Source organism: Coregonus clupeaformis, chromosome 2 (assembly GCF_020615455.1).
Source record: "Coregonus clupeaformis isolate EN_2021a chromosome 2, ASM2061545v1, whole genome shotgun sequence".
NCBI lineage: Eukaryota > Metazoa > Chordata > Actinopteri > Salmoniformes > Salmonidae > Coregonus > Coregonus clupeaformis.
Genome location: NC_059193.1, coordinates 34,610,586 through 34,754,764, shown reverse-complemented (window position 1 = coordinate 34,754,764; position 144,179 = coordinate 34,610,586). Strand labels below are relative to the sequence as shown.

General features: G+C 43.6%; 2 protein-coding genes across 8 annotated transcripts; both read right to left on the bottom strand.

The window, feature by feature from the left end:
• Nucleotides 1-25,979: 25,979 nt before the first annotated feature.
• On the bottom strand, nucleotides 25,980-52,821 carry LOC121535448 (transmembrane anterior posterior transformation protein 1 homolog). Of its 2 annotated transcripts, none has more exons than XM_041842533.2 (14): nucleotides 52,446-52,821; nucleotides 49,626-49,756; nucleotides 43,351-43,469; nucleotides 39,539-39,701; nucleotides 38,802-38,937; nucleotides 38,475-38,572; nucleotides 38,309-38,378; nucleotides 37,577-37,657; nucleotides 36,315-36,424; nucleotides 35,243-35,302; nucleotides 35,049-35,117; nucleotides 33,069-33,145; nucleotides 31,824-31,990; nucleotides 25,980-27,950 (listed from the first exon to the last, which is right to left on the bottom strand). In XM_041842533.2, exons 1-14 carry the CDS (start codon nucleotides 52,636-52,638, stop codon nucleotides 27,613-27,615), a joined length of 1,812 nt encoding a protein of 603 aa, XP_041698467.1. In that variant the 5' UTR covers nucleotides 52,639-52,821; the 3' UTR covers nucleotides 25,980-27,612. The 2 variants fall into 2 exon arrangements, with proteins under 2 accessions (XP_041698467.1, XP_041698477.1); XM_041842543.2 differs by having other exon boundaries at nucleotides 27,864-27,950; nucleotides 31,799-31,990.
• Nucleotides 52,822-57,758: 4,937 nt separating this feature from the next.
• LOC121535458 (LIM domain-binding protein 2) lies at nucleotides 57,759-142,910 on the bottom strand. Of its 6 annotated transcripts, none has more exons than XM_041842555.2 (9): nucleotides 142,653-142,910; nucleotides 121,477-121,579; nucleotides 86,128-86,300; nucleotides 73,535-73,657; nucleotides 69,871-69,954; nucleotides 67,317-67,440; nucleotides 64,721-64,774; nucleotides 63,853-64,001; nucleotides 57,759-59,134 (listed from the first exon to the last, which is right to left on the bottom strand). In XM_041842555.2, the coding sequence occupies exons 1-9, from the start codon at nucleotides 142,782-142,784 to the stop codon at nucleotides 58,904-58,906; spliced, it is 1,173 nt and encodes a 390-aa protein (XP_041698489.1). In that variant the 5' UTR covers nucleotides 142,785-142,910; the 3' UTR covers nucleotides 57,759-58,903. The 6 variants fall into 6 exon arrangements, with proteins under 6 accessions (XP_041698489.1, XP_041698498.1, XP_041698507.1 ...); XM_041842564.2 differs by having other exon boundaries at nucleotides 63,859-64,001; XM_041842573.2 differs by having other exon boundaries at nucleotides 63,853-63,989.
• Nucleotides 142,911-144,179: the final 1,269 nt, after the last annotated feature.

Sequence of the window (144,179 nt, the reverse complement as noted above, 5' to 3'; positions counted from 1 at the left end):
GACACCCTTCGGCTCCCCCTCCAAAGGAAGTAGGGATACATGGGACTCGAAGAGAAGAAAGTGGACATGCCCAGAGTTGCGGAATGAACACCCTGAGATTTGACGGGGCCCCTCAGGAAGAAAAGGGGGGATCTGGCGTCGAAGGGGGTGGAGTACGTTTCTGGCAGATGAGAGTGAGAGTATGGGTGGATGTTGAGTCGGAAGAGCAGGAGAGACACGAAACGCTAGACTCCGGTCCGGGGAGGACACTGCCATGGCATGGGTCCCGGATTGAACGGACTGGTGATAGTGAGGTAGTAGTTGCCTCCTCTGTGTTAAAGAAAACTCATGAGCCAGTACAAGTGCCTAGAGCCTCACCCAGGGCAACCCAGAGAGAGATGGTTGCAGATAAAACCTCTATGATTACAGAACCTAGGGACAAACGGAAATGAGCAGGGGTGGCACACCCGCAGGGGGCCGAGACCAGAGTGAGCCAGGGTCAGTGGGGGGAAATAGCAAAGTGAGCCATGGGTCAGCTCCTAAGCAACATCCCGCCACTGTGCCCCTTGAAATAAAGGGAAGCATAGTGTCTCCTGCCATCCCCAAATAAGGATCACTCTGGCGGTAGGTTACATGTGCGGGGCACACACTCAGGCCATTACCAACGCGGCCAATGGTTATCTGAATATTGCAGGATTAGTTATTAGTTAGTTATTGGGCGGGACCTCGATTAGAGGTAGAAGGATAAGCCCTGGTAGCAGTAAAGGGACCAGTAAAGGTTACAAAAAATGTCATCACTACTGTGGGAAATCTGACCCAAAGCACCCCCTCAGGAGAGGTTAGGAACTATGTGGGACATGCAGTGGGACCAGAGAAGACAAAATCACTGGATTTCCTCAGAGAAATCCAGGAAACAGTGGTAAGGGTCCTAGAGACCTGCCATAAGGCAGGTATAACCTCAGTGTCAATACCTTATATCTCGGCCAGGATATTCAGGGGCCCCATAGAGGAATCTGCAAAAGCCACAATAGAGGGACTGAAATGGTACTTGGATAGGTACCATAATGAGCCCTCAGGGTTGAGACACATAATGATAGTGGCCTACTCCCAAGTTGACTATCAGCTGAGAATTAGAATGAATTAATATGGCCCAGGAATGGGGATGGACGGAACATACATAGGAAATGAAATGACCACACGGGTGGGGAGTGGGAGCCCCCAGACTTACGGTCAGGGCAGAGGGCAAGTTCAAGGAGACGCTCCAGGACACCTCCAGGCACCCACCACACCCAGTGTGTCACATAGGCCCACCCACTTGGGAGCCAGGCCCACCCACTGTGGATCAGGCACAGCCGGTCAGAATGAGTTTTTCCCACTAAAGGGCTTTATTACAGACAGAAATACTCCTCAGTTTCATCAGCTGTCCGGGTGGCTGGTCTCAGACGATCTTGCAGGTGAAGAAGCCGGATGTGGAGGTCCTGGGCTGGCGTGGTTACGCGTGGTCTGTGGTTGTGAGTCCGTACTGCCAAATTCACCAAAGCGACATTGGAGGCGGCTTATGGTAGAGGAATGCACATTAAATTCTCTGGCAACAGCTCTGGTGGACATTCCTGCTGTCAACATGCCAATTGCACGCTCCCTCAAAATTTGAGACATCTGTGGCATTGTGTTGTGTGACAGAATTGCATATTTTAGAGTGGCCATTTATTGTCCCCAGCACAAGGTGCATCTGTGTAATGATCATGCTGTTTAATCATCTTCTTGATATGCCACACCTGCCAGGTGGATGGATTATCTTGGCAAAGGAGAAATGCTCACTAACTGGGTTGTAAACAAATTTGTGCACAACATTTGAGAGAAATATGCTTTTTGTGCGTATAGAACATTTCTGGGATCTTTTATTTCAGCTCATGAAACATGTTGCGTTTATATTTTTGTTAAGTAGATGTTCCTAGGACAGAACAGCCCATTGTAACCATTGTTGTGGATAAAATGGATGAGGGAACACTTATGGGGATTATGTGAATTTTGCCAACCACCCCTCCTCAGAGCGCTTAATGTTAGCTCAGGGCCTCACTCTCCCTCTCTTTAATGGAAGTGGCGCATGAGGCCATGTTGCAGTTATTATCCTCAAGTTTTTTATGTGTTTATCTTTAGCTTTCAATAGTCCTTCCAGTATTGCTGTTACTTCAGCTGTTTGAAGTTACCCACAACTGTTGGCCCCTAGTAAATGTTTATCTCTAGACAGGTAGTCTATATAGGATAATGGACCTGCGACATGAAATAATACACCAGAAAGCTCATGTGAAGGAAGGAAAGTACTGGCAGGGAAATGAGGAAGTGGACGCTATTGCTCAGATGAGGAGTATAATAGTGGTAGGGGCAGGGTGGAGCTGGGAAAATACTTCTGATGGGATAATGGTTCCTAAAGAAGCCGCTGTTGAGCTGATCTCTGGTGTCCCTATGGGTTTAAGACAACAAGGGATCAAACAAACTTGGGAAAAGCTGAAAGTAATGGGATATACAGTGAAACATAAAACAGTGGCTAATACAGTGAAATACAATCTACAGGCAGGGAAGCAAGCACTGCCCACCTTACAATTAGGGTGCAAACATTTAGGAATAACTAGGGAATAAAAAATGGGCAATGGTTCCCATTTTTGAAACAAATTGATAGAGAAATGGTGTGAGGAAAATGGGATAGTGAGAGTTCTCTCCCCCGTAAACAATCGAATTGCCTGGTAGAGAGGTCTATTGCGATTATAAAGAATTGGATAGTGAAAAATCTGAATGATAAACACTGGAGTGACAAAAAAAGTACAATTAGGACAGTTTATAAATGATAGGAACCGAGATAATAGAAATACGCAAGAACTAAATGGGCGGAAATTTGAGACTCCGGAAATAGGCAGGAATGGTACCGGTGGTGACACCACACTGTCCTCTCTCCATAGGGAAAGAAGTGTGGATTAAGTCACAGGAAAGGGACACAGGTGGCAGACCTATTCAATGAAAATACGACCAAAAGGGTAAGGTAATACAAGTCCTAGACGCTAGCACGGTCTTGTCTGAAAAAGTAGGAATACAATGCGTAGATAAATTAAAACCCATTGTGATTAGGTAATAACCTAGTATCGGAAAAGTGGGCTAAATCAGCACTCCAAGGCAGACCCTATGACCGAACCTAGAACCCAAGTAGCATTACCTCTGTGGGCTGAGGTAGTGAATGTGAAGGGCCTAGTGCTCGTAAGAAGGGGACACAGCCACATATGGTTCGGAAGAGCCTTAGCGCTACTAGAGCTAGCGAAGGATGGCATGACTAGCAAGGTGCCTGAAGGTCTGAAGTGGCTGTAGATGGCAAGTGTGCCACCTGCCCCGGGACACCGTTGCCAGTAGTCTGGAAGGGTCCTGTGACGGAAAGGCCAAGCGGATACCGGGCGGGTACGATGCCCTGATAAGATTAGATGGATAGTAGTTAAACTACTCCCTAGGCTGAAAATAGTAGTGGAGTCGGAAAATAAGGGTGATAAAGTAACGATGCCCACTGACTGTGCCTGTAAGTGGGATGGTGCCCAGCTGTTTAAGTGTAAAAAATGCCTAGAAATATGAGAGAAAAGGGTGACCATTAGAGCTAGGAGGGGGACTAACGCAATTCAGGGTCACTTGATGATCTCAGGGAATAGGAAGCCCCTCCCAGAGGGAGCAGCCGGACAATTTTTTGAAATAACTATTAACGTGTGGTGCCACGCAAATTTGTTTTGTAACTCTTTATGCAGGTAGCACCAGGATTTGCCAAGCAAGAAAGACCAAAACTGAAACCACCTAAAGTAAGCGGTAAGAAGGGTAAACAAAGGGCCCAAAAGAAGTAGGCTCCGTTCATCTTTCCCTTGATCCTGATTAGTTTCACAGTCCCTGCCGCTGAAAAACATCACCACAGCATGCTTCACTGTAGGGATGATGCCAGGAAAACAAAATGGCTAGATCAGAGTTACAGTTATAGTACAGAATTTCTAAACCCAGAGGCTTACAGGAATGCTTCCGAAACAGACAAAACTACCCGGGTTTTGGGAAGTCAATGAGAGAAGTGAAAGATTTTTCCTTAGCTGTTAATTTTTTCGAAATCTAAAGTGTTAAACAAATGAAAGATTCTTCAAAGTAGCCACCCTTTGCCTTGATGACAGCTTTGCACACTCTTGGCATTCTCTCAACCAGCTTCATGAGGTAGTCACCTGGAATGCATTTCAATTAACAGGTGTGCCTTCTTAAAAGTTAATTTGTGGATTTTCTTTCCTTCTTAATGCGTTTGAGCCAATCAGTTGTGTTGTGACAAGGTGGTATACAGAAGATAGCCCTATTTGGTAAAAGACCAGGTCCATATTATGGCAGGAACAGCTCAAATAAGCAAAGAGAAACGGCAGTTCATCATTACTTTAAGACGTGAAGGTCAGTCAATCCGGAAAATTTCAAGAACTTTGAACGTTTCTTCATGTGCAGTCGCAAAAACCATCAAGCGCTATGATGAAACTGGCTCTCATGAGGACCTGCTGGGGCGCAGCCATGAGTGGACCTGGGAGGGCACACCCACCCACTGGGGAGCCAGGCCCAGCCAATCAGAATTAGTTTTTCTCCAGAAAAGGGCTTTATTACAGACAAAAATACTCCTCAGTTTCATCAGCTGTCCAGGTTGCTGGTCTCAGACGATCCCGCAGGTGAAGAAGCCGGATGTGGAGGTCCTGGGCTGTCGTTGTTACAGGTGGTCTGCGGTTGTGAGGCCGTTTGGACGTACTGCCAAATTCTCTAAAACGATGTTGGAGGCAGCTTATGGTGGAGAAATGAAAATGCAATTATCTGGCAACAGCTCTGGTGGACATTCCTGCAGTCAGCATGCCAATTGCACGCTCCCTCAAAGCTTGAGACATCTGTGGCATTTTGTTGTGTGACAAAACTGCACATTTTAGAGTGGCCTTTTATTGTCCCCAGCACAAGGTGCACCTGTGTAATGACCATGCTGTTTAATCAGCTTCTTCATATGCCACACCTGTCAGGTGGATGGATTATCTTGGCAAAGGAGAAATGCTCACTAACAGGGATGTAAACAAATGTTTGCAAACAATTTGAGAGAAATAAGCTTTTTGTGCATCTGGAAAATTTCAGGGATCTTTTATTTCAGCTCCTGAAACATGGGACCAACACTTTACATGTTGCGTTTATATTTTTGTTCAGTATATGTAAATTAACGTAACATATTCCTTAACTTTTAGCTCATACACGCACACACAGTATTTTTTGGTCCAAAAAGTTGGACCCGGACCTGAGGATAATTAGATCCAAACCCAAATGGACGCAACGACAACCAGACCTAGACCTGACCCATAGCCTAACGGGTCAGGATCTAGACCAGACCGGAGTGACAGAATTATGTTTATCAGCCAAGTTGCTCTTCTGGTTAACGAATAGGTCTTTATTTGTTGGCTAGGCCTTCTATAAGTCAATAAATTCACCTTATTAGCGTAAAATAAATAGGTTATAGGCTAAGCAGGGCCGTGGTCAGGTCCATTCGAGTCTATCAGCTGTAGTTACATAGATCTGAGACCAGATCATAATCAAACAGGACCCGGACCTGAGGGACAAGTTTGGGTGTGTCCCGGGTTGGGTGTCACCTGGAATGCTTTTCCAACAGTCTTGAAGGAGTTCCCACATATCAATCAATCAATCAATTTTATTTTATATAGCCCTTCATACATTAGCTAATATCTCGAAGTGCTGTACAGACACCCAGCCTAAAACCCCAAACAGCTAGTAATGCAGGTGTAGAAGCACGGTGGCTAGGAAAAACTCCCTAGAAAGGCCAAAACCTAGGAAGAAACCTAGAGAGGAACCAGGCTATGAGGGGTGGCCAGTCCTCTTCTGGCTGTGCCGGGTGGAGATTATAACAGAACCATGCCAAGATGTTCAAAAATGTTCATAAGTGACAAGCATGGTCAAATAATAATCAGGAATAAATCTCAGTTGGCTTTTCATAGCCGATCATTAAGAGTTGAAAACAGCAGGTCTGGGACAGGTAGGGGTTCCATAACCGCAGGCAGAACAGTTAAAACTGGAATAGCAGCAAGGCCAGGCGGACTGGGGACAGCAAGGAGTCACCACGGCCGGTAGTCCCGACGTATGGTCCTAGGGCTCAGGTCTCTCAGTTGGCTTTTCATAGCCGATCATTAAGAGTTGAAAACAGCAGGTCTGGGACAGGTAGGGGTTTCGTAACCGCAGGCAGAACAGTTGAAACTGGAATAGCAGCAAGGCCAGGCGGACTGGGGACAGCAAGGTGTCAGCATGCCCGGTAGTCCTGACGTATGGTCCTAGGGCTCAGGTTCTCAGAGAGAAAGAGAGAACGAGAGAATTAGAGAGAGCATACTTAAATTCACACAGGACACTGGATAAGACAGGAGAAGTACTCCAGGTATAACCAACTAACCCCAGCCCCCCGACACATAAACTACTGCAGCATAAATACTGGAGTGTCACGATTCAGACAGACGACCAGAGGACCACAATTGCGTCACACCAGAAAGTTTATTAAACTTAAGGGAAAAGGGAAGTAGGGAGTGAATGAAGGCTCCAGGGGTAACAGGGATCCCGTCCAATGCGCTGGGTCTGTGCCCCCCAGTGGCAGCGATGCGTCCCTATGAAGCCGGTGGTGGGTGGTCCAGAAGTCCTGGGGGGAGACACAGACACAACAGGGCGGAATGAAACCAGGCAGCAGTACAGTTCAAGGGAATCCAAAATACGTAGTAGCAAGGCAGAAGGCTGGTCAGAGTTACCGGGATTGAAGAGTAGTCAGGAGTCGTAATGGCAGAAGCAGGTCTGGATCTCCTAAGGCAGAAGAGTATCCAATAAACAGGCAGGTCCGGGGTCACAAAACCAGGGTGAGCCAGAAGCGCGAGCAAACAGGTTCCGGGTGTGAGCTTTGCAGACGATCTGACACCGGAGAGCTGAAAGACAGGGCCTTAAATACTGGGAGAGGTTAGTGGGTAATGCAGCGCAGCTGGCAGAGTAATTAGAGCCGAGCAGAGCAGGGACAGGTGGAGCTAGTAGGCTGAGTAGAGAGAGGGAGGTGAGCAGAGTGGAAGATAGTGGAAACCAATTAAGGTGGTAACCCGGTGGAGTGAGAGGGCTCATGACAGAACCCCCCAAGGGACGGCCCCAGAAGTCCCAAGAGCAACACCACGCCGGGCGGGAGGAGGGGAGCCGGAGGAGGGCTAGAACTCCTCCGAACGGTCCGAGTGAACGTCCTCATCCTCGGAGGAAGCCGGAGGGCCGTGGTCGGGAGATGGGACAGGTCCCGAGACAGGATCAGGCACAGGACAGGAAGCCGAGCGGGCCGGACGGTTAGGGACCCCTCTGGGGCGGCCCCTACGGATTGCAGGTTGATCAGGATGCCGTTGGTGGAAAGCGGTGATGAGAGTCCTATCCACAATCCGACTAGCTGGCACCCAGGTCCTTTCCTCAGGTCCATAGCCCTCCCAGTCAATGAGGTACTGGAGACCCCTACCCCTCCGTCTGGACCGAAGCAGGCGGCGGACGGTGTAAACCAGACCACCATCGACGAGCCGTGGAGGAGGAGGACCAGGCGCAGCAGGGACCAGCGGACTCTCATGGATGGGCTTAATCTTAGACACATGGAAAGTGGGGTGCACCCTCAGGGAATTAGGCAGTTGGAGCCGGACAGCAGTTGGGCTAATCACTCTTATGATAGGGAATGGGCCAATGAACCGAGGTGCCAGCTTCTGCGACTCCACCCTGAGTGGCAGGTTCTTCGATGACAACCACACCCTTTGACCAACATGGTAGGTGGGAGCAGGAATTCTCCGACGGTTGGCCCCGGTAGTGTAGCTGGCAACGGACCTGAGGAGTGTGGCTCGGGCTTGTGACCAGGTGCGGCGACATCGACGGGCAAAAGCAAGTGCAGATGGGCAAGTAACCTCCTCCTCCTGGCTGGCAAATAGAGGAGGCTGGTATCCATAAACACATTGGAAAGGGGACATACCGATGGCAGAGCAGGTCAGAGAATTGTGTGCGTACTCCACCCATGTCAATTGCTGCGACCAGGAGTGGGGGTTGCGTGAAGTCATGCATCGCAGTGCCTTCTCGAGCTCCTGATTAGCCCGCTCTGACTGCCCATTGGATTGGGGATGGAATCCGGAAGTCAGACTGACTGTGGCTCCCAGCAGGTGACAGAACTCCTTCCAAAAAGCGGAGGAGAATTGTGGACCACGGTCAGAAACAACATCCCTTGGCAGTCCGTGGATCCGGAAGACGTGTTCCAGGACCACCTGGGCGGTCTCCTTGGCGGTTGGGAGCTTGGGGAGGGAATGAAGTGTGCCATCTTGCTGAAACGGTCAACGATGGTGAGAATGACGGTCATGCCCCCTTGAAGGGGGCAGCCCGTGACAAAGTCAAGGGCGATGTGAGACCAGGGACGTCTGGGCACAGGCAGGGGCTGCAGCAATCCGGCTGGGGGCTGGCAGGACGACTTGTGTTGGTTGCAGATGGGGCAGGCTTGGACGAATTCCCGTACATCCTTCCTCAGAGAGGGCCACCAGAACCTCTGGGCGAGCAGGTTGTAAGTGCGGGTGGAGCCAGGGTGACAAGCTAGGCGGGAGTCATGTCCCCACTGAATGACCTGGGACCTCAGGTCTTCGGGGACAAAAAGGCGGTCAGCTGGGCAAGTGCTGGGACCTGGCTGGTTACGGAGAGCCTCCAGCACCTGTTCCTCAACAGCCCAGGTCAGAGCTGCAACGATGCAGGGACTTGGCAGAATCGACACAGGGTCCTTGGAGGGGGTGTCATCCTTCTGGAATTGACGGGAGAGGGCGTCTGGCTTGGTGTTGCGTGATCCAGGCCGGTATGACAGAGTGAAATTAAACCTGGTGAAGAACAGGGCCCAGCGGGACTGCCTGGAGTTCAACCGTTTGGCCGTCGCGGATGTACTCCAAGTTCTTATGATCGGTCCAAACGAGAAATGGAATGGTGGACCCCTCCAGCCAGTGACGCCACTCCTCCAAGGCAAGCTTCACAGCCAGCAGCTCACGGTTCCCTATGTCGTAATTGCACTCAGAGGGGGACAACCGACGTGAGAAAAAGGCACAGGGATGGAGCTTCCTATCCTCCGCAGCCCACTGAGAAATCACAGCACCAACTCCCACATCCGAGGCGTCCACCTCCACAATGAATTGCCGGTCCACATCAGGCATCTGGAGGATGGGAGCGGAGGTGAACCTCACCTTGAGGGTACTGAAGGCTTTGTCGGCTGCTGGGGTCCAGGTGAAGGGTTGCTTGGTGCTGGTTAGAGCAGTGAGAGGGGCAGCAACGGTACTGTAGTTCCGGATAAACTTCCTATAGAAGTTAGCAAACCCCAGAAACTGTTGCAGCTTCTTTCTGTTCTCCGGAACTGGCCACGAAGTGACTGCTGATACTTTGGCAGGATCCATTTGGATACTTCCTTCTGCCACTATGTACCCCAGGAAGGCCACTGTCTTGACGTGAAACTCACATTTCTCTGCCTTGGCGTGAGGGAATTCTCCAGAAGACGATGAAGGACTTGCTGGACATGGCGGGTGTGTTCAGACAGGTTTCTGGAGTAAATTAAGATGTCATCCAGGTAAACGAAGACAAACTTGTTTAACATGTCCCGCAGTACATCATTCACTAGAGCCTGGAACACAGCAGGAGCATTGGTGAGGCCAAAAGGCATAACCAGATACTCGTAGTGGCCTGTTGGTGTATTGAATGCGGTTTTCCATTCATCTCCCTCCCGGATCCGCACTAGGTGGTAAGCGTTTCTGAGATCCAACTTGGTAAAAACAGTGGCTCCCTGGAGCAACTCAAAAGCAGAGGTGAGCAGAGGCAGAGGGTAACGGTTCTTCACTGTGATGTCGTTGAGTCCCCTGTAGTCGATGCAGGGGCGAAGAGATCCGTCCTTCTTCCCCACAAAGAAGAAGCCAGCACCAGCAGGAGATGAAGATGAACGGATTAATCCTGCGGACAGAGAGCCATTGATGTAGTCCTCCATGGACTTTCTTTCAGGAGCAGACAACGAATAAAGACGACCCCTTGGAGGAGCTGTTCCAGGGAGGAGGTCGATGGCACAGTCGATGACGGTCGGTGAGGGGGCAGAGATGTGGCTCTTGCTTTGTTAAACACCTCCCTGAGACCATGGTAGCATTCTGGGACATTGGAGAGGTCCGGAGCGGAGTTAGTAGGTACTGGCCGAGGGGGTAGTGCGGCAGCAAGCAGGCAGGTTCGGTGGCAGTCCTCTCCCCACTCCCTGATCACCCCGGTCACCCAGTCGAGCTGAGGGTTGTGCCGGGCGGAGCCATGGGTAACCCAGGATGAGGGGTTGGCCTGGAGAGGGGAGCAGGTGAAACTGGATAGTTTCTTGATGGTTTCCGGACAGACCCATCGAGACCGGGGCCGTGACATGAGTGACCGATCCGAGTAAGTGTCCGTCCAGTGCCCGGGCAGGAATAGGAGGTGTCAAACGGAGGTTCTCCAGTCCCAGTTGGCGTGCCAGCTTGACGTCCATTATGTTGGCTTCGGCGCCAGAATCCACCAGAGCAGCCAGGGTGTGAGTTGAGTCAGAGAGGCGGAGGTGAACTTGCAGCAGGGGTTTGCGGTCGGAGGACTGGATGGTCATTGAACTCGACCGGACTCCCCCTACGCCCGGTGAGCTTCGGCCCTTTAAAGGGCAGGTTACCACACGATGTCCATCACCTCCACAATAGAGGCAGAGGTTTGAGGTGAAGCGGCGCTGGCGCTCTGCAGGAGTGAGGGAGGCTCGCCCAATCTCCATAGGCTCAGACTGATCAAGCTGACCTGGGTGAGTGGCAGTAGATGACAGGAGCCCAGTCGGATCTCTCCGAATGCCGGTAGTAGGTGGACCTTGGCGCCCCCTCTCACGACGACGGGTCTGTATCCTTCTGTCGATCCTGACAGTCAGTGCGATGGCTTCATCAAGAGTGGAAGGCAGTTCATGGGAGACCAACTCGTCCTTGATATAGTCAGCCAAACTATGGAAGAACGCGTCCACCAACGGTGGTGTGTTCCAAGAACTTCGTCTAGCCAGGGTTCGGAAGTCGATGGAATGGTCTGCGACTGTACGTCTGCCTTGTCGAATACTGAACAGTTCACGAGACGCCTCTGCGGTGGGTGAATCCAGGTCAAACACCTTCAGCATCTCCTCAGCAAACAGGTCGAAGGTCGCACATGCGGGGTTTGACGTTCGAACTCTGCTGTTCCCCAGAGTCGAGCTCGGCCCGTCAGGTGAGTGATGGCATACCCAACTTTAGCCCCCTCCGTGGCGAAGGTCCTTGGCTGCAAGGAGAACTGAAGTCGGCAGCTAGTCAGGAATGGCCGGACCTGGGTTGAATCGCCGTTGAACCGCTCGGGGTTTCAATCTTGGGTTCGGAGCAGCGGCTGCAATGACCGGGGCAGGTAACTCGGGGGCTGGGCTGGTGGGCAGACTGGCTGGGGGTAAGGTTGGTGAGGAGTTGAATGAGCATGGCGAGTTGTTGTTGCTGCTGCTGGAACTGCTGCTCATGCTCATCGGTTTCCATGTCGGGGAAAGTGTGCGCTGAGTCCATAATGGTCAGATCGTACTGTCACGATTCAGACAGACGACCAGAGGACCACAATTGCGTCACACCAGAAAGTTTATTAAACTTAAGGGAAAAGGGAAGTAGGGAGTGAATGAAGGCTCCAGGGGTAACAGGGATCCCGTCCAATGCGCTGGGTCTGTGCCCCCCAGTGGCAGCGATGCGTCCTATGAAGCCGGTGGTGGGTGGTCCAGAAGTCCTGGGGAGACACAGACACAACAGGGCGGAATGAAACCAGGCAGCAGTACAGTTCAAGGGAATCCAAAATACGTAGTAGCAAGGCAGAAGGCTGGTCAGAGTTACCGGGATTGAAGAGTAGTCAGGAGTCGTAATGGCAGAAGCAGGTCTGGATCTCCTAAGGCAGAAGAGTATCCAATAAACAGGCAGGTCCGGGGGTCACAAAACCAGGGTGAGCCAGAAGCGCGAGCAAACAGGTTCCGGGTGTGAGCTTTGCAGACGATCTGACACCGGAGAGCTGAAAGACAGGGCCTTAAATACTGGGAGAGGTTAGTGGGTAATGCAGCGCAGCTGGCAGAGTAATTAGAGCCGAGCAGAGCAGGGACAGGTGGAGCTAGTAGGCTGAGTAGAGAGAGGGAGGTGAGCAGAGTGGAAGATAGTGGAAACCAATTAAGGTGGTAACCCGGTGGAGTGAGAGGGCTCATGACATGGAGGCTGAGACAGGAGCGGTCCGGAGACACTGTGGCCCCATCCGAAGACTCCTGGGCCAGACTACACTCAATCATATGACCTACTGAAGAGATAAGTCTTCAGTAAAGACTTAAAGGTTGAGACCGAGTCTGCGTCTCTCACATGGGTAGGCAAACTGTTCCATAAAAATTGAGATCTATAGGAGAAAGCCCTGCCTCCCGCTGTTTGCTTAGAAATTCTAGGGACAATTAGGAGGCCTGCGTCTTGTGACCGTAGCGTACGTATTGGTATGTACGGCAGGACCAACTCGGAAAGATAGGTAGGAGCAAGCCCATGTAACGCTTTATAGGTTAACAGTAAAACCTTGAAATCAGCCCTTGCCTTAACAGGAAGCCAGTGTAGGGAAGCTAGCACTGGAGTAATATGATCAAATTTTTTGGTTCTAGTCAGGATTCTAGCAGCCGTATTTAGCACTAACTGAAGTTTATTTAGTGCTTTATCCGGGTAGCCGGAAAGTAGAGCATTGCAGTAGTCTAACCTAGAAGTAACAAATGCATGGATTAATTTTTTCTGCATCATTTTTGGACAGAAAATTTCTGATTTTTGCAATGTTACGTAGATGGAAAAAAGCTGTCCTTGAAACAGTCTTGATATGTTCGTCAAAAGAGAGATCAGGGTCAAGAGTAACGCCGAGGTCCTTCACAGTTTTATTTGAGACGACTTTACAACCATCAAGATGAATTGTCAGATTTAACAGAAGATCTCTTTGTTTCTTGGGACCTAGAACAAGCATCTCTGTTTTGTCCGAGTTTAAAAGTAGAAAGTTTTCAGCCATCCACTTCCTTATGTCTGAAACACAGGCTTCTAGCGAGGGCAATTTTGGGGCTTCACCATGTTTCATTGAAATGTACAGCTGTGTGTCATCCGCATAGCAGTGAAAGTTAACATTATGTTTTCGAATAACATCCCCAAGAGGTAAAATATATAGTGAAAACAATAGTGGTCCTAAAACGGAACCTTGAGGAACACCGAAATGTACAGTTGATTTGTCGGAGGACAGACCATTCACAGAGACAAACTGATATCTTTCCGACAGGTAAGATCTAAACCAGGCCAGAACTTGTCCGTGTAGACCAATTTGGGTTTCCAGTCTCTCCAAAAGAATGTGGTGATCGATGGTGTCAAAGGCAGCACTAAGGTCTAGTAGCACGAGGACAGATGCAGAGCCTCGGTCTGACGCCATTAAAAGGTCATTTACCACCTTCACAAGTGCAGTCTCAGTGCTATGATGGGGTCTAAAACCAGACTGAAGCATTTCGTATACATTGTTTGTCTTCAGAAAGGCAGTGAGTTGCTGCGCAACAGCTTTTTCTAAAATTTTTGAGAGGAATGGAAGATTCGATATAGGCCGATAGTTTTTTATATTTTCCGGGTCAAGGTTTGGCTTTTTCAAGAGAGGCTTTATCACTGCCACTTTTAGTGAGTTTGGTACACATCCGGTGGATAGAGAGCTGTTTATTATGTTCAACATAGGAGGGCCAAGCACAGGAAGCAGCTCCTTCAGCAGTTTAGTAGGAATAGGATCCAGTATGCAGCTTGAAGGTTTAGAGGCCATGATTATTTTCATCATTGTGTCAAGAGATATAGTATTAAAACACTTAAGTGTCTCTCCTGATCCCAGGCCCTCGCAGAGCTGTGCAGATCCAGGACAGCTAAGCCCTGGATTCAAAGAGGAGTCCGTAATTTGCTTTCTAATGGTCATGATCTTTTCCTCAAAGAAGTTCATGAATTTATTACTGCTGAAGTGAAAGCCATCCTCTCTTGGGGAATGCTGCTTTTTAGTTAGCTTTGCAACAGTATCAAAAAGAAATGTTGGATTGTTCTTATTTTCCTCGATTAAGTTGGAAAAGTAGGATGATCGAGCAGCAGTGAGGGCTCTTCGGTACTGCACGGTACTGTCTTTCCAAGCTAGTCGGAAGACTTCCAGTTTGGTGTGGCGCCATTTCCGTTCCAATTTCCTGGAAGCTTGCTTCAAAGCTCGGGTATTTTCTGTATACCAGGGAGCTAGTTTCTTATGACAAATGTTTTTCGTTTTTAGGGGTGCAACTGCATCTAGGGTATTGCGCAAGGTTAAATTGAGTTCCTCAGTTAAGTGGTTAACTGATTTTTGTCCTCTGACGTCCTTGGGTAGGCAGAAGGAGTCTGGAAGGGCATCAAGGAATTTTTGTGTTGTCTGAGAATTTATAGCACGACTTTTGATGCTCCTTGGTTGGGGTCTGAGCAGATTATTTGTTGCGATTGCAAACGTAATAAAATGGTGGTCCGATAGTCCAGGATTTTGTGGAAAAACATTAAGATCTACAACATTTATTCCATGGGACAAAACTAGGTCCAGAGTATGACTGTGGCAGTGAGTAGGTCCAGAGACATGTTGGACAAAACCCACTGAGTCGATAATGGCTCCGAAAGACTTTTGGAGTGGGTCTGTGGACTTCTCCATGTGAATATTAAAATCACCAAAAATTAGAATATGATCTGCTATGACTACAAGGTCTGATAGGAATTCAGGAAACTCAGAGAGGAACGCTGTATATGGCCCAGGAGGCCTGTAAACAGTAGCTATAAAAAGTGATTGAGTAGGCTGCATAGATTTCATGACTAGAAGCTCAAAAGACGAAAAACGCCATTTTTTTTTTTGTAAATTGAAATTTGCTATCGTAAATGTTAGCAACACCTCCGCCTTTGCGGGATGCACGGGGAATATGGTCACTAGTGTAACCAGGAGGTGAGGCCTCATTTAACACAGCAAATTCATCAGGCTTAAGCCATGTTTCAGTCAGGCCAATCACATCAAGATTATGATCAGTGATTAGTTCATTGACTATGACTGCCTTTGAAGTGAGGGATCTAACATTAAGTAACCCTATTTTGAGATGTGAGGTGTCACGATCTCTTTCAATAATGGCAGGAATGGAGGAGGTCTTTATCCTAATAAGATTGCTAAGGCGAACACCGCCATGTTTAGTTTTGCCCAACCTAGGTCGAGGCACAGACACAGTCTCAATGGGTATGGCTGAGCTGACTACACTGACTGTGCTATTGGCAGACTCCACTAAGCTGGCAGGTTGGCTAACAGCCTGCTGCCTGGCCTGCACCCTATTTCACTGTGGGGCTAGAGGAGTTAGAGCCCTATCTATGTTGGTAGATAAGATGAGAGCACCCCTCCAGCTAGGATGGAGTCCGTCACTCCTCAGCAGGTCAGGCTTGGTCCTGTTTGTGGGTGAGTCCCAGAAAGAGGGCCAATTATCAACAAATTCTATCTTTTGGGAGGGGCAGAAAACAGTTTTCAACCAGCGATTGAGTGCTGAGACTCTGCTGTAGAGCTCGTCACTCCCCCTAACTGGGAGGGGGCCAGAGACAATTACTCGATGCCGACACATCTTTCTAGCTGATTTACACGCTGAAGCTATGTTGCACTTGGTGACCTCTGACTGTTTCATCCTAACATCGTTGGTGCCGACGTGGATAACAATATCTCTATACTCTCTACACTCGCCAGTTTTAGCTTTAGCCAGCACCATCTTTAGATTAGCCTTAACGTCGGTAGCCCTGCCCCCTGGTAAACAGTGTATGATCGCTGGATGATTCGTTTTAAGTCTAATACTGCGGGTAATGGAGTCGCCAATGACTAGGGTTTTCAATTTGTCAGAGCTAATGGTGGGAGCCTTCGGCGTCTCAGACCCGTAACGGGAGGAGTAGAGACAAGGGAAGACTCAGACTCAGACTCCGACTCGCTACATAATGGGGAAAACCGGTTGAAAGTTTTTGTCGGCTGAATGAGCGACACTGGTTGAGCATTCCAACGGTATTTCCCTCCAGAAGCCATGAGAAAGTTGTCCGGCTGCGGGGACTGTGCGGGGGGATTTATACTAACGTTACTATCTGTACTTACTGGTGGCACAGACGCTGTTTCTTCCTTTCCTACACTGAAATTACCCTTGCCTAACGATTGCGTCTGAAGATGGGCTTGTAGCACAGCTATTCTCGCCGTAAGGCGATCGTTCTCCTGTATATTATGAGTACAGCGACTGCAATTAGAAGACATCATGTTAATGTTACTACTTAACTTCGGCTGTTGAAGATGTTGACGAACCATGTCCAGATAAAGCGTCCGGAGTGAAAAAGTTGAATGAGGGAAAAAAGTTGCGATGGAAAAAAGGAAAATAAAGTAAAGTTGGCAGCAAAAAAACGAAAAAGTTTAACGAAAAAAGATGAGTGAGGACAAAACTAAAAAGTTGGTAAATTTGTTGAACACAGAGATTGATTAAACGTTTATTAAAAGTAAAACGTGAACAGTTTGGCAGGTAGCCAAGTAGCAACAAACAGCACAGCAGCACGGAGACAATGCGGAAGCGAGACGGAAGTGACGATCAGATCTCACAGTATGCTGAGCACTTGTTGGCTGCTTTTCCTTCACTCTGCCATCTGACTCATCCCAAACCATCTCAATTGGGTTGAGGTCGGGTGATTGTGGAGGCCAGGTCATCTGATGCAGCAGTCCATCACTCTCCTTGGTCAAATAGCCCTTACACAGCCTGGAGGTGTGTTTTGGGTCATTGTCCTGTTGAAAAACAAATTATAGTCCCACTAAGCGCAAACCAGATGGGATCGCTGCAGAATGCTGTGGTAGCCATGCTGGTTAAGTGTGCCTTGAATTCTAAATAAATCACAGACAGTGTCACCAGCAAAGCACGCCCACACCATCACACCTCCTCCTCCATTCTTCACGGTGGGAACCACACATGCGGAGATCATCCGTTCACCTTCTCTGCGTCTCACAAAGACACGGCTATTGGAACCAAAAATCTCAAATTTGGACTCATCAGACCAAAGGACAGATTTCCACCGGTCTAATGTCCATTGCTCGTGTTTCTTGGCCCAAGCAAGTCTCTTCTTCTTATTGGTGTTCTTTAGAAGTGGTTTCCTTTCAGCAATTCGACCATGAAGGCGTGATTCTCCTCTGAACAGTTGATGTTGAATGTGTCTGTTACATGAACTCTGTGAAGCATTTATTTGGGCTGCAATTTCTGAGGCTGGTAACTCTAAAGAACTTATCCTCTGCAGCAGAGGTAACTCTGGGTCTTCCTTTACTGTGGCGGTCCTCATGAGAGCCAGTTTCATCATAGCGCTTGATGGTTTTTGCGACTGCACTTGAAGAAACTTTAACGCATTAAGAAGGAAAGAAATTCCACAAATTAACAAGGCACACCTGTTAATTGAAATGCATTCCAGGTGACTACCTCATGAAGATGGTTGAGAGAATGCCAAGAGTGTGCAAAGCTGTCATCAAGGCAAAGGGTGGCTACTTTGAAGAATCTCAAATATAAAATATATTTTGATTTGTTTAACACTTTTTTTGGTTACTACATGATTCCATATGTGTTATTTCATAGTTTTAATGTCTTCACTATGATTCTACAATGTAAAAAATTGTAAAAATTAAGAAAAACCCTTGAATGAGTAGGTGTGTACAAACTTTTGACTGGTACTGTATATATATATATATATATATATATATATATATTATTTTTTGCTGTTGTTTCTCTGTAATAGTACTAGCCACCTAGCAATGTTATGAAGTTGGCTTTAGCTAGCCCAAATAGGTTCCCAAACTCCCAATGTCACGCCCTGACCTTAGAGATCCCTTTTATTCTCTATTTGGTTAGGTCAGGGTGTGATTTGGGTGGGCATTCTAGTTTTTCTATTTCTTTGTTGGCCGGGTATGGTTCCCAATCAGAGGCAGCTGTCTATCATTGTCTCTGATTGGGGATCATACTTAGGCAGCCTTTTTCCCACCTTAGTTTGTGGGATCTTGTTTTTGTATAGTTGCGTTGTAACCTGCAGAACATTACAGTCGTTTGTATTTTTGTCTGTGTTCATTTAATTAATTAATATGTTCACCTACCACGCTGCACCTTGGTCCGATCCTTCAATCAACGAGCGTGACACCCAACCTCATAACTAACTACCAAGAAGCCATTTCAGGCTATCATTCAAGTTAGAGTGGCTAGCTTGTTTAACTATCTTAGCTGGCATGCCTGCTGGCAAGGTTGGTAGACTTTAGAAAAGCAAGCAATTACTAAATGCACTGAATAACACTCACATTCCTTTCAATCTTTTACCCATATTTTTTGCAGAGATGCAGACAAGCATATTTAGCTTCTTAAAAAAATAATAACTACCAGTCAAAGGATACAGACAACCCAATAGGTATGCTTAGATATGCAGAAAAGTAAACATATATATACAGTGGGGGAAAAAAGTATTTAGTCAGCCACCAATTGTGCAAGTTCTCCCACTTAAAAAGATGAGAGAGGCCTGTAATTTTCATCATAGGTACACGTCAACTATGACAGAGAAATTGAGATTTTTTTTCTCCAGAAAATCACATTGTAGGATTTTTTATGAATTTATTTGCAAATTATGGTGGAAAATAAGTATTTGGTCACCTACAAACAAGCAAGATTTCTGGCTCTCAAAGACCTGTAACTTCTTCTTTAAGAGGCTCCTCTGTCCTCCACTCGTTACCCCTATTAATGGCACCTGTTTGAACTTGTTATCAGTATAAAAGACACCTGTCCACAACCTCAAACAGTCACACTCCAAACTCCACTATGGCCAAGACCAAAGAGCTGTCAAAGGACACCAGAAACAAAATTGTAGACCTGCACCAGGCTGGGAAGACTGAATCTGCAATAGGTAAGCAGCTTGGTTTGAAGAAATCAACTGTGGGAGCAATTATTAGGAAATGGAAGACATACAAGACCACTGATAATCTCCCTCGATCTGGGGCTCCACGCAATATCTCACCCTGTGGGGTCAAAATGATCACAAGAACGGTGAGCAAAAATCCCAGAACCACACGGGGGGGACCTAGTGAATGACCTGCAGAGAGCTGGGACCAAAGTAACAAAGCCTACCATCAATAACACACTACGCCGCCAGGGACTCAAATCCTGCAGTGCCAGACGTGTCCCCCTGCTTAAGCCAGTGCATGTCCAGGCCCGTCTGAGGTTTGCTAGAGTGCATTTGGATGATCCAGAAGAGGATTGGGAGAATGTCATATGGTCAGATGAAACCAAAATATAACTTTTTGGTAAAAACTCAACTGGTCGTGTTTGGAGGACAAAGAATGCTGAGTTGCATCCAAAGAACACCATACCTACTGTGAAGCATGGGGGTGGAAACATCATGCTTTGGGGCTGTTTTTCTGCAAAGGGACCAGGACGACTGATCCATGTAAAGGAAAGAATGAATGGGGCCATGTATCGTGAGATTTTGAGTGAAAACCTCCTTCCATCAGCAAGGGCATTGAAGATGAAACGTGGCTGGGTCTTTCAGCATGACAATGATCCCAAACACACCGCCCGGGCAACGAAGGAGTGGCTTCGTAAGAAGCATTTCAAGGTCCTGGAGTGGCCTAGCCAGTCTCCAGATCTCAACCCCATAGAAAATCTTTGGAGGGAGTTGAAAGTCCGTGTTGCCCAGCGACAGCCCCAAAACATCACTGCTCTAGAGGAGATCTGCATGGAGGAATGGGCCAAAAATACCAGCAACAGTGTGTGAAAACCTTGTGAAGACTTACAGAAAACGTTTGACCTGTGTCATTGCCAACAAAGGGTATATAACAAAGTATTGAGAAACTTTTGTTATTGACCAAATACTTATTTTCCACTATAATTTGCAAATAAATTCATTAAAAATCCTACAATATGATTTTCTGGATTTTTTTTCTTCTAATTTTGTCTGTCATAGTTGACGTGTACCTATGATGAAAATTACAGGCCTCTCTCATCTTTTTAAGTGGGAGAGCTTGCACAATTGGTGGCTGACTAAATACTTTTTTTCCCCACTGTACGTACTTTGTGCCCCATCAGATTTATGGGGTGCATGATGCCTGAATATAGGCCTATAATTTGTTTTGAGATGTACAGTAGCCTGCCATACTGAATACTGCTGTGGCACACTAAAACGGGCTCTCTTCTGTTCCTTTAGTCAGTTACCCTTCTCAGAACAGTTTATTGCACCAATAAAATGAATGCTTAATCTCCAACAGCCATGGAATATATTAACATGAAAATGATTAGAGTAGGCTTTTTTGACTGTATAGCCTACCAATGGACCAATGTCCTAACCTATACACAAGGTGTCCACTTTCAGATAAACAGATGCCAAACTGTCTTGACCACGCACCCATCTGTCCTCACATCACAGGTGTTCAATGTCCTCCCGAACTCTGACCCTGCCCCCCACCTCCCCACCCTCAGAGGGTAGACACAAGATACTTTGGGACCTCAACCCGCAGATCTAGAAGCACTCAGCATCGCCATGCACAATGCAATCCTTGTTGATTTCCCAGAACGTGGCAGGCCAGGACCTCTCTGGACAGGTTCCCTGTGGGAAGGCCTTTCATCAGGGCTACAGAACGCCTTCCTTCAGCGCATTCACAACACTCATTAGATCCGCACTGAGAGAGGCAAACCAGATCAGGTGAATGGAAAAACCCTTTGAATAGGGATATGCGTTCTATTTGAAATGTGGTCCCTGAGTAGCCAAATACAACGGGTGAATGTTGAGTAACTACAGTCACAATATTTTTGCTTCACTGGTTCACATCAGGTAAATGTGGAGATTTTGTCAGTGCTTTCCTTTCCTCTGCTGCATATGATCTGTCGATGAACAAAAAGGAAATGCACAAAATGCCATGTTCATTAAATGGGATTGATCACGTACTTACAGTAGCTGGTTTCCTCCTAGGTGTTTGAGGGAGACCCTGCTAGAAGATTCCCATTGGGATGAGAAACAGTTCAGCCTTTGATCATATAAATCTATGCTCATCCTTTCAAGTTGTTTAGACAAGATTTCTATCCGTCAGTATTCAGACCCCTTGACTTTTTCCACATTTTGTTACGTTCCAGCCTTATTCTAAAATGGATTAAATAAAACAATTTCCTCAGCAATTTACACACAATACCCCATAATGACGAAGCGAAAACTGGTTTTTATTTCTTTTTGCAAATGTATTAAAAACAAGAATACTTATTTACATAAGTATTCAGACCCTTTGCTATGAGACTTGAAATTGAGCTCAGGTGCATCCTGTTTCTATTGATCATCCTTGAGATGCTTCTACAACTTGATTGGAGTCCACCTGTGGTAAATTCAATTGATTGGACATGATTTGGAAAGGCACACACCTGTCTATATAAGGTCCCACAGTTGACAGTGCATGTCAGAGCAAAAACCAAGCCATGAGGTCGAAGGAATTGTCCGGAGAGCTCCGAGACAGGATTGTGTCGAGGCACAGATCTGGGGAAGGCTACCAAAACATTTCTGCAGCATTGAAGGTCCCTAAGAACACAGTGGCCTCCATCATTCTTAAATGGAAGAAGTTTGGAACCACCAAGACTCTTCCTAGAGCTGGCCGCCCGGCCAAACTAAGCAATCGAGGGAGAAGGGCCTTGGTCAGGGAGGTGACCAAGAACCCGATGGTTACTCTGACAGAGCTCTAGAGTTCCTCTGTGGAGATGGGAGAATCTTCCAGAAGGACAACCATCTCTGCAGCACTCCACCAATCAGGCCTTTCTGGTAGAGTGGCCAGACGGAAGCCAATCCTCAGTAAAAAGCATATGACAGCCCGCTTGGAGTTTGCCAAAAGGCACCTAAAGGACTCACAGACAATGAGAAACAAGATTCTCTGGTCTGATGAAACAAAGATTGAACTCTTTGGCCTGAATGCCAAGCATCACGTCTGGAGGAAACCTGGCCTCGTCCCTACGGTGAAGCATGGTGGTGGCAGCATCATGCTGTGGGGATGTTTTTCAGCGGCAGGAACTGGGAGACTAGTCAGGTTCGAGGCAAAGATGAACGGAGCAAAGTACTGAGAGATCCTTGATGAAAACCTGCTCCAGAGCGCTCAGGACCTCAGACTGGGGCGAAGGTTCACCTTCCAACAGGACAACGACCCTAAGCACACAGCCAGGACAATGCAGGAGTGACCCTACGACCCTGCCTTACACAGGAAGCGGCACAGGTCCTAATCCAGGCACTTGTCATCTCCCGTCTGGATTACTGCAACTCGCTGTTGGCTGGCCTCCCTGCCTGTGCCATTAAACCCCTACAACTCATCCAGAATGCCGCAGCCCGTCTGGTGTTCAACCTTCCCAAGTTCTCTCACGTCACCCCTCTCCTCCGCACACTCCACTGGCTTCCAGTTGAAGCTCGCATCCGTTACAAGACCATGGTGCTTGCCTATGGAGCAGTGAGGGGAACGGCACCTCTGTACCTTCGGGCTCTGATCAGTCCCTACACCCAAACGAGGGCATTGCGTTCATCCACCTCTGGCCTGCTGGCTCCCCTTCCTCTGCGGAAGCATAGTTCCCGCTCAGCCCAGTCAAAACTGTTCGCTGCTCTGGCACCCCAATGGTGGAACAAGCTCCCTCACGACGCCAGGACAGCGGAGTCACTCACCACCTTCCGGAGACATTTGAAACCCCACCTCTTTAAGGAATACCTGGGATAGGATAGAGTAATCCTTCTACCCCCCCCAAAAAAATTTTTGTAAAGTGGTTATCCCACTGGCTATAGGGTGAATGCACCAATTTGTGAGTCGCTCTGGATAAGAGCGTCTGCTAAATGACGTAAATGTGCCCTTGAGCAAGGCACTTAACCCTAATTGCTCCTGTAAGTCGCTCTGGATAAGAGCGTCTGCTAAATGACTAAAATGTAAATGTAAATGTAAGTCTCTGAAGGTCCTTGAGTGGCCCAGCCAGAGCCCGGACTTGAACCTGATCGAACATATCTGGAGAGACCTGAAAATAGCTGTGCAGCAACGCTCCCCATCTAACCTGACAGCGCTTGAGAGGATCTGCAGAGAATAATGGGTGAAACTCCCCAAATACAGGTGTGCCAAACTTGTAGCGTCATACCCAAGAAGACCCGAGGCTGTAATCGCTGCCAAAGGTGTTTCAACAAAGTATTAAGTAAATGTTCTGAATACTTACGCACTTAGCAACAATTTTGAAAAAAAAAAACAGTTTTTGCTTTGTCATTATTGGGTATTGTGTGGAGATTGATGAGGTTAAAAAACAATGTAATCAATTTTAGAATAAGGCTGTAACATAACAAAAGGTGGAACATTTGAAGGGGTCTGAATACTTTCCGAATGCACTGTATCCTGACAATTATGCCTTATAAGACAGCAACACATAGTTCTACATTCAGTCAAAAAGCATAAGGAGGAAATTCCCAAACAGCCATAATATTAATGGCATGACAACATGTTTGGGGAAAATAAACTATGGCCTTTTTTTCAGTTTTATGCATAACCCCTGTTAAACCAGTAGCCTTCAGGTCCATTAGAATACATAAGGTCAACTAAACAGCTGTAGTTGTGAGACCAAAGACAATTGTTGTCAAGATAAATCAAAGCAACAAAGTGGAGGGGATGCACTTTGTATACCTGATGCTATTCTGATCATTCTTCTCTTAATAAATGAGAGGCATAAAGGCCTATTAAATCTAATATTTAGGCTGTATCGATGCATAATTAACAAGCTATTTATTGGCACAACAGAGGTGGTGCATGTTTTGTTGTATTTCTGAACATGTACACACACAAACACACACCTCACTAATGTTACATTTTAGTCATTTAGCAGACGCTCTTATCCAGAGCGACTTACAGGAGCAATTAGGGTTAAGTGCCTTGCTCAAGGGCACAGACAGATTTTTCACCTAGTTGGCTCTGGGATTAGAACCAGTGACCTTTCGGTTACTGGCACAACGCTCTTACCCACTAAGCCACCTGCCACCATGTTATCAGGGTTCACAGGGATCACTCGACCCAGATGCCACATCATGAGTGGAAGTGGGAATAAAAGTAGGAAGTGGAAATAGTCTATATGCTTTTTCTTACCCAGTCCAGACAGAGTGAGGTGACTGTGTGTCTTTGTGTGTGCTAGAGGTCTTCACGGATCCACCCGAATGCCCGACACACACCCAAACTTGTCCCTTGGGTCCGGGTCCTGTTTGATTATCATCTGGTCTCGGATCTATGTAACTACAGCTGATAGACTCGAATGGACCCGACCACGGCTCTGCATAGCCTATAGCCTATTTATTTTACGCTAATAAGGTGAATTTATTGACTTATAGAAGGCCTAGCCAACAAATAAAGACCTATTCGTTAACCAGAAGAGCAACTTGGCTGATAAACATAATTATGTCACTCCGGTCTGGTCTAGATCCTGACCAGTTAGGGTATGGGTCAGGTCTAGGTCTGGTTGTCGTTGTGTCCATTTGGGTCCGGATCCAACTTTTTGGACCAAAAAATACTGTGTGTGAGCTAAAACTTAAGGAATATGTTACGTTAATTTATAATAACAAAAATATAAACGCAACATGTAAAATGCTGGTCCCATGTTTCATGAGCTGAAGTAAAAGATCAAATTTTCCATATGCACAAAAAGCTTATTTCTCTCAAATATTTTACAAACATTTGTTTACATCCCTGTTAGTGAGCATTTCTCCTTTGCCAAGATAATCCATCCACCTGACAGGTGTGGCATATGAAGAAGCTGATTAAACAGCATGATCATTACACAGGTGCACCTTGTGCTGGGGACAATAAAAGACCACTCTAAAATGTGCAGTTTTGTCACACAACACAATGCCACAGATGTCTCAAGCTTTGAGGGAGCGTGCAATTGGCATGCTGACTACAGGAATGTCCACCAGAGCTGTTGGCAGAGAATTGAATTTGAATTTCTCTACCATAAGCTGCCTCCAACATCGTTTTAGAGAATTTGGCAGTATGTCCAACCGACCTCACAACCGCCGACCACGTGTAACCACGACAGCCCAGGACCTCCACATCCGGCTTCTTCACCTGCGGGATCGTCTGAGACCAGCAACCCGGAGAGCTGATGAAACTGAGGAGTATTTTTGTCTGTAATAAAGCCCTTTTCTGGAGAAAAACTCATTCTGATTGACTGGGCCTGGCTCCCCAGTGGGTGGGTATGCCCTCCCATGTCCACCCATGGCTGCGCCCTGGCCCAGTCATGTAAAATCCAGATTAGGGCCTAATTTATTTATTTCAATTGACTGATTTCCTTATATGAACTGTATCTCGTTGAAATTGTTGCATGCTGCGTTTATATTTTTGCTCAGTATATATGGTTAGGGTAGGAGTTAAGTGAATATTAGTTGTTAAAATACAACCTGTAGAGTGAGCCTGTACATGTAATGCTTCCAGTCACTGGACAGGCTCCAGCCAGACTATTACTACCAGGGAGGAGAGGTAAGGCGCTTAGCCCTCTAAGACGTGCTTGGCTGGGGGTGGATTTACACTACCTGAGTCACCGCCCCGTCTGTAGAAGGTGAGGTCATCACCTTCAACTGATAAACAACATCTACTGTACAGGGGTCTCACCCCATGTTCATTCATCAATGGTAAAACCATTATCCCAATGGTGAGGGCTGGGGTAAGGGTGGGCTGGCTGGTGACAGAGGAGAAGGGGATGGAGGTGCAGGAGGGAGTGGAGGGGCCTCGCTCGGACCAGGGATCACCTGAGGAGACAATTGACAGAGAGAGAGAGAGAGATTCCCCTCTCACTCTGTTCTTGTTGGATAATGACACCACAATTACAAAATAACTTTTATTCATCATCATCATCATCCAAAAAAAGAGGGCCATTTCATATCACGGTGAAGTTATGAACCAAACAGATGAGATTAAGTGGACAGTTTTCCATCATTGCTTGCATTAGAACACTACAAAAAGTGACCCGTAGAGAGGGTTCAGCGGAAGTTCTATGCGCAAAAATACTATAAAATATTACAACTGGCAGCTCCAAAAATAGATCCTTATTACAATGGTAATTAAAACATTGCATGAGTGTCAAATTATTAAATTAAGAGAAATAGCTCCAAAACCTGTCGGATGTAGCATATTTAAGACAATACGGTAAAGTTTAATCAGCACAAACATTCATAACTGAAATCCCCCTAAGGTTTGACAACCAGGAATACATCAAACTAGAGATTCTTGCCATCATAAGATGCTATTATGAACTTTCCACAAAGGCAATATGTATGAGTAATAAGTGCGTTAATGGCGAATATATAACCATCAAACATGTCAACGAAGGGTACCTGCGGTTCTTTTAAATCAAATTGAATGAGATAAAAATATCTGTAAAAGAAAGCTCTCTAAAAAACTCACTTCTGTGGAGATGTTCTTTACACTACCAAATGGAGCTCGTACCAGTAGTGATATTTCATACCGAAAAATTCCAATAAATCGGGTAAAGCTTTTTGACTAGCAAATAATTTATCCTTTTCAGTCATTTTTTTCTATTATGTCCATATAAACGGAAGAACATTGACGGATAACTTTGTTCCTCTTTTGCTGTGTATCTGAGAAGAGGCACACATTTCTCATGTTCCACATTTGTGCACACACGCTCGCACACTTCATGTACAGACCAGTGATGTGTATCCAGCACCCTGGATGACTGACATGGAGCGTTGTATTGAAGCCATCGCACAGCCATCTTGGTACTCCTCCTCCATTGTAAAAAATATTTTAGAAGCTATATAAATGCATTTATTAATGTCTACATTCGTTTTTGACACATTTATTCTATTACAGACACCTTAATGAATACTTTTTTATAATATTATGTGCGAGAGAGCAAAACATTGAAATCTATTAAAACATTTTCCTTAAAGTTGAAAAGAAATTGACTACTAATGTTACTGTACCCACTATAACAAAAAAACATTAAAATACATGTTATTTTGTCCTTGAAACATTTCATTGTAATACTGGGGAGTGCCAAAATGGCCGACCCATGGCTTCAAAGCTTCTCAATGGCCAATACATAGCATCAGCAATCCAGGGTTTATATACATCATTGGTACAGACCAGCACAAGACTGGGTTGCCATGAAAACAACAATTTCTCTGGCAGTCTTCAATCGCCCAACCAACCGTAGTTCTCTTTGTCGAGCCCCAAACCCCGCAGGCGAAAAAAACAGCAGGTCAATTTAAATTAAACAGCCTGTCCCAGAGTCCACAATAACTTACTGTATGTCAATAACTTACTGTATGTCAATAACTTACTGTTTGTCTAACTTAATAAATATACTCTGCTTCCACCGGATTTTGCTAAGAGAGCAGAAGTGCTGAGGTGTGTCTTGCTCACTGGCTCTCCTGAGTGGTTATCGCTTTCTTTTTTGGGGGGGTGGGGGGGGTCAAAGGTCAATGGAAGGGGTCAATCGATGCGGTTCCCACATATCGTGAAGCGGTCTACATCCAGCAGGTCCTTTTTAGGGGTCCTGTGCTTGAGCTCTGTGCCTTCCGTTCCTTCCCCCTCATTCTGCTCGGGAGTGGCAGGGGGCGAGGGGGTGAGGATGTCAGGGTCCGGTTCTGGCTCTGGGCTGGTGGATGGCCTGGTTGGGGTGGTGGTGGGGGGAGGGGCCACAGTCTCTGCCCGTAGGGTGGGGCTGACGGTGGGGGTAGGCTGGGTGGTGACAGAGGAGGAGGGGGGGATGGAGGTGCATGAAGGAGTGGATGGGGACCGCTCAGACCACAGATCCTCTGATGGATCACCTGATGAGGCAAATGACACAGAGAGAGAGGTAGATTTAACACAAACATGAACAATACTTGGTCATTTGAAAAAAGTTACACTAATGGTAAGTAACACTCACACATAGATAGGAAGCAACTAAACAACAACATCAAACTTCTCTTTTGATTAGATTTGACTTCAGAGTGACCAAATAAACTGGAAAACCAACCAAATTGACTTATAGGAATATAAACTCACCTAAAGTGCATTCGGAAAGCCTTATTCTAAAATTTATTAAATTATTTTTTCCCCTCATCAATCTACACATAATACCCCATAATGAGAAAGCAAAAACAGTTATATTTTTATATTTATTTATTAAAAGTATTCAGACCCTTAACTCAGTACTTTGTTGAAGCACCTTTGGCAGCGATTACAGCCTTGAGTCTTCTTGGGTATAATGCTACAAGCTTGGCACACCTGTATTTCGGGAGTTTCACCCATTCTTCTCTGCAGATCCTCTCAAGCTCTGTCAGGGTGGATGGGGGGCGTCGCTGCACAGCTGTTTTCAGGTCTCTTCAGAGATGTTCGATCGGTTTCAGGTCCGGGCTCTGGCTGGGCCACTCAAGGACATTCAGAGACTTGTCCCGAAGCCACTCCTGCGTTGTCTTGGCTGTGTGCTTAGGGTTGTTCTCCTGTTGGAAGGTGAACCTTCACCCCAGTCTGAGGTCCTGAGCAGGTTTTCATCAAGGATCTCTCTGTACTTGGCTCCGTTCATCCCCACAGCATGATGCTGCCACCACCATGCTTCACCGTAGGGATGGTGCCAGGTTTCCTCCAGACGTGATGCTTGACATTCAGGCCAAAGAGTTCAATCTTGGTTTCATCAGACCAGAGAATCCTGTTTCTCATGGTCTGAGAGTCCTTTAGGTGCCTTTTAGCAAACTCCAAGCGGGCTGTCATGTGCATTGTACTGAGGAGTGGCTTCCGTCTGGCCACTACCATAAAGGCCTGATTGGTGGAGTGCTGCAGAGATGGTTGTCCTTCTGGAAGGTTCTCCCATCTCCACAGAGGAACTCTGGAGCTCTGTCAGAGTGACCATCGGGTTCTTGGTCACCTCCCTGACCAAGGCCCTTCTCCCCCGATTGCTTAGTTTGGCCAGGCGGCCAGCTCTAGGAAGAATGTTGGTGGTTCCAAACCTCTTCCATTTAAGAATGATGGAGGCCACTGTGTTCTTGGGGACCTTCAATGCTGCAGAAATGTTTTGGTAACCTTCCCCAGATCTGTGCCTCGACACAATCCTGTCTCGGAGCTCTACGGACAATTCCTTCGATCTCATGGCTCGATTTTTGCTCTGACATGCACTGTCAACTGTGGGACCTTACATAGACAGGTGTGTGCCTTTCCAAATCATGTCCAATCAATTGAATTTACCACAGGTGGACTCCTGGAAACAGGATGCACCTGAGCTCAATTTAGAGTCTTATAACAAAGGGTCTGAATAAGGTATTTCTGTTTTTATTTTTAATACATTTGTAAACATTTCTGGAAAACTGTTTCGCTTTGCCATTATGGGGTCTTGTCTGTAGATTGTTGAGGGAAAAAAACTATTTTATCAATTTTAGAATAAGGCTGTAACGTAACAAAATGTGGAAAAAGGGAAGGGGTCTGAATACTTTCTGAATGCACTGTATATCAAAGGGTCAAAAAGACAAATCTACAGTAATACCAGTAGACTTCTCAAGTCCACCAATCATGGCCTTAAATGCCAGTATGCAGTATAAATGGCATTACATTACACAAGTTAGGTCAGGCAAATAGAATAATTCATGACGGCCGTTATATTCAAATAAAGTCGAGTGAAGTTGCAGCAGCATATCAGCACATGGGTTACTACTCTACGGAGAAACCATTTGCCCAGGGCGCCGACATGCTTCACTTGCATATAAAAAGAGTGTGTAGGCAAATTAGACTTTACCAGGCGAGCAGCAAATCGTGTGTGTATTCCCCAGACTGCATGAAATAAATGTGTGCTCCTCTTAAGGCAATAACACATGAGTAGACCTACTTTAGAACATGCATTGTGGTACTGAACCAGTGGCATAACCATATAATTAGGAATTAGAAAACTAGAATGGACATGAACCTTCTGATGATGGGATAAAGGTCAGCCATTTTGGTCAGGGAGTTGGTCAACCATGGTTTGTTTGCCAGTGCTGTGATAAGATAGTGTAAAATAATGAATTTGAAGAATGTATCTGCACTGTATGTTAGCTAGTAGCCAGACAGTTTTAGAGGAATGATTCCATTCATTTTTCAAATGAACTGCCAACATTCCATTCAATCTACAGCCATACCAGTTGATGATAGGACTTACACAAGTTGTAAATGCAATAAGTACTGATTTTGTATCATATAATAGCACTCACAGCTTAATAGCACTCACAGCTTTCCAATATATCAATTGTTTTAGACATTTATGGTCTGTTTACATATATTTTAGAGGCTATTTATACAGATTTATTTTATAAAACCAGTATAAACTGTATTTATAATTACTGTATATGACAATATTTTAGTTGACAATAATTATTAGACAATTTATGATATCACATCTTACTTTTATTTTCCTGCTTAAGTAAAATCAGGACTATGCCTCTACTGCCATTCATTCCAATTAGACTGGTTTGGATTTGTCCCTGACCAATATGGCTGCCATTTTTACCCCATTATGGAACTTTTAGGGTTTATGACATAGCCCTCTAGTAATTTAGTAGGCTCTTGATGGGTATAACCAACAAGTAATTAAGCAATTCATCCATTTGTTCCTGAAATAGCCATATGCTTTCGCCATAAGCTTTCATGACACTGCCTTAGGGAAACCACAGTTGCTCATCAGTATATTCTTTGCCACAGAGACCTATAAACATATGGCACCTCCAATTAGATCTTCATCCAAATCATTATGAAGAACAAGAGACGAGTCTGTTAGTATAGTAAGGAATCCATTGGAATCAGAGGGCTAAAAGTAACCCATTTTGCCAGGGAAGTATTCATTAGGCACCAAACAGAATGAAACTGACTAAAACAGGGAGTGACTACCTGAACGTGTCCAATAAGAGACGCTCATATTCATTTTCTGACGCAAAGCGTTTTGTTACGGTGTGCCCTAATGAATGCAGCCCAGAAGAGACAGCCGGGTTGGGTACAGTACAGTTACAGATGGGCTAATTAAGAATAGCAACGCAAGCGATCAGGCTTCAGTGACACCACATGATATGGATTGGCACTTTAACATTTCACATACTATACTACTGATTCTTTCGCCTGAAAATTGTGGTTCTGTAAAAACACAGGAGTGAGAAAAGCTTTGATGTGACGTGGTGTCACTTGTCGCTCTAATGCTCTCAGCTTAGTGCAGCTGGCTCGTCTGCCACGCTGGAGAAAAAACGGTTAAGCTCCACACACACTCGCTCGTTCACACACAACTGACAATTTATCTCTGTCATGCGCATTGAGCAGCAGTTAAAGTTTTGAATTTCAGTAGCAGTTTCGATGTGGATGATGGAGAGATGTGTGTGTGGAGATGATGGAGGTCAATTACCCGAGTCGGAATACGCATCTGCTTGCTTGAGGCTGGGTTTGGCAAGCTGGGATTGCTAAGAAGAATGAGTAATTTAATGGAACCGAGTGTCTTATTGAGGCTGGGTAGGCTGTATGTGACTGACTGGGTTCGAATCTGGGTCTTCTGCATGCTATAAGATTGTGTTAGCCCGCTGAGCAGTCTTCATGGTTTCATGCAAGGTTTATACCTGTTCCTAGGTCATTATTGTTAATGAGAAGATGTTCCCTTCCTGGTAAAATGAAGGTAAATAAAGATAATTACTAGGGTATTGTCTGTCACTGGGTACCTGAGGGGACAGTACACCTAGAAGTCTTGCTGGTTCTACTGGGCGTCTTCCCGGGGGCAGCTGTGGGGGGCCTCTCAAACAGCTTGTCCTCCATGTTGGCTCTCTTCACGTACACACACGACTTCCCCAGCAGCACAATACTGTTCAGCACCTTCAGGGTTACCATTCTACACATGGACAAGACGATAAGTAACGATATTCAAGGTGAAAGTGAGAAGAGAAGCAGACTATAGTCATGAGTGTTTTTTCCCATTGTGAACAGGTCTAGATTTGATTCTATATGGAAATACAGATAAAGTATACTGGTATGGCTTTTTAGGCACATAGTTGATATTAAATTAAATGTCAAATTCAAAACGCTCAATCTCACCGTATCAGGGCCTCCATTTCACTCGCATATGCGCCTAAATATTTAGCTGTGTGACCTGGAATGTTTATTTAGTAACATCAGTGCACCTACAAAAATTAAGGACTTTAATACCTCAATTGTGCTCCTACATTTCTTTGTGTTCGCCTACATTTTTTAACGTAGGCGCACACATGCTCCTTGTAGAAAAGGTCAGTGTAGAGCCCTGTGTATTTAGGAAATAGTAACACTATCCACAAAGTAGCCATACACCTCACACTGAGTATGAAGGGTTTTTACTGTGTAAAATTAAAGTTAGGCTAAGTTCATGGGCAGAAAACAGCTCCAGGACGCACTAGGCTTCTGCATATCTGAAGCTTATGATGCATATGAAATACGATCGAGAGAGACAGCCACATCTAGGTCTGTGGACCAAATGCCCTCCGAGGGCTTTTGCGAGTCATACTGTGGTCTTTTCACAGATACCAGGGTCTGTTGGGGACACAGCTATTTTTAAAATGGGGGTGAGGGGGTGGGTGGGCACTGGAGATGACAACATTGTATTCCACCTCAGGCTAACTGTTCAGTGGTCTATACCCCCAGGGTGGGAAAAAAGAAAAGATCAGAGGAAAAAAAAAGAAGCCCTATCAAAGCCAAGCAGAGGGCTAACGTGCAGGCTCATGCTAACGTAGCTCAATGGGGACAGACTGGCACGGACATCATTGAGGCGCTCCATTTAAATACACATAGAATACAGTGTGAATGCTATGCTAACAAATCATGCTAGCTGTACTGCGTGACTGACGCATCAACTTTATCTATGAAACTTGTGGAAGGGGTGCTATGTAATTGCAATTCATCATACATGACAAAGAATAAGAACATGATTTGAGTCTTACCCCAAGTAGAAGAGGAACACACAGGAGTAGGACAGGGCTCCCTGTACATTCACTGAACTCATCACCACTCGGATTAGCTGTCAATCACAAAATAGAAAAGCTTCAGCAGAAACATTGTTGCAAGTAACAGTTAATCAGTATTAAAATCAATGCAACAAAATGGAGTTACAGTGGGGGGAAAAAAGTATTTAGTCAGCCACCAATTGTGCAAGTTCTCCCACTTAAAAAGATGAGAGAGGCCTGTAATTTTCATCATAGGAATTTTCATCATAGGTACACGTCAACTATGACAGACAAATGAGAAAAACAAATCCAGAAAATCACATTGTAGGATTTTTAATGAATTTATTTGCAAATTATGGTGGAAAATCAGTATTTGGTCACCTACAAACAAGCAAGGTTTCTGGCTCTCACAGACCTGTAACTTCTTCTTTAAGAAGCTCCTCTGTCCTCCACTCGTTACCTGTATTAATGGCACCTGTTTGATCTTGTTATCAGTATAAAAGACACCTGTCCACAACCTCAAACAGTCACACTCCACACTCCACTATGGCCAAGACCAAAGAGCTGTCAAAGGACACCAGAAACAAAATTGTAGACCTGCACCAGGCTGGGAAGACTGAATCTGCAAATAGGTAAGCAGCTTGGTTTGAAGAAATCAACTGTGGGAGCAATTATTAGGAAATGGAAGACATACAAGACCACTGATAATCTCCCTTGATCTGGGGCTCCACGCAAGATCTCACCCCGTGGGGTCAAAATGATCACAAGAACGGTTAACAAAAATCCCAGAACCACACGGGGGGACCTAGTGAATGACCTGCAGAGAGCTGGGACCAAAGTAACAAAGCCTACCATCAGTAACACACTACGCCGCCAGGGACTCAAATCCTGCAGTGCCAGACGTGTCCCCCTGCTTAAGCCAGTACATGTCCAGGCCCGTCTGAAGTTTGCTAGAGTGCATTTGGATGATCCAGAAGAGGATTGGGAGAATGTCATATGGTCAGATGAAACCAAAATAGAACTTTTTTGGTAAAAACTCAACTCGTCGTGTTTGGAGGACAAAGAATGCTGAGTTGCATCCAAAGAACACCATACCTACTGTGAAGCATGGGGGGTGGAAACATCATGCTTTGGGGCTGTTTTTCTGCAAAGGGACCAGGACGACTGATCCGTGTAAAGGAAAGAATGAATGGGGCCATGTATCGTGAGATTTTGAGTGAAAACCTCCTTCCATCAGCAAGGGCATTGAAGATGAAACGTGGCTGGGTCTTTCAGCATGACAATGATCCCAAACACACCGCCCGGGCAACGAAGCAGTGGCTTCGTATGAAGCATTTCAAGGTCCTGGAGTGGCCTAGCCAGTCTCCAGATCTCAACCCCATAGAAAATCTTTGGAGGGAGTTGAAAGTCTGTGTTGCCCAGCGACAGCCCCAAAACATCACTGCTCTAGAGGAGATCTGCATGGAGGAATGGGCCAAAATACCAGCAACAGTGTGTGAAAACCTTGTGAAGACTTACAGAAAACGTTTGACCTGTGTCATTGCCAACAAAGGGTATATAACAAAGTATTGAGAAACTTTTGTTATTGACCAAATACTTATTTTCCACCATAATTTGCAAATAAATTCATAAAAAATCCTACAATGTGATTTTCTGGATTTGTTTTTCTCATTTGTCTGTCATAGTTGACGTGTACCTATGATGAAAATTCCTATGATGAAAATTACAGGCCTCTCTCACCTTTTTAAGTGGGAGAACTTGCACAATTGGTGGCTGACTAAATACTTTTTTCCCCCACTGTATAAGTCAACTACATTGTCGTGCAACTAATAAACAATTTTATACAAGACAGAACTGTTAGTTGATTGATATCAATATAACACAATCAAAAGTTAGTGCCCACTTAAACACACTGCTCATCTACATACAATGGAAGAGGAAACACTGCATTGGACTGTTGTACAAGGCTGATCTTACCAGGACTGCAAGAGGAAGAGGAATGAAGCCCATTCTTCTGGCTACGGAATCGCTGTAGTCTGTGCAGGCCTGCCCATTGACAAAACAAGCCTCAATAACACATCAACTACAGCAGTGAACATAACCCATTGATTAAAACTGTAGAGACAATGGAGCTGGATGCCTAATCACTGTGTTCGAGAGATGCTACGTACGTTTTTCTGCCGACAGCTGACGAGATCGAAGGCCAGGCTGGCTCTGTATTCACTGTATACCTGCGGAGACAAAACAGCCATGTTACTATCACAGAGATAAACAGAACACCTATAGTTTTAGTTTATTATTATAATGTATCGCTATGGTTATGTTGTTTGATATGACGCTTGTAACCATCTGCTATGGCTCTGAGAAAAACATTGATACCATTAGACTAGACCACAAGTGAGTATGACCGGCTAGATTTGAAGACCGTGTTAGCCGGCTGAGCTAAAGCCTAGGCAGTTTTCAGGTCTCAGCGAAGGTTACTTCACCGAACCGCCACCATTACACTCCTCCCCCCGATGACCAACTCCACAGAATCACGGCACCAATGTATCCGACTGGATTCGAACCCGGGTCTCCTATTCGCCACAAGACTGTGTGAGCCCTTTGATCTGAAGCCTTCAGGTCTTAGGCAAGGTTTCTCACCACACAAGTGCTGGGAATGGGTCCCAATTGACGGTGGGATATGGAGCTGCTAGTTGTTCTGGCTGAGGATGAGGATGTTGCTGGCTTTTGGTGTGCTTGCCCAGTAGCCCTATTGGGGCATAATGTGATGTGCTGTGTTGTGATTTAGAAAGAGGGCAGAGGAAGGGAGCGGAGGGACTCATGGCACGCTACAGAGATTGAGGCACACAGCAGTGTGGACGGTTAGCTAAACAACAGCGCCACACTGTATATAAAAACAGGGCCAACCACTGTATAATCCTTCAAACATGAACGGAGCAGACCCTCTCCAGTGAACATACCTTTCACAATCACACACCCAGAGGGAAAGTGTTTTCTTAATGAATTTATTCAGTAGATTAATTGAAATTCCTTTTCAAGATTTTTTAAAGCGCAATTTATTCCTAATGGGGATTGTTGTATTTGTGAACTTCAATTCAATTCCTTGAAGCAGAATTGGGATTGACCTCAAAACACACTTTTCCCTTTTGGTGTGCAACTGCAAACTGTTTGAATGGTTTTCATTTGATTTAACTCCAATTCATCAAATCATGAATCATCATCTGTGTGATCCATCCTTACATCTGCCGTGATCTCGTTGAACTTGGTGATGAAGGCGTGTTTGATGATGTCCACTGCGATCTCTGAGGCGATCACCATGAAGACGTCAGGTAACAACACCCAGAGATGATCTGGAGACAAGACAACCTGTGAAGTGAATTCTAAATCTATTCTTTCTTTACCTTACTGAATGTCTGGTCTTTCTTTTTAATTGACTCAATTGTACATTTAATGATTTCTTGGTCTAATCATATATTGTTTTAGGCTTAGTACAATAAGTTCTGTCACAGGGTAAAAAAGTATTTGATTTGACTGATACAATACAATCTTCATCACATTCATATCCATGTGGTGCAGCAAGTCTGCCCAAAATGTTTTTGGATGAGGTCTAGGTCATACCATAAGGCTCAGACCCTGTCAGTGTACAACATTAGCATCATGACCGACATTAGCATCATGACCGACATTAGCATCATGACCGTTGCTGACATTCCAAATCTGTCAGGGCCAGCTGACTGTATTAAGAGAGCTGTCAGATAGTGCAGCCTTACTGTCATCCCTCCCTCCCATCATCATCACAATGTCTTATCCACTAGTGGTTTCAATGGAACGGCTTTAAAAGAGCACCAAGGATCAGGGTGATTGCTTTTCCAATGGTAGCAGTAGCAGCAAACAAGTGTTACATAAATTATTTCTTAGTTCAATACAGAATATAGCCTACATGCTACAACATTGATACAAACAGATTCACCTGTGGGTCTCCCGAGCGGCGTAGTGGTCTAAGGCACTGCATCGCAGTGCTAGAGGCGACACTACAGACCCGGGTTCGATCCCGGGCTGTATCACAACCGGCTATGATTGGGAGTCCCATAGGGCGGCGCACAATTGGCTCAGTGTCGTCCGGGTTAGGGAGGGTTTGGCCAGGGGGGCTTTACTTGGCTCATCGCGCTCTAGCGACTCCTTGTGGCAGCCCGGGCACCTGCAGGCTGACCTCGGTCATCAGGTGAACAGTGTTTCCTCCGACACATTGATGCGGCAGGCTTCCGGGTTAAGCGGGCGAGCGTTAAGAAGCGCGGTTTGGCGGGTCATGTTTCGGAGGACACATGACTCGACCTTCGCCTCCCGAGCCCGTTAGGGAGTTGCAGCGATGAGACAAGATCGAAATTGGGGAGAAAAAGGGGCTAAAAGACCAAAAAATATATTCACCTGTTCCTGTGAACATAATAAAATGGATCCAAGAAATCCCTTTGCATGTTTAGCTGTAATGTGTGTGAAATGGTTACCTGGGTTCCAGGAGAATTGCTCCATGTTCCTGAGGCAGACGATGAGCAGGAGCACGTAGTTGGTGAACCGTTCCTTGATATCTAAAATGCAAATAAATACATATTCGTTACTACCTAATACTTAGAATCATATAACAACGATGAATATGTAAGATCAACAAAAAGGGCAGCCATTTTTTCCATGTACTTTCAAAGCTACATACATCATTTGGCATAAATATCCTATTCATCGGAATCCTGTGTGGTTTGGAACTAAGTGTAACTTGCTAAATAGACTGGATCTTCAAAGATGCGAGCGATTTGCAAGAGGGGGTAAATAGGAAATGATTCAAGCTTATTTTCGGTTCCTTGCATTCCTGCAGTATGACAGCAACAAAGATGAAAACATGCAGCCTGCAGGCACAAAGAGGAAGAGTTCAGAATGCATTCAAATCCATAGCGCATCTCTTTTGTGTTATCAAAGCTGAATAAACAGCTCTGATTGCCGCTTCAAAAGGACGAGAGAGAGAGAGAGAGAGAGAGAGAGAGAGAGAGAGAGAGAGAGAGGAGGAAAAGAGGTGAGGAGGAGGCTTAACCCATCGCTTGCTACTGGGTTTTACCCCCAAGCATAGAAAAAGACTCAGAGCATTGAAAAATGTCTAACATGTAGGGCGTTTTGAATCTTAAAAATACTGTCCATAGCACGATTAAATGTACAGTGTAATGGCTATGGCACATGTTACAGTAACTTACCACTGTTGGACATCTGAAAGAGGTTGTTCTTCTCAAACTTCTTGAACACACTTCCTTTGATCTCCACAAACTGTACATGCAGGAAATAGAGGAAAATATATTTTAGTGTCCTCTATATTTTAGATTACATGTTTGTGTGTGTATCTGAGTGTGTGTGTGTACTCACGTTGTTGGACATCATGATGGTGAGCAGGGACTTATTGTGGGAGTTGAAAGCCACGTTGAGCGTTGACGCCTGGACCATGATGAGGATAGCATGCAGGACTGAGATAGAGGCTCAGGAAAACACTGAACATGGTGGCAATAGCATCCGCTACAGTAAGGGGTGGGTGTTTGAGTGAGTGTGTGTGGACTCACATTACTGACATATCATCAAAACAGCAACACTAACTGAAAAGTGACACCTGTAAGATGATAGAAGTTGAGAGATCACAAATTCCTACAGCAGAGTTCTTCCTGTGTGCACTTCACTGGTGTTCTCCATTAAGGATACAGACGTAGAACACAGCCATGAGGAAATGGGGGATGACCCCTATGCTGTCTCTCTTCCTCTCTTTGGGCTCTGTGGCCGTCCAGTAGAGCGCGTCAAGGATGTCTTGGCCAAACGAAGAGAACAGCCTGTCGGCTACCTGAACAGGGAAGGTAAGTAGTTCAAGTCAAGTTAAGCATGGGTTAATGATGTGACTTTCGACCTGTAAGTGATACAATGGGATTAGACTATGACAGATTACCAGTGCTTAATTGTATGTTACTTCTCTAGTCTTCTGTATGGTTTATATCAGCACACCCTTAGTGGAGTTGCCAACAACCGGATGCACCAGTTCAAGGATACAGCTAATTCAACCTATTGATTTTTTATTTTTTTCACCTTTATTTAACCAGGTAAGCCAGTTGAGAACAAGTTCTCATTTACAACTGCGACCTGGCCAAGATAAAGCAAAGCTAGCTACCTTTTCCGCTTTTTACACCAGCTGTGTTAGATTAATATCGGCCAAACAACTCATGAGTTTTCATAAACTATAACTATTTTTTTCTAATAATTTATCACCTGCTGCATTTCAGATGAAATAGGGTATCTGAGGCCCTAATCAGATACTTCAGCCAAGAATAATTCATTTTCCTTGACGTAGGCCTACTCACTGACCTAACACAACTGGACCAGTGAAAGCTATAGAGTGGAACCTTATTAAATCACATTACTACAACAGCTCTAAATCCAACCCACTGTACCTCCAGCATGTTGTAGATGATGTAGAGTTTAATGACGGACTGTCCCCGGATCAGGTGGTACATCATGCTGTAGTCCACGTAGTGCATCATGGAGTAGCACAGCACCATTATCAGTCCCTTCAAGATGTCACACACCTGGGCCGGCTGCAGCATGCGCGAGCCACTTGCAGAACACACAGGTTACACAGAGCCTAGTCATACATCTGTATGTACACAATTACATTTGTTTGCATCTATTCAGTACAAGTAGGCCTAAGGCTTGTGATAACACCGTTGTGAGATATGACACAGTGAACCTTGGGATCTTGGTTGACTGTAAGCTTCATGCACTATTAGGCTATTAGGCCAATGTCAGGACAGGTGTCATGTGTGCTGTATCGAAGTGGTTTAATACCCCCCGGGGTTGTCAAGGCACCAGTAGAATGACTGTGTCTAGTTATTTTCAGCATCCGTTACTATTTTTGATTGGCTGATGTTTATAACAAGCAGCATTAACATTATAAATACACACTTTTGTTAATTCGGGTTGATCAGGTTAGGATGGGACATTGAACACATTCAACCGATGAGTAGATGGTTTGGGGGGGAATGATGAGGAATGAAGTAGCTAACCAAATCTGTTACATGAACACATATTATTCATATAGCCTGCCTTTTAATGTATGCTACACCAATATTGAGTAGGCGAATCGAAAGTTAAATGGCACGCAGCATGAGAGCATGCTAGGGGAAGACTGACAAATCCATAGGGCTTCAGTCTCTGTTGGGGAGTAGAAGGTCAAGACATGTAGCTAGTTATGTGAAAGGCTACTAAATATACTGATCTACTGTACATCTAAGCTAGTATAACTACTGCATACTAGTACCTTAGTCCTTTGTATACCCACCACTCTTCTACATATTACTCAAACTAAGGCCAGATTTCAATCGATTGCAGATGGTGGATTTCTGGATAGCGCTTTCAAACATGTGCTTGATTTGTACAGCAGCCTGTCCCGAATGGATGGAGCTGACTATGCGATATTCAGGAATCCACTATCTGCAATAGATTGAATAACGGCATAAAACTCCACAAATGAGATTGTCCATCACCACCCTCACCTTAGTGAGCTTCAAGAAGTTGCCAAAAAAGCTTCCTAAAAGGGAGAGGAAAAATCACCTTTTAAGATTTCTCAATTCCTGCGGTAAGACTTAGAATAACCAGTCACAAGGGGAATGGAAGGGGAGGTGCAAAATATCTCAGTCTGTCTGTCGGGAGGGTGGCAGTGACGCCGGGGTGAGAGAGAGGAGCTTGAGTTCAGAAAGTGCAAATTAGAATGCTTAATCAGGTGTCTCATCTACTTCCCAAATTGTGTGCAGTGAGCATTGAGGTATGAAGGGAAGCAAACAACATCAGAGTCATAACCTTTATTATCATACAGGTTATAGCAAGATGAACGTAGAGTCATTGTTGATTGATATTGGGGGCCTGGAAGATTTGCTTTCACTTATTCAATCATTTAGAGGTCAGGTGATAACCTCAAAGAGAGGAAGAAGGAAGCATATGCTATATCAGTATGAAAATGTATGCACTCACTAACTGTAAGTCGCTCTGGATAAGAGCGTCTGCTAAATGACTAAAATGTAAATGTAAATATTATATACCAATTCATACCGTAGCATAAACAAGAATAATTCACTGCTGGTGCTCTAGCACCCTTTACTGGCCGGACTCAGACACAGCACTTTGGCACATTCTAGTGGACCTTTGCAGAGGAGTGCCCAGTGAACGACCTATAACATGACACTGCTTAGGCTATTAAAGTAAAATGCATGATGAGAGAGTGTACTCTCTGTCCTGCCAGTGTATGTTAGTGAATGCCAGGCCCTGTGTAACCCGGTTCCCCTGGCACAGGCACCAGCAATCACCATGAATGTGATAGCCCCCTAGCTGACTAACTGCAGCTCTGGCCAACAGAGGTGTGTGTGTGTGTGTGTATAAAAGGTCAGTCAAGCTTCGCTGCCATGCAGACAGACACAAAAGGGCATGCATCATCAAACGGATATCACAAAGGCCACAGCCATCAGCGCTGAGCTGTGCTTTGTGAGAGGAACAGTTTTTCAAGACAAGGTACTGGAATACGTGTTGTTAGCGGAGGTGTGGAGTTTTTGTCAAGCCTCTCTTGGGAGTGTGCCGACACAGTTGTTTCTCAGTTAAGACAACGTTTTAACTATTGAAATTACAATACATTATCTTTGGCCTACTACGACTTCCAAAAAATGACAGGGTAATGTCAAAACACAAAAAAAAAACGACACTCAAAGATATAGGAGTGGACTTGGCAAATACCCTATGCAATTCATACTCATCTTCTGTATGGAGTGGATAAGGTACATTTGTACAAATATTTTCAAGCTAAGGAGTTCAAAACAGCACATCCTGAACTCTGGAGTGTCATTTGAGCTGTAGTCAAACATGATATCGCTTATCAGTTAAAAATGTTAATGTTTACCTAGAAAATACTTCAATAAAGCTAGTAGTCAGCCACAGTGCCTGATTATGGCTTCTGTGTTCGTGTGGGGATGGAGGGAGTGAGGATGCTGTAACTCGAGGCGTAGAGAGCTCAAGCCATCTGTCAATGCAATGTATTTTACTGAGCATCTGCAGTGCACAGCTATCGCCCATCCGTTACCACAGCCAGCTGCAGGCCTACATTCAAAAATCAGCTACTGCTTTCCCTTCAGTTAGGCCTACATACTCTAACATTATGCATACCGTACATACTCTGGAGAGAGATCGTTCAGACAGGAGTCCTCAACCCAACAAGGAGAACTGCACATTGTTGGTGTGTTGTAATTTGATGTTGAGCATTTCAACAAGACTGGAGCTTTGGTATACCATGGAAAATCAGTTTGATGGGCCAGTCTTGAAGAAACCATGTCCACTATGTATATGAGCTCTTGCAGGGAAAGCGTACTGTTTAGTATTCGTGTTGCCGTGGTGAGCACAGCCCTGTTTGTGAACACTACTAATCCAAAATGGCCCCTCAGTGGCTTTAGCATAGAGCATGAAGAATACAGCACAAAGCTGCATATCAGGACAAACAAGATGGAGATGGTGAAACGATATATAATATAAAATATAAATGATGAAGCTGTGACAGGCGTGAGACTAGCATACCTGCTCCGATTGCAGTAGGGGCATACGTTTGCCCTGCAGGGAAAGAAGGTAAGGGAAGAGACTGACCTTTGTACAGACCAGTCACAGGCAAACTGAGTGAGTACAATACTTACTGTACAGTATACATAAACCTAGCTTACGTATGCATCTGTCTTCTGAAGGGCCGAATCCTAACTATAGATACACCACATGCAAATCTCATTGATATCAGGGTGTGATTTACGTGACACACTCAAAGTTAGGATTATGCCTCAAGTGCCCTTTGGAGTGCAATTCACTTGGGGAACTAGGCCTATTTTCTGGTGAGCTAAACCCATCTATATTGCCCTATACATATTTCCCCATTTACCACTCCTGTAGTAAACCTAAATTCCAAGAACATAATGCAAAGAATCATCCATGTCATAGATAGATATGGTACTGGTCATGTAACATGGTTATTTCCAATCGAATCATGCAGTGTTTCTTTGTCAGTGTCAGAGCTGCGTTCAGTAGGGCACAACTTTGTGGAACGTTCAGATAGAAATACATTTGGTAGAACAGACATGCATTTCAAATCTATCCACGGCATTTCTATCTGCAACGTTCAGTACGTAGCACCCAGTGAAACGTGACCCAGAGTGTGAGCGTGTGTGTGTGTGTGTGGGCTCACCCGAGGCCGCAGCAGGGCAAGGTGAGGAGGTGTAGCAGGGCCAGCAGCATCCGGAGGGGCAGCAGCGTGAACACGTAGAGGAAGGCATCCAGACACAGGAAGAAGCCAAAGATCATCAGCTGTATGGTAGAACACAACACACTCGGGTAAAACATGGCTGCTCGATCACACCTACAAATAGAGCCAGTGTGTGTGTGTGACTATGTAGGCTATGTGTGAGTTTACAGAGTGTCAGTGTTTGTCCAGCTCTCTTTCTCTACAGAATGGCATGTTGTTGTTTTGACAGGGCAAGCCATATACTACACTGAACAAAAATACAAACGCAACATGCAACGATTTCAAAGATTTGACTGAGTTACAGTTCATATAAAGGAAATCAGTCAATTGAAATAATTTAATTAGGCCCTAATCTATGGATTTCACATGACTGGGAATACAGATATGCATCTGTTGGTCACAGATACCTTAAAAAAAGGTATGGGCGTGGATCAGAAAACCAGTCAGTATCTGGTGTGACCACCATTTGCCTCATGCAGCGTGACACATCTCCTTCGCATAAAGTTGATCAGGCTGTTGATTGTGGCCTGTGAATGTTGTCCCACTCTTCTTCAAGGGCTTAGCGAAGTTGCTGGATATTGGCGGGAACTGGAACAAGCTGTCGTACATGTCGATCCAGAGCATCCCAAACATGCTCAACGGGTGACATGTCTGGTGAGTATGCAGGCCATGGAAGAACAGGGACATTTTCAGCTTCCAGTAATTGTGTACAGATCCTTGCGACATGGGGCTGTGCAATATCTTGCTGAAACATGAGGTGATGATGGCAGATGAATGGCACGACAATGGGCCTCAGGATCTCGTCACGGTATCTGTGTGCATTGAAATTGACATAGATAAAATGCAATTGTGTTTGTTGTCCGTAGCTTATGCCTGCCCATACCATAATCCCACCGACACCATGGGGCACTCTGTTCACAGCGTTGACAACAACAAACCGCTTGCCCACACAACGCCATACACGCTGTCTGTCATCTGCCCGGTGCAGTTGAAACCGGGATTCATCTGTGAAGAGCACACTTCTCCAGCGTGCCAGTGGACATCGAAGGGGAGCATTTTGCCCACTGAAGTCGGTTACGACGCCGAACTGCAGTCAGGTCCAGACCCTGGTGAGGACGACGAGCACGCAGATGAGCTTCCCTGAGACTTTCTGACAGTTTGTGCAGACATTCTTTGGTTGTGCAAATCCACAGTTTCATCAGCTGTCCGGGTGGCTGGTCTCAAGACAATCCCGCAGGTGAAGAAGCCAGATGTGGAGGTCCTGGCCTGGCGTTGTTACACGTGGTCTGTGGTTGTGAGGCCGGTTGGACGTACTGCCAAATTCCTTAAAACGACGTTGGAGGGACTTATGGTAGAGAAATTAACTTTCAATTCTCTGGCAACAGCTCTGGTGGACATTCCTGAAGTCAGCATGCCAATTGCATGCTACGTCAAAACTTGAGACATCGGTGGCATTGTGTTGTGTTACAAAACTGCACATTTTAGAGTGGCCTTTAATTGTCCCCAGCACAAGGTGCACCTGTGTAATGATCATGCTGCTTAATCAGCTTTCTGACATGCCACACCTGTCAGGTGAATGGATAATCTTGGCAAAGGAGAATAATAATAATAATAATAATATTAATATGCCATTTAGCAGACGCTTTTATCCAACGCGACTTACAGTCATGCGTGCATACATTTTTGTGTATGGGTGGTCCCGGGGATCGAACCCACTACCTTGACGTTACAAGCGCCGTGCTCTACCAGCTGTGCTACAGAGGACCACAACAGGAATGCTCACTACAGGGATGTAAACAAATTTGAGCGAAATAACCTTTTTGTGCATATGCAAAAATGTCTTAGATCTTTTATATGAGCTCATGAAAAATGGGACCAACACTTTACATGTTGCGTTTATATTTTTGTTCAGTGTAGATTTCGCAATAACATGTTCATGTTTACTGATAAGAACAGGGTTGGGCAACTTTGTGCGCAAAGTCAACTAACTGCTATAAATACTATGGTATGCACACAAACGCACACACAGGTTAAACATGGCCACTCACGTGTGTGTCTACAGTAAGCGTGGCATGTTTAACACCCTGTTATTGGTAATGGTGAGAGGTTAGCATGTCTTGGGGGTATGATCTTTGACCTTCTGTTACTTTCTCACTCATCATTATTCACGATTCATTCAGGATTATATATCATAATGGTACTGTAGCATCCATATTAATGTATACGTGTTTAGAAACAGATTCTATTCTTATTTACAATAAGATTTACTCAAAAATGACACAATACATTATTTACCCTTCATTTCTATTCGGCACAAAATAATCTGAAACACAACTAAAACGAACGGCAAATGCATCCAACAAGTTTGTAGAGTCACAAGCTTGATGTAGTCATTGCGTGCTAGGAATATGGGACTAAATACTAAAAACTTGACTACTTTATTGATACGAGTCTTTTAGAGATTATTTTGTATTCCTTGTTAAACAAAAATCTCTTTCTCTGAGCAATTGTATTAGTATAAAATAATCAGTGGTGGAAAAAGTACCCAATTGTCATACTTGAGTAAAAGTAAAGATAACTTAAAAGAAAATGACTCAAGTAAAAGTCACCCAGTAAAATACTACTTGAGTAAAAGTCTAAAAGTATTTGGTTTTAAATATACTTAAGTATCAAAAGTAAAAGTATAAATCATTTCAAATTACTCATATTAAGCAACGCAGACGGCACGATTTTCTTGTTTTGTAAATGTACGGACAGCCAGGGTCACACTTCAACAGTCAGACATAATTTACAAACGAAGCATTTGTGTTTAGTGAGTCTGCCAGATCAGAGGCAGTAGGGGTGACCAGGGATGTTCTCTTGATAAGTGCGTGAATTAGATAATTTTCCTGTCCTGCTAAGCATTCAAAATGTAACGAGTACTTTTGGGTGTCAGGGAAAATGTAAGGAGTAAAAAGTACATTATTTTGTTTAGGAATGTAGTGGAGTAAAAGTAGTCAAAAATATAAATAGTAAAGTAAAGTACAGATACCCAAAAACACTACTTAAGTAGTACGTTAAAGTATTTTTACTTAAGTACTTTACACCACTGAAAATAATATAATTTCCCCATTGTTTTTGCTCAGTATTTGAATTAAATATTTTATGCAGTCAATATTGCTCATATTTATCAAGGCCAAGGGTGTCAATAATTTCAGACCCCACTGTACCTTCTCAAATAACAAATACCATATAATCTCATGATGTGCCAGCTCCAGTGTGTCCTGTGTTAGCCTCACAAACATCAGCAGTGAGGTTGTTACAATACTTCCCAACAGGAAGTGAGTAGTGGCAGTTGGGTTGGCTAACAGAGTCACAAGTCATCCTTTCATTGGTCTGTCCCTGGCTGCTCTCTTTTTTACTTCAGGTAGTAGCCTAGTCCAGGCAGAGCTTCTAGACCTAGAAGGTCACAATGCTCCATCTGTTCACACACATTCCTCAGTTCCCCAAGGCTTGGAATGCTATTGCTAACCAATGAGGGTTGGAGTGGGGACGTATATTAGGCTAGGTGATGACTGAATTTCACTGATGTTCACTGTCTCAATGTGAATGTCTGAGGGAGCACTCTTGCCCAAGGGCAAAATTCAAACGAAAAATAGCAAATGATGTGATGTTTGAGGTCCATTTGATATCCATATTAACAGTAGTCCCAGAATAAATAATAATAATAATATGCCATTTAGCAGACGCTTTTATCCAAAGCGACTTACAGTCATGTGTGCATAAATTTTTACGTATGGGTGGTCCCGGGGATCGAACCCACTACCCTGGCGTTACAAGCGCCGTGCTCTACCAATTGAGCTACAGAGGACGGCAATAGAATATTACCTCAAGGCACATACAAGTGTCGTCTCAATGTTTGAGGAGACTGAGATAGAGGCAGCCTGACTCACCTACTTCTGGGATCAGCCTCTAGTGCAGAGGTTAATTATTCCCAGATGAGTTTGCAGAGGTGAATTTAGGGGAATATTTGTATACATTCTCAATGGAATGTGTTACAACACCACCATCTAGTGGTTGTATAGAGACAAAGCATCAGCGGTATTATGGCTATGACAGCATACTGAAAAACATTGTGTTGCAATAGGCAATACACCATACAAATGATGCAGCAAGGAGCCTTGTAGTTTTTTGCATTTTGTAGGCTTTTTGAATGGTCTTCAATGGACAACACTATAGCGTAATGGTCTTCAGCGCAAAAACTTCATGAAAGGCATCTGGCAGAAGTGAATTCATCCACAAACAAAAATGAAAATTTTCAAATATCTTATTTGAACACGTTTTCTTGAACTTTATGATATAATCATCAAGCCCATTCAAAAGACCAGGGACATAAACACGGACGTATATCAATACAAATGACCCATTCGTGTCACCTGTATAACAAATGCTATGTGAACAAAAATATAATAAGAATACCTTCATTTCACTGCTCTTAGAAAAACCAGATGTACCAGGACATTATCAACGGCATAGCTAAACAAACACTGCTGAACTGACCTTTGTGTGTGTGCGGTTATCTCTGTGTGTGTGTGTGTGTGTGTGTGTGTATAGGTGCCTGAGCAACGGAGAAAATGGAAGCAGCTGCACCCCCACCTTCAAAATAGGGAAGTTTACATACACTCAATTAGCATTTGGTAGCATTGCCTTTAAATTGTTTAACTTGGGTCAAACGTTTCGGGTAGCCTTTCATAAGCTTACCACAGAGCTGGTGTAACTGAGTCAGGTTTGTAGGCCTCCTTGCCCACAAAATGTGGAAAAAAGCAAGGGGTCTGAATACATCCAGGTTGGCTAGACTTAAAATACAAAGATTAGCTGGCTACTCACTTGTGCTTGAGAGATTGTTTATGAGACGTGTTCAATTTCTATAATGCCTGCTACAAGAAATGGGTCATTATTAGAGGACGTGCATTGTGCATGGTTCTGGTTAAATTTGCTCTTTGCAATGGAGATTTCGTGCCAACCTGCCACTTCTTGGTCAAAAGCACTCAATGACCTTGGCATTTGAACTTTTATGTTTATTGTGGTATAGCTTGATATATGCAGAATTCAATATAATTCCAATGCAAGAACCCAAATGATGCCCCTGGGTATAGCTGCATATCGGTATGTTTCATCATAGAAATAGACAGCCTACATTCTATTTCTATGGTTTTCTGGTAGCCTATTGCTTTTTATGGTTGTAAGTGGAACTGTACGTATTGGAAACGTGTTTATGGTAGGCCGGCATTGCTTAATTGATTACGTGGGTGGGTCGAATTTGATCCACAGAAGTGTATTGTGACATATCGCAACGTGTTGCTGAACTCATGAGCGCCATGATTTTTCTATGTTTGATGCGGGCCTATAGGCCTATTTATTTGGCAAGACAGCTGTGCATGGCTTCATCTCACTGTAGTAGGCTGTTTCTTTTGGTTATTTACATTCGCCTTTTGTTTACTGCGTTTGTTTACTGTTAAAGTAACTAGCCTAAATATAGATTGTGTCATGCCTTTATCGATCTGATATGGTTTTTCTAGGCCTATAGTAGGCCTACAGCTGTTTTGTTCTGTTCGCATTCATTCGTTCGCATTCGCAGTTGTCGGTATTCTAAGCCAAACTGCAATTCAGTAATTTTGTTTTGCATGAATAACTAGGCAAATACTTTCTGCATTCAGTTTGCATTATTTTGTTAAGACAGCTGTGTGTACAACAGCTGCATTCACATAGGCTGTTTGTAATAGGTGAATTACCCTATATACATTGCAGCCTATATTCATTGCCAAATAGGCCTTGCTTTCGTGTGTAGGGCGCTGTCTATTGTGCTGATACAGCGCACCGGAGATAGGCTACAGATTTCAGACCCTACCTACCACTTCGAAAGCACTCAATGGTCTCGGATTCTCTGCATTTTAACTTGATGTTTATTGCGGTATTGCGTGATATAAGCAGAATTCAATATAATTCCAATGCAAGATCCCCCCAAAATTGTGCCCCCTCACCGATTTCAACAGCCCCTTTAGTCACTGTATCCTGGCGCCAGGTCTGTCTGCTTGGCTTGGTAAGTAATATTGACCAAATAAGTAATTTCTACCCTCTTTGCATCAAATATGTATGCTGCTGAGACAAGTTAATTTTAAACATTCAGCGCTTCAAACAACGGTGCCAAAAAAAGTCAAGGGGGCCTCTACTGTACCTACCTTTTCCAGTTCTCTGGGAATGCGCATGCATGTGTACACTCTCTCTCTGCGCTCGGTGTATTTAGCTTCGTTGTGCTCCAGGAAGTAGCCCCGGGTCAGCTCAGCACACATGAAGCGCCCCAGCGACGGATCTGGAATAACATTATGACAACACTTAGTGCTCTGTTACAACAGGGCTATTGTCCCTCCAGTTTGCATTATTTTGGTAAGACAGCTGTATGTACTCATGGTTATCAACATAATGGCCAAAATACGTATGTGTGCTAAGTGTGGGAAGCTCGGACACAGAAAACAAAATGGCATGAGTGAAAATGAGAGGGAAAGGAAGTTTCACTTTTGAAGAGGAAAGATAATGAACTTGACACACCAATCGGTCTAAAAAAGAAGCATAATGTAACCAAATCAGTATTCATATAGGAACCAAGCCAACTGAATTACAATGCCACTTTGCCACTAATGATTATCTAATAAACTTGCTAAGACTTTTGGTATGAGGAAAACTTTGAGCTACAGTGGCAGTATAATTAATTACCATTCGACTTATGAAGTAAAGTACACTACCTAATGGTATGCTGTACTTTTAAATACATAACAGCATAATTTACATTGATTCTGAGGACTTTACCCGAAATTAACCTACACTGTCTTGAAATATTTTCCATCGGTTGGAAATTGTGAGAACCTGTCAAACATTATATATTGAACAACATTTGGATTTCCAACCGAAATAATTGTCTATTTTGACTGATAGACAGTCGATGTTGACCTGATTTCACTGCTTCTTGCAACAACTCGGCGCGCTAGTTACAGTACTGTACAGGGGCGGTGTGTTCAATAGGGCGATATGGGCGACGCACTGCCAAACGGGAAAAGGAAGGGATTTTTTTTCTAATCAATTATATCACGGCAACAGTAGTTATCAGTGTTGTAATCTAGACGTCTGATCTGCCACAGTGCCACTAAATGTCCAATCAGGCTAAAGTCGTGCTTCAAATGCCCCCCTTTTGGGGGCGATTTCAGTCAGGTTGAAAATCGCCCAGAAGTCTGTCATAGACTCCCATGTAAAATCTATTTTTTTTCAAATATCAGAGCTTTCAATACAATCTCTATGGGTTTCTGAGGGCTTGCACTTACGCGCTTTCGTCATACGTAACATATAACCATGAACGTAACTAAGAAAAGAGCGGGTAGCAGCGTCAATCAATTCACTACTTCTATCAAAATGGCTAGGCTTCAGTGCAACTCGATTGTGTCTTTGAAAGAAGTTCCTTTTGTCGGCGAACAAATGAAGATAAATTGGCAACGAAACAATTAGGACCTCCCAGACCAAATTTAATAATTCAACAGGTTTCTACTAAAGGGGGGAAGTCCTACACCCGAGGATTTTCCAAAAATTGGTACGAACGAAAAACCTGGCTAGCAGGCTGCGATGTAGCTAATGCAGTCTTCTGCTACCCCCTGCTTACTCTTTCACCCTGAAGGCGGCACGGCAGACAGCACCGCTTGGACAGCGACTGGTGTGTAACGGACATGCACCATCTTTCAGGAAAGATTAAGAAACATGAGCTGTCAAAGACCCACATGGATAGCTGTTTGAGATTGTCTGCTTTGGGGAGAGTGAACATTCCCACTCAACTGGATGAGGGATACAGGCTAGCTGTCCGCCGCCACAACGATGAGGTTAGTGTTGATAATCACAAGTTTACTGGAGAACTGAAACTGACAAGGCTGACAAGATAGGACCCTTTTGTCCATTGTTATTGGATAGGAACAGAACTTATAACCAGCTCCTGACCTAAATAGATCTTAGCACAACATTTTACTCAACATATCATATTCCATATTCACTATAACAAATATATTTACTACGACATTAGCAAGAACCGCCACATCCTCAGCCGGCTAATCCAGTGTGTGAAGTTTTGCGGAGTGTTTGAGTTAGCTTTGCGAGGCAAAGATGAAACTGAGGGCTCCACCAACCCTGGTAAGCCAACACTTTTGAGATCAGTCAATAAATGCTTCTGGTATTGACTTATATGCTGCCCCTGTCTTCATGTTGTTGCTGGACATATCTTTTTTAAAATGTGTGTAGGTCACCTAAATCATCAGAAAAATTGCCCCCCCTGAGAATTTTTTCAGGAGCCGCCACTGGTACTGTATGCATGCAAATAGTTAGAGCAGAAGGCAGCAAGCTAGACTTTTCATCTTTGACACAAATTGGCATGACAGGTAACGTTAGCATTAACATTAAACCGTGCTAAGCAAATAGCGTAGCTAACTAATGCTAGTTACTGTAGTTCACTATATTGTAATTGATCGCAACATCAGTGACTGTTGCCCCCTCCACCTAGGCTTGACATCTCGTGCCTTGGCTAGGCGCAGTTCGTGACATCACGTGAAAGCGAATTACCAGGAATTAAAACGTCGAAGTAATTAGTAGACACATGTTAAATATTTTTAATGATCAGTTAGTATATATATTTTATCACATGCTACTAATACAAAGCTGAGAAAGATTTGTTTTTACAAACAATCTCGCATGACAACAACACGGGTTAAAACTGACAGCTCGAAATCCAATGACGTGCTTTGGTTGGTTGTGCATTGAGTCCGGGCAGCCCAATGACTGTGAGCCAGCCAGCCCAAAGATAGCTAAATAACAGAAAATTGTTGAGCCACTATGACATGTATTTTACAATGGTTTTCATGCGATCGTCAGCTTCCAAGGCATTATTTCTAGACATAGAGAGGTCGGTTTATCCAATAAAATGGTCGCTAGCCGATACCGTTTAAACCTGCGCGCGAACCAGGGAAACCCACCTGAGTTATCACGTTCACGTTGCTCCCGTCTGACAGCATTTATATCGTAAAAGCCTAATGTTTCCGCCAGATCTGGAGTTTGGCCGATTTTCCCCGACCTTGGTATGTCATCCCATGGCCGTTTCTCCTTCTTCTTGTCCTTATTTTCGGTTTCTTTTTCATCTGACAGCCCGGTCCCCAACAAGTCCGCCATCTTCAATTTGCAGCCGTGCTGATAGCAAAGTTCATGGACCAACCATAGAGATAGATAGAGGACTCATGTTTTATGTGCCATTATAGCGTCTGTGACAGCATGGGCAGCGCCATTGAGGCTACAACCCATATTAATCCCCACCAAATCGGCGAGTTGACTACTTTAAAATGGCGAAAGCATGGTGGAAACCCTCAATAGCGTTGCCCATGCAAAAATAGCCTTTTGGCCACTAGAGGCCTCTATCATTCTCCATGGGACCAACGCAACTGTCTTCACATTCTCGCCGAGGGGTTGATGCTTAAAATAAACAAACATACACTACATGACCAAAAGTATGTGGACACCTGCTCGTCGAAAATCTCATTCCAAAATCATGGGCATTAATATGGAGTTAGTCCCCCTTTGCTGCTATAACAGCCTCCACACTTCTGGGAAGGCTTTCCACTAGATGTTGGAACATTGATGCAGGGACTTGCTTCCATTCAGCCACAAGATCATTAGTGAGGTCGGGCACTGATGTTGGGCGATTAGGCCTGGCTCGCAGTCGGCGTTCCAATTCATCCCAAAGGTGTTCGATGGGGTTGAGGTCAGGGCTCTATGCAGGTCAGTCAAGTTCTTCCACACCGATCTCGACAAACCATTTCTGTATGGACCTCACTTTGTGCACGGGGGAATTGTCATGCTGAAACAGGAAAGGGCCTTCCCCAAACTGTTGCCACAACGTTTGAAGCACAGAATCGTCTAGAATGTCATTGTACGCTGTAGCGTTAAGATTTCCCTTCTCTGGAACTAAGGGGCCTAGCCCGAACCATGAATAACAACCCCAGACCATTATTCCTCCTCCACCAAACTTTCCAGTTGGCACTATGCATTCAGGCAGGTAGCGTTCTCCTGGCATCCGACAAACCAAGATTCGTCCTGCCAGATGGTGTGCGTGAGTCATCACTCCAGAGAACATTTTTCCACTGCTCCAGAGTCCAATGGCGGTGAGTTTTACACCACTCCAGCTGTCGCTTGGCATTGCGCGTGGTGATCTTAGGCTTGTGAGCGGCTGCTCGGCCATGGAAACCCATTTCATGAAGCTCCCGACGAATGTTGCTTCCAGAGGCATTTTGGAAGTCAGTAGTGAGTGTTGCAACTGAGGACAGACGATTTTTACACGCTACGCACTATAGCACTTTGCGGTCCCGTTCTGTGAGCTTCTGTGGCCTACCACTTCGCAGCTGAGCCGTTGTTGCTCCTAGACATTTCCACTTCACAATAACAGCACTTACAGTTGCCCGGGGCAACTCTAGCAGGGCAGAAATTTCACAAACTGACTTGTTGGAAAGGTGGCATCATATGACGGTGCCACGTTGAAAGTCACTGAGCTCTTCAATAAGGGCATTCTACTGCCAATGTTTCTCTATGGAGATTGCATGGCTGTGTGCTCTATTTGATACACTTCTCATCAACTGGTGTGGCTGAAATAGCCAAATCCACTTATTTGAAGGGTGTATCAATATTGATCAAACAAACATTATCCACACCGATTATTGACACAACAATCCACCACAGATATATGTACACAAGATATGTGATCTGTAATATTGTATTTCATCTGACATCAATTAAATGTCTTACCTTATCCAAAAGACTTATCACATAATCATAGACCTTTGCAAAGAAATAAGGTGATAATTTCAATCAAATGTCAATTAATTTCAACCCAATATTCAATCAATGTGAATAATACATAAAATATTTGGATGTCGTTAATCTAATTGGATAATTCAATACTACAAGATGAGGACAAAGATCCATCCAAATATTTCACACTTGATATCCTGCTGCTGCTTCCCTGCCTTTAGTTGACTGATGCCTGAATGATTCATTGCTGTCTACATTTCATATTACATTTCAGTCATTTAGCAGACGCTCTTATCCAGAGCGACTTACAGTTAGTGAATGCTTATGTTTTTTTGTGTTTTTTTTCATACTGGCCCCCCGTGGGAAACGAACCCACATCACTGCCGGCCAAACCCTCCCCTACCTTGGACGACGCTGGACCAACTGTGCACCGCCCATGGGTCTCCCGGTTGCGGCCGGCTGCGACAGAGCCTTTGAAAATCCTGTTCAAAGAGAAACAATTGGATCTATTCATCTTAAACGCGCAGTTGGTTTATTGATGAACCAGTTGACCCCCTGACCCTAAATAACGCATCATATTGATCAAGAATAAGAAGTGGTGGCTGACATTAGCCAATTTGTCATATTGGAAATACATTGGCACATTAGCACACAGCACAGTTATGCTGTAGTAACAGCATTTCAAATTGGCTACCTATTGATAGACAAGAGGACAGACAGACTAGAATAACGGTATAGGAAAAGAGATTGAGAAACAGACATGCAAGGGCAGTTAATGCACAGTAATCCATACACAATGTCTGCAATAACCCAATCAGACCAATCTGTAAGTACAGTTTATTGGCACACATAATGGCAAAGCATACAGTAGGCTTGCGAAAGTATTCACCCCCCTTGGCATTTTTCCTATTTTGTTGCCTTACAACCTGGAATAGATTTTTTGCGGGTTTGTATCCTTTGATTTACACAACATGCCTACCACTTTGAAGATGCAAAATATTTTTTTGGGTGAAACAAACAAGAAATAAGACAAAAAAACAGAAAACTGTAGGGTGCATAACTATTCACCCCCCCCAAAGTCAATACTTTGTAGAGCCACCTTTTGCAGCAATTTCAGCTGCAAATCTCTTGGGGTATGTCTCTATAAGCTTGGCACATCTAGCCACTGGGATTTTTGCCCATTCTTCAAGGCAAAACTGCTCCAGCTCCTTCAAGTTGGATGGGTTCCGCTGGTGTACAGCAATCTTTAAGTCATACCACAGATTCTCAATTGGATTGAGGTCTGGGCTTTGACTAGGCCATTCCAAGACATTTAAATGTTTCCCCTTAAACCACTCAAGTGTTGCTTTAGCAGTATGCTTAGGGTCATTGTCCTGCTGGAAGGTGAACCTTCGTCCCAGTCTCAAATCTCTGGAAGACTGAAACAGGTTTCCCTCAAGAATTTCCCTGTATTTAGCGCCATCCATCATTCCTTCAATTCTGACCAGTTTCCCAGTTCCTGCAGATGAAAAACATCCCCACAGCATGATGCTGCCACCACCATGCTTCACTGTGGGGATGGTGTTCTCGGGGTGATGAGAGGTGTTGGGTTTGCGCCAGACATAGCGTTGTCCTTGATGGCCAAAAAGCTCAATTTTAGTCTCATCTGACCAGAGTACCTTCTTCCATATGTTTGGGGAGTCTCCCACAACACCAAACGTGTTTGCTTATTTTTTTCTTTAAGCAATAGCTTTTTTCTGGCCACTCTTCCGTAAAGCCCAGCTCTGTGGAGTGTATGGCTTAAAGTGGTCCTATGGACAGATACTCCAATCTCCGCTGTGGAGCTTTGCAGCTCCTTCAGGGTTATCATTGGTCTCTTTGTTGCCTCTCTGATTACTGCCCTCCTTGCCTGGTCCGTGAGTTTTGGTGGGCGGCCCTCTCTTGGCAGGTTTGTTGTGGTGCCATATTCTTTCCATTTTTTTATAATGGATTTAATGGTGCTCTGTGGGATATTCAAAGTTTCAGATATTTTTTTATAACCCAACCCTGATCTGTACTTCTCCACAACTTTGTCCCTGACCTGTTTGGAGAGCTCCTTGATCTTCATGGTGCCGCTTGCTTAGTGGTGCCCCTTGCTTAGTGGTGTTGCAGACACTGGGGCCTTTCAGAACAGGTGCATATATATACTGAGATCATGTGACAGATCATGTGACACTTAGATTGCACACAGGTGGACTTTATTTAACTAATTATGTGACTTCTGAAGGTAATTGGTTGCACCAGATCTAATTTAGAGGCTTCATAGCAAAGGGGGTGAATACATATGCACACACCACTTTTCAGTTATTTATTTTTTAGAATCTTTTGAAACAAGTTATTTTTTTCATTTCACTTCACCAATTTTGACTATTTTGTGTATGCCCATTACATGAAATCCAAATAAAAATCAATTTAAATTACAGGTTGTAATGCAACAAAATAGGAAAAACGCCAAGGGGGATGAATACTTTTGCAAGGCACTGTACATACCAGACATCAGATATGACACAAAACATCTCTGCGATATAATGTACAAATTGTGCAGAGTTCTAATAATACCAGGTTCAAACATATTCAGAAATGTGTTGCTTCCTTACAAATGCACAAATAAATACACAAAAGATCCAATCTTATAATAAAGACATCCACAGTTGTCTTCTTGCCATTTTGAAACAAAATCCAACATGAGGAGAGGAATTCAAGGAAGAATAGTCAACTAAAGAACAACTGGTAACACAAAAACAGGGTTTTTTAAACTGCAATTCTGTAGGGCCTTGAGTATGCTGTGTTTCTGGATTTGCGGCTAATACTGTATGTATTTTTTAATATCCCTACAATGAGTCAATTTTCAAATGTTCAAATGTTCAACATTTTAAACATTTCTAAAACATTATAGTTTAATATCTGATGTGTGCACTAATTCATTGACTGGATATAAACATGTCAAAATGATAAATGAGCGTCTTATAGCAGCAAAAATCTGCTAATCTTAAATGAATAAAGTTGTATGTCACACCTCTATTTGCAGAGCTACAAACCTTGTAACAGTGTTCCCAAACTGATGAACCCCCCCAAAAATGTCTGACCAACTCAAAAAGGTACATATATCAAACAACAAAAGTTAAATCATGCAAAGTTTTAAAGACCCAGTGCAGTCAAAAACGTGATGTTCCTGTTTTTTATATATATTTTCACACTATGAGGTTGGAATAATACTGTGAAATTGAGAAAATGATGATAATGCGCTTTTAGTGTAAAAGCTGTTAGAAAAAATTATTGCTTGAGGAATTGCTCTTTGCTAAGAAGCTATTTTTGTTTCTTTTTGACCATTTTAATTGAAACAATCACAGTAAGGTACTTAATTGTTACCCAGAAATGATTTGATATTGAGATAAAAACGACTGCATTGAACCTTTAATATCAGTTTGGAATAGGTCAGTCATTAAAGGGAAAGAACAAAGACAAATCCAAAATAAGAAAAAAAAACATTAATGCATTGGTGTATGTCAGCAAAGTTCACATACTGATTGGCAACGTACAAATCTGATTGGAAAGTATTTTGGGGAGAAGCAAAAGAACACCAATAGACTACAAACACAATCGAACAGGTTTGCATGAAATAACAATCTGCGACGACTGCTGTAATTCTGGAAAGGAAATCCTGGAACACGAGTGTCTCACTTGAAGTTGTCCATAGTGGTGAAACAGAGTCACTTTCCTTTTAATTGGAAATTGGAAAAAATAAAAACAACAACAATGTAAATAAACCAACAGCCAAATTATTTTCCAATAAAAATGCAAATGCTCAAGACGACGACGTCTCGTGTAGTTTGGTGGCTGAGTAAAACCTTGCCGGTTCGTTCTCATTGAGGCTGATGCTCTTAAAAGAGACATTTTGTTTTTGATGTTTTGTTTTGACTTCCACTGTCAACTGTCCCAGAGGGGTCGTAACCTGCAGCTCAAAGGTCAAAAGGGCAACAACCACAGAATTCCCACTACAGTTAAAGCTCAAGGAATGAGAAGGTGTCCATGAAGTAGAATTCAGATGAAGACACTGGCCTTGTGTCATTCCCAGAGCAATTACAACTTCCCTAACACTGGGAATTCCCACCAAATCCAAACAGAGGAATTCTAGGAAAAATTGAAAAAATAAAACCCAGTATTGTTTAATGTCATCATTGCAATGCATACAACCTGTATGCATTTGGATGGAAAAGTAGTCTTTATCGTATGGATATTGCTGTGCAATGTCAGTCAGTTCTCTGTCTCAGTCTCTCTCCAGGATGTTACAGTGAAGTTGGAGAAGAATTGTTCTGGTATTTGGTGGAGATGATTGACCATGATGAGTGATAGTGACACCATTGACCATGATGTGGAAACATTTGCCAACAGGGTTAAATTCAGTACAATTTGAGGTTTTAGAGGGCTCTGCCCTAGTGGGCAAAATATGTACAGTTTTTTAAATCTTCCCTCTGTGTTTTACTGTGAGGGCAACATGGTCTCATTAGATAATGTACAAAATAGTGACATTTAACCATTGGAGTTAAATGTCCCCTAAGTGTACATATGAGAGTTGGGGCACTGACTGTGCTCTTGGTATCCTTGGTCTCTGTGTGTTCTACTGTGACGACTGCGGCGCTGTGCTCTCGGCCTTGCTATCCTGGTTGTTGGGCGGCTTGCTGCCCCACGGGCTGTTATTGCCGAGGGCAGGCGAGCCGTTGAAGTCATCCTCGTCGTCCAATCCGTTGGTGGCATCATACTGCGTGTTCTCCAGACGCGTGATCAGACGCTCATCCTCGTCCCCGAACTCCCCGCCCATCAGGGTGGGCTCGCCCACCACCATCACGTCCTGAAAGACAAAGGAGAGAGATCAAAGGTCAGAGGTCAGACATTTTGAGGGACACATTGTTGCATGTGTGAGAAATGTATGGACTTCTGAGAGATTATATGTGATATATAGAATTTATTATATATTGATTATTCTATATTGGTCATATTCATTTTATGGTGTGATCTGCATGTTATACTAACTCTAAATCTTTGTCACAATTCATGACACAAAAATAAAGGAAACACCAACATAAAGTGTCTTAATGGGGCGTTGGGCCACAACGAGCCAGAACAGCTTAAATGCACCTTGGCATAGATTCTACAAGTGTCTGGAGCTCTATTGGGGGGATGCAACACCATTCTTCCACCAGAAATTCTATCATTTGGTGTTTTGTTGATGGTGCTGGAAAACGCTGTCTCAGGCGCCGCTCCAGAATCTCCCATAAGTGTTCAATTGGGTTGAGATCTGGTGACTGAGATGGCCATGGCATATGGTTTACATCATTTTCATGCTCATCAAACCATTTAGTGACCATTCGTTCCCTGTGGATGGGGACATTGTCATCCTATTGGGGCATAGCCACGGTAGCCAAAATAATGGCCTGCCCAGAGTTTTTATACATGACCTTAATGGGATGTAAGTCGCTTAAAGGTGCACTATGCAGAAATCGCGCCGCCATTTCCTGTTTGGTAAAATTCTAATAGATTGCCGAATTTTTGTTTTATGTGACAAAACAAGCAAGTATAGTGTAGAGAGAATCATTGTACCATCTAAACCGCTGTGAAATGTCTTGTCCATAACCAAATTTCTTGTATTTTCAGCTGTTTGAATTTGGTGTACAAAACCGAAAGTAAAAGACGAACAAAACTTAAGAATGGGAAGCATAGAAATAGTGCACATAGAAGAGATCTACCGCTTCCTAGACATGCTTTCAATGAGAATGACAGACCTATAACTGGTCAGGTTGCTCACAAAAGTTACATATTGCAGCTTTAAGGCTGTCTGTGTTCCTGCTTGTTGCTGAATAATGATGATTAGTGTCTCTATGGATGATATTCCACCCAAAGCAATTAAGGATCAAAAGGGCCCAAAAGTGGACAAAAGCAAAAACACTAGAGGACATTGAGGCTCATCAAGACCAGTAGCCTACACAAGTAGCCTACCCCTGAGCTTCTATTCTAACCCAGAATGGAGGTGTGGGTTCAGATCTTACTTTTGACACCATATGTTGGTAAGGCAATGAGACACCATTCTATTATAGCTACAAGAACATCTTTACTAAGGCTGGGATTCAATTCATAGCACAGCATGCTAGACAGCCGACAATACAGATTTTAAAGGCATTTTCCCCGACGTTCGCAGAGATCGCATTCACGCTCAATTGGAAATTACCTTTAAATGTCAAGTGCTATAACACAGATCTAACGGTGATCGGATTGAATCCCAACCTAGGATAAAACCTGTATAGAGCATTATACTACAACCCATAAGCTGCCCATGCTTTCACAGTCTTCTGTGGCAAGTGAGTCCTCTATCCATCTCTATGACAACTACTCATGAGCTTCTAACCTGTCGAACCCATAAGCTGGTGTGCTTCAACTGCTGATGATGTGTGTTTGTTGCTTCACCAAAGGGGTAAAGCCCGGAGCATTACCCTTGGCCGTGTGTTTACCTTGTTTCCACCCAACCCCCTGCCGCTCCTGTAATAACAGTTGGTGCGTGGGGGGAATTTTCAGGAGTGTGTGTATGGTGAAGCCGGTGATACCGCATGTACACGGTCGACCCCTCTCGGAGCACTCGGTGCAAATGAAACCCTCCCCCCACTGACGAAGTGGACTATCTTCCCCTTCCTGACCCTCGCAGGCCCATCAATAGTAATCATGTAGGACATATTTCAAAGAGATGACCCCCTGTGTTGAGGTCAGAGATGAAAACATAGGGAGTTGTATTCTTTGGTTGATTCTTTATTTGCAATGTGAAGGAATTGGGTGATGCAACTCTCTATTTTGATATGTACAGGTCTAAAAATAAGTAACAGTATTTAGGAGATGCAATTCAGTAATTCAAGCAATGTTAGATGATTGATTACCAGTAGTTATAAATATGTGATCAAATGGACAATGTTAGGATGGTGTTGGTTGTTCTATGCAGGCTGAGTTGTATATCTCATCTCCCCTGGTCTGCTAAAGCCTCTCTCTCCTCAGCAGCCCACAACCTCCCACTGCATCTAGGGAGGCAGCCGCACAGTTAAATGGAGCACATGCTTCACTGCCCATGTGTGTCGACGCGACGTTGCATGGGAGCTCTCACTCCCCTCCTCCCCTCCTCTGATGCACATGCACACCGACACACACATACACACACACAACTGCACCAAATAGGCTCCGGGTGGGGGGGGGGGGGGGGTAGTTTGTTTATCCGAGATGCAACACAAGCCTCTTTTCAAAAACTTCTCTCAAACCCCACTAGCGACCGCCAAAACGCCTTAATTGCGCTAATTAATTTAGGTGAGCTTTTTGATTAAATGACGATATCCACAGATTTTTTTCATTTGTATAGCTAATTGAGTCATTAGCTCAAAACATTGTGATTGCCAACAAGCCTTGAATTCCCCATCTGTTCCTGTGAAGTTGGCTGTCAACCTACCCCCCCCCCACCAATGACAACAGCTGGTAGCCAGACTGGGATTGGGGGGAGTGTTAATTGTTATCTAATTAATAACTTTTAGCATTAGCTAGCCCTGAATGGACCAATGGGCTGTTAAGACAGCTAAGAATGCTCACTGTCTGATCATCAGTTAGTTTATTAGCATCCTTTTTCAGGGATTAGACAACCCCCTTGGCCCCCTACTCCTTCTGTGTTTGCAGGTCTGAAGGAACTGGACAGGTGTAAGCAATATGGTGGATGCTCCCCTATGCCCATTGAAGGGCCTTCAGCATAAGCCTATCTAGTCCCTTAAGATCTGCAAACACAGAATGTGTATTTAAGCAGTGGTGGAAAAAATTGACAATTTTCCTGTCCTGCTAAGCATTCAAAATGTAACGAGTACTTTTGGGTGTCAGGGAAAATGTAAGGAGTAAAAAGTACATTATTTTCTTTAGGAATGTATTGGAGTAAAAGTAAAAGTTGTCAAAAATATAAATAGTAAAGTAAAGTACAGATACCCAAAAACGCAACTTAAGTAGTACTTTAAAGTATTTTTCCTTAAGTACTTTACACCACTGTAGGTAAGGGCTCAGGATTATTTTCAGGGGTATATTCCGTGAGCTGAAATGTTCAGAGGGATGCATATAGAAATGTATCAAATAAAGCTAACACACTTCCCTTTTCTACCTGAGAGACAATCAAGTCTGTTCTATGCAATCCATTTCTATCTGAATGTTCCAAAAGAATCCCCCAGCAAACACGTAGTGGCACTCTGCATGGTTTTCAATGTCATTTCAGCCCAGCGACCAGTAGAGGTCACTGTTGAACAACACAACAACCCACTCCCCCTCCCTTCCCTATGCCCCCCATTCACCCCCTCCCTCCCTTTCCTCGCCAGGGTCCACTTCTTATTGTCATTGGGCTCACGTAGGGCCTGTGCTCAGCCAACGAACGAACAACTTCTCAGACAAAGCTAGCTGGCGTGCAACATATGTAACCAGCATGTTTCCGCCGCTGCTCTTATAGATGCGTGTCAACGTTAGCCATAGGAAGTGTGTGTTTCAGGAGGGGGGAGTAGGGAGAGGGGGGTGTATACAGATATGTGATAATGAGAGATGGCGCAGAGCCAAACAGCCTTCCACCGAGAAAACAATTGTGTGTGGGTGGGTGGGTGTGGGTGCGCGTGTGTGTATGTGTGTGTCCGCGAGTGATTGAGTAAGAGATAGAAGGAGGGGGGTTGTGAAAGAGAGTGAGAGGGAGCTAGAGTTGGAGAAGGTGTGAGAAAGGGAGAAAGAGGAAGAGAGATCGAGAGAGAGGGGGAGATCCAGAAAGAGCAAGAGAGAGGGGAGAGCTTGAGTTGGAGAGGGTGTGTGTCTATGTGAGTGAGAGAGAGAGAGAGAGAGAGAGAAAATATATACATAGAGAAAGAAAGAGAAAGAGAGAAAAAAGAGAGACGCATTGTGGATTCAAAAGCATGACCTGCAAGGCACCGTGTGGAACAACCCAACCCAAAACAAAGAGAGTTCACAGTTCCCCAGTCTCCCTGCCCCCCTTCCTCCTAAAAACACCCCCAGCCAGATGGACTACAGTACTAAGCAGTCAGTATGACTCCTTACAGTCCATACATACGTCTAGCAAACCCAGTGAGTGATAATGAGAGAGTACTATAGCCTGTGCAAACAATTGAAGCGCAATAGCACTTTATCCCCCGGAGCGATGTGAAGCGTGAGGTGCAACACTCAGTGGTTTAAGTAGGCGTTTAACCTCAAACTGTGTTGAGTGGCCCGTTGTATTGACATGTCGAGGAAGCAAATACGGTATACATGGGATAGACTAGAGCCATGGAGCGCTGGTTGATATAGCAATCCCCAGAGCAGAGGGTGTAAATGAAGCAACAGGGGAGGATAATTCTAGATTCTAGGTGAATACTTGAATAAACATATTATATGATGGTAGACTGATAGTCCTATAAATGAAATGTGTTTCAATACATGCCTTCCTGCCTGTGCGTCTATAGTAGCTGTGTATAAGGGTTGTATGGGGTGTATAGCTGGGTAAGAGAGGGCCAAACCGGTAGAGCTGATGCTTACAGGTACCTGACTGGAGAGGCTGAAGTTGCTGGCAGGGCTTCTCTTCTTACTGTTGGCGTTGCCCACGCTGCTGTTGGCGCTGCTGGCAGAGTTCTTCCTTTTCCTCCTCTTCGTCGTCGTCTGTCTCGTTGGCTCAGCTTTGGCGCGACCAGCAAAGGAAACAAGAGCCATGGCGGACAACATAATGCATATACCAAGGTGGGGGTAACACATACACGCACGTGCATGTAGACTTGCACACACACCCATGCAAGCATCCACAGACAGACAGACAGACAGACACACACAATACACACAATACGCAACAACTCAAAAATGATCCATGCTTTGTTAACATCAGAGGTGAAATCAAAAGGCGTTAACATCTCCCATGACATGCTCTAGTAAGAAAGAACCCCTGTTTCATTTGCATAATTGCTCAACGATAGACCTTGCTGCTTGACTTAATGTGACTGCCTTAATGACCTTGGTGTTGTACAGTTCTCGATAGTCTCTCCACATTAAAACGATCGATAACATCACCTTTTGTCCTACTGTATCTACAGTGTATCTTTAGTTGTACAGGCTTCTGTAGCCATTTATTGCTTTGCTTTGCTGTGAATTGCATTTGTGAGTCAGATTGTTTGTTTGTGTGCATCATTATATGAAGTGGTGATGCACAGTGTGGTGTTTTAGCAAACATTTGGGGTACATTTTTGAATTTCATAGTGACTTAGAATGAAAAATGTGACATGTGTTGAGCATTCATGACGAAAATACAAAGTACACGACAATGCATTTCTTGGCATTCCGTTCAGGGAGAATAAAATGCAGCTCCCCTAGACTACTTCTATCTCTATTGAAAACTATACGAAGACAGAAAAGGTACCTTTTTTGTGATTTGTGGGGAATATTTCCGTTTTGAAGTTCTGTGGGTGTCCAGCTAAAACCGGAGCCAAAATTAGTTTTGTTTTATTGAAGTGATTAATTATTTTATGTAATTAAATGCCAGACAGAGGGAGAAAGAGAGACAGACCAGAAATGAAAACAGAGAGAATGAAGGAGAAAAAATTGTACATTCCCTGCAAGAAAGATATTGCCTAAACATTATTACTGTAGAAGACTTGCAATTATGAAAATACATGTTTTTTATGAGCTAGACATTTAATGAATACATTAATAAAAGATGCAATTAAAAAAGCATGTGTATATCCTTGATCATTAATCTTGTGTAAAGTAATGAAATAGGTTAAGTAGAGATCTTAGCAGTACTTATATCTCCAAAACATTGTTTCTGAAATACATAATTTATGAATACATTTATTTAGCCATTTTCACCAAGTGTTTGTAAGAGAATGTTATTGCTCTGAATCTCAGTAAAAAATATATATATCATCTGTGATCTTCAAAAAGATGTCTGAAAATGAAATACATTTTTAGAGGTTCTTATACTAATCACACCAAGGGAGATGCTTTAGTATTCAAACATACACTAAGTGTACAAAACATTAAGAACACCTGCTCTTTCCATGACATAGACTGACCAGGTGAATCCAGGAAATGTGTTAAATCCACTTCAATAAGTGTAGATGAAGGGTTGGTGAGCCTTGACACAATTGAGACATGGATAGTGTATGTTTGCCAGAGGGTGAATGGGCAAGAATAAAGTGCCTTTGAACAGGGTATGGTAGTAGGTGCCAGGCGCACCGGTTTCCGTCAAGAACTGCAACGCCGCTGGGTTTTTCACACTCAACAGTTTCCCGTGTGTATCAAGAATGATCCACCACCCAAAGGACATCGAGCCAACTTTACACAACTGTGGGAAGCATTGGAGTCAACATTGGCCAGCATCCCTGTGGAACGCTTTCGACACCTTGTAGAGTCCATGCCTCAACAAATTGAGGCTGTTCTGAGGGCAAAAGGGGGGGTGCAACTCTATATTAGGAAGGTGTTCTTAATGTTTTGTACACTCAGTGTATAATTTATCTGAAAAGATAACATGACTGAGGAGCATACACACGTTTAAAAAAAATCTAAACTGTAATGTCTGCAACTAGAACCAAATCAACTTCTCTATTACTACTACATTTTAATGTTTATGGTTGTCACGAGAAACTATCAAAATTGTGACGTCTATTACCAATTCCCATCCACTACTTTGACAAACCTGGGTACAGGAACATGATGTCCATTGTCAGAAACAACCTTTTCTGGCATCACGACTGTTTACGTTTATGTTGAACAAAAAATTCACTAAAACTCACATCCATTTCCACAAAGAATACTTATCAGCGCATAAATGCGGCCGTGCTTCCTTCCTCGCTAAACCAGAACTATTTTCCTGGTCCGAGAAGAATTGGAGGAAAGATGAAAAACTCGACTAATGAGGGAACCACAATTACAGTAGACCGGCTTAGTTCCGTTTGGTTTTGTTTAAAAACACAGCTGGACGGACAAGCTGTAGTGGCACACGAAAGATTTATGACCAGCAAAACTGAACCTAGATCTGTTTCAAATGACTAAAGCTACCATTCTAATAACCTGGCTATACACCCAATACAATGTTAAGCATAAAGTCCACTAGTCTGGAAACCAGTATTGAGTCAAGGCAATCTGTAAACACATACACAGAGGATTCTGGATCCCAAAGCTGTCTCAGCTCCTATACAGCTGATACGTTTGGCATCTTAACATTTTTTTCACTTAACCCTGACACTATACAACGTGCAATTGAACAAAGATTTATCCCCTTGCGCACAATTAGACATTGACAGTTCAACCTATCCTTTTTCAAAGGGTCTGTTCAAGAAGATTCTACATTCATTGACAGTGAAAACTAAAAAAAAATCCTAAGTGAGAATTCAAACCTCTGGGGATCCATCCGTGAGGGAGTTGGATCTTGTAGTTTGATTACACCAGCCACCCTTAATTAAAGTTCAGAAGCCTTGCACATTACACAGATCTGAGTCAAAGGGTTTCTACTGGTGTTGCTTTTGAAAGACGTCTTGTCATGCCCTGGCGAACATTGCAGTAATTTGCAGCCCTCGAATATGTCCAAAACACCTGCTCATTTCTACTCCAGCCAATTTAAGCCAACTATTTTTCAAGAACCACCCTTCGAACATCAATCATAAAACCCTGAAATGTCCAGTTACGGTCTATTCAAATTAAAATTCCAGAGCCATTCCTTATAAATTTCCCGATTCCTGACAGGGAGAATACATTTTAAGCATACGCAATATAATAGATATTTACCTTCTCTGTTCTTTCAACATGGTCTCATTAGAAATTAGACAATCTAACCATTGTCACTATGTCACCTCAGCTCTCCTATTACTTATAAGTCACTATAACAACATTGGCTGCGTCCCATAGGTCTCTGGTGAACAGTAGTGCACTATATAGAGAATATGGTGCCATTTGGGACGCATCCATTGACAATTGCAGACAAGTGTGTTTGGTTATTAAGGCAGTATAAACGTTACCTGGTGGGGCCACCATTCTCTGCCACTTCTGGAACAGGCATGTCTTCAGACAGTCCCTAGGGCTGAGGTTGTAGGTCTTGTGCCTGGACATGAGCTCCTGCATGGGCTCCAGGATGACACACAGCTGCAGGTGATGGAGAACACGAACACGAACACACACACACACACACACATGCAAATGTTAGATTCGGTAGTATTAAAACACAAATGCTTATACAGTGCATGTTTTCCATGTTGGTGAAGATGGATCTTTAATCACTATGTGAGCTTCGCTCAAAAGGGTATCACTTATACATACTGTATCTGAAACTCCGTGTACAATTAGAGAATCCAACAAGGAGCATCCTCAAGTGACCTATGAAGTCATCACAAAGAGGACACATGTGGGCCAGTTTGGCAGTTTGAATAGGACAGAGTTTCACATGAGGCAAACTACCTCCCTCAACAGTTCTCTTAACCAGCCAATTCACTATGACCAAACTCTGTTTGGGCACTTACAGTAGGTTTATACTCATAGGCCTATCAAAACAGACCTGGGCCTGTATTCAAAGTAGGACTGCTGATATAGGATCAGTTTAGGCTTTTAGATCACAAGGAATACGATTATATGTAGGGGGGACGGACCTCATCCTAGACCAGCACTCCTACTCTGAGATGTTTTTTGAAATACCAGAGCAACGAGTCACAGGGTCCACCAATGCCATTCACTCTATTACTACAGAGCTATTTTATAATGGCATTGGACTGTCTGCAGGCAAAGTGAACATGCATGTAGCCCACCAAACCCATGTTCTTTCTCTGATATTGTCCTCTTGACACAACTATATCCCCCCTAGCTCAGGGAACAATCCCTGGGCCGGCAGGTAGCTTAGTGGTTAAGAGTGTTGTGCCAGTAACCGAAAGGTTGCTGGTTCTAATCCCCGAGCTGACTAGGTGAAAAATCTGTCGATGTGCCCTTGAGCAAGGCACTTAACCCTAATTGCTCATGTAAGTCGCTCTGGATAAGAGCGTCTGCTAAATGACAAAAATGTAAAATGATTTGAGCCTGAAAACAAGTGCTATTTTCAGGTTCAACGGTAGGAAGCCTGCTTTATGGCTCTAATACACGGAAAGGCTTAAATACACTGACCCTTGGCCAGGAAACGGTCAGTCTCTTTGGGAAGAACTGATAAACGATGGGAAACGGACGAGTGCCTTTCGAAAGACAATAAAGACTCCATTTATGTGAGGAAAGGGCGTGTTTTTTCTGAACACCGTCACTAAGATAGCGAGAGAGAAATCGCTATGGCTCACTGTGACGTGAGTAAGAATGATGATGTTTCCTCAAAGTACAGTATGAAATTAACCCCACGCCGACCTCCAAAAGTCGGCCAATTAGACTAGGATTTGTTGGTGAAAAATGACAGGGGGTGTTTTTATTTGGGATAAATGAGGTAGGTTGTGGGGAAGGGTGTCATTTAAAAAAACTAACCAACCCTCAAAGGAATAGCCTAGTAGTTCTACACTAACGGCCAATGGAGAAATCTCCTATAGGTAATGGATGATATGCTGTCAATAACTGAAAAGCAAGGCTCAAATTCAAAATAGAAAGGTGAAAATATAAAAAATAAAATAAATGATAATATAGGTGTGTTATGACACAAACATCTCCAAAACTGCACTCAATATATTCCATATGATTAATCCATATGCATTCTATAATCATTTTCATGGTAAACTGCTATGACAACATCAACAACAACAAGAACAAAAAAGAAGTCCAACAAAATGGTAAGAATGGTTGTTAAAAAATCAACCCCCAAGCCCTCTTTCTCTGTCGCTCTCTCTCTTTCTTCCCTCTCTCTCTCCACAGTCTTCTAAATAAACAGTGGCTAGGCTCTTCGCCGTCTCTCCGCGCGGCATTTCACAATTATGAGTCTCAACAGGGAGCGTTCATTAATGTTATGCTAATTTTCTCGATCCAATTAATTCGCCCCCTCTCTCGTTTCTCCCTCGCTCTTCCTCTCTTGTTCTCCCATTTGGAAATCGGAGCTGTCACTCAGTCTTGGAATGAAAAGCACAAACAAAAGACAGCTGAAATAATGTCTAATGTATTCTGGTGCAGGCTGCTGAGACTTTTACTAAATATATGTTATAAATACAGTGAGGAATGGACCTAAAAAGTAAGCAAGGATATACATATAGGGGGATATTCACTGATGTATTTAAGTATTGTTTTCATTACAATAACACATTGTGATAGCTGTCAGTCTGTGAATGTAATTTTGTATATTTGTTCTTGAAATTCTTAAAATATCCTGAAAAAGAATCTTCAGGTAGCCATACCTAATTAAAATGGTGGATGGTATATCAAGGTGATTGATAGATTGAGTAGTGGCGGCGTGTGAGTGCCTGTCTTTCTTTGTGTGTCTTTATGTGAGTGTGAAAGGAAAAGAGAGAAAGCAACAGAAAGACAGATAGACCCACACAGACACAGACAGAGGAGAGAGAGAAAAAGGGTGATTGAATTAAAGTGTGTGAGTGAGTGAACGAGAGAGAGAGAGAGAGATCTTACCCTGAGGTAGTTGAGGGTGAAGTTGGTGAGCCCCATGCGGGTGATGTTTTTGGAGAGCTGCTCCAAAACCTGGGGGTCTTGTGCCTAAGGGTTGGGGAAGGGGGAGCGGGGAGCGGGGGTATTGGTAATGAAATTGAGAGAGGCAACATACAGTTAGCACTCTTTCATATAATAGAAGTCTTCAGTCTGAAAATGCAGTGTATTGACAAAGCAAGAGACCGCTTGGCCTGGCGCATGCTTCCATTCAGAAGCTTATGAAAAATGCATAGTATCATCTCCAGTCGTATCTTTGTGTAGAGAAAGTCAGGAAGGAAAATATCAAGTCATTCTGTATTGTCCAAGAGGAGAGAAAGACAGAACTTTGCTTTGCTTCTGCTCTAGCATTGGCTAGGTCGCTATTGAACCAATGACTACCATAAAGTTGAGTCTGAGTATGTGGATAAAGGACTATAATTTGAAAATGGATATTAAATAACAACGCCAACTAGCCACCTCATTACAGCTTAGTATTGTTAGAACCTGTGACTCCAAGAGGTGTCAAATGCTTTCTCAACCATGGTTATCAATAACTACATTGAATACCCATTCGAAAATAACATTCAGTGTCAGAATAGTCTAACTTTAAATACCCACAAAACTGTGAGACTATGAAATACCCACATCATTTCCATTCCAAAATGTGTGCTTTTACAAGAAATGAATGCTCGAGCAAAAAAAATTATGTTTAAAATGTTATTTAAAAAAGCCTGCGATGTGTGTGTGTGTACGTGCATGCGTGTGTGTGTGTACGCGCATGTGTGTGTATGTGTGTGTGTGTTGTGTGCATGTCAGTGTGCATACGCACAAGCACAATTGTGTCTGTCTAAATTCAATCTTCTCACTTCCAGCCCTGGCTCTCTCTACCCTTTTCATTAGTCCAGGCTATGATCAAAAGAGCTAACTCACTTTTACACATCCCTCACATGCCTGTGAAATATTAGGCTAGGGCCCACAATACCCTACTCTCCTGGAATTAGTGGGAATACCCACAGGGGCCAATTTAATGGTGTGTGAATTTCATATCAAGATTTGGCAAAAAGAAGGCGGCTGGCTATACGGGGAAAACTACTTCTGAAATATACCTGTAGGTCCACAGGGCTGAAGAAAATAGACTGTTTCTATCAGTCATTGTTACACACTTCGAGGTAGGCTATGCGTTTAGGTTATGATGGGTTACATGCATATGGGTAATGTATTTGATGCATACATATTCAAGATACTAGAGTATGTCAAGAGTATGACTGTGCACTACTGAATATAATATACTATGTCTAACGTATGGAATTATGACAACCTATAATTTGCTCACTTCACTTGCCTTCCCTCCGTGTGACTATTATGTTCGTTACACTTACTGGAATTAAACAGATTATTCATTTGACCTTGTTGTTTTTTTTTTGCTCAGGCAAGGGGCCTCTTTGATCCAAGCTTTCCTTTGATGTCTGCAAATAAATTGGTTTATCAAATCCCTCCAAATTGGGACACTTTCTAAACTGCTTTGTATGGCTTTTAAATTCATATGCTATGAATAGCATTTAAGTGTCTTGGTGGAGTTGGGGCACTTCAGACCCTGTGGAGTAGGACTCGCATTACAATTTGAGGATAGGATACACCTGAATGGAAAATGGGTGGGTGACATATAGTTAGAGGACTTATTTTTGTATTGTGCCATTTTAGCGTCTGTGAGAGCACAAGCAGCGCCATTGAGGCCATCTCCATTTTAAAGTTGTCAATTTTCTTCTTCTTTTGTTTGAAAAAAGCATACAACTAATATTGGTGATTTACTGCCACCTGCATTGCGGGAGTCATGAATCAAATATTGTGTGTCATTCATTTATTGTGGCCACTATATAGCTGTGATATAGCTTAAAGCCATTTACAAACCATGCAACCAATTGGTCCCAGGCCTCCCACAGTGAAAAAGTTGAAATTCACAACTTTCCTTCATCTGCTTGCTATGCCCTCATATTTAGCCTCAAATTGAAGTGTTTTACCATTTTCTTTTCAGGACAACCATGGCTACAAGAAGACAAAACAATTAGACATAAACAGTTGCATTCCAACAAATAATGCTCACGACACAAAAACCAGTAAGAAAAATGTATTTATAAGAATGCTATAAGTACAGTAATTGTTTGATCAGTGGGACATGAACATCCAACTAGTCAGTGACAACTGTGTGGAGTTGGAATTTGTGACAGCAACTATGTGAGCTTACTACAGTATTATAGACACTACGTCATGGGATTTCCTATGATCTTCTATGTAGAAGAACCCCTTACCTTCTAACAACTGTTGTGTGGCTTATGAGCGTCATAGAGCAAAACATTACATGTGCGTGTTCGTGAGAGTCTCCGCTTTTCATAGTGGGTTCATAATACTTTGTAGCTCAAACCGTTTTCGAGATTCACCCATCTCACAAACACATCTCTAGTACACCTTTCAAACCAATACATTTTTACACCAACTTTAGCATCCCGACAACTTTTTGCTGCCTTTCCTTTATGTGTTGTTGTCCGACATCAAACTTGTCCTTGTCATTATGAAAAAGTATAAACACAAAAATGGCAGTCCGCATGGCATGTCAGTAGCCTGGTCCAAATAGCAACGTTACCTGCTAAATTTTTTTGCACAAAAAAAACATCAATTTATGTCAATCTAGCAAGCCAGGCAACTAAAAGAAACTTTCTCTAGACAATGACTTGGTTTGTTGCTAACATTAGCTAGCTTGTTAGCTATCTACAACGTTTTGAGTTTAACTGTAGCCACATTTTTATTCACCCAAACAGGAAAATAAAACACATGACAAATTATTTACAAGTATGGCGAGCTGCTAACTTACTGTTGACCTACTATTGTGAATGTGAAGAAATGAAAGCAGTACATTGAAAACAGCATTTCTGTCGGATTTAGAGCTTGCCCTCAGGTTACCATGACAACGATCGCAACAACAGATTCATAGTTGAATGTCTCTTGCTCAGTTGCGGCAAGCAATGGCAATATACAAGTCGAATGCCGATAAGAATGTGGAAAATATTTGGCTGTTTGAAAGGGAACCATATAAACATTGCCCAATAATATTTCTGCCAACATACTGCAAATCCTATGTGAATTAGGTATACTTCACCCCCTGTCAATCGCACAGCTAATGGTGGACGAAATAGACGAATCCAATGCAAAGAAACTGAAGTCTGTAGCAAACACACAATGTTTAAAAGTGGTTAGAAGCGTGAGTGTGGGACTCAAGAGGCTGAAAAAGACAATGCTCTGATCATTGGCTGATCGCTCCCAACGCATCCTCATCCAGTTGACTACTTTAAAATGGTGGAAGCACTCAATGGCAATGTCCATGCAAAAACAGGGTATATCCATGATGAGTCCTCATTATTCTCTATGGTTCTCACCATTCTCTATTATTCCCTATTATTCTCATAATTCTCTATCATTCTCCATGGTGCGTGGGTGGCACATGTTGATGATGTCAAAGCATAGATTTGGATAGATGGCACATCTTTGCATCTTGCCATATAGCTTCTGTGACAGCGTGGGCAGCGCCCTCTATCCAACTCTATGTGTTACATTTGTGAGTGCAGTCAGCACATGTTGATGATGTCATACTACTCACGTGCATGGCCAGGATGCTGCGGGGGATGAGTTCTCGGTTCTGCCGGATGGTGAAGTGCCAGGTCTTGATCCTCATGAGGTCATCAAAGGCAAATTCAAGAATCAGTCGACCCTCTGTGCATACCTGTCCAACAACAAAGATGGGGTAACACTTTATTTGAAGGGGGTATACATAAGGCATGCATAACACCTTCATGAGACCAGGCATGACACCTTTATGAGTGTTGCAGTATCATTCATAACAACCTTTGTAACAAATGTAGGCCTACTCAGCTTTATTCAAGAGAGGTTTTCAAAATAAAAGTCAATTAGTACACAGTAGGCTACAGTTTATGTCACCTTTTACATCATTCCCCATATTGATGTAGAGTGCATTCGGAAAGTATTCAGACCCCTTCACTTTTTCCACATTTTGTTACGCTACAGCCTTATTCTAAAATGGATTAAATAAATAAACATTCTCATCAATCTACACACAATACCCCATAATGACAAAGCGAAAACATATATATATATATTTTTGTGTGCAAATGTATTGAAATTAAATAACAGAAATACCTTATTTACATAAGTATTCAGACCCTTTGCTATGAGACTCGAAATGGAGCTCAGGTGTATCCTGTTTACATTGATCATCCATGAGATGTTTCTAAAACTTGATTGGAGTCCACCTGTTGTCACGGTTTACTACGCCAGAACCCAGAAGCAGACCAGGACAAGGTACTTAGAGAAAAAGGTGAGTGTTTATTAATTGACTCCCGAGTGAGGCTGAATAATCCAGGGACAGAGCGGGTGGCGTGGATGGGTTGTTGAGGGTGCAGTGGTAGGTCCAGACATGGCTCGGCAGCCGCCGACCATCAGGCAGAGGTTGGGTGAAGGTTCCGGGTGAGAGACTGCAGACAGAACAAAACGGAGGTGAGTACACAGCAAATCAACAAGGTGCAAAACAACAAAAACTAACGCTAGAACTCAAGGCTGATACGCTGACAAACATACTGTTCATGGCTAACGATCCGGCAGGAACTGGATGTTAGGCCAGAGCCTAAGAAGGGTGATGATCAGGACCAGGTGTGCAGATTGCTGATGGGATGCAGGTGCGGAAAACAAGAGCGCTCCCCGGAGCGTTCCCGAACCCTCGGGAAACTGGAGATTACGAACAGGAACACTAGTCACCAGCCAGGACCCGACTCAGACAGCCGGGATCGTTACAGTACCCCCCTCCGACCGAACGCCACCGGGCGGACTCCCGGAGCGCCAGGATGGAGGCGGTAGAAGTCACTGATGAGATCCGCATCTAGGACCTGTCGCCGCGGAATCCAACTCCTCTCTTCAGGGCCATACCCCTCCCAGTCCACGAGATACTGGAAACCCCGGCCCCGCCGTCTGGAATCCATGATGCGACGCACCGTGTAGGCAGGACCACCTCCGATCATCCGAGGAGGAGGAGGAGGAGGCGGAGGAGGCAACAGAGGACTGAGGAAGACAGGCTTGAGGCAGGAGACATGAAAGGTGGGATGGACTCTGAGCGTCCTCGGTAGTTTGAGTCGAACTGCCACTGGATTGATCACCTTCTCCACCACAAACGGACCAATGAACTTCGGTAACAACTTCCTGGACTCAGTCCGTAACGGAAGATCCCGTGTGGCCAACCAAACCCTATCTCCGATGGTATAGGTGGGAGCGGGGATCCGGCGACGATTCGCCTGGAGCTGATACCGGTCCGAAACTCTAAGGAGTGCCTTTCTGGCCCGATGCCAGGTCCGGTGGCAACGACGAATATGGGCCTGAACAGAAGGCACTGAGAGCTCCTTCTCCTGAGAAGGAAACAGGGGAGGTTGGTAGCCATACAGGCACTGGAAGGGAGACATCCCAGTGGCAGATGTAGGAAGAGTATTGTGGGCATACTCAACCCAAGGCAACTGAGAGACCCAGGAGGTGGGGTTGGAAGAGACCAGACAGCGTAGCGTGGATTCCATCTTCTGGTTGGCTCTCTCCGCCTGACCATTGGATTGGGGGTGAAAACCAGATGTGAGACTGACTGTAGCTCCAATGGCCAAACAGAAGGACTTCCAGACAGCAGAGGTAAACTGAGGACCACGGTCGGAAACGATATCACTGGGCAAACCGTGGACCCTGAAAACCTCCCTAACCAGGATCTCGGACGTCTCCGAGGCAGAGGGAAGCTTGGCAATAGGCACAAAGTGGGCGAACTTGCTGAATCTGTCCACGATAGTCAGAACGACCGTGTTCCCCTCAGAAGCGGGCAACCCAGTGACGAAGTCCAGGGCCAGATGCGACCATGGTCGCCGGGGAATAGGAAGGGGGTGAAGTAGTCCAGAGCTGGGCCGATTGGTACTCTTATTCTGCGCACACACTGGACAGGCAGCAACAAAACCCCGAGTATCCTCGGCCATGGCAGGCCACCAAAAACGTCTGCGAAGAAACGCCATTGTCCGAGCCACGCCAGGGTGACAAGCCATCTTGCTGGCGTGGGACCATTTGAGGACAGCAGGACGAACCGCCTCAGGCACAAACAACCGACCGGGTGGACCGTTACCGGGACCGGGCTGAGTCCGAAGGGCCGCCAGCACCTCCTCCTCAATCTTCCACATAACTGCTCCCACGACGCAGTTCCGGGGAAGGATTGTCTCGGTCTTGGACCCACTCTCCTCCGTCTTGGAGAACATCCGGGACAAGGCGTCCGCCTTGCCGTTCTTAGATCCAGGTCGGAACGTCAGGGCAAACTTGAATCGTCCGAAAAACAACGCCCACCTGGCCTGGACGGGGAGTTGAGACGTTTAGCCGATTGCACGTAAGCAAGATTCTTGTGGTCAGTCCAGACAATAAACGGTTGCTCCGCCCCTCCAACCAGTGGCGCCACTCCTCCAAGGCGAGTTTCACCGCGAGAAGCTCCCGGTTACCCACATCGTAATTCCTCTCCGCAGGCGAAAGGCGACGAGAGTAGTAGGCGCAGGGATGGAGTTTACTGTCCGTGGAGCATCGCTGCGACAGGATGGCGCCAACTCCCACATCAGACGCGTCCACTTCAACGACGAACTGACGGGCCGTGTCCGGTTGAGAGAGAATCGGTGCGTTGGTGAATCGCCTCTTCAAATCCAGAAACGCTCGATCCGCCTCCGGATTCCACTTGAAGGTCCTGATACTGGAAGTCAAGGCAGTTAACGGAGCGGCCACACGGCTGTAATCCCGGATGAATCTGCGGTAGAAATTCGCAAACCCCAAAAAATCTCTGGAGCTGCAATCTCGTACCGGGCTGGGCCCATTCCAGAACCGCTCTAACCTTCTCCTGGTCCATCCTAATCTCTCCCCTGGAGATGATGTACCCGAGAAAGGATGTCGTGTGGGCGTGAAACTCGCACTTCTCGGCCTTCACGAACAGGCGATTCTCCAACAATCGCTGCAGAACCTGCCGGACATGCTGGACGTGGTCGGAAGGTTCCTTCGAGAAGATCAGAATGTCATCCAGGTAAACAAACACAAAGAGACCGATCATATCTCTCAGGACGTCGTTCACCATACTCTGGAATACCGCTGGAGCATTGGTCAGTCCAAACGGCATCACCTGATACTCGAAGTGACCCATCGGTGTATTGAAACCCGTCAACCACTCGTCCCCCTCTCTGATCCGGACCAGGTGATACGCATTGCGTAGGTCTAGCTTGGTGAACACCGTAGCACCCTGTAAGGAGTCGAAGGCAGAACTCATCAAGGGCAGGGGATACTTGTTCTTGACCGTGATGTCATTCAACCCCCGATAATCAATACACGGTCGAAGAGAGCCATCCTTCTTACCCACAAAGAAGAATCCTGCCCCCAGGGGTGATGACGAGGGACCAACGAGACCAGCAGCTAGGGACTCCTTGATGTAGGTCTCCAACGCCTCACGTTCAGGTCGGGAGATACTGTATAACCTTCCCTTGGGGTAGACCGCTCCAGGGACCAGGTTGATGGCACAATCATATGGTCGGTGGGGAGGGAGTGACAGAGCCTTCTGCTTACTGAAAACTTCCCCAAATCGTGATATGTCTCGGGAACCAGGGACAAATCTGGGGGTTTAGCCTCAATCACCTGACTGGGAACCGCATGGGGGCAGGCAGTCTTGAGACAGTTAGCATGACAATCAAGGCTCCAACTCGTTACCTTGCCCGTCACCCAATCGAACGTGGGATTGTGTTCCTTCAGCCAGGGGTATCCAAGGACCAGAGGAACATGGGAAGACGGCAGAATGAAGAATGAAATCATCTCAGAATGATTCCCCGACAACCGCATCTTAACCGGTTCAGTCCTCATCGTGATACGTGCCAGACTACTGCCGTTCAGAGTGGTCGCTTCAATGGCTTCCGGCAATTGCTCCTTGGAAAGCCCCAGCTGTTCCACCAACTCGGCATCAAGAAAGCTTCCATCGGCACCTGAATCGATAAAAGCGTTAAGCGCTAAGCTCTGATTCCTGTTCACAAGGGTAGCCGGAAACGGGGTCTGACAGAGGTACTGAGAGGTTGAAACTGGCTCGCTAAAAGTCCTCCCAACTTTAGCGAGCCGGGCAGTTTGACGACCGCCGGGAACAGGTGGAGATGTAATGTCCCGAGCTACCACAGTAGAGGCAGCAGTTGGTCTGACGTCTATGTTGACGCTCCTCCTTGGTTAACCCGTGCCGCCCCACTTGCATGGGTTCAGAATCGGGAGAGAGGACCTCTCCACTAATCCATTGTGGTGGAGAATGATCGACGTGTTCTGGTCCACCACCCGACCCGACTGGGAACTGAGAAGCTGATCGATTGGACGGACCCCATTGCTTCTCCCTCCTTTGCTCTCGGACTCGATTATCCACCCGAATAGACAAGGCTACCAAGCTGTCCAGGTCACTAGGCTCGGATAGGAGATCAACTCATCCTTGAGCTGCTCCGACAGACCCTGGTAAAAGGCCGCTTGCAGAGACTCCTCGTTCCACCCACTCTCCACAGCCAACGTCTTGAACTCGATCACGAAGTCGGCCACGCTGCGAGTTCCTTGGTGAAGCGAAAACAGGCGCCTAGCTGCGTCCCTCCCTCGGACGGAATGGTCGAAGAGCTTCCTCATCTCGGCCGTGAACCCCTGGTATGAAGCCATGCAGGGGTCTTGTCGTTCCCAAACGGCTGAAGCCCACTCCAGCGCTCGACCACGCAGCAACGCAATCACAAAGGCTATCCTAGCCTTGTCTGTGGCATAAGAGTAGGGCTGTAGATCGAACACTAATCCACACTGCATCAGGAAGGAACGGCATCTTCCCAGCTCCCCCTCATATCTATCCGGCGTCGGAACCTCGGGCTCACGGAAGGACACCGCTCCCGAAGCGGCAGGCGAGATGGGTGAAACCGGTAGTGGATCCTCCACCGGAAACTTGCGTTGGTTCTGGACCTCCGTCAGACCGGTAGAAAGGTTCCGAACTGACAACGCGATCTCCTGTAGTACCGTGCTATGATGGCCCAACATCTTCTCCTGATGGGTAATGGCATGGCGAACAGAGTCCAGGTCCGCTGGGTTCATTACTGGCCGGATCGTTCTGTCACGGTTTACTACGCCAGAACCCAGAAGCAGACCAGGACAAGGTACTTAGAGAAAAAGGTGAGTGTTTATTAATTGACTCCCGAGTGAGGCTGAATAATCCAGGGACAGAGCGGGTGGCGTGGATGGGTTGTTGAGGGTGCAGTGGTAGGTCCAGACATGGCTCGGCAGCCGCCGACCATCAGGCAGAGGTTGGGTGAAGGTTCCGGGTGAGAGACTGCAGACAGAACAAAACGGAGGTGAGTACACAGCAAATCAACAAGGTGCAAAACAACAAAAACTAACGCTAGAACTCAAGGCTGATACGCTGACAAACATACTGTTCATGGCTAACGATCCGGCAGGAACTGGATGTTAGGCCAGAGCCTAAGAAGGGTGATGATCAGGACCAGGTGTGCAGATTGCTGATGGGATGCAGGTGCGGAAAACAAGAGCGCTCCCCGGAGCGTTCCCGAACCCTCGGGAAACTGGAGATTACGAACAGGAACACTAGTCACCAGCCAGGACCCGACTCAGACAGCCGGGATCGTTACACCTGTGGTAAGTTCAAATTATTGGACATGATTTGGAAAGGCACACACCTGTCTATATAAGGTCCCACAGTTGACAGTGCATGTCAGAGCAAAAATCAAGCCATGAGGTCGAAGGAATTGTCCGTAGAGTTCCGAGACAGGATTGTGTCGAGGCACAGATCTGGGGAAGGGTACCAAAAAATGTCTGCAACATAGAATTTCCCCAAGAACGCAGTGGCCTCCATCATTCTTAAATGGAAGAAGTTTGGAACCACCAAGACTCTTCCTAGAGCTGGCCGCCCGGCCAAACTGAGAAATCAGGGGAGAAGGGCCTTGGTCAGGGAGGTGACCAAGAACCCGATGGTCACTCTGACAGAGCTCTAGAGTTCCTCTGTGGAGATGGGAGAACCTTTCAGAAAGACAACCATCTCTGCAGCACTCCACCAATCAGGCCTTTGTGGTAGAGTGGCCAGACAGAAGCCACTCCTCAGTAAAAGGCACATGACAGCCCGCTTGGAGTTTGCCTAAAGGCACCTAAAGGACTCTCAGACCATGAAAAACATGATGAAACCAAGATTGAACTCTTTGGCCTGAATACCCAGCGTCACATCTGGAGGAAACCAGGCACCATTCATCACATGGCCAATACCATCCCTACGTTGAAGCGTGGTGGTGGCAGCATCATGCTGTGGGGATGTTTTTCAGCGGACTGGGAGACTAGTCAGGATCGAGGGAAATATGAACAGAGCAAAGTACAAAGAGATCCTTGATGAAAACCTGCACCAGAGCGCTCGGGACCTCAGACTGGGGCGAAGGTTCACCTTCCAACAGGACAACGCTAAGCACACAGCCAAGACAACGCAGGAGTGGCTTCGGGACAAGTCTCTGAATGTCCTTGAGTGTCCCAGCCAGAACCCGGACTTGAACCCGATCGAACATCTCTGGAGAGACCTGAAAATAGCTGTGCAGCGACGCTCCCCATCTCCGTAGCCGATGTGAGGAAAACCTTTAAGCAGGTCGACATTCACAAGGCCGCGGGGCCAGACGGATTACCAGGACGTATATTCAGAGCATGCGCGGAGCAACTGGCAAGTGTCTTCACTGACATTTTCAACCTCTCCCTGACCGAGTCTGTAATACCAACATGTTTCAAGCAGACCACCATAGTCCCTGTGCCCAAGAAAGCAAAGGTATCCTGCCAAAATGACTACCGCCCAGTAGCACTCACATCGGTAGTCATGAAGTGTTTAGAAAGGCTGGTCATGACTCACATCAACACCATCATCCTGGAAACCCTAGACCCACTCCAATTCGCATATCGCCCCAACAGATCCACAGATGACGCAATCTAAATCGCACTCCGCACTGCCCTTTCCCACCTGAACAAAAGGAACACCTATATGAGAATGTTGTTCATTGACTACAGCTCAGCGTTCAACACCATAGTGCCCACAAAGCTCATCACTAAGCTAAGGACCCTGGGACTAAACACCTCCCTCTGTAACTGGATCCTGGACTTCCTGACGGGCCGCACCCAGGTGGTAATGGTAGGCAACAACACATCTGCCACGCTGATCCTCAACACTGGGGCCCTCGGGTGCGTGCTTAGTTCCCTCCTGTACTCCCTGTTCACCCACAGCTGCGTGGCCAAGCACGCCTCCAACACCATCATTAAGTTTGCTGACGACACAACAGTGGTAGGCCTGATCACCGACAACGATGAGACAGCCTATAAGGAGGAGGTCAGAGACCTGGCAGTGTGGTGCCAGGACAACAACCTCTCCCTCAACGTGAGCAAGACAAAGGAGCTGATCGTGGACTACAGGAAAAGGAGGGCTGAACAGGCCCCCATTAACATCGACGGGGCTGTAGTGGAGTGGGTCGAGAGTTTCAAGTTCCTTGGTGTCCACATCACCAACAAACTATTATGGTCCAAACACACCAAGACAGTCGTGAAGAGGGCACGACAACACCTTTTCCCCCTCAGAAGACTGAAAATATTTGGCATGGATCCCCAGATCCTCAAAAGGTTCTACAGCTGCACCATTGAGAGCATCCTGACCGGTTGCATCACCGCCCGGTATGGCAACTGCTTGGCATCCGACCGTAAGGCGCTACAGAGGGTAGGTGTGTATGGCCCTGGGGCATCACTGGGGCCAAGCTTCCTGCCATCCAGGACCTATATACTAGGCGGTGTCAGAGGAAGGCCCAAAACATGGTCAAAGACTCCAGTCACCCAAGTCATTCACTATTCTCTCTGCTACCGCACGGCAAGCGGTACCGGAGTGCCAAGTCTAGGTCCAAAAGGCTCCTTAACAGCTTCTACCCCCAAGCCATAAGACTGCTGAACAATTACTCAAATGGCCACATGGACTATTTACATTGACTCGAGGCTGTAATCGCTGCCAAAGGTGATCCAACAAAGTACTGAGTAAAGGGTCTGAATACTTTAGTAAATGTGATATTTAAGTTTTTATTTTTAATACATTTGCAAAAAAATCTAAAAACCTGTTTTCGCTTTGTCATTGTGGGGTATTGTGTGTAGATTGATGAGGGGAAAAAAACTATTTAATCAATTTTAGAATAAGGCTGTAACGTAACAAAATGTGGAAAAAGAAAAGGGGTCTGAATACTTTCCGAATGCACTGTATTTATTTTACAATCAGACATTTTTAATTTGCTGGCATGTGGACGTCTGTTTATTTGGGTAATCGCAATGGGGATCGATTTTTATAAGCGAGGAATGATTTTCATAAAATTCAGCATGTCCTTCAGTTTCGAATTTGTTCAAGTTGTTTGGAATTGGGCAGACTATTATTTACTCTGTCCTTATTCAGCAGGTCTGTCCTTGTTCCTCTTATCCCTCACACTCTCTTGAAGATGACGTTGAGAGGATTGTGTTCACGGCAGAGACAAAATAACTTTGGGTCAGAGAGAGTTGCCAATTAAAAGAGAGAATGAGAGAGGGAGAGTGTGCAAGAGAGAGAGAGAGCGCGAGAGAAAGAGGGAGAGTATGTATGTGCAGGAGTGAGAGAGAGACAGAAGAAAAAAAACACATTCGCCCCTTTAGCCGAATTCAGTGTTGTCGGGGCCCTTGCAGTTCCCGGTTTTGTTGCTGTGGCAACCGGAGGGAGAGAGCGGGCAGCAAAAAAAAAGAAATCAGCTGATTAGTTGGCATGGCAACCAAAAAGATGTAATCCCACCAGACACACTCTAATCAATGCCCCCAGCACAGATGGTCTCTAGAGGATCAACAAGAAAGAGGCTGGCGGGCATACAGGCCTGGTCACGTGGTATCACTTCGCCACACTGGAAAAAAATTGAAAAGTAGAGAAAAGGGAATATTTTTTCCTCTGCTATCTCCTACCATTGAATATATGATTTAACCCATTCTGGTGATGTGGTTTAGTCTATGCTACTTGGCTAAAATGTGAGGATGTTTCTCTATGCAGTAAGCACTGTCTGGATTTTGTAGTCATGAGTTATTCTGGCCATTGCGATGAAATGTCGGAACTACTTTCTGATAGTTATGAAGTTAGTCGTTGGATGTCCAACAATGTGGTTGTTTTTAGATTGTTGTTTGCAGATTAGACAGAAGCAATATTTGAAAATAATCCTAACTGTTTAATTGACAATGGAAAGGGCTTTCATTCTAGTTTGATCATGATTCCAACTGTTTCTCACACTAGTGACCTCTGGCCACAGTGCAAAAGTATGAGTTTAACGATACTGGCTACAGATGTAAGTGAAATTCTGCAACGCTTCCATTGGTAGTAACACAAAGACCTACACATGCTAAAATATATTTTTTGCACATTGTGAAACATTCTATTGGGAAACACCATTAAGTGTTATCAGGGGAGTTAAACAGACTATTATGATTGTTTGCCTTTGGGGATGCCCTTGAGCCAAAAGGGGTCCCCTAAATGTACAGAAATATTGTCCAGAAAAAAGAAATAATATTATATCATATATGTATATAAACTGTACAGCCAAAATTCAAGCCAACATTTTACTTGGCAACTACACCATAGTGAAGGTTCTTTATTGGTTGGCTAAAATGGCTTGTTATTTAAAATCGTTACCAATAAAACCTTTACTCTTACAATACTACACTTCAAAGTATGGGCAACTAATGAAAATCCTAGCTAATAAAAACAGTGGTCATAAAAAGGTAAGGCCCCTTGGAGAGTCCCAATTGATTTAAGAAGCCTGCAATAAATCTTCTTCACATTCGATTGGCTAAGGGATCGCAGCCACATATTCTGGGAGGAGAGAGTATAACAGCATCACAAGCTTGCTCAAGAGACACCATTCTCTACTGTATAAGATGCTTCTGTAGGCCTAGGTTTATATATAAATATTATTTAAATATACACATTATTCATTATGAATAAGGGTGTAATAGAGCATTAATAATACATTTGTAACATATAGTTACATTATAAAACATCATATACATTAATTATGTATTAGGCTGTTATAGGGTGGCTTGGGGTTAAACGCCCCCAGGGTTAAACGCCCCCAGGGTTAAACGCCCCCACTCTCACAGAAACCACTTTATGTCACCAAAACATTTTTCAACACTTTCCCTGGATGCCACTAGTCTTGCTCAACTTAAAATGTAATCCGTCTCATCTCAACTTTTTAAGTCATTCCAACAAAACTCCCAAGTGGTGCAGCGGTCTAAGTCACTGCATCTCAGCACTAGAGGCGTCACTACAGACCGTGGTTCAATTCCAGGCTGTATCACAATCCGGCTGTCCCATAGGGCGGTGCACAATTGGCCCAGCGTCGTTCGTCCGGGGTAGGCCGTCATTGTAAATAAGAATTTGTTCTTAACTGACTTGCCTAGTTAAATAAAGATTTACTCAAATTAAAAACAATTTTGAGGTACACTGATCTAATATTTTGTCATTTAGAAAAAGTGATATATATATCTTATATCTATAAACGTTTTGTGTATATATATATACACCAGTAGGGGAGCTTAAGATAAATAATCCAGTTGGTTAGAGAGAAAAAAGTTTTTTATAAAGTAGTTAAATTTAAAGTGAGTATGTTTGGGGCAAAACCGCCTGGGCAATCAATGCAAGTCAATGGTACCTATATTAGCCCTGACAGTGGGGCAAAACACACCCCTTTCTAAAGTTTCTGTTTTTATTGAGAAAAAAAAATCCCCAAGTTACATTACTCTACCGTTAATAACACAGGAAATACATTCTGTAGTCAAGTGTTACCCTATTCATTATATTAGGCTGTAATATACCGTTATTACACTGTTATTACGTTCCAATTCATCAACCTTATCAATTCAATTCAAATTGGCTTTTGCTTAAACAGTTTACTCAATAAATGAGAATTAAACAGAGAGAGATAGAATAATTGACTGTCCCTATAGGTAGGGCTGGCCCACTGGGCTACAGTAACAATGGCTTTGGTCCCGATGCTACATCCACAGAGCTCCCGTCTGGTTTTTCCATCCCCCACAGGAAGTCCTAGCAACTGGGCTACAGTAACAAGGGCCTTGCCCCTCTGCTTCATCCACAGAGCCTATGCATAGTGGGGCCCGCTGTGTGTTGAATCGAGGTTCTGGGATACCATAGGGATGCAGCGGGGGGTACCATCGTCCAAAAACTGACACCCTCGCCTCACACGCACACGCACACACTTCCACACACGAACACATACACACACATGAACACGCACACATGCCAGGTTTACAAATCCAGATTACTCCCAGCGGAATCGCGGGGGCTTGTCCCTCTGGGATAGGGAAGGAGCCAAGAATGATTTCTCCAGGGATGAGAAATGGGGGGCTGGAGGAAGGAGGGTGGAAGGGTGGAGGTGAGAGAAGAGGGGAGTGAGGCAGAGCTCATTGAGATTCAGCACTCCAGAGCCAGAAGCCTGGATAGGAGCTCCCGGAACGTGCTCTGTTAGTGGAATTTATTTTAATGAATTATTTTTTCCCCTTCCTGATTTTGCTAAAGCTTAAATGGGCCAGTTGAGAAAATATCACTAAACATTTTTATTTACCGTGTTTGTGTGTACTGTTAATGTTCTTCATCTGTTGCAGTTTATGCAAGCTATGGTATAACCTAACATTGAGGCTAGGTTTTATGATAACACTGCATTGTGGGTAATTTTATGGAGTTAAATTGTGTGTGTGCTTCACTGCAGTGTTCATTCATGGCACAAGGAATCCCTGTAGCTATCCTCGCCTCACTTTAAATTCAAAAGACAGTCTGCAGAACCAGATTCCAACACAGTTGACCATCTGAAGTGTTGCTAGATACTCCTTTTAGGAGCCACACCCACCATACATTTACTCTCTTCAGCTTTGTGGAAAATAATTTCATAAATGTAAAAAAACTATGACACTTATGTCATGGATACGAACTTCAAATAAATCATTCCAATTTGATTGCGAATTAAATAAAATCGCATAAGAACTTGGTGTTTCGGTAACTCACAATGACAGCCTTGTATTTATTGCAGGGGTTATGATTACAGATCTTACCTTTGTAAACATTGGTTTACCATGCTGGGTGACCATGGTGCACTGATCACAGTCCACAGTGATGCAGGAGTTGTGGAAGGACTCCTTGGAGTGTTTGAGGATGTAGTACAGGTCAGTGACGCCACCCTCAAACACCGTGCTGAAGTAACGCGGGACGAGTGTTCGTCCGATAGCTGAGAAAAATAGAAAAAAGAGGGGGGAAATTATCAATAATTGAAATATGGGACTAAAGTAGTGAATGGTGAGTGTCTGTCCAATTTAAAACAGGGAAAAAAGATTCATCAAGTAAGTAATTCATTTGTAGACTCAAGTTTTTACCAAACTAGCCTTTGTAGGCTAGTTATTACATTTAAGTAATTTAGCAGACACTCTTATCTAGAGCAACTCACAGTTAGTGAATGCATACATGTTTTTTTTTCATACTGGCCCCCCGTGGGAAACGAACCCACATCCCTGCCGGCCAAACCCTCCCCTACCTTGGACCAATTGTGCGCTGCCCATGGGTCTCCCGGTCGCGGCCGGCTGCGACAGAGCCTGGACTCGAACCAGGATCTCTAGTGGCACAGCTAGCACTGCGATGCAGTGCCTTAGACCACTGCGCCACTCGGGAGTCATAGTTATGGTCTATTATAATGTGTAGGTATGTGTAGGTACCTGACAAAGACCTATAGGTGGATATAAAGTGTTAAACAATGTATGCTACCCAATTTTAGCCATTACTGATCTGCTTTTCCTTGTCTAATTGTGAAGTAAACACATAGTACAAAGCAAACCATTTGTTTAGCAAAATACAGGTTCTTTCACTTGTTTGCCGGTTTAGTGAGGGAATTATTCCAAGCAAGCAAAGTAAAACCTGGACAGTCTGGTTTGAAAGTTACAGGAAAGCTGTGAAAGGTTACTAGAGAACCATAAAAGTACTAAAAGTGGAGGAACGGCGTGGATTTAGTGTTTGACAAAATCAAGAGAGCGAGAGAGCAGGGGAGGGGAAAGTATGTCAGTGTCTTTTGCCCTCAGGCTTTCTTGTTCTTTCTCCTGTTCCCTCTATTCTCTTTCAGCTAGTTCTCTGTTTAAATGAATATAATGAAAGATATAAAAGGATCATGCTTTAGGATACACTGTGACATTATGCAAAACAGAAAATATATCTCTTCATCACATTATCAGCTTATGTCGGAGTAGTGAATTTGTAACAAGGGAAGGAGACAATGTATCTACAATACAGTGTAATCTGAATTCTTGTTTGTTTGGGTTCCGAAGCAGCCATGGATTGGAAAAGCGGAAAAAGACTGTCTGAAAAAGAAGAATAACAATTTCCGCTTGTGTTTTGAATCGAAAGAAGCCACGCATGTTGGAAATTCCTCATCCTACTCTCTCTCCCTCTGTGAAACAAGCTACATTATCCAGCCAGTCCGAGCAGAAATAATCAATTTTAGAGTCAAAACTCTGTTGGGTGGAATTATGTGACACTGTTCCCCCGAGGGAGCAAAGCTAGTGAAATAAAACTAGAAATGTCCCCCAAAGACAGTAGTGGCTGTGGCTCCCAAGGTTATGACTGGAGAGAGAGAGAGAGAGAGAGAGAGAGAGAGAGAGAGAGAGAGAGAGAGAGAGAGAGAGAGAGAGAGAGAGAGAGAGAGAGAGAGAGAGAGAGAGAGAGAGAGAGAGAGAGAGAGAGGAGAGAGAGAGAGAGAGAGAGAGAGAGAGAGAGAGAGAGAGAGAGAGAGAGAGAGAGAGAGAGAGAGAGAGAGAGAGAGAGAGAGCTTGTCCTGTGTTCACAAACCTGTTAATCAAGGTTTCAAAGACCTCTCTGATGAGAATAGGCTACCCGTCCTATTGGGGAAGGACGCAGAGAGCTGTGGGTTGGCAGCGCACTACATTGCTGCCTGCCATAAAATGAGGGACAGTGTCTGACAGACCAAACAACCTGCACGACCTCTATCCCATTGTTATTGTTATTGTTCAATGTATGGTTATTTTGACCCTTGATTATTGTTGTTACTGTTGTCCCGTTGACAATATTGATTATTATTATTTTAATTATGTTAATATTGTAAATGTATTACTTAATCTCCAAAGTACGCTTTGGCAATATGTACATTGTTATGTCATGCCAATAAAGCAAATTGAATTGAGTTGAATTGAATTGAATTGAGAGAGAGGGAGAGAGAGAGAGAGAGAGAGAGAGAGAGAGAGAGAGAGAGAGAGAGAGAGAGAGAGAGAGAGAGAGAGAGAGAGAGAGAGAGAGAGAGCCCGTGCCTGGCATGTTTTTTCAAATTTGATAAAGTCAGGCATGACTAAATAAACACATAAAAAAGGGAGGGAGGGCGAGAGCGGTAGAAGAGAGAGATACACAGATATGCTTCTCGCACACCTGACCAACCCAGAAGCTTTAGTAGAAGCCTCGCATGAGGAGCCTCAACCAAAACATATCCCACAAAATAACACTGCACACCCCACCAAAGACACACTGATAGAGCGGGTAATGGCAGGCATGGTAAATATTGTACAATTTCAAGCTCCATAGTCCAGTGTTTCCCCAACATTATTTTCTAGGCGGGGTGCAAAGAGATCCAAAGCATATTGGGGTATGGTGGGGTTGGGGGTGGCAACAGAGCTAGGATGCACACTCTTAGAAAAAAAAGGTGCTATCTAGAACCTAAAAGGCTCCTTTGGCTGTCCCCATAGGAAAACCCTTTGAAGAACCCTTTTTGATTCCAGATAGAACCATTTTGGTTCCAGGTAGAACCCTTTTGGGATCCATGTAAAACCCTTTCTACAGATGGTTATACATGGAACCGAAAAGGGTTCTTCCTGGAACCAAAAAGGGTTCTCTTATAGGGACAGCCAAACAACCCTTTCCCTTTTGGAACCATTTTTTCTAAGAGTGTATGTGTGTCTGTGTGTCTGTGTGTCTGTGTGTCTGTGTGTCTGTGTGTCTGTGTGTATGTGTGTCTGTGTGTCTGTGTGTCTGTGTGTATGTGTGTCTGTGTGTCTGTGTGTCTGTGTGTCTGTGTGTCTGTGTGTCTGTGTGTCTGTGTGTCTGTGTGTCTGTGTGTCTGTGTGTGTGTGTGTGTGTGTGTGTGTCTGTGTGTCTGTGTGTCTGTGTGTCTGTGTGTCTGTGTGTCTGTGTGTCTGTGTGTCTGTGTGTCTGTGTGTGTGTATGTGCGTGCGGACGTAGGTGCACGCAAAAAATATGGCTTTTTTGTTACTATTCAAAATGAATGGGTCAGGGACGTGGTGATTCTTAACGAGCCCCAAGGTTATTCAAATGATTGCCGCTTACAATTAACACCACTAGAGTAACAGAAACCTCTAGTTCACAAACAAACATTCATTTGTTTTGAAAATGTCTATCTTTCCCCCTTCCCCTTTCTCTCTCTCTCTCTCTCTCTCTCTCTCTCTCTCTCTCTCTCTCTCTCTCTCTCTCTCTCTCTCTCTCTTCCTCTCTCCCTCTCTCTCTCTCTCATTCTCTTATCTCTCTCGTTCCCATCTCTTTTTTTTTACCACCAAGTTGATTGGCCCATCTTCAGACGCGGGCACTCGAGAGATAGGATTAACCACAACTTGTTTGGGCGAACATGACGAGCAACATATGCCTCTCAAGTAATGTGTACCCAAACATGCAATTTACAAATAATTAACGCTGTGTTAATTAACCACACTAATTCATGCCACTTTGTGGAATTGTTCTCCCTGCGAGCCCCCAGGACCGCTGCCAGCAGCCCGAGCCAAAAAGACGTGTGAGAAACAGTTTGGCTCCGAGCAGAACGAAGGGTTTCTAGAGGAAAGGGGCCGTTGTCTGCCTTTCTACTACTTTTCTAGTGAATGAGCGCACACACACACACATATATGTGTACGTGTATGTGTGTGTGGTGGGGGGGGGGGGTGTATGTGTGTGTATGTGTGTCTGTAGGTTTGTGTGTGTATGTGTGTGAGAGTGTGTGTGTGAGTGATGGTGGGGGAGGGGGGATGAGGGTGTACTGTATGTGTGTGTGTGTCTTTGGGTGTATGTTGGTGAGAGGGATGTGTGGAAGGTTGTGAGAGGGCTGGGGGTTGGAGGAAAGGAGAAAGGCAATATCCACTGTGCAACATATAACGACGCACAGAGGGACTGTAGTAGGAGCATGCTACAGTGAGGGAAAAAAGTATTTGATCCCCTGCTGATTTTGTATGTTTGCCCACTGACAAAGACATGATCAGTCTATAATTTTAATGGTAGGTTTATTTGAACAGTGAGAGACAGAATAACAACAAAAAAATCCAGATTAATGAGGGAAATAAGTATTTGACCCCTCTGCAAAACATGACTTAGTACTTGGTGGCAAAACCCTTGTTGGCAATCACAGAGGTCAGATGTTTCTTGTAGTTGGCCACCAGGTTTGCACACATCTCAGGAGGGATTTTGTCCCACTCCTCTTTGCAGATCTTCTCCAAGTCATTAAGGTTTCGAGCCTGACGTTTGGCAACTCGAACCTTCAGCTCCCTCCACAGATTTTATATGGGATTAAGGTCTGGAGACTGGCTAGGCCACTCCAGGACCTTAATGTGCTTCTTCTTGAGCCACTCCTTTGTTGCCTTGGCCGTGTGTTTTGAGTCATTGTCATGCTGGAATACCCATCCACGACCCATTTTCAATGCCCTGGCTGAGGGAAGGAGGTTCTCACCCAAGATTTGATGGTACATGGCCCCGTCCATCGTCCCTTTGATGCGGTGAAGTTGTCCTGTCCCCTTAGCAGAAAAACACCCCCAAAGCATAATGTTTCCACCTCCATGTTTAACGGTGGGGATGGTGTTCTTGGGATCATAGGCAGCATTCCTCCTCCTCTAAACACGGCGAGTTGAGTTGATGCCAAAGAGCTCCATTTTTGTCTCATCTGACCACAACACTTTCACCCAGTTCTCCTCTGAATCATTCAGATGTTCATTGGCAAACTTCAGACGGCCCTGTATATGTGCTTTCTTGAGCAGGGGGACCTTGCGGGCGCTGCAGGATTTCAGTCCTTCACGGCGTAGTGTGTTACCAGTTGTTTTCTTGGTGACTATGGTCCCAGCTGCCTTGAGATCATTGACAAGATCCTCCCGTGTAGTTCTGGGCTGATTCCTTACCGTTCTCATGATCATTGCAACTCCACGAGGTGAGATCTTGCATGGAGCCCCAGGCCGAGGGAGATTGACAGTTCTTTTGTATTTCACCTTCTCACCAAGCTGCTTGTCGATGGTCTTGTAGCCCATTCCAGCCTTGTGTAGGTCTACAATCTTGTCCCTGACATTCTTGGAGAGCTCTTTGGTCTTGGCCATGGTGGAGAGTTTGGAATCTGATTGATTGATTGCTTCTGTGGACAGGTGTCTTTTATACAGGTAACAAGCTGAGATTAGGAGCACTCCCTTTAAGAGTGTGCTCCTAATCTCAGCTCGCTACCTGTATAAAAGACACCTGGGAGACAGAAATCTTTCTGATTGAGAGGGGGTCAAATACTTATTTCCCTAATTAAAATGCAAATCAATTTATATTATTTTTGACATGCGTTATTCTGTCTCTCACTGTTCAAATAAACCTACCATTAAAATTATAGACTGATCATTTCTTTGTCAGTGGGCAAACGTACAAAATCAGCAGGGGATCAAATACTTTTTTCCCTCACTGTATATACCCAGGATCTCATATAGACACACACTCAATGTACACTCACCCACACATACATTACAAGAGTCATGTTGATTATCTGACAGCCTATACTGTATATGATACCGGTAAAACTACATTTATTTTGTATTTATTTTGCAAACAAATAAATTATTATTTTCTGTACCAGGATTTCAGTCTCCCTTCTTTATATCAATGGGATCTCCTGGTTGAATAAAGGGCTAACAGAAAATGACCATTAACCATAATAAAATGGACTAACTGGTCATTGAGACCAGTTAGTCACAGCTGAATTTTCAAAACTTTAGGGCAGGGTCATGGACAGTCGAGTTGACTTGTGGAGAAGGCACAGCAGTTCAATAGAGTCCGCCAATAACATTAGTAAAGATTCTAGTTGAGTGCATTGCTTTACAGTTAACAGTTTACTTTTCACCCAGTAACCAGTTACGTCAAATACAACAAACTATCATAAACTTGACTGAACTTCACTTTAGTTTCAGGTTTGTCACCAGTGTCATCTCATTCCTATGAGCTGCAGCAGCACGTACAGAAAAGTGATGATGAGACAAAATTCATAGGAGGAGTATCCCACAGAATCAGGGCAAATTAAAAAGGGGAAAAGGCGAGAAAGTAGAGACATACTCAGTGGGTGATTATGCAGCAAATACAGCTTTCCGCACTGCAGACAAGAACGCATGGAAATTAGGGAGGAAGGGAAAAATGGTAGACATATGAAAAACTCTATAGAATATCATGTGCAATTTCTATTAGAATCGTTGATAGGCTGGCATTCAGGGCCGGTCCTGGCTGTTCTGCCGGCCTAGGGGAGACCAAATATTGTCCCTCCTACAAGAATAGTCCCAGTAAGCAAAATTATGTTTAAAAGACGTCTAAAATATGTGTTTGCCCCCAAAAATTCAGTTTAGTTTCTGAATGAAAATATGTAATTTATAGACTTCTATGTTTCGGCCAAATCAGAGCTGGTCCAGACCGGACAAAATCTGAACCAAACACAGACGTCTATGATTGGTTCAGATTTGGTCCGGATCAGACAGGACCATAAAAATAAGTCAAAAAGGCGTCAGCGTCGGTCCATGCTTACTGAGGAATAGCCTACAGCAGCGATGAGCAACTACAGTCCTCAGGGCCGGAATGGTGTGACACTTTTTCCCCATCCCTAGTCAACACAGCTGATGAAACTAATTAAATTCATGATTATTTGATTATTGGTGTCAGATGTGTTAGCTGGGCCTGGGGAAAAAGTGTGACAACAATCAGGCCCTAGTTGCCCATCCCTGGCCTACACTGTCGCCTGAAATGTAATTTTAGGAATGCCCATCTATGTGGTAGGCCTACCGTTTGTAAATATAAATGGTCCCCGGGACCACCCAAACGTAAAAATGTATGCACACATGACTGTAAGTCGCTTTGGATAAAAGCGTCTGCTAAATGGCATATTATTATTATTATTATTATTATTATTCTTATTATTATTAAACCACCCCAAAAAAAGACTTTCCAAAATACGTCCAAAAGACGTCGGCGTCGGTCCATGCTTACTGGGGTGTAGCCTACCATGTCAACCCGCAATGGAATTTTATGAATGCCCATCCATGTGTTAGGCCCACCGTTTGTAAAACAGGCTGTTGAATTGGCTTTATTAGTCCTGATTCCTGTGACTAATCAATTTGGCTTTTTAAGCTCTGAATATCAGCTACCCAACTTAACAGGAGGAGTTATCCTGAGCCTATTTGCAATGTGTTTACACAGCAGGAAATGCAGAAGTATTTTCTTTTTCGCTATGATCAGCTTGTAAAAAAAATACGGATACAAACTTGAAACCACTGACAATTTAGCCCACAGGATGAAAGTCCTGGACAGTAGTTGTGAGTAGCCTGATTGTCCATTGCATATTGTCCATTACACTTTGACTTGTCCTGTTTTTAGGATATGTTGTTTGTTAACATGTCAGCGCATTTTTATATTGATTGTGCGCCATTTAGGTTAGCCTATTTGATCGGAGAAACCACATTGTCATACATTTTATCTCCAGCCTGTAGGCTACAGAAAAGGCCACATACTATTTCTACCATATGCTATATCTGCTACATGATTTATGTTCGATAATTTTTTTACGGAATGGTGGTGGAGCGCCGTAGCAATGCGTCTCTCCAACAGCACCCTGGAATGGACAAGATAAATATTTTGCATCCCTGCCTTTGACAAAGTGGGCACTGCTTATCATAGGGCGACATCAGCGCTCACCTAAAAAGCCCATATGCCGCTGGTTGAGAGAAATTGTAATTGTTTTTGGGCAGAATTATGTGAGATTTTTTGTCTTGTAGGAGGTGCGTCTTGGTCAGTTTAGCTCAGAAAATGTTGTCCATCTGCCGACTAATCCTGCCTAATGAGTGGGCTGGCCTTGATTACATAGTTAACCAAAAGGCCTTCATGCAAGTTGAAGTGGATGGTAATGATAAATATCAACATTTAAGGTGTGTTATAAATGGACCTTTTGTTATAAAAGTTCAAAGTTATAGTATATCGACAAGGCCACAAAATGTTTTTTAAGGAATAATCCACTCAAAACCACTAATTCCTATGATTGAGCCTAAATGGTTAAATAAGGCAAACGTGAGAACAATATAAGATGTGATTCTTTTTTAAGGTAGGAAACAGCATGTGAAAATTGCTTTGGAAACCTGTTGGAGCTCAAGTCGACTACAAAACCCACAATGCAATGCTCTCTCTGGACAGGCTGGTTGGCTAGCTAGGTATCAGCATGTGAAGAAGCTAGCTAGATGTAAAATCCTTGAAACAAAATGCACTATCAATTTAGGCGTTACAATCTCACCATTTTAAACCTGGTAGAGATCCTGTGTCCAGCTCTGCTATCAGGGAACAAGGGGCCAGGGTTCCGGTCTAGAAGCGCGGTTTCGACTGCTCCTACAGTTTTGCTTCGCTACTGCAGTTTAACTTTTTCATTACTCACATTTTTTATTCATCCAATGTCTGCCATGTTTTTGGATGACGTGATGACGTCGTCGCTGCTCGCGCTGCTCCCTGTGCTAGTGTGCATGTGAAGTCGGTCCATATAAACCAGATGCAACCCGGATATAGACGGTCCATGAATAGGCGTATGCGAACGTGAGTAGATGACCTTGAAAACAACGGTCGGACATCTTGGACGCAGTCTCCAGTTCTTATTATAGCTCGGTGTCAGGGAGAGGAGAGGAGAAAACCCCTTTGCATCACAGGAGTTGAAGGTAGAAAGGACAGAGATACTTTTGAGGAGATGGGAAACTCCATTGGATTCGTATTAACGGCCATTGTGTACGTTGCCCATGCGTCGTCAATGGGCCGTGCGGTGCATTCTGCACGATTTTGGGACCTTCAAGGAGTGAATGGGAGTCAATTGGGTGCGACAGTAGCTCAAAAACCCAACATTAGCATGCATTTCCTGAACAAGAAATTCAACATTAGAAATATTTTCTGAGATATAAGATAATTAACTTGTTCTCTCTAACATCGTATAGCTTTGGAATTGTGACATTGTGTGCTTTTGAGGAAAAGAGGCAGGTTTCTCGAGTCATACCTTGACTTTGAGAAGGGATTGCATGACGATTAGCTTAGCAACCGCGTGACGCAGCATGACAACGTGAATGCGATTGGTCGACAGTCTGCTGGGTACGGCGTTATACAGTGCGTACCTCCATTCCGTTCCTCCATTCATTGCCCAATGGGATTCCTATCTCCTCCTTTCTCTAATATCTCTGGAAAGGATATTAATCTGCCAGTGCACTGTGTTTGCTTTGCAGACATTTGAATTAAATATATACTTTGTCATCATGACGATATAGATGGATAGTCCCAGTCGGTATTAGATAGAACGGCGTGGCCCCGGCCACCTGTGGGGAAACAGCCTGTGGTTACCTAGGTTACCCCATTGGCTCACAGCAAATACTTGACCTTTTTCAAACACAACTTTATTGTTGTCTGCTTGTTTTAATCAATTACAAAACTACATTTAAGAAAAGTACAACATGTCTAAAGATTACTTTTCAACATTGTCTGCTCCCGAGCGTTCTCACTACTTAGAATCACGTAATCTTGTACGGCTTCCCTCATGCCCCTTTTCATGACAGTGTTAGCAGCCACGTGAGTGAGTGAGTGAGTGAGTGAGTGAGTGAGTGAGTGCGACTGGAACATTAAGCTAGCCAGGACCAACAACACAAACAAACGGACTATACAGCTACAAGCAGTGAGTGGAGTTACAAATGGACTATACTAAACAAGTTAAATGTCTTACCTGTGATTAAATATTTTCCACACACATAGCTACATGTAGCCTACTTGGACACTTGGTCCCCACATTTCACACTCTCCCACGCCAAATAGCCTGAAGCCATAGGGCTCTTCTCGCAGGCTCTATTTCCCTACATGGGTGCATTGCGAACTGTAGGTCGGGACATGACCTGGTTACATGTATATTGAACAACACAGCGGCTTTTCGACATGTTTTGTTATTTCTGTATAACTAAAAAGCGACGATGAAGTTGGCTCTTTTACACTGGGGTTCAATAGGAAATAAAGTTTGTTTTCTCCAATTTGTGGGCGTGGTCGAGGGGAATTCCTTATTATTATGTGAATATTGACTCTGTGTATGGATATGTTCTAGACAAGTATGCCCATACTTTTATTGGATGATTTGGCGATCTGGAGCGCATGTAATTGTTTAAAAAGCATTATGAAATGTGACAGTGGATTATCCCCTATCTCCAGTGACGAGACCCTTATAGGTATGACAAGTTCCTACACGATTTCCTGATTTCACAGACGGTCCACTTAGAAGTTAAATCATGATGAATTTTATTTTATTTTACCCACTGATAGAACATAGGCTTTCACCAGAATGACAGGTGTTTCATGATTTTCATCCCTTGAAGATATCGACACACAGACATGAAAAAAAAAGTATTCATTGATGTGTTGATATTTTCTGAGTGTGTGATCAATGATTGATGAGATCCATGCTAGCCTACTTAACAAAACAAACAAACTGGTCTTATTATCGACCTGTATCTTTGCTGATTGTATCTCCAGCAGCAATAATCCTTGAGATTATGCAACGCATGGTGTGTGCACGCCAATATAACCTGTCACTGCTGGTACTGTTGGGTCAAAGGTTAAGGTCCATGGAGGGAAAGGGAGCGAACACCATGTGACAAACAGCTGACTTTGGTCAAGTAATTTATATAGCCCTTTTTACAATAACATTTGACACAAAGGTATTTAAAGTAACTAGACCCATAAAGAGCAAGCAGCAGCACAGTGGCAAGGAAAAACTCTCTAAAACAAAGAAACCTAAAGAGGAACCAGACATCCTCTGGTTGTACCGCATAGAAGTTTAGAGTACAAGTGAAAGGACAGCAGATATGATGTACTCTAAATGTGCCAATATTCACAGTTCACAGTATATAAAATCATGTAATAGTGTCTTGTTCTAACTCTTGTATGTATAAATAGAGTTCAGGGAGGAATGGGTTAAAGACAAGCATACTGTAAACTACAGTACATGCGATCAACCACACACACACACATACACATTTGCATACAAACACACACACACTGCTAGAATGTGGGAATCACTCCCCAGAACATGAAATATGAATCAGTCATAAAACTTTGATTAAATCTCTCTCTGTGCTCTCTCTCTCTCTCTCTCTCTCTCTCTCTCTCTCTCTCTCTCTCTCTCTCTCTCTCTCTCTCTCTCTCTCTCTCTCTCTCTCTCTCTCTCTCTCTCTCTCCCTATGTGTGTGTGTTATCTCTCTCTGTGCTCTCTCTCTATCTCTGTGCTCTCTCTCTCTCTCTTTGCTATCTCTCTCTCTGTGCTCTCTCTCTCTCTGTACTCTCTCTCTGTGTTCTCTCTCTCTCTCTGTGCTCTCTCTCTGTGCTCTTCTCTCTCTGTGCTCTCTCTTTGCTATCTCTCTCTCTTTGCTATCTCTCTCTCTGTGCTCTCTCTCTCTTTCTGTGCTCTCTCTCTCTGTACTCACTCTCTGTGTGCTCTCTCTCTGTGCTCTCTCTCTGTGCTCTCTCTCTGTTCTCTCTCTCTCTGTGCTCTCACTCTCTCTCTGTGCTCTCTCTCTCTGTGCTCTCTCTTTCTCTGTGCTTTCTCTCTCTGTGCTTTCTCTCTCTGTTCTCTCTCTCTCTGTGCTCTCACTCTCTCTCTGTGCTCTCTCTCTCTGTGCTCTCTCTCTCTGTGCTTTCTCTCTCTGTGCTCTCTCTCTCTGTGCTCTCTTTCTCTGTGCTCTCCTCTCTCTGTTCTCTCTCTCTGTGCTCTCTCTTTCTTTGCTCTCTCTCTCTCTCTCTCTCTCTCTCTCTCTCTCTCTCTCTCTCTGTGCTCTCTCTCTGTGCTCTCTCTCTGTGCTCTCTCTCTGTGCTCTCGCTCTCTGTGCTCTCTCTCTCGCTGCTCTCTCTTTCTCTATACACTCTCTTTTTCTCTCTCTGTGCTCTCTCTCTCTCTCTCTCTCTCTCTCTCTCTCTCTGTGCTCTCTCTCTCTCTGTGCTCTCTCTCTGTGCTCTCTCTCTCTCTGTGCGCTCTCTCTTGCTTTCTCTCTCTGTGCTCTCGCTCTCTGTGCTCTCTCTCTGTGCTCTCTCTCTCGCTGCTCTCTCTTTCTCTATACACTCTCTTTCTCTCTCTCTGTGCTCTCTCTCTCTCTCTCTCTCTCTCTCTCTCTCTCTCTCTCTCTCTCTCTCTCTCTCTCTCCATTTTCATCTCTCTCTGCATGTTTGGGGGTTTGAATTGTACCACTCTCAGTCTGTTTCTTTGTGTGGCGAACACTTCTCCACGAAAGACACTCAGATAGTGGCAATTAGTAAATTCATTAAGATCCTAACACAATTGTCAAAACACATTAGCGAAGGAGCATCATTAAAAAGTTTAGTACATTTTAGAGAGAGGTAACCGAATATGAAAGCCAAAGAGCCAACTAACTGTATAGTGAGTATTCTTTCAACTTGAATACTATATTAAGGGCTGAGTTGTAGTGGTTTGCTATTTTCCGTAACTCAAATTTTGTATTTAGACATGGACAAAAGAAAAAGGCCAAGATGTTGCTAAGACATATCTGCTATTTATTGGAGGTAAAAAAGTAGCTTTCCAATATAAAGTCTTTTATAAGGGTAAAACCCTTTTCAGTCATGATTTAAGGTGGGGGATGAGCACAATAAATCTGACATGGACTATGAAAATTCCCCTTAAAGCAAACACATACTGAGCAAATGAACACAAAAGGTAAGTAAGTTTAGCCTTGTATTTTCTGTCATTTTGCTTCCTAAAACCCAAACAGTCAACTCATTATCAATTCCGAGAGAGCATCATGTTTTTTTAATTATTATTATTAACTTTTCTTAGGGGGTAGATCATCTTTAATATTGCAGCTAGATTGTGGCTTATATCATGTGTTTACAATCCGCTTCATTGCAGCTTTAAAATGTTGCATCAGCAATCAACACAGCCTTCAATGGTTGGTCGAAACCTTCAAATCTTTTCAAATCTTTTCACTGTGTAGGCATTCCTCCTGTGCTGTGAGCCAACCTAAGAATTTCATTATCTAAAACATATAATTTATTGATGGATGCAAAAAGAAACTCAACAATATATTGATGAAAGATGAATTTCCACAGTCATGGAAGACCTCTCTCTTTTGCCTCTCTCCATAAGCATATGGATTCTGCTTTTGATTGAATATAACCCTTAGTGTTTGGAGAGAGCAATTATTTTACTACTTCAGCTACGAACAGACAGAGCGGGAAGAGACACAGAGAGAGAGAGAGAGAGAGAGAGAGAGAGAGAGAGAGAGAGAGAGAGAGAGAGAGAGAGACGCATCTCCAGTCACCCTCATCCAACCCTCCGCCATGCCTGAATGCCGCCGGGGGTGGGGGGAAGAAGAGGAGGAGGAGGTGGAGGGGGAACTGGGGGGAGGAGGAGAAGGAGGAAGAAGAGGGGGAGGAGGAGGAGGGGGACTGGGGGAGGAGTAGAAGGAGGAAGAAGAGGAGGAGGAGGTAGAGGGGGACTGGGGGGAGGAGGAGAAGGAGGAAAAAGACAGGGAGGAGGAGGAGGGGGGACTTGGGGGAGGAGGAGAAGGAGGAAGAAGAGGGGGAGGAGGGGGGACTGGTGGGAGGAGGAGAAGAAGGAGGAAGAAGAGGGGGAGGAGGAGGGGGTATACATCCCCCTCATCCCCTGGAGGCCAGTCCTCCTCCCCTCTTCACCTCCATCCATAATTCAGGAGGGGCTGCTGGTGGCCAGGCCTCTCTCTCTTCTCCCCCAAACCCAGAACAGGGCCCCGTGGGGAGGCTAGAGCACGCACCGAGAGCCCCTTGGGCTAAAACCACCACAATCACCACAACCACCATCACTGCCTTAGTGCTTAGACTACCCCCAACACCAGCACAACTACGTCTTGTGTCAACACTCGTCCGCTTTAGCTTGGTCAAAGATCTGGATTAAGGTTTTATATTGAAATGCGTTGCTTTTAATAAAGCAGTGATTTAGATATGAGTGAACACATACAGTGCTTTTTAAAAAGAGCTTCTAGTTCATTTCCTCAATCTAACTAGAAATGTCACTAGAACTCAATGGCAGAAATGAAGGTGTAAGAATATGATTGGAACATGACCAGCTGAGTTGATGAAATGAGCAAAAATACAAATTTTGGTGAATGACACTGTTTATAAAAATCATTTAAGATTACTATTACATACAGTATTATTTAATAAATATTCAATTTATCACAGCAATCAGTTCAGTTCACTTTCCTCAAAGACATACCTTACTTGCTTTACGATCTATTCAAACACTACTGAGTCTCTGTTTCCCTTCTAAGTGTATTAACCACACTCATACACACATACAAACAAACAAACACGTGTGTGTGTGTGTGAGTGAGTCTCACTTATGCACACAAGCAGCATCTTGCCATCCAGCTGTGTTTCTTTAAACAACTCCACTTCTCCTGCGTGGCTTTCCTCTGGTGTCACTCTCAGGACAGTGGGGATTCGCCCCAGGTAGGTGATTGAAAGCCCAGCGGGACCGGGCGAGATGCTATCAGAGCATGTTTCAGATCCAGCCTGGATTATCAGAGGCCATGCTGAGAGCACAGAGTACCGGACATTACCATTGATTTGGCCACGCCGGGAGTCAAAGACAACGGGAGTGGAATGGGCCCAGTCAAATAGAGAGTGTGTGTGTGTGTGTGTGTGTGTGTGTGTGTGTGTGTGTGTGTGTGTGTGTGTGTGTGTGTGTGTGAGTAAGATGAAAAAGCGGCACATAAACATTTAATACCTTAAGTGAGGTCTTTCATAGACAGAGAGCGGGGCAGAGGAGTCTAATGCAGCGTTGATCCACTGTTTTTAGTATTGGATGATGTGTCTTGACTCATATGTATTATCTATAAAGATATGGATTTCTGTATGAATGAGTGTGTCTGTGCATGTGAGTGGGGGGGGTTGTAAGTGTGTGTGTGTGTGTGTGCGTGTGTGCGTGTTTGTGTGTGTGAGTGAGTGAGTGAGTGAGTGAGAGAGCATGTATGCATGTCCCAGTGTGTGTGTGTACGTATGTGATTATTCTGTGTATGTAATCCAGGTGGAATTCTTCTACTTTCCCCAGTGGAGATGAGAATCTTTTTTATCATTGATAATATTGAATCCTCTCTCCCCTTTCGCAGCGAGAGGCTTGTTGACTTTTCTGCACCGTTCAGAGTTTAAAAGTGCATGTTCCTCTTAATTTTTTTCATGACCCCCCCCACACACACATCCAAAGGAGGAAGCTCTGAAACCAGCAAACACAATTGCTTTGCAGTGGCAGTGCAATCGAGTAGGAGAGGGAGGGTCCTGCTGTTTGCGAAAGCTATTGTTTCCCAACTGGGAAGGGAAGCCTGGTTTGTTGGGTTTGTTTTTGTACGGGGCACAGAAAGTGGTGAGAAAGCAGGAAGATAAGAGACTTGCCCATCCTTTACGACAGCTGGTGCCCTCGGATAGGTCTCCCCCTTTTCCTGTTGCCCTGTGTTCAATGGTTCCCACCCTGATCTGATCATGACAACCTGGCTGAAAAGCTATGGACCACTCCCCAAGCTGAACAGACTGACTCAGACCTCAATCTGCTGCTATGTGTTGAGTGGTGTGTGCATCATTGTCTGAGTTTGCGTTGAAGTGAAATATGTCTATTGTACAAATTAGCAGTACACATAATGTTGACCCTAACCACGGATCTAGGATCAGTTTACCCAATCAGTTTGTAGTAGAAACTTCTATTTACTCCTCATTTCTTCAACAGACATTTTCTCCTACTCCTAATCTGTGACGCATGATACACTGTCATGCCCCCACACACCTACTCCCTCAGTTGAATTCAAAATCAATTCTAATATGTTTCACTGACATGAATGTTCAGGGTGGAATAATGCTGCCAAAGCAGTTGATAGTGGCATTCTCTCTCTCTTTCTCTCGCTACTCTCCCTCCCCTTACTCCTACTGCAACCCTTTATCCAAAGGATTCATTTATCTGTCTCATACACAGACAGACAGACAGACACGCACAAGCACACACACACACACACACACACACACACACACACACACACACACACACACACCTACTGCTTCTCTTTCTCCCTCTATCATTTTCTATCTCTCTCTGTCGCTTTGCCTCTGTGCCCAATCCGTCGTCGCCGTGGTTCCCAGGCTCGCGCGGCTGTCAATCAAATGGACCAGGCATCTCCGCGCTGCAGCTGAGCCAAGGCCACATCAACCCACCTGTCAATCACTCTGCTCAACGTCCCTTCTCCCCCTACCAATCCCCCTGTCCATCTCTTACTCAGATACCCCCCAACATCAGCATCGACACCCCTGACACAGCTCCCCCCAAAACCCTGTTTATCGCCCCCCCATATCAGCATCAACAGCCCCAAGCCCCTCGCCGCACACCCAAAACCCTGCTAATTTCTCAACCACTCCTTATCAAAATGAACCCCCTCATTCTCTCATGACCCCCCGCCATCAACACCCCACACCCGTGTAATAATACAATCTCTCCTCCTCCTTTGCTGTGGCATCAGAGGATTCTTCTCTCTTTCTGTCTGTTACAACATGGACACGACCTGTTATGACAGGATAATGACATGTTATGATGCCATTCCGATACATTATAACATTTATACAGTGAGGGAAAAAAGTATTTGATCCCCTGCTGATTTTGTACGTTTGCCCACTGACAAAGACATGATCAGTCTATAATTTTAATGGTAGGTTTATTTGAACAGTGAGAGACAGAATAACAACAAAAAAATCCAGAAAAACGCATGTCAAAAATGTTATGAATTGATTTGCATTTTAATGAGGGAAATAAGTATTTGACCCCTCTGCAAAACATGACTTAGTACTTGGTGGCAAAACCCTTGTTGGCAATCACAGAGGTCAGACGTTTCTTGCACACATCTCAGGAGGGATTTTGTTCCACTCCACTTTGCAGATCTTCTCCAAGTCATTAAGGTTTCGAGGCTGACGTTTGGCAACTCGAACCTTCAGCTCCCTCCACAGATTTTCTATGGGATTAAGGTCTGGAGACTGGCTAGGCCACTCCAGGACCTTAATGTGCTTCTTCTTGAGCCACTCCTTTGTTGCCTTGGCCGTGTGTTTTGGGTCATTGTCATGCTGGAATACCCATCCACGACCCATTTTCAATGCCCTGGCTGAGGGAAGGAGGTTCTCACCCAAGATTTGACGGTACATGGCCCCGTCCATCGTCCCTTTGATGCGGTGAAGTTGTCCTGTCCCCTTAGCAGAAAAACACCCCCAAAGCATAATGTTTCCACCTCCATGTTTGATGGTGGGGATGGTGTTCTTGGGGTCATAGGCAGCATTCCTCCTCCTTCAAACACGGCGAGTTGAGTTGATGCCAAAGAGCTCCATTTTGGTCTCATCTGACCACAACACTTTCACCCAGTTCTCCTCTGAATCATTCAGATGTTCATTGGCAAACTTCAGACTGCCCTGTATATGTGCTTTCTTGAGCAGGGGGACCTTGCGGGCGCTGCAGGATTTCAGTCCTTCACAGCGTAGTGTGTTACCAATTGTTTTCTTGGTGACTATGGTCCCAGCTGCCTTGAGATCATTGACAAGATCCTCCCGTGTAGTTCTGGGCTGATTCCTCACCGTTCTCATGATTATTGCAACTCCACAAGGTGAGATCTTGCATGGAGCCCCAGGCCGAGGGAGATTGACAGTTATTTTGTGTTTCTTCCATTTGCGAATAATCACACCAACTGTTGTCACCTTCTCACCAAGCTGCTTGGCGATGGTCTTGTAGCCCATTCCAGCCTTGTGTAGGTCTACAATCTTGTCCCTGACATCCTTGGAGAGCTCTTTGGTCTTGGCCATGGTGGACAGGTGTCTTTTGTGGACAGGTGTCTTTTATACAGGTAACAAACTAAGATTAGGAGCACTCCCTTTAAGAGTGTGCTCCTAATCTCAGCTCGTTACCTGTATAAAAGACACCTGGGAGCCAGAAATCTTTCTGATTGAGAGGGGGTCAAATACTTATTTCCCTCATTAAAATGTAAATCAATTTATAACATTTTTGACATGCGTTTTTCTGGATTTGTTTTGTTGTTATTCTGTCTCTCACTGTTCAAATAAACCTACCATTAAAATTATAGACTGATCATTTCTTTGTCAGTGGGCAAACGTACAAAATCAGCAGGGGATCAAATACTTTTTTTCCCTCACTGTATGTAGGCTATTCTAATTAAGCAATAAAGCACAAGGGGGCGTTGCGTCGTGCTTAAGAACAGCCCTTAGCTGTGGTATATTGGCCATATACCAAAAACCCCCGAGGTGCCTTATTGCTATTATAAACTGGTTACCAACGTAATTAGAGCAGTAAAAACAAATGTTTTATCATACCCGTGGTATACAGTCTGATATACCATGGCTGTCAGCCAATCAGCATTCAGGGCTCGAACCACCCAGTTTATAATTTGGATTATACAATATGATGGAATGCATAGTAAAGAGCTACTGTAAAGTCAGATGATGACATATTTTAAAAACATTTTCCATCTTTAAGCTGCTTACAGTGAGATTTTACTGCGATCTGATGTGAAAATACTTTTTAAGTAATGATTGCTGTGAGATTGCATCATGTTGTTGAACTTTCATCACGTCTTATATATTGCCTAAGAGAAATTGGGTGATTTTTAGGTCATGGGAAGGGAGCACCAATTCAGGAAGTGTACTGAAAATATACACACTGTATGGCAACAAAGGAAAACAACAAGACATCTACTAAACTATAAAAAGAATATTGTGGTAAAGGTGCATTCTCTAACATTTCTACAAACAAATATCTATGATACCATTGATCCAAGCAATCTTCATTCTGTATACATGCATGTTCATTTTCCTTATATGATTATATGATCCTTATACATAATACTTATTAGGAACATGTTATAACTAGTAATTCACTTGTAATCAATGTCCAATGTCACAATTGTGACAATCTATGCAAACAATACTAAAAGAAGCGTAATAAACCAGTTCATTAGCCAGGTATGAAAAAGTATATTCTTTCAGGGTGGAAGCTGGAATGAGAACGAGAGAGAGGAAAAAAAAACAAATGGTGGGGGGATGGGCAGGGAGAGGAGACGAGAGGAGAAAGAGGCAGAGGGAGAGGGCGAGAGAAAAAAAAATATATATATAGAGAGAGAGGACAAAGAGAGAGCAAGAGAGAAAGTAGAGCGAGCTGGGAGAGAGAGAGAGAGCAAGTAAGAGGGTGAGATAGAATGGAGAGAGAGACATACGCATCTCAAAAACATTGTATTCCTTTAAAAACCTACGCCATAATGAACAAATACATACTGCTAGAAGAAATGCTCTATAGAACCACCAATGCTATATAGAAGCACCCTTATTTTAAGCATTATAGGCTATAGGTTCAATACTGCATTCAACAACAGGCCAACCTAACTTGCTTATGAATGCTATACAAACAATTTGTCTCAGACCTGTCCTTCATTTGCAATAAATCAAATTCAAACACATTTTTGTGCCGAAATCAAATTCAACTTAATGTGCTCGTCTCACACCAAACAGAAACGACAAAACTTACTGATTACTGTTATTACCAGGAGATCAAACTCAACCATTTCTGTGTTTTGAGAGAATGCTTGAGGCTGAGATTGGCTAGAGTTGAAAGTAGGTGCCGTTTATACAGTGCAGTTCAGGTGATGATGGGCATTGTAGTCCAACATGGGAACAATAGACAGCCATCAACCATGGGAGCTACTTGTTGAACTACATATCAATTACACCTTACCAACACATTTATAAAGCATCTATTAAGCATTAGTAAAGCATACTAATGCATTAAGAAGTCTTGCATGAATGATGGTTCAGTCAGTGTTTGCAACGATCACAATAAGTATTTCAGTGTAAAGTAGTTAACCAGTCACAATTCCAATACATCATTTTACGTAAGACACATCATATACTGTATCTGCATGCACTGGTTTAGTGTACACTTCCACAATAGTCCCAAGACATTGAATACTGTATATCAGGGGTGGACCACAAAAGCAAAGAAACGATAGTCTCATTACCAGTATTTAAGTTTAATGCAGTTAACCAGTCACAATTCCAATACATTATTTTGCCGTAAAACACATCATATATCATATATCTACATGTACTTTAGTGTACACTTTCACAATTGGTTGTTATCAATAAAACGTCACAATAAGGTGCAGAGCATTCGCTGGGGGGTAAGGAGACTCGCAGCTCCTCTAAAACCATTGACAACTGTGTGCCGTTTTCAAGGGATTGTTAAAAAAATTATAACTATTTGGTTGTAATATCATCAGCTCTTTCAGAGCATAGTCAGAACTACAAATGTCTGATTATTCCATGCAAAACAGATGCGCACATTTAGCTCTATCATCAGAGTTATAAGCTACAGCAAGTAACTGCATGCTTTTCATGATCAGTAAACATCAATTGATCATGACATTTCAGATACGTGAGGGTAGCCTCATGATAGGCCTATCTCTCAATACAGGCCACCATTAATTGGATATTTGAGTGATATAAAATAAAAGTGAACTATACCTGGCGCGGGAGGGGATGGCTGCCGTTTTAAGGGCTCCTAACCAATTGTGCTATTTCTTGTGTTTATTTCGCAATGTTTGTAACTTATTTTGTACATAATGTTGCTGCTACCGTCTCTTACAAGAGCTTCTGGATATCAGAACAGCGATTACTTACCTCGAACCGGACGAAGATCGAGACTATCCTACAAACAGGACATTAAAAACTGTAATATCTTATGTTTCACTGAGTCATTGGCTGAACGACGACACAGATAATATACAGTTGACTGGGTTTTCCGTGCATCGGCAGGACAGAACAGCTACGTCCGGTAAGACGAGGGGTGGTGGTGTGTCTATTTGTCAATAACAGCTGGTGCGTGATGTCTAATATTAAGGAAGTCTCGAGGTATTGCTCGCCTGAGTAGAGTACCTCATGATAAGCTGTAGACCACACTATCTACCAAGAGAGTTTTAATCTATATTTTTCGTAGCCGTCTATTTACCACCACAAACCAATGCTAGCTCTAAGACCGCACTCAATGAGCTGTATAAGGCCATAAGCAAACAAGAAAATGCTCATCCAGAATTGGCGCTCCTAGTGGTCGGGGACTTTAATGCAGGCAAACTTAAATCCGTTTGACCTAATTTCTACCAGCATGTCTCATGTGCAACCAGAGGGAAAAAAACTCTAGACCACCTTTACTCCACACACAGAGACGAATACAAAGCTCTCCCTCGCCCTCCATTTGGCAAATCTGACCATAATTCTATCCTCCTAATTCCTGCTTACAAGCAAAACCTAAATCAGGAAGTACCAGTGACTCGCTCAATACAGAAGTGGTCAGATGATACGGATGCTACGCTACAGGACTGATTTTCTGGCACAGACTGGAATATGTTCTGGGATTCATCCCATGGCATTGAGAAGTATACCACCTCAGTCACCGGCTTCATCAATAAGTGCATCGACGACGTTGTCCCCACAGTGACCGTGCATATCCCAACCAGAAGCCATGGTTTACAGGCAACATCTGCACCAAGCTATAGGCTAGAGCTGCCACTTTCAAGGAGCAGGACACTAATCCGGACGCTTATAAGAAATCCTGCTATTCCCTCAGACGAACCATCAAACAGGCAAGCGTCAATACAGGACTAAGATTGAATCCTACGACACCGGCTCTGATGCTCGTCGGATGTGGCAGGACTTGCAAACTTTTACGGACTACAAAGGGAAATCCAGCCGCGAGCTGCCCAGTGATGCGAGCCTACCAGACGGGCTAAATGCCTTTTATGCTCACTTCGAGGCAAGCAACACTGAAGCATGCATGAGAGCACAAGCTGTTCTGGACGACTGTGTGATCACGCTCTCCGTAGCCGATTTCAACAAGATCTTTAAACAGGTCAACATTAACAAAGGCCGCGGGGCCAGATGGATTACCGGGACATGTACTCAGAGCATGCGTGGGTCAACTGGCAAGTGTCTTCACTGACATTTTCAACCTCTCCCTGACCAAGTCTGTAATACAGACATGTTTCAAGCAGACCACCATAGTCCCTGTGCAAAAGAATGCAAAGGTAACCTGCCTAAATGACTACCACCCCGTAGCACTCACGTCTGTAGCCATGAAGTGCTTTGAAAGGATGGTCATGGCTCACATCAACACCATCATCCCGGAAACCCTAGACCCACTCCAATTCGCATACCGCCCCAACAGATCCACAGATGACGCAACCTCAATTGCACTCCACACTGCACTTTCCCACCTGGACAAAAGGAACACCTACGGTTGAAGTCGGAAGTTTACATACACTTACAGTGGGGAAAAAAAGTATTTAGCCAGCCACCAATTGTGCAAGTTCTCCCACTTAAAAAGATGAGAGAGGCCTGTAATTTTCATCATAGGTACACGTCAACTATGACAGACAAAATGAGATTTTTTTTCTCCAGAAAATCACATTGTAGGATTTTTAATGAATTTATTTGCAAATTATGGTGGAAAATAAGTATTTGGTCAATAACAAAAGTTTCTCAATACTTTGTTATATACCCTTTGTTGGCAATGACACAGGTCAAACTTTTTCTGTAAGTCTTCACAAGGTTTTCACACACTGTTGCTGGTATTTTGGCCCATTCCTCCATGCAGATCTCCTCTAGAGCAGTGATGTTTTGGGGCTGTCGCTGGGCAACACGGACTTTCAACTCCCCTCCAAAGATTTTCTATGGGGTTGAGATCTGGAGACTGGCTAGGCCACTCCAGGACCTTGAAATGCTTCTTACGAAGCCACTCCTTCGTTGCCCGGGCGGTGTGTTTGGGATCATTGTCATGCTGAAAGACCCAGCTACGTTTCATCTTCAATGCTCTTGCTGATGGAAGGAGGTTTTCACTCAAAATCTCACGATACATGGCCCCATTCATTCTTTCCTTTACACGGATCAGTCGTCCTGGTCCCTTTGCAGAAAAACAGCCCCAAAGCATGATGTTTCCACCCCCATGCTTCACAGTAGGTATGGTGTTCTTTGGATGCAACTCAGCATTCTTTGTCCTCCAAATACGACCAGTTGAGTTTTTACCAAAAAGTTGAAACCAAATATTTTGGTTTCATCTGACCATATGACATTCTCCCACTCCTCTTCTGGATCATCCAAATGCACTCTAGCAAACTTCAGATGGGCCTGGACATGTACTGGCTTAAGCAGGGGGACACGTCTGGCACTGCAGGATTTGAGTCCCTGGCGGCGTAGTGTGTTACTGATGGTAGGCTTTGTTACTTTGGTCCCAGCTCTCTGCAGGTCATTCACTAGGTCCCCCCGTGTGGTTCTGGGATTTTTGCTCACCGTTCTTGTGATCATTTTGACCCCACGGGGTGAGATCTTGCGTGGAGCCCCAGATCGAGGGAGATTATCAGTGGTCTTGTATGTCTTCCATTTCCTAATAATTGCTCCCACAGTTGATTTCTTCAAACCAAGCTGCTTACCTATTGCAGATTCAGTCTTCCCAGCCTGGTGCAGGTCTACAATTTTGTTTCTGGTGTCCTTTGACAGCTCTTTGGTCTTGGCCATAGTGGAGTTTGGAGTGTGACTGTTTGAGGTTGTGGACAGGTGTCTTTTATACTGATAACAAGTTCAAACAGGTGCCATTAATACAGGCAACGAGTGGAGGACAGAGGAGGCTCTTAAAGAAGAAGTTACAGGTCTGTGAGAGCCAGAAATCTTGCTTGTTTGTAGGTGACCAAATACTTATTTTCCACCATAATTTGCAAATAAATTCATTAAAAATCCTACAATGTGATTTTCTGAAAAAAAAATTCTCATTTTCTCTGTCATAGTTGACGTGTACCTATGATGAAAATTACAGGCCTCTCTCATCGTTTTAAGTGGGAGAACTTGCACAATTGGTGGCTGACTAAATAATTTTTTTCCCCACTGTAGGTTGGAGTAATTAAAACTCATTTTTCAACCACTCCACACATTTCTTGTTAACAAATTATAGTTTTGGTAGTCGGTTAGGACATCTACTTTGTGCATGACACAATACATTTTTCCAACAATTTTTTACAGACAGACTATTTCACTTAGAATTCACTGTATCACAATTCTAGTGGGTCAGATGTTTACATACACTAAGTTGACTGTGCCTTTAAACAGCTTGGAAAATTCCAGAAAATTATGTCATGGCGTTAGGAGCTTCTGATGGGCTAATTGACATCATTTGAGTCAATTGGAGGTGTACCTGTGGATGTATTTCAAGGCCTACCTTCAAACTCAGTGCCTATTTGCTTGACATCATGAGAAAATCAAAAGAAATCAGCCAAGACCTCAGAAACAAAAATGTAGACCTCCACAAGTCTGGTTCATCCTTGGGAGCAATTTCCAAACGCCTGAAGGTACCACGTTCATCTGTACAAACAATAGTACGTAAATATAAACACCATGGGACCACGCAGCCATCATACTGCTCAGGAAGGAGACGCATTCGGTCTCCTAGAGATGAATGTACTTTGGTGCGAAAAGTGCAAATCAATCCCAGAACAACAGCAAAGGACCTTGTGAAGATGCTGGAGGAAACAGGTACAAAAGTATCTATATCCACAGTAAAACGAGTCCTATATCGACATAACCTGAAAGGCCGCTCAGCAAGGAGGAAGCCACTGCTCCAAAACCGCCATAAAAAAGCCAGACTACGGTTTGCAACTGCACATGGGGACAAAGATTGTACTTTTTGGAGAAATGTCCTCTGGTCTGATGAAACAAAAATGGAACTGTTTGGCCATAATGACCATCGTTATGTTTGGAGGAAAAAGGGGGCTGCTTGCAAGCCGAAGAAAACCATCCCAACCGTGAAGCACGGGGGTGGCAGCATCATGCTGTGGGGGTGCTTTGCTGCAGGAGGGACTGATGCACTTCACATAATAGATGGCATCATGAGGAAGGAAAGTTATGTGGAAATATTGAAGCAACATCTCAACACATCAGTCAGGAAGTTATAACTTGGTCGCAAATGGGTCTTCCAAATGGACAATGACCCCAAGCATACTTCCAGAGTTGTGGCAAAATGGCTTAAGGACAACAAAGTCAAGGTATTGGAGTGGCCAACACAAAGCCCTGACCTCAATCCTATAGAAAATGTGTGGGCAGAACTGAAAAAGTGTGTGCGAGCAAGGAGGCCTACAAACCTGACTCAGTTACACCAACTCTGTCAGGAGGAATGGGCCAAAATTCACCCAACTTATTGTGGGAAGCTTGTGGAAGGCTACCCGAAACATTTGACCCAAGTTAAACAATTTAAAGGCAATGCTACCAAACACTAATTGAGTGTATGTAAACTTCTGACCCACTGGGAATGTGATGAAAGAAATAAAAGCTTAAATAAATCATTCTCTCTACTATTATTCTGACATTTCACATTGTTAAAATAAAGTGGTGATCCTAACTGACAGGGAATATTTACTAGGATTAAATGTCAGGAATTGTGAAAAACAGAGTTTAAATGTATTTGGCTAAGGTGTATGTAAACTTCCGACTTCAACTGTATGTGAGAATGCTGTTCATTGACTACAGCTCAGCGTTCAACACCATAGTGCCCACAAAGCTCATCACTAAGCTAAGCACCCTGGGACTAAACACCTCCCTCTGCAATTGGATCCTGGACTTCCTGATGGGCCACGCCCCGGGTGGTAAGGGTAGGCAACAACTGGCACGCTGAACTGCAACACGGGGGCCCCTCAGGGATGCGTGCCTCCTGTACTCCCTGTTCACCAACGACTGCGTGGCCAAGCACGACTCCAACACCATCAATAAGTTTGCTGATGACACAACAGTGGTAGGCCTGATCACAGACAACGATGAGACAGCATATAGGGAGGAGGTCAGAGACCTAGCAGTGTGGTGCCAGGACAACAACCTCTCCCTCAACATGTGCAAGACAAAGGAACTGATCGTGGACTACAGGAAAAGGAGGGCCGAACACACCCTCATTCACATCGACATGGTTGTAGTGGAGCGGGTCGAGAGTTTCAAGTTCCTTGGTGTCCACATCACTAACAAACTATCATGGTCCAAAGACACCAAGACTGTTGTGAAGAGGGCACGACAACGCCTTTTCCCCCTCAGGAGACTGAAAAGATTTGGCATGGGTCCCCAGATCCTCAAAAAGTTCTACAGTTGCACCCTCGAGAGCATCCTGACCGGTTGCATCACCGCCTGGTATGGCAACTGCTCGGCATCCAACCGTAAGGTTCTACAGAGGGTAGTGAGTACGGCCCATTACATCACTGGGGCCAAGCTTCCATCCAGGACCTATATACTAGGCGGTGTCAGATGAAGGCTCAAAAAATTGTCAAAGACTCCAGTCACCCAAGTCATAGACTGTTCTCTCTGCTACCGCACGGAAAGCGGTACCGGAGCGCCAAGTCTAGGTCCAAAAGGCTCCTTAACAGCTACTACCCCCAAGCCATAAGACTGCTGAACAATTAATCAAATGGGCACCCATACTATTTGCATTGACACTCCCCACTTTGTTTTTACACTGCTGCTACTCACTGTTTATTGTCTATGCATAGTCACTTTACCCTTACCTACATGTACAAATGACCTCGACTAACCTGTGCCCCCCCACATTGACTCGGTACCGGTACTTCCTGTATATAGTCTCGTTATTTGTATTTTATTGTGTTATTTCTAAAATGTAACTACGTTTTATTTTTTTAGTATAGTTTATTTAGTAAATATTTTCTACTATTTAACTCTATTTTCTTAAAACTGCATTGTTGGTTAAGGGCTTGTAAGTAAGCATTTCACGGTAAGGTCTACACCTGTTGAATTCGGCGCATACACCTGTTGTATTCGGCGCATGTAACAAATAAAATGTGATTTGATTGGATTTGAACTGACAAGTATGAGTGGTTTAGGTTAATTTCCCATCCTTTGTGGGCTCTGCATGTCAAGCAGCAGAAGGGTACAATTGCCAATGTACTGATAGCTGATAATGTTTACTTTGCAAGCTACTGGTAGAAACTTTGTACAGTTGGCTGCACATAGTAAGTAGACCTAATGTACTTTTTTTCTCCAACCAATGTAGGCCTACCTAGCAAAGTTAGCTAACATTATCCTCTTTTCAACATTGTTTTTAAGAGTGTTTAATCGCGATTGCTGCTGACAGACATGATAGGCTACATTGATTGATGAACCACATTAAATTGGCTAGCTAGCTAATAAATCACATCAATATGGCTAGTTAACCAGCTAACTTTCAGGGGATAAACTAGATGGCTATATCCAAATATTGTTTGATTTGCTTGCCTTCTATAGTGGTGTTGACAGTAGTCCGACTGACCATTTTATCAGGAAGAGGACTTGCCGATGCAAGCTCTTTCCAAAAGCCTAATCGCTGATGAAGCAAGCTAAATGACACATGGATCTGGAATAGGTTACCCTCACGTATCTGAAAATACATGATCAATTTATGTTTACTGATCATGAAAAGAATGCAGTTACTTGTGGTAGCATGCAGTTACTTGTGGTCCTCTGTAGCTCAGCTGGTAGAGCACGGTGCTTGTAACGCCAAGGTAGTGGGTTCGATCCCCGGGAACACCCATACACAAAAATGTATGCACGCATGACTGTAAGTAGCTTTGGATAAAAGCGTCTGCTAAATGGCATATTATTTTATTATTATTATTATTATTATACTTGCTGTATAACTCCGATGATAGAGCTAAATGTGGAATCATCTGAAATATTTAGTACTGACTATGCTCTTCAAGAGGTGATGATATTAAAACCAAATAGTTATAACCTTTATTGGTCCCACTTTAAATGAAGTGAAGCTTATTAAGGCTTCCTGAAGCCTTCATAATGCCTTCATAAGCACTGCATAAATATGTTACATAGCATTGATAACCGTATGCCATGCATTATAAAGGGTTCATAAATGTGGCATAACTTTGTGACATAATCACCAATGTCAAATATGACATAACCCAATATGTATATATAATATAAACATGTGCTTTATAAAGGGTGACATGTTGTGCTGAAGGATGGTACACACTCTAAAGTGAAGTCATGTTAGTCACACTAAACCTAATCTCGTTCCCAAACACTTCAGCCCAGATGTGCAGAAGGTCTGGTGGACCAATGCATCAAACCTTCATTACTTAGGGTTAGGTTTAAAATCAAATTTTAAGAAGATAAACTGTGGAAATAGGCAGGGTTTAGCCATAATTAAGACTTTGTGGCTGTCCTTCATAAATCAGCAGAAAGTTAATAACCTATTTATTTACACTTTATGTAGTGTCCTGTAACACTTCGTTTGAAGTGAGACACCTTCGGTCATTCATAACACATCCATAAAGACTCTATATCGCATGACACTATACTTACTTTAAAGTCAGATACCTTTAGTCATTCATAACACATAGAAAAAGGCTTAATGATGCAAAAACAAATGTATTAACACTTAGGGAATTATCACTAACAGCTAAAACAAATAAACATTAAAGACATGTTTAAACCATATATTTCCTTTTATTTTTACATTTTTAAAAGAATACAAATACATTAAGTTTCAAAAAGTCCAACAATGAAATGACATTGAACATTACACAGGGCTGTGAATAGTGTAGCTTGTCCCTGAGCTGGCGGATGACTAGTTCTTGCCTCTCTGCTTGCTGGAGGTACTACATGTTGGTTCCAACCTTAAAAGTAACAACAAAGACATTTTGCAGGTCTGTTAGGAAATGCCTTTGTCACACCATCTGCATAAGGACATTTCTGTGCTGAGCCAGAAATAATCAAAATGTGGAGATGGGAAACTCCATTCAATTTGTATTATTATATTCCTCTTTCATTTACAAATCTCATGACTTGACTATGAGAGGTGGCTGTATCTAAGGGGAGTTTTATTTGGCTGAGCCTGCTAGCTAGATAAATGTCGTTAGCTAGCTAGCTAGCAATTGCTGTGAAGTCACCAAAATTATTTCAAATAATGATTGAGGTAGCTATGTAATCTAACTCAACACTTAACTACTACAAACTAATAAATATTACAATAATTAAAGGTTAACTTACTCGTTTTTCGCTGTCCAGTGGCACCACAAGTGGGCATTTGATGTGTGAACTCATCACATGTGAGCTTCACTGAAACACTGCTAACCAAACAACAGTGCAGGGCTTTAGTGATGCACAGGTTGACTCATAAAAACCCGCAAGTCCCAGCAGTTATATCAGTGGTGCAGAGGGGTTTAGGGTCATTAAATATTGTGTGGCTGAAGGGCTGGTGGGTGGTGGGCAGGTGGAATAAAGAGAAACAATACCTTTATCCATGAATGTATAATTATTGTGCAATTTATATAGGCTACATTTAGGTTTTTCTTTCATTATTTTAGGCTATCTGGTTTTAGTGCATAAGTCTAAACTTCAGGGCTTAACTGTATGAGCGCCAAATAGCCTACACAGCCAATCGCCAAATAATGCTTTTGGGAACAGGCAGAAAAAGTTAACGTCAATTCACAGAGGCAAAATTCAATAAGACAAAAGTTGTGAAAGGAGAGTTGAAAATAAAGAGAAGGGAGGGCCATAAAAGTAATGTTTGCAAAAGATTTGGTGAAGTGGTGAAAGAGGATGTGTTATGGTGAGGCGCTATACAAATTCGACAGTCACAAGAGGGAGCTTCAAATAGGCCTATGTCATGTCAAGGGAACTGAAGCCTACTGTTTAGATGGGTTAAATGGAAACTGAAATCTGGGCATTGACTAACCAGAATAACCTACTGTTTTTCGGCAAACTCCAAAGTACTCTGATAATACTAGTTCCGTGCGAATCGACATCCCCTGTGGAGAAATGTCTGAGTTTGACAGGTATTGCTCGCAGTTTGAGCATGAAAACAATAACTGATTTGATAAATTGAACGAAGTTCCGCTCATAGCCTATATATGAGGAGCCTACATGTATCAACTATCACAGTGAATGCTTTTGTTAATACGTTTTGTGAATTGAACATCGCCAACATATTGCGCCTATTTAATGCAACCCTTTCTGTTAATTGATCGCAAAGCAGCATACAACAGAGCTAAACATTTGGAACAAGTTCACTTTCTCATCCATAGCCTAAAAACGCATATCAAGTGCAAGTTAGCTGTTTAGCTCACTTCTGAAGGCTGGGGGGCATTTAGGACGTCTTCTACTGCGGATCGCTAAAATATCCTAATGATTATGATCACACTTCCTCAATTCAAATATTATGGCGACACTGTACCAAAGATGGTTTGGTATGGTTTAGACATTTGGGAACCAAGCTCGAGTTATCAGTGTAGCCTGTTATCGCCTGGACATGTTGAAATAGCTTCACGCCTAGAAAAGAAACTCCAGGCTTCCATCAGAACTGTCAAATTAGAGAAAAAAAGAAAGAACATTCTCTAGTTATACTAGTCCCGTGCGAATAGGGCTATAGCCTTAATAATAACTCCTGCAGAATTAAGCATTTCTTGCAGTAAAATGATACACCAAATGTAGGCTAAATTTGGACTAGGGAACAGGAGTGGAGAAATATGATTTCTTTCTTACATTTACGTCATTTAGCAGACACTCTTATCCAGAGCGACTTACAGTTAGTGAATGCATACATGTTTTTTGTTTTTGTTTTCATACAGGCCCCCCATGGGAAACGAACCCACATCCCTGCCGGCCAAACCCTCCCCTACCTTGGACGACGCTGGACCAATTATGCGCCGCCCATGGGTCTCACGGTCGCCGGCCAGAGCCTAGACTCGAACCAGGATCTCTAGTGGCACAGCTAGCACTGCGATGCAGTGCCTTAGACCGCTGCGCCACTCGGGAGTACAGACCCCTGCGCCACTCGGGAGTACATTTCTTTCTGCATCTTGAGAGAATGCAATGCTCAGTTAGATACCGTCTGTTGAGGTGCTGTCTTTATAAAAGCATCATACAAGCTGATAGTATTTCAGCCACATAAAATATGCATCGAAGCCGAACTGAAATCAGAAACACTTTGGGTCGTTTTCACAGCTTTCTTTTTCCTTACAACTGATGGCACAACTGATGTCATTTTGCACAGAACATTTTTCCCGTATTTTTACTTTTTTGCGTTATTGTATTTTCTCCCCTCTCCCTAAACTTTGGTTCGCGAAAGATGTCAACAAGATTAAATAATTAATTATATCGATCGATTACATTATTCTTTTAAGCAAGGGTATATTTAGTCTTCTAAGGCAACATATAGGCTAATGACAAAAGAGAAGCTACATGTATCTAATTTAGACAAGTCGACTAACAAATAGCCTACCAAAATGTCGGAAATTATAAACAGAAACATATCTAAATCAGGCACACAAAAAGTCCTGCACCCCCTGTCAAAAAATCGTTCTGCAGTCTTTGACTTTAGCCTTTAGCACATCTTCTATATTTGCGGGTAAGGGTTGGGTGCGGGCCTCAGATTTTCACTTTATCACCTGCACCACTACAGTCATCCCCTGATGTGGTTTTGTGAACACAGAAAATCGAATTTTGTTGTTTTCTTTTTAAAAAGTGTATAAAAAAACTTGGGGAAATCCGAAACATTAAAAAACTAAACTGAGAAAACTGAATTTGGGGAAAAAAAACTGATTTAGGCAAAACATGTCAACTTATTTTAAAGGCCCTACCAAAGTATTTTTCTCTGCATGACTGCACTTTAGACTGTGTGTCATCCTGCAGCACAACATTTTGGGGAAAGTTGAGGTCAGGTCCAATATTGGCTATGCACCCAAGATCCCTTATTGATGTCACTTGTTAAATCCACTTCAATCAGTGTAGATGAAGGGGAGGAGACAGGTTAGACATGGATTGTGTATGTGTGCCATTCAGAGGGTGAATGGGAAAGACAAAATATTTAAGTGCCTTTGAACGGGGTCTGGTAGTAGGTGCCAGGCGCACCGGTTTGAGTGTGTCAAGAACTGCAATGCAGCTGGGTTTTTCACACTCAACAGTTTCCCCTGTGTATCAAGAATGGTCCACCACCCAAAGGACATCCAACCAACTTGACACAACTATGGGAACAATTGAAGTTAACATGAGCCAGCATCCCTGTGGAACTCTTTCGACACCTTGTAGAGTCCATGCCCCAACAAATTGAAGCTGTTCTGATGGCAAAAGGGGGTGCAACTCAATATTAGGAAGGTGTTCCTAATGTTTCGAGAACTCATTGTATACAATTTAGCAGACAGATTAATTCACCTTTCAGCAGGACAATAACCTAAAACACAAGGCCAAATCTACACTGGAGTTGCTTACCAAGAAGACAGTGAATGTTCCTGAGTGGCAAGTTACAGTTTTGACTTAAATCTACTTGAAAATCTATGGCAAGACCTGAAAATGGTTGTCTAGAAATGATCAACAAAAATTGGTTGTTGATCATTTTTGACAACCATTTTCAGGTCTTGCCAGAGCTTGAAGAATTTTGAAAAGAATAATGGGCAAATGTTGCACAATCCAGGTGTGGAAAGCTCTTAGAGACTTACCCAGAAAGACTCAGATCTGTAGCTGAGAATAGCTGACAAAGGTGCTTTTACAAAGTATTGACTCAGGGATGTGAATACTTATGTAAATGGGATATTTCTGTACTTCATTTTCAATAAATTTGCAACAATTTTTAAAAGCATGTTTTCACTGTCATTATAAGGTATTGTGCGTAGATGGGTGAGAAAAAAATATATTTAATCCATTTTGAATTCAGTCTGTAATAAAACAAAATGTGGAATGAGTCAAGGGGTATGAATACTTTCTGAAGGCAGTGTATGTGTGTGTATTTGTCAGTCTGAAAACCTGCAATGAGAATGTTTCTGACTGGCGGTGAGTCACCATTGTCATGGCGTTAAGCTGTCCGTTCCCAAGGAACCAGGTTACCATCTCTACACTGAGGAGATTTTCTATTTTTATATTTGAAAAGAAAAAGGCTGTGCACACACACACACACACACACACACATGCACATACACATACAATCTCTAGGTTGAGTTACACACATGTATTTGTACATGGCAAAATATTTCAAACCAACAGTAAACATACATGACAATATCTATGCTCGTCTGATATTCAATGAGGTGACGCTATCAAAAGGCAGCCTATGTAGCCTATGCAGATGAGCATAAATGACAATACTGCAAACCCCACTAGCAACTACCCATGTGATATGATATGGCGTGATCTACTGTAAATGCAACATGTCTGTGAATTTGTGTGTCATTGTAAACTGTCTTTCTACATAGAATACCAATCTGAAATGAAATGGTTATCAAAATTGAACCGGTCTTGATAATACTCTAGGGATGATGTCAAAAGCATGTTGTTACTCAAACACATTTCTGAAGCGTGTACAAGTTAACCTTTTTAAGTCCTTTTAGAAATGGTTGAATGAATTTGGTTGATTTGGAATTTAAGTTTGTATTGTATTTAGTTTATATTGTGTTGTATTTTATATTCTGTTTATTGAAATGTGTCCACTTGAGTTGGTGTAATGTATTGTATGTCTAAAAACAAGCTTAGTCCTGAATTAAACTAAACATATTTACACTTTGTAACCCACAACGTTCCATGGTTCCTTGAGATTCGTATAGGCTGTGTGCTCCGCCCCGGTCACTCCCTAGCTATGTGGGGTGAAGTTTTCCCTAGGTACAGATCTAGGATCAGCTTCCCCTCCCCAAATCTAACCTTAACCATTAGTGTTGAAAATGCAAAACTGACCACACTAACTTCACCCTACACCCTCCCTAGCCACACATATAGTCACTTTGACTTGACTGCACGTTGTGATCAGAAATGTTTGTAACTTGTAACTAGGAAACTGTTTATAGTCTAAAAGCCTAGTTTTCTCAACTCCAAGTGAGAACATTCTGAATGACTTGTTTAAGGGATATTGTATTGATTGTCAAGATATAGTATATTTCCTCTGTGGACTATTGCTTCTACTGCAAGTTTGGAAGGCTAATTCTTACTTTCTAAGGCCTATGTTTTCCTTCTGTGGAAAACAGAGTAACAACTGAACAGGTAAAATCAATCCTTATTTAATTTCTTGTGGCTGGATAATTTGGAGTTTAAATGAAGTTAAGTGTAGGCCTAAAGTGTAAGGTTACGACAGAAAAAGGCATGACAGCAGAGAGGTATCTTCTGAATCAGGTTTGAGGAGTTAGAGAGGTAACTTTGGTCAACTCTGAGTTCAACTCGGGATAACCAGTCATAGGAATGTGGCTCACCTTTTAGCCAGGTACGAATCATTCAGAACTAACCTGAGGGATATTCTACAAAGCCAGCTAGATCTACTCAGAGTTTTCTAAAGCTAATCAACTTCAGTTAGCTTCACATTCCAGCTCAGGCTTCATCCGTACTACGACAGTGGATATTGCTCGTCCGCCTGCCACTAACTCTAGCAGGCTTGTAACTGCGCATGCATGTCGCACATGGCTAGTTGACTGCCGAACTCTTCATTGATACAATGCTGAAACATCAATCCATGGGCGAGTCAGTGCCATATTTTCTTTTGTGCCGAAAATCAAAACGGAAGAAAAGTTATCTTACAAATTCTGCAGGCTATGGTGTAAAATAGGCTTTTAGAAGTGGCGTCTTTATTTGATAACTTATCGTTAATGCCGTCTTTTGTGTGCTTATCAATGCATGAGCACCTTTTTTCCCCACTCCTATCAATAAAATAATTGTATCATGATAATAATAATAATTGTATTTGTCATACAAAAGTTTTACTGTGCATTCTGTCATTACTAAATAATGTGATATGTATTTTACAATTTCACTATGTTTTAACTCAAAAAATATATATATATATTTATCAGTCTTCTTCCTCAAATAAAGGTGATGATGATGCAATTTTAACATCCACCATCATAGTATGAATGAAGCCTGAGCTGGAATGTGAAGCAAACTGAAGCTGGTTAGCTTTAGAAAACTCTGAGTAGATCTAGCTTGCTTCGTAGGATACCCCTCAGGTAGGCTGTGAGCTACTGAACACAGGACAGCTTGGTAAACCAGGGGAATTGAAGGTAGTGTAGTCTTACTGTATCTCTTTGGTCCATCCTCCAGACAGAAGGAGAGGGTCAGGGTGGCGTCCTCCTCAAAGAACTCTGTGGCAAACGCATCCCACCACAGACTGTCACTCTCCTGAATGAGAGAGAGAGAGCGAGTAGAAAGTTGATCAATAATTCAAATAGTTCTAATATTATCATATTATTTGCTTTGCTGCACAGAACATATTTTATCAAAACAACAGATTGCAGACTATTTAGGCATTCCAACAATCTCATTGCTCCATGATAAGTACAAAAACGTCCATTTTTACATCCGACAACAAACATATGTCACGCATCAACCCAGGACATCCGCCACTCTACACAACATCATGATATTGAAATCACTTTGCAAATACTAACAGGCAAAATGTTGCACCCTTTCACCTGCCACTCTGGGGAACATGACACTGTCATTTACCCGATAATGTACCTTAACCGGGGACAATCCCAGCGTGACAAGTGATGTTGATTTCACCTGACATGTTATGACAGACCGAGAGGCTTTCATTCGTCGCTCCACCGTGGGATCGCTAGACCCTCCCAGATGTTTACAATTATCCATGTCAACATCGCCTAGTGTCAAGTCCAATAAGTGCTGACCCCAAGGAACTCAGAGAAGGGACTTAATGTGCTTCATATCTGCAGGTCTGGGGCTAGGTGTGTGTGTGTGTGTGTCTGTGATATAAGGAGGGTTAGGTGGGAAGGGAGTGGAGGAGGGAGGGGACTAGACTACCTGCAGTTCATTTAGGAGGTGAATGACCTGGGAAGAGAGCATTCGCTGTTTAAGTAGCATCAAAATCCCTGGATTAGATACTGGTGATAAACCTAGTGATAGGTCTATGATAATGTACTTTAAGGGCTGGGATTCAATCAATTGCACATTGAGGTAAACTGTACTGCTGGTTCATTGAGAATGTTTACGTTGTATCGGACGTGTTAACCATTATATAAGCAACACAACCTAAGCTGATCCTGGTGCAGATATTGTCATACTAGAAGTGCGGTTTCCCCTATGAAAAATTATGCACTAATCTGCCAATTTCAGATCAAATCTAAATGTATTGGTCTTGTACACAGTTTAGCAGATGTTATAGCGGGTGAAGTGAAATGCTTGTGTTACTAGCTCCTAACAATGCAGTAAAATGTCAAACAAGTACACAAATAATAAAAAAATTATAATAATCTTGAAATGCCGGAACGACATTGGAGTACTGGATTAGCAGTAATCCAAATGCAATCTATACCTATATACACCAGATGAATTTACACAAGATATACTAAGACTGATATGTACAGCAGTAGATATATTAGAGTGAGCTATGTCAAGAATCCAGTATATAAATAAGTATGCAGTGTTTACAAACAATGTAACTAAAATGCAATGTACAATTTCCGCACGGTCACATATTTGCACCACCACTGCCCAAATTTGACCCAGATACCCCCACTACTGCACCATCATTGCATTTTATCAGCACACATCAAAAGCTGAATGAGTCATGAACTGGGACTGTTGGCAGTGATTATTAACTCAACAGGAGTCCCTGCATTGTGTGTGTGACTGGGCTAGTGCCAGGCAACTGGCAGTGGATGGACTCCGTCAGGGGACAGGAGGACACCCATTGGGCACAGACGTCAGTTCAACGTCTAGTTTTGATTTGCATTTAGTTTGGTTGTAAACGAACATGAATTCAACATGAAACCCCCCCCCAAAATTACAATTTCATTGGATTTAGGTTGATTCAATGTCATCGCATTGATTTTTTTCTGTTGAAATGACGTGGGATTCAACCAGTTTTTGCCCAGTGGGCAGGGTGGTATGGTGGTGGGATAGAGGGGAGAAGCGGAACTTTTCTGGGGCATGGATGCCTAGCGCAGCAGCGTTCCCCAAGTGGATAATCAACAACAATGGTCACACACGCGACTGACGAGGCCTCCACTGGGAAAGCACTGAATGAGCTGGTTGAGAAGTGTGTGTGCATGTGTGAGGAGTGTGTGTACGTGAGAGTGCGAGAGAAAGAGAGAGAGAGAGAGAGAGAGAGAGAGAGAGAGAGAGAGAGAGAGAGAGAGAGACAGACAGACAGACAGACAGACAGACAGACAGACAGACATGACAGACAGACAGACAGACAGACAGACAGACAGACAGACAGACAGACAGACAGACAGACAGACAGACAGACAGACAGACAGACAGATTGCATGAATAAGTGTTTATCTGCATGGCTGTCTATATCTTTGCGCATGTCTTTTCTTGTCTTTTTATGTGTGTGTGTAAGTGTGTGAGTACATGCATGTGTGTGTGTGTGTGAGACATTCTGATTAGTCACACTCAGCAGGCTGAATGACCTCAGCAGATAATCCTGTCCTGTGAGGGGCCTCCAGGGAGTGACAGTAAAGCCAAGGTTCAACAAGGCACTCTCTTTCCCCCTCCTCTCTTTCCCTCTTTCTCTCTCTCTCTCTCTCCCTCTCTCTTTCCCTCTTTCTCTCTTTCTCTCTCTCTCTCCCGCTCTTCTCTCTCTCTCTCTCTCTCGCTCTCTCTCTCTCTCTCTCTCTCTCTCTCTCTCTCTCTCTCTCACACACACACTCTCTCTCTTTTTCCCTCTCTCTCTTCACTTCCTCTCTCTCCTTCTGTCTCGCTCCCTCTCTCGCTTTCCATCTCTCTCTCTCCACGACAAGCCTCTCCATTCAATAACACTTTCAGTATGGTCAGCTGCTTTAACTTGAACTTTATTGCCATTCAACAACGTTTATGGTTTTCGTGTTGTAAAGGGCTAAACATTGTATCACATTTCCATATACATACATAGAAGGTAAATATTTTGTTAGTAGTAAAATGAGGTAGGAGTAGAACACATTGACAATGTTTTCCTCTTGTGTGTCGATTAAAGGCATTACTTAGTCTGTCTACATAACTTTTTTGTTTTGTCAAATAACAGGTGAGAGGATTTAATACATGTCAGATGTCCTATTCCATATAAACTTGTGGGATTACTGGTGGAAACATCCCTTCAACATCCCCTTACATAAGCTCCTGCTACTTTACAGAATGAATTTCTATGTTAGTGATTCAGTTTCGACTCAATATGTTCCATTCAGGAGGTCCATTGACATTTTGCTCTGGCATTCAACCATACAAACAGGGCCTCTGTTTCAAAAAAGAGCAGAGTTGAGAATGAGATACAGAACAGTGGTCTATCTTTGACCTTCGGCTGACGCTTACATCACAGTAAGTACTGTACATTATGTGCACGGCAGTGTTTCCCCTAGTTTTATTTCCAGGTGGGGCGCAAAGGCCTCCAAAGCAACATATAGGCCTTCTGGTATCAAAATGTTGAATTGGAAACAATATAATACTTTTTCCTAAAGAGATATATATATATATATATATATATATATATATATATATATATAAAAAACATACACTACATAGACTGTATTTTACTGAATCCTGTAGTTCTGATTTATGCTAGATAGACACACTATCCACTCAGGTCAGCCGCCTGTATGCAAATAAAACATTTACATTTTAGTCATTTAGCAGACGCTCTTATCCAGAGCGACTTACAGGAGCAATTAGGGTTAAATGCCTTGCTCAAGGGCACATCGACAGATTTTTTCAGCTAGTCAGCTCAGGGATACGAACCAGCAACCTTTCGCTTAATGGTCCTAGCTAGGCTACCTGCCGCCCAAACCAAATCTATAGTACCAGTCAACAGTTTGGACACACCTACTCATTCAAGGGTTATTCTTCATTTTTACTATTTTCTACACTGTAGAATAATAGTGAAGACATCAAAACTATGAAATAACACATATGGAATCATGTAGTAACCAAAAAAGTGTTAAACAAATCAAAATATATTTTAGATTTTAGATTCTTCAAAGTAGCCACCCTTTGCCTTGATGACAGCTTTGCACACTCTTGGCATTCTCTCAACCAGCTTCATGAGGAATGCTTTTCCAACAGTTTGAAGGAGTTCCCACATATGCTGAGCACTTGTTTGCTGCTTTTCCTTCACTCTTTGGTCCAACTCATCCCAAACCATCTCAATTGGGTTGAGGTCGTGTGATTGTGGAGGCCAGGTCATCTGATGCAGTACTCCATCACTCTCCTTCTTGGTCAAATTGCCCTTACACAGCCTGGAAGTGTGTTTTGGGTTATTGTCTTGTTGAAAAACAAATGATAGTCCCACTAAGCCCAAACGAGTTGGGATGGTGTATCGCTGCAGAATGCTGTGGTAGCCATGCTGGTTAAGTGTGCCTTGAATTCTAAATAAATCACCGTCAGTGTCATCAGCAAAGCACCCCCACACCATCACACCTCCTTCTCCATGCTTCACGGTGGGAACCACACATGCGGAGATCATCCGTTCACCTACTCTGATCTCACAAAGACATGGCGGTTGGAACCAAAAATCTAAAATTTGGACTCATCAGACCAAAGGACAGATTTCCACTGGTCTAATGTCGATTGCTCGTGCTTCTTGGCCCAAGCAAGTCTCTTCTTCTTATTGTTGTCCTTTAGTAGTGGTTTCTTTGCAGCAATTCGACCATGAAGGCCTGATTCACGCAGTCTCCTCTGAACAGTTGATGTTGAGATGTGTCTGTTACTTGAACTCTGTGAAGCATTTATTTGGGCTGCAATCTGAGGCTGGTAACAAAGTAAAAAAATAGCAAAAATAAAGAAAAACCCTTCAATGAGTAGGTGTGTCCAAACTTTTGACTGGTACTGTATATGAAACAATCAGCACTTGACAACTCTTCCACACTTCCCTCTTTCTCTTTAACATCTCATCTAAATCTATCCCACGCAACAGCTGTCCAGACCAGCTTCCTCCTTCTCCACCTCCGTGCATCGCTGGACCAGAGGGTGAAACTCTCCACACACTCGTGCCATGCTTTCATTTACACTACTTGACTAGCTGACAAGCCAGCCGTGCTACTCTAGCTGTCGTCAACCACCACAGATCAATGGCACGCTGCAGGGATCTCAGGTGTACTAACACAGCAGGTTATCCTCCCTGACGCCTGCCACTGCCAGCCAATAAAGCCCTATTGATTTGAACAGATCGTTCCCGTCTGGAGGGATTTATCAATGTGTCAATGGGGGGGGTGGGGGGGGGGGGGGGGGATAGCGTGTGTGTGTGGGTGGGGGGTGTAGTGTGTGTGGTGGTGGGGGGTGCATTTGTGTGTGTGTGTGTTTGTGTGTAGCAACTCCACACATCACAGCGGGGCCAAGCGGCATGGATTTATGGGATAGCTAAAAGATTAGTGGGACACCATAGTGAGGATTGTCAGTAAATAACAATACATTTTAGTCATTTAGCAGACGCTCTTATCCAGAGCGACTTACAGTTAGTGAGTGCATACATTATTATTTTTTCATACTGGTCCCCCGTGGGAAATGAACCCACAACCCTGGTGTTGCAAACGCCATGCTCTACCAACTGAGCTACATGGGACTTGGGGGTCCTACTCACACACACTTATAAATGGATGACGCCCACTCTCACACACACACAGTCGCATGTCATGTACACACAAAGTCACAAACACATAATGAGCGCATACACACACTCACTAACAGTAACACATAAATTAGCACACACACACATGCACACTTACAACATTCCATGAAGTGAAGCACAATGTCAATACATTTCAATCTGACGCAATAATATACGGGGTATTTTCGCCTTTTTCCGCTGGTCTATTGCACACCTCCTAGAGAGTGGGTGTGTCTGGGGCCTAACCTTGGTGAATTAACAACCTCTGCAATCCCATTCAAAGAGTGAATGGATCAGACCCTGCCTCTTTGACTATGAGAATTATACTGTAGAAGGCCCTGGGGTTACGAAGCATAATGGCTTAAGTGTCTGAAAGACACGGTCATGATGCATAGAGAGATTTCCAAGGTAGGGTACATACTGTATATAAAGTGAATATGAGTGTAAGTGTGAAGAGATACAAACTATTCAAACTGTGCATTATAATGCACAATTTAAGTACATTCAATTCAATATGCAATGTTAGCAATCCTGATATATTTTTGTAAAGCTGTTTACTGTGGTACAAAGCAGTAAGTAAACATGTAAACATTATGCAAATGAGCGGAGGTGAACGAAAGAAAAGCTGTGTCCTTGAAAAGCTACTGCCTTCACATGGCCACTACCCACAATGCACCAGTGGGTCCTAGACAACACAACAACATGCACTAATTGGACCAATAAACACGGAACTGTTTGCCTCATCAAACTCAACGCCACTTTTACTCATAACGCTTTGTGAGTATTGTGGTATCATTGGATGTATGCACTTACTAACTGTAAGTCGCTCTGGATAAGAGCATCTGCTAAATTACTAAAATGTTTAGATTACAACCTCTCACTTTCGGTTATTTGAAAATGAAATCATCTCCAAAATATTGCTATTACAACAAATATTACGGTTAAACTCAAATATACTAATTGATTAAACTTTGTAATCTTTGTAAATTATATCATAAAAAATTGGACTGGTGGAGTTATGTCACACATGCAGCTAACAAAAATATATGGAAATGTCTGCCTTACCCAAAATTACAACTAACTAATTGCAGCGTTGCCAAATGGAAGAGGCAAGTGGAAGTGGGAGAAAGTAAGGAACTTGTCTGTCAACCCTGCATTAAAGACCAAAATTGGTTAAAGAAAATTGTGATGAATAAAAAAGTATACCAGTTTAATTTAAGGACCAAATAATTGACAGCTGTGGAAAGCTTTCAGACCCCATTACTTTTTCCACATTTTGTTACGTTACAGCCTTATTCCAAAATTGATTCAATAGTTTTTTCCCCTCATCAATCTACACACAATACCCCATAATGACAAAGCAAAAACAGTTTTTTAGACATTTTTGCTAATACAAAACAACAACTGAAATAACACATTTACATAAGTATTCAGACACTTTACTCAGTACTTTGTTGAAACACCTTTGGCAGCGATTACAGCCTCGAGTCTTCTTGGGTATGACGCTACAAGCTTGGCACACCTGTATTTGGTGAGTTTTTCCCATTCTTCTCTGCAGATCCTCTCAAGCTCTGTCAGGTTAGATGGGGAGCGTTGCTGCACAGCTATTTTAAGGTCTCTCCAGAGATGTTTGATCGGGTTCAAGTCCGGGCTCTGGCTGGGCCACTCAAGGAAATTCAGAGACTTGTCCCGAAGCCACTCCTGCATTGTCTTGGCTGTGTGCTTAGGGTCGTTGTCCTGTTGGAAGATGAACCTTCGCCCCAGTCTGAGGTCCTGAGTGCTCTGGAGCAGGTTTTCATCAAGGATATCTCTGTACTTTGCTCTGTTCATCTTTGCCTCGATCCTGACTAGTCTCCCAGTCCCTGCCGCTGACAAACATCCCCACAGCATTATGCTGGCACAGCCATGCATCACTGTAGGGAAGGTGCCAGGTTTCCTCCAGACGTGACGCTTGGCATTCAGGCCAAAGAGTCCAATCTTTGTTTCATCAGACCAGAGAATCTTGTTTCTCATGGTCTGAGAGTCTTTAGGTGCCTTTTGGCAAACTCCAAGCGGGCTGTCATGTGCCTTTTACTGAGGAGTGGCTTCCGTCTGGCCACTCTACCATAAAGGCCTGATTGGTGGAGTGCTGCAGAGATGGTTGTCCTTCTGGAAGGTTCTCTCATCTCCACAGAGGAACTTTAGAGTTCTGTCAGAGTGACCATTGGGTTCTTGGTCACCTGCCTGACCAAGGCCCTTCTCCCCCGATTGCTCAGTTTGGCCGGGCGGCTAGCTCTAGGCAGAGTCTTGGTGGTTCCAAACTTCTTCCATTTAAGAATGATGGAGGCCACTGTGTTCTTGGGGATCTTCAATGCTGCAGATTTTTTTCTGTGCCTTGACATAATCATGTCTCGGAGCTCTACGGACAATTCTTTCGACCTCATGGCTTGGTTTTTGCTCTGACATGTACTGTCAACCTTATATAGACAGGTGTGTGCCTTTCCAAATCATGTCCAATCAATTGAATTTATCACAGGTGGACTCCAATCAAGTTGTAGAAACATCTCAAGGATGATCAATGGAAACAGAATGCACCTGAGCTCAATTTCGAGTCTCATAGCGAAGTGTCTGAATACTATTGTAAATATGTTTTTTCTGTTTTTTCTGTTTTATAAAATCCTGAACATTTCAAGAACTTTGAACGTTTCTTCAAGCGCAGTCGCAAAAACCATCAAGCGCTATGATGAAACTGGCTCTCATGAGGACTGCCGCAGGAAAGGAAGACCCAGAGTTACCTCTGCTGCAGAGGATAAGTTCATTAGAGTTAACTGCACCTCAGATTGCAGCCCAAATAAATGCTTCACAGAGTTCAAGTAACAGACAAATCTCAACATCAACTGTTCAGAGGAGACTGCGTGAATTAGGCTTTCATGGTCGAATTGCTGCCAAGAAACCACTACTAAAGGACACCAATAATAAGAAGAGACTTGCTTGGGCCAAGAAACACGAGCAATGGACATTAGACCGGTGGAAATCTGTCCTTTGGTCTGATGAGTCCAAATGTGAGATTTTTGGTTCCAACCGCCGTGTCTTTGTGAGACGCGAAGTAGGTTAATGGATGATCTCCGCATGTGTGGTTCCCACCATGAAGCACGGAGGAGGAGGTGTGATGGTGTGGGGGCGCTTTGCTGGTGACACTGTCTGTGATTTATTTAGAATTCAAGGCACACTTAACCAGCATGGCTACCACAGCATTCTGCAGTGATACACACCATCCCATCTGGTTTGCGCTTAGTGGGACTATCATTTGTTTTTCAACAGGACAATGACCCAAAACACACCTCCAGGCTGTGTAAGGGCTATTTGCATATGTGGGAACTCCTTCAAGACTGTTGGAAAAGCATTCCTCATGAAGCTGGTTGAGAGAATGCCAAGAGTGTGCAAAGCAGTCATCAAGGCAAAGGGTGGCTACTTTGAAGAATCTCAATATATATACAATATATTTTGATTTGTTTAACACTTTGTTGGTTAGTACGTGATTCTACATGTGTTATTTCATAGTTTTGATGTCTTCACTATTATTCTACAATGTAGAAAATAGTAAAAATAAAGAAAAACCCTTGAATGAGTAGGTGTGTCCAAACGTTTTACTGGTGCTGTATATATATATATATATATATATATATATATATATATATATATATATATATATATATATATATATATAACACACTACCATTTAAAAGTTTGGGGTCACTTAGAAATGTCCTTGTTTTCGAAAGAAAAGCAATTTTTTTGTCCATTAAAATAACATCAAATTGATCAGAAATACAGTGTAGACATTGTTAATGTTGTAGATGGCTATTGTAGTTAGAAACGGCAGATTTTTTAATGGAATATCTACAGAGGCCCATTATTAGCAACCATCAGTCCTGTGTTCCAATGGCACGTTGTGTTTGCTAATCCAAGTTTATCATTTTAAAAGGCTAATTGATCATTAGAAAACACTTTTGCAATTATGTTAGCACAGCTGAAAACTGTTGTGCTGATTAAAGAAGCAATAAAACTGGCCTTCTTGAGACTAGTTGAGTGTCTGGAGAATCAGCAATTGTGGGTTCGATTACAGAATCAAAATGGCCAGAAACAAATAACTTTCTTCTGAAACTCGTCAGTCTATTCTTGTTCTGAGAAATGAAGGCTATTCCATGCGGGAAATTGCCAAGAAACTGAAGATCTCGTACAACACTGTGTACTACTCCATTCACAGAACAGCGCAAACGGACTCTAACTAGAATAGAAAGAGTAGTGGGAGGCCCCGGTGCACAACTGAGCAAGAGGACAAATACATTAGAGTGTTTTGTTTGAGAAACAGATGCCTCACAGGTCCTCAACTGGCAGCTTCATTAAATAGTACCCGCAACAGTGAAGAGGCGACTCCGGGATGCTGACCTTCTAGGCAGAGTTGCAAAGAAAAAGCCATATCTCAGACTGGCTAATAAAAATAAAAGATTAAGATTGTTAAAAGAACACAGACACTGGACAGAGGAAGATTGGAAAAAAAGTGTTATGGACAGACAAATCGAAGTTTGAGGTGTTCGGATCACAAAGAATAACATTTCTGAGACGCAGACCAAATGAAAAGATGCTGGAGGAGTGCTTGATGCCCTCTGTCAAGCATGGTGGAGGCAATATGATGGTCTGGGGGTGCTTTTGTGGTGGTAAAGTGGGAGATTTGTACAGGGTAAAAGGGATCTTGAAGAAGGAAGGCTATCACTCCATTTTGCAACACCATGCCATACCCTGTGGACGGCGCTTGATTGGAGCCAATTTCCTGCTACAACAGGACAATGACCCAAAGCACAGCTCCAAACTATGCAATAACTATTTAGGGAAGAAGCAGTCAGCTGGTATTCTGTCTATAATGGAGTGGCCAGCACGGTCACCGGATCTCAACCCTATTGAGCTGTTATGGGAGCAGCTTGACCGTAAGAAGTGCCCATCAAGCCAATCCAACTTGTAGTGCACCTCCTCCCAACTGCCCACTGCACTGAGGCTAGGAGACACTGTCACCACTGACAAATCTACAATAATCGAGAATTTCAACAAGCATTTTGCTACGGCTGGCCATGCTTTCCACCTGGCTACCACTACCCCGGCCACCAGCTCTGCACCCTCCGCTGCAACTTGCACATGCCCCCCCCCCACCCCCGCTTCTCCTTCACACAAATTCAGACAGCTGATGTTCTGAAAGAGCTGAAAGATCTGGACCCCTACAAATCAGCTGGGCTAGACAATCTGGACCCTTTCTTTCTAAAATGAGCCACCGAAATTGTCGCAACCCCTATTACTAGCCTGTTCAACCTCTCTTTCGTAACGTCTGAGATCCCCAGAGATTGGAAAGCTGCCGCGGTCATCCCCCTCTTCAAAGGGGGTGACACTCTAGATCCAAACTGTTACAGACCTATATCCATCCTGCCCTGTCTTTCGAAAGTATTTGAAAGCAGAGTTAACAAACAGATCACCGACCATTTCGAATCCCACCGTACCTTCTCCGCTATGCAATCCGGTTTCCGAGCTGGTCATGGGTGCACCTCAGCCACGCTCAAGGTCCTAAATGATATTATAACCGCGATCGATAAAAGACAGTACTGCGCAGCCGTCCTCATCGACCTGGCCAAGGCTTTCGACTCTGTCAACCACCGCATTCTTATTGGCAGACTAAATAGCCTTGGTTTCTCTAATGACTGCCTCGCCTGGTTCACCAACTACTTCTCAGATAGAGTTCAATGTGTCAAATCGGAGGGCCTGTTGTCTGGACCTCTGGCCGTCTCTATGGGGGTGCCACAGGGTTCAATTCTCGGGCCGACTCTATTCTCTGTGTATATCAATGATGTCGCTCTTGCTGCTGGTGACGCTCGGATCCACCTCTATGCGGCGACACCATTTTGTATACATCTGGCCCTTCATTGGATACTGTGTTAACAAACCTCCAAACGAGCTTCAACGCCATACAACACTCCTTCTGTAGCCTCCAACTACTCTTAAACACTAGTAAAACTAAATGCATGCTCTTCAACTGAACGCTGCTTGCACCCGCCCACCCGACTAGAATCACTACTCTCGGCGGGTCTGACCTAGAGTATGTGGACAACTACAAATACCTAGGTGTCTGGTTAGACTGTAAACTCTCCTTCCAGACTCACATTAAGCATCTCCAATCAAAAGTTAGATCTAGAATCGGCTTCCTATTTCTCAACAAACCCTCCTTCACTCATGCTGCCAAACTTGCCCTCGTAAAACTGACTATCCTTCCGATCCTTGACTTCGGCGATGTCATTTACAAAATAGCCTCCAACACTCTACTCAGCAAATTGGATGTAGTCTATCACAGTGCCATCCATTTTGTACGCTCTTGTTGGCTGGCCCTCACTACATATTCGTCGCCAAACCCACTGGCTCCAGGCCATCTATAAATCACTGCTAGGCAAATCCCCGTCTTATCTTAGCTCACTGGTCACCATAGCAACACCCACCCGTAGTCTGCGCTCCAGCAGGTACATCTCACTGGTCATCCCCAAAGCCAACACCTCCTTTGGCCGCCATTCCTTCCAGTTCTCTGCTGCCAATGACTGGAACGAACTGCAAAAATCTCTGAAGCTGGAGACTCTAATCTCCCTCACTAACTTTAAGCGTCAGTTGTCAGAGCAGTTTACCGATCACTGCACCTGTACACAGCCATTCTGAAATTAGCCCACCCAACTACCTCATCCCCATATTGTTATATATTTTGCTAATTTACTCCATCAATGACCTTAAAGTATCGTCCAGGTGACGCTGGTTGAGAGAATGCCAAAAATTTGCAAAGCTGTCATCAAGGCAAAGGGTGGCTATTTGAAGAATCTCAAATATAACATACATTTTGATATGTTTAACACTTTTTTGGTTACTACATGATTCCATATCTGTTATTTCATAGTTTTGATGTCTTCACTATTATTCTACAATGTAGAAAATAGTAAAAAAATATAAAGAAAAACCCTTGAATGAGTAGGTGTTCTAAAACTTTTGATCGTTAGTGTAGATATATATTTACAAAAAATATATATGGGGTATTGGAAATGATGCAGACAATTACATTGATGGAAGCCACAATATATCTGCAATATTAAAGCTGATCTAGACCTTAAAATAAAAATACAAAAATAAAATAAATGGTATGCCATTGATGTAATGAACATACAATTTATTTATGAAAGACATAGAAGGAATCAATTACGGACAGCTATGTCTGTGGGTTATGTGGCCCCAGCAATTCAAGCCATGATAATACAACATCCATATTCACCACGATGTGATGTGTTAATACAGAAATTCATGAAACTGAAGAAAAAAAAAAACATGAACAGGAAGTGAATGGAATAGGTCCATGTGTCTTATCTGTTATCTGTGTATCACTGTACCCTGGAAGGAACTATGGGAACTGTGTGAAAGTGGCAGGAAAAAGGTGGGACCATTGTCCAAGCTTCCTGCTGGCCGGACCAACACCTCATTGTTTGGGCCAAACTATGTTTTTTTTTTGGAGTTAGACGTGAACATCCTCTAACAACATCTGATAATAACTAAATTGATTAGCATCAGACCTGGGTTCAAATAATTGCAAATACTTTTAAGCTTGCCTGGCTTATAGGAACAATAGAATATTCCCGATTTGGCAAACCACACCCATCTAGCACTTCAGGCAGGCTAAAGCAGACGGCCAAAGTATTTGAAAGATTTCGAGTAGTATTTGAACCCAGGTCTGATTGATTAGCACAATTGTTGGAAACAGAGCAAATCAAGTTTGATAGGCACTTCATCCATCTATAATTAAATAACTGTCACAATTTTCTGTGGTATTTGGCCATTTCAGGCCAGGTACAGATGTAGGATCTTAATTTGATCACTCTTTTGTTGCTGAGAATTTTCTTGTACCGCAGGAAATCCAGATGAGCTTCATGATTTACATAAATTCACTGAAAACCCACACTAACACACAGTATTGCACTTTTCATGTAGTCTACTTTTGGCCAGCTAATAGCCTAACCACCAACATTATGGACTAAATGTTAAAATCCTGTTGCTGCAGGATTATTTTGCTGTGACAATATAGGTCAAATTAAAATTCAACACCTGTAGGTACTGTAGGACCTACCTAGGATGGGATTTTGTGTCTGTTTTATGCGCTGCTCAAATTACGGAGTAAGTTTTCCACATACTGGTGATTCTCTTGCATGGCTGAGGATGAAGGGATCTAACTCTGAGAAAAGGTGGAATGTCATTCCCAGATGGGGCAGTGCAGTGGACAGTATCCTTAAGCAATGGACTGACAACAATCATTTAATGCTCAGTTCCACATTGACCCATATCCCCTACTCCTGGGCACTTCATGTAGATCTGAGAAGTATAAGCAATATGGTAATAACCCTAACTTACCCTCTGATAGACTGGGAGGGGTGGATTTTTGCCTTAATGCTTATACAGTAGCCAATCCGATCAGATCTAAACAAATGCCTAGGGGTTGGGAAAAGTGGGCTAGGGGCAAGGGGTTGATTTTGGAACAGGCCACCTGATTACATTCAAAATAGACAGTCAGTCAGTCAACCAGAGGTCAGTCAATGAAAGAGTAAATTATCAGATTTCACCAAACTAAACACAATCCACCTCAGGAGCGCTAAGGTTCGGGCACACTGGCTAAATCCAGGTGAATATTTTAACTTCCCATTACTGCTTTTCAAACTGAACACATTAGATCATGCCGGCCGATATTAATCTACGTAGCACCCTCCATTAAAGTGCTTTTGTTTCCCTCTCTTTCTCTCTCTCTCTTTCGCTCTCGCTCTCTCAGCTTCTCGCTTGCAGCGTTACGCTTTATCCCTCACTCTCCCGCTGAATATTAATGACTTCTATGTTAATGCGCTTACAGCGGCTGAGGTCGAGCAGGCCCCTCCTCTGAATGGTAATCGGACTCCTCATTTACATATCCGCTTAAGCGTCAGATTCCCCCACAACCCCTAAATCACAGCAGAGGTGTGTGTATGTGTGAGTGTGTGTAGAGGCTTCATACGGGGGTCGGTAGCCATAATCAATGCGGTCGAACCTCACGGTCCGTACGCATATGGTCACATTACAATCAAAATCTGTTTTGATTGGTAGGTCAGAAGAGGTTCGCTGTGTAAAATGAAAGGTAATGGGACAATGGCGAGCCGTGTGTGTTGAAGACATACGGCATGTCAAGTGATGGGGTTTAATCGTTAGTGAACTTACAGTCATCTATCATAGTGTATTCCTATTAAAGTGCAGTTTACAGTTAGTGGTTCAAAGGTGATCATGATGAAAGCCATAAACAGAGTTTATGATTGTAAGATGATACAATAGAAATCGTAAGCTTACTATGGCTTGTTGACATTTATTCAAATCCAAGTATGTTTTATATGACTGAACCTGAAACGAATTACTGGGAAAATATCAGGTTTGAAAAACATCAATATTATAATGGCGATATACAGCATTTAACAGTTGGGCAGAATGTATTAATTAAGAGTCATAACTGTTGTACAATAAGATGTAATGAGGATTGTCATCTAAAAATGTGTATCTTCACAGGTTAATTTAGAATAGGCTGACATTTCAGCAACATGCTTGAAAAACCGAACTTCAGTTAAATATTTTAGTTTATATGACCTTCAACATATAGCATAACCCAATGTTTACTCCATCAATTACCTTAAAGTATGCATACAGTAACATAGATATTCATCCAGCAAAATGCCATAGTTGACCTAAAAACAACACAACTATTACTTGTTTAAAACAGATTCGGTTTAAAGACACTACGATTCCGCATTACTGCCCGGACACAAAGCAACACTGCAGCATATGCTGTTCTCTGGGCCAAACTATTCTCATCAGCTGGACAGGGCATGGACATTAGTGACTCATATTAGTTGACGTGCCTGCCAACAACAACTTAATGTAAAAACTAGACTTGAGCTGAATCACATCTCCCATGCTCAGTGTCTATTTTGCTGCTGTGTCTGGGGTTTGGTAACTCAACAACAAACATAAATACACATCCATAAACAAATGTAAATGCACACCCATCAACATGATTTCTGTCTGGTAGAGAAATATTTCATAATGTATCGCATCACTGAATATTTATTTACCTTTTCTAAATCTAAAACGCAGTAGATTAAAAAGCCTACCTGACATTTTCCTATACTAGCCAATATATAGTCCTTGTATTGAATAGTGGTTGGCATGATTCAACAGCCATACACTTACTAATATAACTAACAGCTAGGAAAATGACATACCTGCGCTGAAAAGATAACCAAAAAAACCTGACCCCATCAAACGGGTCCCTATGGGCCCTAGTCAAAAGCACTATGAAGGAAACATGGCATTATTTGGGATGCAGCCCAAGTCCAACACAGCTATTCAGCTATTTTCATTTTATGGAGTCCAGGTTGCTGTTTTAAAAAAGTTACATTTTCTACTTCATGTTTTGAAACAACATAGGATGATACAACATTGTTACTTATTTGGGCTTTAATAAATTCTGCACTGAATAAAAAAATCATGACAAACTTATTGCATATGGATATTCTGGTGATGCTGCATTGTATACTCCTCTTTCTGCTGGTATTTACCTGATATTTACTCAGAAATGTATGGTAAAAGGTGGTGCATTCTGGCACTTATTTCTACATAGTATTAAATGGTACCATTTTTAACAAATACCAGGGAAATAACTGAATGTAAACAGAATTACCAATATAAATGTTATCTTCCCTGCAGTTCAATGATAGGGCCAATTGAACAGGCTTTGGGACCACATCAAGTCAGCCAGGCACCAGTTGAATAATCAAAGGATTCACTGTGCTATATGTTGTTGTGGATATTGTGGAGGACTTCTCCAAAGGCAGGATACCAAACACTAACAAGACTTGGGCTACGTTCCAAATGGCACCCTAGTTCTTTTACAGTGCACAACTTATTACTAGGGCACATAGAGCTCTGGTCAAAAGTAGTACACTATAGGGTATAGGGTACCATCTGGGATGCTGTCTGCAATGTTTTTCTCAGAATACATGGCCAAGAGTAATTTTAAGGTAGATTGAATCCACCGTTTTCCACACGCTTTCATTACAGCCGGATGTCACTTACAACATGCATAGAATTTTTCCATTTTGACAGCCATGTGCTTTATGTATAATTAATTTCAATATAATTTCCGTAGGCCTATGGAACATCTGGATGAGAAACAAACATGGAAAGGTTCCGTATTGAGTTTCTATCAGATAATAGTTACCATTGCCAATATTTACAATATTAACAACAATGTTACAATGGTAACAATGCCCAGGTAACAATAGTGAAGATTCAATCTGTTTACATGGCTCATTCTATAAAAAAAATGACATTTAAGGCCAAATAATACTGAGATGAATATCATGAATAAAGTCCTTTAGTTTTCATAAACAACCAAAACATTTTCTGCCTCTTCTTTTGGTGGCGGTTGAGAGACTTTTCAAAATGAAAAGTTCCCAAAATATTATCTGTGCCATTTTTGATTCATGCATGCAGAACACTTTGCCATTACACAGATTTTCCCTAATAATTCCATCATAAAAATGAATGAAATGAATGAAAACAAAATGCTATTTACGACCAGTATGGCTGGAAGGATGGCTATAATGGCAGTAAATTGGTGGTGTGTAGGGTCGGTTGTTGGGAGTTGTTGCCGGCATGGTATCTGCGGTACAGGAGTGGAAGTCCACAGGGTTTTGGACTATTCCTGTTGAATAATTAATAAATGTTGTGCGATTGCATCTCTGCAACATTGCCTTGGCCTTGTACTGTACTGTACTAACTTATAATCTACTGTACAGTACAGTAGAGTACTGTATTGTACTGACCTATACTTTAATCTTCTTTATTGTACTGTACTATACTGAACTGTGCTGACCAAATTTTTTGAAACAGACGTGTATGATCGATTCAGATTTTGACTGACCAAATTTAAACATCCATGGACATCTGGTGTCGGATGGTGCTCAGTGGGTGAGAGGGCTGGTCACAGTAAAAGGAAAGAGAGGGGATCATGGGTAGGTGTCAGTAAGAGCCGGGAGAGGTGACATTAACTGGAGCGAGAGAGAAGAGAGAGGGAGCAAGAGAGGGAGGGATTGCCAAACTGTGTTCACACTCTTGCTTTGACCACCACGCGACAGAAAGAGAAAGAACACAGTTATGAGCCGAACATAACAGTATGCCAGTGGCAAGGAGGACCCAACTGTGGTTTGTGACTACTATGTACTCCCATTGTAGCCAATTCAGTTGCAGTCATTTTGTTAGAGATTTTTAGGTCATTTTGTTACCTATTTGGTAACAGAATGATGTGTTTCACCTAATAAATCTTAAACCAAATTGTTATCAGTAAGAACACTATAACTAATTGGTTGTTCTACATTTACTTGTTACTTCTGTGAACTTTCATTATCCTCCCTCCTCATGAGGAAGAGAAATTAGAAAAAATCTTAAAGATATGTGGGTTACTAAACATAAAAGTGTTGATATTAGTGGGTAGGGGTCTTTACTTCAACATTATGTATTTCCAATACCTTTTAAGACTTTTTCTGCTAGATGTTTTCTAAGACCTTTTTTTTCATATTTTTGACCAGAAATCAAAGCCTTTGCTTATTCCTAATTTTGAGGATGGAAAATGGTAGAAACATTTATATATGCCTTGTCACGAATTCAGCCGAGGCTGCCCCTCCTCCTTGCTCGGGCAGGTTTCGGCGTTCGTCGTCACCGGCTTACTAGCCACTACCGCTCCATTTATCATCACTCCATTTGTCTTGTCTTGTCTTGTCTTGTCAATCACACACACCTGGTACTCATTCCCTCATTAGTCTGTGTATAAGTGTTCCCTCTGCCCCCTTGTCCTTTGTGAGTAATTGTTCATTGTGAGAGTGAGTAGCTCGGTTGAGCTACTCTTTCCTTGTATGTAGCCAAGGTGGATTTTTCCCTTGTGCTAGTTTCGTTTTGACGCTTGCTGCACGTTATTCTAGTCTCCCGAGTGGCGCAGTGGTCTAAGGCGCTGCATCGCAGTGCTAGCTGTGCCACTAGAGATCCTGGTTCGAATCCAGGCTCTGTCGTAGCCGGCCGCGACCGGGAGACCCATGGGGCGGCGCACAATTGGTCCAGGGTAGGGGAGGGAATGGCTGGCAGGGATGTAGCTCAGTTGGTAGAGCATGGCGTTTGCAACGCCAGGGTTGTGGGTTTGATTCCCAAGGGGGACCAGTATGAAAAATTAACTAACTGTAAGTTGCTCTGGATAAGAGTGTCTGCTAAATGACTAAAATGTAATGTGCACTGAATAAACTCTGGATTTCGGTGTTTTACCTCCTGCGCCTGACTCCGTCATTCACATCTCATCACAGAATCACTCACCTCTGTGGAGTCAGCAGGAGAGGAGCGCATGCCTGGAATAGTGGCAAGGTTCCAGGAACATTCCACTATGCTGCCAGCTTGGGGGAAGCGATGGATCGGGTTCTTCAGGTCGTCCAACGCCTGGAGAGAAGAGGAACCGATCCGTCGAGACCAGCTGGCCAACCGGATCCAGCCACCTACATCACAGCACCCGGAGGGATCCAGATATCTCGACCACGGGCGTTCGATGGGACACTGGCTCTATGTCAGGGATTCCTTCTCCAACTGGAGCTGTACTGCTCCAGTGTCAGGCCGGCGCCATCAGATCGAGAGCAGGTGTCCGTCCTCATTTCCTGCCTGTCGGGGAAAGCCCTGGAGTGGGCCAACGCGGTTTGGAGAGAAGGAGGAGCCGCGTTGGAGGACTGCAGGGAGTTTGCACGCCTATTTCGGGCAGTTTTCGATCACCCGCCCGAGGGTCGAGAGGCGGGTGAGCAGCTGGTCCACTTGAAGCAGGGGACGAGGACAGTACAGGAATTCGTGCTGGAGTTCCGGATTCTGGCAGCAGGATCCGGGTGGACGAGCGGGCCCTGATCAACCAGTTCTGGTGCCATCTACGGGAGGACGTCCGACGGGAGCTAGCCTGCCGTGACACTAGTTTGTCTTTTACCGAACTGGTGGATATGGCCATTCGTCTGGATAACCTGCTGGAAACCAGAGGACGTCCTGGAGGAGGTCTGCCTGTTCCCGCCCCAACCAACGCGGATCCAGAGGTCATGGATCTGGGTGGTCCCTCTCTGTTGAGTGACTTCCATCGTCGCCATCCGACTCGCCCTGCTCCGCGTCCTCCTGGCCGTCCCTGAGGCCGGTGTCGGCGCGCTGCTGTAGCTGCGCGTCGAGGGTGTACTGTCACGAATTCAGCCGAGGCTGCCTCCCCTCCTTGCTCGGGCAGGTTTCGGCGTTCGTCGTCACCGGCTTACTAGCCAATACCGCTCCATTTGCCTTGTCAATCACACACACCTGGTATTCCTTCATTAGTCTGTGTATAAGTGTTCCCTCTGCCCCCTTGTCCTTTGTGAGTGATTGTTCATTGTGAGAGTGAGTAGCTCGGTTGAGCTACTGTTTCCTTGTATGTAGCCAAGGTGGATTTTTCCCTGCGCTTTATTCATGTACACTAAATAAACTCTGGATTTCGGTGTTTTACCTCCTGCGCCTGACTCCGTCATTCACATCTCATCACATACCTACATTTCTGAAAAATATAGACTCTTAGCGTTCATTTGACACCAAATTTGATGTGCTCCTATGAACTTCACATGCTGGTGCTTCTGGGGCTTTTTACATGGAAATGCCCTTTATTATTTTTTAGGATTACTGTGCCATAACCTAAAATACACCTCACAGAAGTTCAGCTTAAATTATATTTTAAAACAGCACGGTTTTACTGCGATTGTTCATAATCATTGGCAAACATCCCATGTATGATTTTTTAAAACAAATTAATAAAACTGATAAAAACAACTACCTCTAAATACATGTCTGTAACCATCAATCTGTATCAATCTGTCATGGTCAACCATTTGAATGCAATAGACTGACACAATTAGAAACCCAAGGTCACACACCTGATGGTCAAGTTACATCTTTCTTACGTGTTTTGAAACACTGTTTTTCCTAAATGCACTTAAATAGATTTGACATATAAAGACAACTGAATTACTTGACAAACTAAAATAACAAACTTTTGTTGTTACTAATGATTTATAAGTGTTTGTGTTCTAGCCTGGTATTTCAAACAAAGTAGCAATCTTACAAGGGCAACGAAACAAAAACGTACTGAACTGAACACATTTCCTTGCTCATTCATGTTTTACATGATTGCCTATCCGAACAATTAATGTTTCTTCTTGAAAATATATATACTTTTATGTAAAATGTTCTGTCCTTTAATCATGTCATTTAGGAGGATAAACAACTCCACCTAACATAGGCTATGACATACTGGACTTGGAAGGTTAGGCACATGTGCAACATGAACACATCTGTATTTACAAATGTAACCACTTTCCAGGTTAAACCACTGAGCCGACCCAAACACACTTACATTTCTCCCTGAAAACAAACATCCCAACACCTTCAAATAACGGGACGTTCTTTGCCTGGACCCTGTGCCATTACATAGGTCCTATACTGTGCAGAACTCACCTCAGTACGAGATTGTAGTCGTTTGTTCATCTCGTAGATCCTATACTCGGGTTGGACCATGTATGGCGAGTGTCTTCTGTAGAAGGGTCCGAATGGGGAGGAATAGAACGGGTCGTGGGGAGGGTTCGACATGTTGAGTTCTTGCCGCGGTTACAACCTGCAGAGCGCAATTTCAACATCCACGCAACGCACATGGAGTGCGATGCTCTTGAAGACGCCGTGGAACCAGCTGCTATACAAGGCTGAGCTACTCTGCACGTTGGGCTGACTAGTTCGCTGCTATAGCGGGGAGATGGGGAGGGGGGAGGAAGGGAAGGGGGACTGAAGGGCAGGGTAGGAGGGAGGGAGGGAGCGAATGTTCATTGGACGGGTTTGAGGGCTGCATGGTTCCAGTATAAGGGTCGTTTACTGCCTCTATCCTTGTTTTGGAGTCGACCCCAGTTGTATTCAGCAGTTTTTGTTTTAGGGACTTTTTTGTTACCACGATTTCAAGCCCTTAAAGCCATGTCTGATTTAGAGCAGTTCCTTTAATAATTGCGCACTGACACATCCAACAAATGCACCTCACTGACAATGTAACCTCAAGAGTTGTTAAACCTAAACTGCAAATACATATCATGATTAAGTAGGCAAATATGATAACTGCATAACCCACAATAGATGGAATATGTGCAAAACAATAATGCATCTTACATGTAACTGTGGATGACACACCAACAGCCTACTAACACAACAGCAATCCAACAGATCTGTGTCTAAAAAATTGTCAGTTTGATATGCAGACCTGTGTTATGATGTTTTATTGATTATCTTGCTATCAATAATACTCAACCTGTACAGAATTTCAACAAGCCCATAAGAATAACTTGACTCTACTTATTTGAATGGTCTATTGTGACTTCTGTCAAGTCGACCAAAATGTCAACATCATAAATAACAATAATGATCTGTTGATTGTTCCTCATCCAGACTGTGAAGCCTATGTCCCTCTTGAATACACAACTCAGTATAATCAAGTATACACCCTTCACTGCACTGATTTCTCAGCAAGATTACTTTAAGATTTCTTTCTTCTCCTCTGGTTCTTAAAGATGCATTTAAATGCCAGATATTTTACTTCTTCAATTGACTCCAGTTATAGCAGGACAATTCCACGGAAATGGAATTATGCTTTGACTCAGATCTTTCACTTTAAAATGTATGCCAAACAAAAACCCTTGATTTCAAATTTAACAAACCAGACAAATCTATGCACAATGACTACTTTTATCAATTTACACAGAAAATGTCACAAAATGCTAAGTTTGGTAATGGTAAAATCAGTAAAATCACCCCCAGTTCTTTTATGCAACCACGTTTTCCAAAAACTCTGTTAAATATCTGCTTCGAATTAACATTCAAAGATGTCTGCAGAAAGAATGGGGTGTCAGCTATGACATGTCACCTTGAGTTTGAAAACAAGTATTTGGGTTATTGAACTACAGCAGGTGAAGTGGATTAACATCCCGTAACATAATTACTGCAATG

What these genes read in the sequence shown, in the direction of transcription:
- LOC121535448 (XM_041842533.2), bottom strand. Translation starts at nt 52,638, where the DNA reads ATGGCGGACTTGTTGGGGACCGGGCTGTCAGATGAAAAAGAAACCGAA. An exon ending in GCAATTCTCCTGGAACCCAG is followed by an intron (nt 36,425 to 37,576) that starts GTAACCATTTCA and finishes TCTTGTCTCCAG; the next exon opens with ATCATCTCTGGGTGTTGTTA. An exon ending in GTGTTCCTCTTCTACTTGGG is followed by an intron (nt 31,991 to 33,068) that starts GTAAGACTCAAA and finishes GTCCATGTGTAG; the next exon opens with AATGGTAACCCTGAAGGTGC.
- LOC121535458 (XM_041842555.2), bottom strand. Translation starts at nt 142,784, where the DNA reads ATGTCGAACCCTCCCCACGACCCGTTCTATTCCTCCCCATTCGGACCC. An exon ending in GGATGGACCAAAGAGATACA is followed by an intron (nt 86,301 to 121,476) that starts GTAAGACTACAC and finishes TATTTTTCTCAG; the next exon opens with CTATCGGACGAACACTCGTC. An exon ending in GCCTCTCCAGTCAGGTACCT is followed by an intron (nt 59,135 to 63,852) that starts GTAAGCATCAGC and finishes TTTGTCTTTCAG; the next exon opens with GACGTGATGGTGGTGGGCGA.